The 127,615-nt window shown below is 42.9% G+C and overlaps 10 protein-coding genes across 21 annotated transcripts in view; 3 read left to right on the top strand and 7 right to left on the bottom strand.

Moving 5' to 3' along the window:
• Positions 1-2,464: 2,464 nt before the first annotated feature.
• Positions 2,465-4,330, bottom strand: LOC118221641 (noggin-2-like). The gene has a single exon (XM_035406886.1). The coding sequence runs from the start codon at positions 3,734-3,736 to the stop codon at positions 2,840-2,842; it is 897 nt and encodes a 298-aa protein (XP_035262777.1). The 5' UTR covers positions 3,737-4,330; the 3' UTR covers positions 2,465-2,839.
• A 395-nt stretch (positions 4,331-4,725) lies between these two features.
• Positions 4,726-12,549, bottom strand: LOC118221639 (target of Myb protein 1-like). Of its 2 annotated transcripts, none has more exons than XM_035406885.1 (15): positions 12,529-12,549; positions 10,083-10,167; positions 9,768-9,846; positions 9,476-9,625; positions 8,847-8,981; positions 8,616-8,741; positions 8,248-8,364; positions 7,625-7,758; positions 7,286-7,325; positions 7,051-7,183; positions 6,772-6,844; positions 6,537-6,612; positions 6,237-6,296; positions 5,924-5,963; positions 4,726-5,764 (listed from the first exon to the last, which is right to left on the bottom strand). In XM_035406885.1, exons 2-15 carry the CDS (start codon positions 10,118-10,120, stop codon positions 5,622-5,624), a joined length of 1,344 nt encoding a protein of 447 aa, XP_035262776.1. In that variant the 5' UTR covers positions 10,121-10,167; positions 12,529-12,549; the 3' UTR covers positions 4,726-5,621. The 2 variants fall into 2 exon arrangements, with proteins under 2 accessions (XP_035262776.1, XP_035262775.1); XM_035406884.1 differs by lacking the exon at positions 12,529-12,549 and adding an exon at positions 11,977-12,395.
• Positions 12,550-17,246: 4,697 nt separating this feature from the next.
• Positions 17,247-19,688, bottom strand: bglapl (bone gamma-carboxyglutamate (gla) protein, like). The gene is made up of 4 exons (XM_035406810.1): positions 19,556-19,688; positions 19,184-19,420; positions 18,711-18,798; positions 17,247-17,899 (listed from the first exon to the last, which is right to left on the bottom strand). Exons 1-4 carry the CDS (start codon positions 19,614-19,616, stop codon positions 17,893-17,895), a joined length of 393 nt encoding a protein of 130 aa, XP_035262701.1. The 5' UTR covers positions 19,617-19,688; the 3' UTR covers positions 17,247-17,892.
• Positions 19,689-21,739: 2,051 nt separating this feature from the next.
• Positions 21,740-26,822, bottom strand: LOC118221417 (matrix Gla protein-like). Its single transcript, XM_035406470.1, has 5 exons — positions 26,666-26,822; positions 24,565-24,637; positions 24,016-24,045; positions 23,756-23,837; positions 21,740-22,728 (listed from the first exon to the last, which is right to left on the bottom strand). The coding sequence occupies exons 2-5, from the start codon at positions 24,623-24,625 to the stop codon at positions 22,587-22,589; spliced, it is 315 nt and encodes a 104-aa protein (XP_035262361.1). The 5' UTR covers positions 24,626-24,637; positions 26,666-26,822; the 3' UTR covers positions 21,740-22,586.
• A 4,183-nt stretch (positions 26,823-31,005) lies between these two features.
• Positions 31,006-37,332, bottom strand: LOC118221445 (endoplasmic reticulum resident protein 27). Its single transcript, XM_035406520.1, has 7 exons — positions 37,124-37,332; positions 34,668-34,753; positions 33,774-33,911; positions 33,265-33,381; positions 32,295-32,420; positions 31,635-31,832; positions 31,006-31,085 (listed from the first exon to the last, which is right to left on the bottom strand). The coding sequence occupies exons 1-7, from the start codon at positions 37,179-37,181 to the stop codon at positions 31,044-31,046; spliced, it is 765 nt and encodes a 254-aa protein (XP_035262411.1). The 5' UTR covers positions 37,182-37,332; the 3' UTR covers positions 31,006-31,043.
• Positions 37,333-45,526: 8,194 nt separating this feature from the next.
• Positions 45,527-48,878, top strand: LOC118219900 (retinal cone rhodopsin-sensitive cGMP 3',5'-cyclic phosphodiesterase subunit gamma-like). Its single transcript, XM_035403390.1, has 4 exons — positions 45,527-45,844; positions 47,583-47,707; positions 47,977-48,017; positions 48,234-48,878. The coding sequence occupies exons 2-4, from the start codon at positions 47,595-47,597 to the stop codon at positions 48,308-48,310; spliced, it is 231 nt and encodes a 76-aa protein (XP_035259281.1). The 5' UTR covers positions 45,527-45,844; positions 47,583-47,594; the 3' UTR covers positions 48,311-48,878.
• Positions 48,879-51,542: 2,664 nt separating this feature from the next.
• On the bottom strand, positions 51,543-92,566 carry LOC118220719 (RNA binding protein fox-1 homolog 2-like). Of its 7 annotated transcripts, none has more exons than XM_035404856.1 (13): positions 90,554-92,566; positions 82,330-82,380; positions 70,547-70,753; positions 70,188-70,358; positions 69,242-69,295; positions 68,780-68,872; positions 59,297-59,384; positions 58,886-58,942; positions 58,570-58,699; positions 57,786-57,828; positions 55,497-55,579; positions 55,054-55,129; positions 51,543-54,893 (listed from the first exon to the last, which is right to left on the bottom strand). In XM_035404856.1, the coding sequence occupies exons 1-13, from the start codon at positions 90,803-90,805 to the stop codon at positions 54,849-54,851; spliced, it is 1,350 nt and encodes a 449-aa protein (XP_035260747.1). In that variant the 5' UTR covers positions 90,806-92,566; the 3' UTR covers positions 51,543-54,848. The 7 variants fall into 7 exon arrangements, 6 of the variants coding, with proteins under 6 accessions (XP_035260747.1, XP_035260746.1, XP_035260745.1 ...); XM_035404855.1 differs by lacking the exon at positions 57,786-57,828 and adding an exon at positions 57,298-57,340 and having other exon boundaries at positions 70,188-70,361; positions 90,554-92,563; XM_035404854.1 differs by having other exon boundaries at positions 70,188-70,361; positions 90,554-92,547.
• Positions 92,567-96,119: 3,553 nt separating this feature from the next.
• On the top strand, positions 96,120-104,136 carry LOC118220967 (CD9 antigen-like). Of its 3 annotated transcripts, none has more exons than XM_035405472.1 (9): positions 96,120-96,227; positions 96,907-97,045; positions 97,189-97,291; positions 97,531-97,628; positions 98,576-98,650; positions 98,992-99,093; positions 100,978-101,070; positions 101,933-102,016; positions 103,358-104,136. In XM_035405472.1, exons 2-9 carry the CDS (start codon positions 96,980-96,982, stop codon positions 103,433-103,435), a joined length of 699 nt encoding a protein of 232 aa, XP_035261363.1. In that variant the 5' UTR covers positions 96,120-96,227; positions 96,907-96,979; the 3' UTR covers positions 103,436-104,136. The 3 variants fall into 3 exon arrangements, with proteins under 3 accessions (XP_035261363.1, XP_035261362.1, XP_035261365.1); XM_035405471.1 differs by lacking the exon at positions 96,120-96,227 and adding an exon at positions 96,526-96,644; XM_035405474.1 differs by lacking the exon at positions 96,120-96,227 and adding an exon at positions 96,687-96,810.
• A 477-nt stretch (positions 104,137-104,613) lies between these two features.
• On the bottom strand, positions 104,614-110,393 carry LOC118220402 (zona pellucida sperm-binding protein 4). Its single transcript, XM_035404262.1, has 14 exons — positions 110,020-110,393; positions 109,612-109,733; positions 109,171-109,381; positions 108,800-108,915; positions 108,616-108,715; positions 108,033-108,155; positions 107,550-107,722; positions 107,370-107,467; positions 105,854-105,981; positions 105,565-105,745; positions 105,301-105,430; positions 105,145-105,214; positions 104,745-104,796; positions 104,614-104,647 (listed from the first exon to the last, which is right to left on the bottom strand). Exons 1-13 carry the CDS (start codon positions 110,066-110,068, stop codon positions 104,777-104,779), a joined length of 1,521 nt encoding a protein of 506 aa, XP_035260153.1. The 5' UTR covers positions 110,069-110,393; the 3' UTR covers positions 104,614-104,647; positions 104,745-104,776.
• Positions 110,394-115,716: 5,323 nt separating this feature from the next.
• The window catches only part of LOC118220968 (beta-galactosidase-like), a 19,882-nt gene continuing 7,983 nt past the window's right edge, over positions 115,717-127,615 (top strand). The window contains exons 1-6 of one of the 3 annotated variants that reach the window (XM_035405477.1): positions 115,717-115,814; positions 116,850-117,019; positions 117,222-117,372; positions 118,431-118,491; positions 118,662-118,756; positions 119,574-119,714. In XM_035405477.1, the coding sequence (XP_035261368.1) occupies positions 115,752-115,814; positions 116,850-117,019; positions 117,222-117,372; positions 118,431-118,491; positions 118,662-118,756; positions 119,574-119,603 (570 nt within the window). In that variant the 5' untranslated portion in view covers positions 115,717-115,751 and the 3' untranslated portion in view covers positions 119,604-119,714. Of the gene's footprint in view, positions 115,815-116,849; positions 117,020-117,221; positions 117,373-118,430; positions 118,492-118,661; positions 119,182-119,573; positions 119,715-122,012; positions 122,135-124,293; positions 124,335-125,463; positions 125,577-127,047; positions 127,230-127,615 lie in introns of those variants that run through there. The other 2 variants (XM_035405475.1, XM_035405476.1) reach the window with 2 other exon arrangements.

Below are 127,615 nucleotides of genomic sequence, written 5' to 3'. Positions count from 1 at the left end.
ATTCCTCATAGAATTTAGTTTTAGTGCGTATGTCGCCACCTGGTGGTTCATTACGTGTATTTAATAGCTTTACCAACACTCCTGTTCATTCTATTTTGTCAAGATTGTTTTCCTTTATAACATTGATACACAATGTTATAGATTTCATTAAATTGAGCTCATACGTGACAACGAATCTGGGAATATATGTGAAACTATGTACAAAAGTGTGCATAAAATGGGAAACTGTTCACTTGAAAAATGTGCCGGCTCTATTGGTAGACCTTGACCATTCTTATTTTGACTAGTACTCCAATGTCTCTCCTCAGATTTGCTTTTCTTTATATCTCATTGTCATACATCAGAAAATTGGCATTATGTTTATCAGCTGTGCCGATTTTTAATTGCACGTGTTATCCAGTCATCTGAAATTTTTCTTATTCTCTGTCCATCAATATATATTACACATCCATGAATCCTACATGAATAATGTATTTTAGGTTGATTGAAATAAAGTTTGCATTGTACCCATTAAGTGAAAAACAACTGAGAAAGACAAACAGATGTGGCTTAGTATACAGTTTTAGACTGAGCCCGGAGACATTTACGATCCTGGACCCACACCTGACTTGGTCATTTAAGTGATGACCCAGCTTTTGAGAAATTCACAGAATGCTTCAGCAGCTGGCTGCTGGGCCTTGGGTGGTTGAGGACTTCCTGCCTGTGAGGATGAAGATCTCCATCTGCATTCTCTTATCTAAAAAATAAAATAAAAAAATGTTTCTGTAGACTGACAAAGTTTTGCGTGTTCATCTATAGACTTACACATTTGCGCTGCAATCTCCTGGCCACAAAAAAATGCATTTTTATTTCAGCGAGACTTACCTGGATAAATGAAGGATAAATAAAATAAACAAATAAATCATTAAAATATATACATGAGCACATGCTAGATTTTTTTCATGTCAGGTTGCCCAGGCTTGAAGCTGTCAATTTAGCACAATATAAACCTCAAATTACTATTGTTCATACTGCTGTTGTGTAATGAATTTATTTTACTTCATCAAATGCTGTAGATAAATTACACAGTGGAGACCTTTGATGGGCACCCTTCACTTTTCTTTCGAGTACAATTAAGATTCATGCGGTACAGATGGTGTGCTGCTAAACAAGCATTGACACATCAACGCAGGACACCTGGTTTAATAGAACAACACCGCTGGGACCAGACAAAACTGCAGCGGGACAGACTGCACAAACACGCACGACGTACAGCGTGTTACCGAGAGCTGCGTGCATCAACGCCATATGGAAGGAGAGCGATATAGACAAAATAACAGCGTGTGCTTGAGAGAAGAGTGTGAGAGAGCCACTGGTCAAAGACACAAGGTCAAAAACAAAGAAATTCTTGAAACGGGGTGAGGGAATGAGGGAATGTAAGAAAACAACAGAGGTCAGCGCAATGGCGTAAGAGCTCTATGGCTCCTCGAAGGTCCCAGCAGAAAGGAAGGCCAGCTTAGGATCCGGAATGTTCTAGCCTATTACAGGGGTCTGCAACCATGGCCCTGGAGAGCTGCAGTGTCTGTTCGGTTTTTTTTCTTCTCCGCAATAAAACCAGTAATGCTTTCAGATCAGAGAAAGCAGGTGAGCTGAGTTAACTGTGTATCTAATTGCTTTGGTTGATCAATTAAGCGCTTAAGTCACAACAACCTGCAGACGCAGTGACTCTCCAGAACCAGGATTTGCAAACCTCTGTTTTATTGAGAACGTGGGAGGATGAGAGAGGCACAAGACGTGGTGATGACTGCAAAAATCTTTTAAAATCCAGTGCGTTAACCTCAACAACAAGTGCCGTCTTCTAATTTGAAAAAAATCCTTTAAAAAGAAAAGAAATCAATTCATGTATTGATTCAAGGCGATACATTTCCTGATGTCATAGGACATGTTCTCTGCCACAGAAACACGACTGATAATCATGTGACTGAGTGAAGGAGTGTTTGTGTGGACTACTGTAATGGCTGCCCTGAGTGATAAGTGGAAAATGTTGATGTTTGCCCGTGCTTATTAAAGAAAGAAGATTTGGAAGGAGACCGAGACTGGTCCATTAACTTAGTTATTGTTGGTATTTTGTAAGGTGAGACCCAATCACACCTCCAAGGAACTGTTTTAGGCAAACTACTTAATGTGTTGGGGGGGGGGGGGGGGGGGGGGGGCGTGTTTGTAGATAGTTTGTCAGATCAGGCAACCCCCCCCCCCCCAATGTAATTAAATAATGCAAAACATAGATGCTACTTTGATGTGTTTGCAGCTGGCTGTTATTTATGTTCAGGAAACCAAGCTTAAACAAAGCAATAGACATTTGAAAATGGTGCATGTGTAGCTTTCAGTCAATATTTCATGAAGAACATATTTATTGCAATGACTTCGACATGCATTACAAGGAATTGCACAAATGGTATTGCACAAAACAGGATGCGAAACAAGGAAAGCTTTAGAATTTCATTTATTGGGCAAAACAATGAACAAAAATTAATACTGTCATTAGAAAAATACATTAGAAAAATATTTCTATTAAGACAAACATGGAAGGTGTTCTGCTCGTAATTACTGGAAAAGCAAACATGCACTTAGATAACTAAATCAATTCAGTATTATTTGTCATGATTCTTAATGTTATTCCATGTAACTGATTGCATTTTACGAGTGTTTTTAATCGGGTAAACTGGAATGCACATAAAGGTAATACAATCATACAGTTCGGTGCAGGTTGGTCATTGTTATTGCTAGGTAACCATAATCATTCCCTTTTCTGAGTCTGCTGCGCTCCTGTGTCGGACGCCGCGGTTCACAGACCACGACTCTATTTACAAGAGCATTTGCAAGCAGTGACCACGGGGTAGGGCACTTGTCGCCATATACACCTCTTGCCCGACACACCCATCCCTGGTCCAGCCAGCCCTTTATCTGTCCCCAGTACCTTACTAACTCCGTCCTCCCCACCCCAACAGTGCCAGGCCAAGATTTTAATGTGCGTTAGTTGTGCCCGTCGACAGGACATCCCACTGGGGAAGGAACAGCTTCGCGAACTCCCGGTTTGTTCACAGTCAGTGTGGCGTAACCAGGGAGGCCAAAAGACTGGACCCAAATTGACCCATTGGTAGCGGAGCTCACATGTGGCCGAGCGGACCAGCCACGCGCGAATAAAAGTAGCGGCTTCGGGAGGAAAATGGCTTAAATCCAGGTCTTCCGCTTCTTTTTCCAGTTTTCGTTGATAACGTGCTGCGCCCTCAGACAGTTCTGGAGACTCGCTGAAATTGAAACTGTTGCTGCTGCCCACGGAACCAGGTAAAGCCGCTCTCCCTTGGAACGTCGCTTCCTCGATCTCACCGCCAGATGTCCTGACAGCCTCTGCGGGACGTTCGATTGACATCCAAAAAGGGTCGAAAGATGAGCCCAACACCCGCAGGAGCCGAGCAGGGCGCAGATCTTTTGGTTTGGGCGAGTAATGGTAGTCCTCTTCGTTTATGGACAGTGAGTAGGGCCGGACCGGCAGCAAAGACGAGAGGGAATGGGGTCTGGACCGCAAAAAGGCTAAATCTGATTCGATGTCCGTTCTGCCAGGTGATGTCTCAGTATTGGGTTTGAAATATTTTGGTATTGTCGAAAGAGAAATTGTTGGTAGGTTGACGAAAACACCCAAAAATGTCCAACAGAATAAAACACTGACATTTCCACTGGAACATACGAACCCATTCATCGTGAAATTACCTGCCAGTTAGGCCTAAACGTTGACTGCAGTGAAAAATATGCTATTCCCCAGAAAAGTTCAGAGCATTGCTTACCGACCCCTTCTGCTTGGTCAGTACTTGGTACTTGGTACTGTTATCAGTATTCCGTCCAAAATTCTCCTTATCGTTAATCTTAAACTAAAAGTTTTTTGTGAGCAAGCCCGGTTCTTTCCAACTGCAGTAAAGCCTTCGCATGCGGTGCCTGTGACCGCTTAGGAATCTCCTTCTCTTTGCGCGTTTCTGCCTGTTTTGATGTCCCTTTGTATCAAGTGTAGGCGTATCTGTTCAGACGTCCTTGAACGCTAATACCATAACATACAGAGTTGACTACCATATCAACTGAAAAACAGCCAAAGCTATGGCTGGAAAACCAATAAGCCTATAGCACTTGTAACTCCCTCAGTCAAGGATTTTGCTGTTTACTGCAAAGCGATGGCAGGTCAGGAAAAGCAGTTTCACTGAGGAATATGCAGACGTGGACAGATTGAGAAACAACAAGCCTGCTATTTTGTTCAGAGAGAGACCAAGAAGCCTGCATATGACTCAGTGACACAGATAATCCCACTCTCTCTCTTCCTCTATTAATACTACGTGTTGTGTTAGTTCATAATTTGAGAAAGTTACCTCCATGTACCGTTATTAAGTAAATACGTTCTACGAGGAACGGCAGAAGGCTAAATAACAATGGATCACTGAAGACTTGAAACCCTGTCGTGTATGTAACATGGATACTTTTACCTGTACTTATTCATTTTAATATTTAATTGAAACTTTTATTAGCATTGATTTTCAAACTAGTTGTTGTACCTGCTGTCTTCAACATGGGTAACGCATTTTAGGTAGGTCAGCTCCAGGTCAGTCGAGAATTAGGTTGTTTTTTTTTTTTGTTTTTTTTTTTAAACACAATGATGAAACCAACAACCACTGGCATGAAAAACTTAATTGAGGAGCCCAGGTGATAAGACACTTGTGAATTACAGTCACTCCTCAACGGAGCACTGCTCATTTATTAAGGCACAAGTACCACACACAAAGCAGCCCTGCACACGGCCAAAGCGAAGCGCAGATACTACTCCATGGGACACGACACATCTGTCTCAAACGCAACAACTTCCTAACCGCCCCCCCCCCCCCCCCAAAAAAAAAAACCACGATTGCTTTTTAATAACAATCAAAACATGTTTACAATAGTATTGTATAACATACCAAATACACTTTGATCCCTCGCAACCATAAATACAAGGAGCACTTTTTTTATGCCTACAACATATCAAATAAACTTTGACGATACCACAGACACAGAATTCTTTTTTTCAATGATTTGCACAGTTCATTTTTTTACACACATAGTTCCTACGCATTTCTTCCACAGAATTAGCATATCTTGACTTCATTTAAAAACTGCCAATGATTTTGCCTTTTATCTTCACATGGCTCCCACTTGTGATTGACAGTGGGAAGACAATGCAACATGACAATTTGTAAGGTGGACGATGCAATGCTAGAGACTGTGCTTTTGCCTTTTAATGCTGCGTAAGTAACCTTACATGTACTGTACCATGGGTTTCTACTACAGCCTGCATATTATTGTAATAAAGAAGGGATATTTCAGAGACACCATAGTATCGAAAGTACCCCTAAATCAGGCTCACTGCATGTCATTTTTCTTGTAGTTAAGTTAAAGGAATGCAGCCACTAATAACACAAAAAAATGTATGCAGTTGTGTGTGTGTGTGCGTGCGTGGGTGTATGCGTGTGTGTGTGTGTGTGCACGTGTGTGTGTGTGAGCACGTGTGTGTGCGTGCGTGTGCATAACATCTGTGGCCCATCAGTTACTCTCATTCCTTCATTTGCTTAGAGTGTAAAGAGTTGGTCATGTGACCTTTCGTGTTGCCGGGCAGACTGTGGCACAGAGCGGGTTTGAGCTGAGGCTGTGTCCGGCCGGCTGGGGCTGGGGTCTGCAACCATGGCCCTCTCCTCCAGAAACTTGTCAAACTCTAAAACAAAAGGAAAGATGGGGTTAAAAGCTGAACCAAACATGGTTCATTCACTGCGGGAGCTGTGGCTGACAATGAGGTGGTCGGGAAATGTCACATTTAAATAATGAACTCATCAGACAAAGGCTGATTATGATGATGATGATGATGATGACTGACCTTCACTGGTTACCCCTTCATTTTCTGCCGGTGTCACTTCCTAAAAAAAAAAATCCACATTTCTGTTAATAAAAACAAGGATATTTGAAGAAAAAAAACTCATTCATTCATAAAGGAAGTACAATGATTAGAAGACAATGGAATTTAAATGTGTAAATTAAAGTACTAAAACCATACAGCCAGGATACACAGCACAACAGCAATGCCACACAGAGCATGTGAGCTGCACGGAGAGACTGATAGGAGAGACTGGGACCGTGGGCCTGAATGGAGGGCAGGGAAAGCAGGGCTGAAGCAGTCAGAGGTCCCTCACCACGTCCGCAGACAGCCACTTGTCCACGTCCTCCAGGGTAGTGCTGTGAGAGGAGGGGATCTGGGGAAATCAGGGGGGGAGTGAGCACACAGAGAGGAGAGGAGGGAGACAGCGTTAAGGCCATTTCATTGTCACCAAAAAAAAAAACCAGGAGCGACGTCGGTGTAACATGGGAATTAACGGAATAAATCAAAGCAGAGAACATCTCCCGAAGATCACTGGTCGACTTGTTCAGGGTGTGCAAAACCTGCCACCAGAACGTGGAGATGTACTCATCCCCACGTAGAGTGAGGTACTGACCGCTCCAGTGACCTGCAGTCTAGTGTCCAGAGCTCCTGCGAGACCCTCCACTGCCCCAGGATCTTCATACCGTACACTGAAACACACACACACACACACACAGTATACACACATAGACACACGCGCGCGCACACACACACACACACACACACGCAGACACACACGTTAGCAACGTTACATTAGCGTGCCTGTCTTTTGACTCCTCAGTCAAAAGTTAGCAGTTAAGCACTCTAACCTCTTTCTTTGATCAGCGAGAGAGCTGCCTCTGGTCTGAGCAAACATGTCAAACTCGTCATCACCTCCGGCATCTGAAAAAGAGATGGGGGTGGAGGGGGGGGGGGGGTTAACATTGCAAACATCTTGTAAGGTGCCTTAACAGTAGGCCCCAATGTATACCTATTAGGGAAACTACCTATACAAGATGGGACACTTCTATAGGTAGTAATGCTAGGTAGGTATCGTTTCGAACAAAAGGTTTTGTTTTGAATATACAGGCAGTTTAAGAGCTACTTACTGAGGGTGGCCATCTCATTTGACACAGAGCTGACTTCTGACTGGGTGATGGGCTGAGGGGCAGGAGTCTCTGTTCCAGCTGGCTGACTGACAGGACTGAGGTCTAGGAGATTTGCAGGGGTGGTGTCGGGAGTCTGGGACAAAGGAGCTTGAAGAGGTTAACAAGGTCTCCTGTACATATTACAGTTGTAGAAAAACTAAGAACAACTGTCCATGAAACAAGAAAATAACTTCACCTGCTGGGCAACATTCTGTGCACTGGAAAGTCTCTCAAATCTGGTAAATGTGTGAAAAGAAAAAAAAGTCTCAGACATATTTGCAGACATGCTGTACGAATCAGACCTGGATCAAATAAATATTTGTTTTGGATTCAGATACTTTTCTATGCTTTACTGATCTTGTCTGGTGTATTGGAACCATGAAATACTCCCAAATTCTCCAAACTCCGCCTTCTGGTTATATACACCAGGCAAGATCAACAGAGCACAGAAAAGTATTTGAATCCAAAACAAATACGTATTTGACCCAAGTCTGGTATGAATGCAGTATCAGACGGCTGTGAGGTGATGCAGTACCTGTGGTAGCGGAGGAAGTTGTTGTTGAGCTCATCGTTGACTGCTAGCAACTCCTCTATCAGTCCCTCTTCAGCAAGTCTGGGGATCAGCTCCACCACTCTGTCCTGCATTTGCCTGCACACGGTGTACAACTGCTACTGAGAGAAAGGGGGGAGAGAGAGAGAGCGAGAGAGCGACAGGGACAGAGAGGGGGAGGGAGAGAGAGAGAGACCGACAGGGACAGAGAGAGGGGGAGGGGGAGAGAGAGAGAGAGAGGACAGAGAGAGAGGGGGAGGGAGAGAGAGAGGTGGGGAGAGAAAGCGAGAGAGAGAGATAGGGAGAGAGAGAGGGGAAGAGGGAGGGAGAAAGGGGGAGTGAGAGAGAGGGGAAAATGGAGAGACAGAGATTGAGGGAGAGACAGAGAGAAAGAAAGGGGGAGAAATGGAGAGAGAGGGAGAGATAGACAAAGAGATAGATTACATTACAGGCATATAGAGAGAGAGAGAGAGAGACAGGGACAGAGAGAGAGGGGGGTATTGGGTGGTTAACACCACGGTTTAATGGAGGGCATGCCAGTTTTCTAATTGCATGCTGACTGCCTGCCACAGCGGTGCGGGTACACTGGCAGTCTGAAAGAGTCTGACCTGGAGCAACTCCATGTCAGATTGCTGGGCGTGGCCTGGAGTCAGCTGGTTCAGCATCTCTGACATCACCGTAAGATTCCCCAGCACAATATCCAAGTCAGCTCTCAGCTTCTGCAACTGAGCAACAAATCGGTGTCAATCGCATCTGTTCAATCTTGAAGAAAAAAAATATCCACAAACAAAACAAATTATCTGACCTGCATTACGCATAACAGCACAACATCTACAGACACACAGTGTGGGAGAAGTACCAATACACACACAACACAACAGCAAAGACCAGGAACACGAAGCCTCACACTGCTTCTTCAGTGGCTTAAAGGTCAACGGTTATTTCGAAATCCACGAGAGGCCTTTCTGTGGGTCACCTGTTCAGGTGAGAGGGCGTGCGGCCCTGCTGCGGTCTGCTGGAGTACAGGATTCGGGGGCGGCGCAGGGGTCTGAGTTGGGGGCGCAGTCGTCACGGCAACAGGTGACTCGTCTTCCGGTACGCTCTGAGGAGGACGGACGGAGACAGAACCGGGTGACGAAGCAGGTAACACGCAGAATAACACCGAGCGCGGGATACGCAGGGAGGCAGGGAGTGTGGATAGAGGTACCCGGTGAGGCGTGTGAATTGGGGAGAGTGCGTCCAGGTCAGTCATGGGGAACTCCAGGCCCCTTCTCCTCAAGTCCTCGTACACGGACACGACGCCGGTCAGAGACGGGGCGCTCCGGAAGGCGTCCGCCCATGCCTGAGAGCACACAGAGAGGCGCACGCATTTCAAGCACTTTCAAATATTGTTTGTAAATTAAAAAAAAAAAAAAAAAAAAAAACTCTTATTTTGAAATGGAGTACTCCCATTTCAAAAGAACATTTCAAAACACACATATCTGATGCAAGAACGCAATTGTGCTTACAGTGTGTGTACAGACAAAGTTCCCCCAATCCTGATATGGTTAAACACTACAGAAGGCTACTCAGTAGTGTTACCTTTGTGAAAGGAGGGTGCACACAGTACTGAGAGCACAGGTGCGAATAAATGTGACACAAATTATTTATCAGAGAAACTATAAATATAAGAACACAAATTTCCCATTTTTTGAGCAAACAATAGAGGTGATTACAGTTACCTGTATTACTTTATATAGCCTTCTTTGCTCACCTTGGTGAAGTGTGTGAGTACATGAAACAGGGAACATTAACAATAACAGAGCGCCATTGACACCACGCAACAGTACAACACACCTGTATGAGACTCAACACCTTGTCATGCAGGGTCATGGGGGGATTGTTTTTCGGCAAAATGGCTCTGACCAGAACCCCCTCCACAAACTCTCTGGTCGACACTAGAACATGGAACCTGTGTCCGCAGTTCTTCACGCATGCCTCCAGCACCTTCAACACAGGGCGAAGATGAGAGATCCTCCACAGAGCACACCACTTATAAAGATATTGCACGGTACAGTCACACTGCACTCCAAGCAAAGGAGGACACACATAACAACAGTAACAGAGAAGGTAAGGTGGGAAAACTCACAGTTAGCGCCAGCATGACTTCTCTGAAATTCTTATTCCCCACAATCTTCCTCTTTATTGCTTTGACTGCATCTTTAGGTCTAATTTAAAAAAATAAATAAATGCAAGTTACAGCAGAAAATGTCTATAGCAACCATATGAAATGGGCACAGAACCACAAACCTCTTACAAGATTATACATAATCAGCTGTGACAACTGGGCTTTTAACAAAAGGCTATAAGGGAACAGTCAATAAGAGTACAAAAATAAGTGAGGCGGTAACGACCAGGAAACTTGGAATTCCAAAGTGTGACAATTTTCTGAAAAAATTCATACCCCTCGTCCGTCTCGTTGATGATGTCACAGATCTCCATGTTGAGTCCCCAGTCCTCCGCCTGCAGAGAGGGGGTGGTGGCTTGTTCTGACGATAAGAAAAACGTGTGAAACAACGCCCGTCACGTTGCCACAGCACGAGAGCGCCAGGGCTGTAGTGCACTTCCACTAGGGTGACCAAGACATTCCGGCAAAGCCCCACATTCCAGCCCCTTTTCACCTTTCCCAGCGTATTTTGAGAAAATCTTAAAATGGGTTTTCTGACTGTAGTTGCCATTGTTATAGGTTCTAGGAAATCTAGTCACCGTAACGTCCAGTGCAATAATAATATTCCCAACTAAGATACTTCTCACATAACCGTTTTGCAGGGGGGGGTGAATGTATAGGACTAATGTATAGGACTCCTCCCCGGTCTGAAATATTCCTGAGTGGCTGTGTGACTGAGAAAGACAGGGTACCCAGCATCTCACATGGGACAGTCCTTAGAATTGCTCAAAGGAGCCTTGCAAAGAGAGACCAAAATGACAATCCCAACAATTAAAAAAACAAAACCTCACCTTATTACAACAACAGTGCCATAGAGAGCAGACCGCTAGTATCCAAGGGAGTGTTTTGCACTTTAAAATCATCTCTTACTTATAAAACACAACAAATACATATTAACATATAACATGTTTTGTGGTACAATGAACAGGAAGACACAAGAAATGTAAATTATATGCATATAAATCAGGAAATTTGGGTAAATAAAGGCTGACAATTGAACATTTAAATGAGCCGTATTGCTCCCTGGGATCACATGAATGACACATCTCTTCCTCTGCATTTTCAGTGTTCTGAATGCTAGTCCTTCAATGTTAGTTCTCCCATATCCCTAATCTTAATTCCCTCCATCTCCCTCCCTCTTTCTGTTCCAGTGTTTCATGTGACTGTCAGCTGCTTTTGCACGCAGTCTGAAGCAGTTGAAGTATTTCTCGCATTGATCTGTGAAAAGAGGGTAGCGGGGAGGGGTCGAGGGGAGGCTCAAAAAGTATTTTAACGCAGCAGGGATATAAAATGGCTACTGAAATTCTCACTCTCACTTCGTCTCGCGCAATGATTTGTTATCCTTTAAGCAGACTGATTCCCTCGGTCCATGGGTCCTTAAATGGCTGTTCGACCCACATACTCTTAACTGTTTACATTTCCTTACAACCACCGATAACTCAGCGATATCATCAGGAGCTCAGCGTTATCATCTCTAGCCCAGCGATATCACATCTAGCTCAGCGATATCATATCTAGCTCAATCATTAAAATTAATTCAGTTTGAAAAAATTAAATGAACTGACAACATGGAACAAGATATAGAAGGTCTATAAGTTGAGCTATTATAGTTAACACTGAAATACGTTTGTTAAAACGAAACAATTTTAGATTAAATGTGGGCTACTTGAAAATCACTCCACATAGACAATTCGAGGAAGTTCGAAAGAAATCAAGTTTTTGTAATCTACAGACACTTTTTGGCATCTGCATTTTCTATTGGATACGATAGCTGTCACATAACCTAATTACGCAAATCAAGTGAACGAATTAACAAAATCCAAGACAGCCTCTATCGCCTTATTGGTCGAATAAGGCATCGGTCACTAAACAAGTCTTCCGTAAACGATGTATAACTTTTGCTAACTTTGCTTATTCAAACACCCCATATTCACTTATATCATCTAACGTTTTTCATTTTCATTTTAATTTGCGTGTCGATTGTGTCATTTTATCAGAAGCTTTTATCAGCTATTTACTCACCATATTTAAACAAGCATAAAGTGACGAGACGAAATTTATGGCAACATAGTAACTCTGTTTGACTGGCTATATGTCAAGTTAAAGCAGAAAAAAGGGGAAAATAGTATACCTATTCGCTGTCCGACCGGTGTGGAAAACGGGCTTCCTATGAGAAAATCCATGTTTTTGTGTTCTTCGTTGTCCTTCGTTCTTTTTCTCTTTTTTTGCCTACCCACCAAGTGCTTTCCGTTTTTTGCTAGAACGCGCACTCAGTCCCTCAGAAGTGGGCGCGCAATCACGTGAAATTCAAGGAACAGGAACATTGAGCTGTATCCTCGGCTAGTGGTTTTCAAACTCGGTCCTGGACGCCCCTGTGTAATGCCGATTTTCGTTCCAACCACAATTGCAATCCCAGAATTTTAACAAGCTGTTATGTTTTTCTTAATTGGCTGCATTTCATGCTTTAGAGGGAATATTTTCTCAATTAAACCACGCTACGCCAGAAATAGCTATGCATACTATAAAGAATAAAATTATTATGTTCATATTGTGCTATATAGAGCTATATTGCAAACAATAACATAAAAAACAGATTAAAGACTGAGGTTAATTGATTGGTTCCTAATTTGGTTGTTGAATTTATGATTAATTTCTTAAATATAGCAACTTGTTGGCAACTTGCTTTTTAAAAGCCCATAACAAACTTACTTCCGGGTTTTAGGACTACAAACTGTTACACTATTACATGACAATGAGTTAAAGATGTCGCTAGCCACAATGGCGTCACCTTGTGGTAGAACCCTTACGGTTGTGTACTAAATTAATTCATGGGACTTATGGAAATCTTAAAATTGTGCTGAATTGGGTTGTATCACCTGCATTGTTCTTTTTACTTATATGCAAGTCTATTATGCTCATTTTTTCCCGAAATAGATGTACTTTAATTGAAAAGAGTGTGGAGAAGGAGTGGCAAAGGCAATGGGAAACAGGTAACAGGCTTTCAGAAGCTCGTCCGGATCTTGTGCTTGAGGTTGTATCTTTTGTGTATGAAATAGAGAAGATGGGTTATGAGGTGGCCTTTTTATTGGTTCCAGTCAACGGGAATGAAAGGAAATTAAATGGCACATAAAGCTGTCAAGTCTACAGTCAGAAAATATCCAAGTCAGTAATTTTTTTTTTTTTTTGAAAAATTGAGTATAATACTTTCATTGAAAAGAGTGTGAAGATGGAGTGGCAAAGGCAATGGGTAACAGAGGGAGACACTTTTATTCAATTAAAACATCTGTCAAGAAAGGATCTGTTTAGCTTGGTAGAGACTGAACTCAATCAGTGAAATTAATTGGACCATCGTGGTTTGGGGGGGTTGAAAGCTAATCGGAAACCCCCTGATGGACTATGTAAGTGTGGTAGTCCGGAAACAGTAAAGAATGCTGTGTTTGATTGTAATAAGTATAGTGAACAAGGAAGACAGTTGTTTAATTAAAGATATATCAGAACTAGATGTGTCTGCATTTATTGTTAAAACACTGCCCAATTGGGAGGGAAGGAATGGCCAAACAATCCAGAAAGGGATGCTGAATTTTTTATGCTTGCTGGGGCTGTATCTTTGGGCCTATTGGGTTTGTCATTCTGTATCTGAACAGTGGAGGGCAGTAATGCACTATCAAGTTGTAGGACCTAGTTGGACCCTTATGGTTGATCTTTAAATTAATCTACGGAACTGTGTGGAAATCCTGAAGTGATGCTTAATTGGATTTTACCATCTGTATTGTTCTATTTCGGTTGGTCTATATTGTCCGATATAATTGAGTAAATTAACTACTTTTCTGCCAGTAGCCTCGGCCATTGTTTTTAAAACTAAACCAAGACATTGTGATGCGATTTGGTGAACAGAGAACCTATGAGTGACAGGGTATAATAAAACCAGAAGAGATTAGAGGCTAATTGATACCAATTTACCTGAAGACGTTCTGTCCTTGCATCGCTATGCTCGCATGTTGTTGTTGAAACGAAGGTGCTTTTTCTATTGCAATTGTATCATACAGAACAACATAGAAACAAACAGCCAGGGCATACATTTACATAAATACCTCAGAGGGTACAAAAATCAAGTTTTAACAGGTTTTTTTTTTTTCTAATTAAAAAATTGTCTATGTATTGCTGGATTTCATTTTCAAAGATAATGAGGGTTTTATATAGCCAAATTTGTATTTATGAATATGGAATTTGGATGAAATAATTCAAAAATTAATAATATTATATGATTTCCCTTTGTCAGCACTGTCTTTATTGTAACCAAGAAATACATCTTCAATACAAAGAATAAGCCCAGAATAAATATGAGCTGTAATAAAAGTCTGCCCAAAGAAACTGTGAATCAGTGAAGCTGCCTGTCTTATTTATGGGACCAAAATGGCACCTCAGTTACCTAAAGTTCATATTTCAAACATCGTCTCAGTGGTGGAAAAACACTCAAAGACCAAACGTTCAAAACCTGACCATAGGTATAGAAGTTTTGCCATGAAGGGTTGATCTTGGAGTAAAAAGGTTTCTTTTTGTATGTGTGTAATTGGCTGTAATTGTTATTGGCTGATAGCAATTTGTTGTCTAGATTTTATAGCCAGTTAGCCAGATAGTTTTTGGGCATATCTACCTATTTATGATGTCTTGAAGGTGTGAATGAAAGTGCTGTGGCTGTTAACTGTTAAATTGTAGCCAGATTTTATATGTAGATACTGCAATGTCAGAAAAAGTAGGTCTGACATATGATACTTTACCCACACATGAACGAAAACTGAAAGACAATTGCATCACTTTGGACGTACTATCTTCACTCTATTTAATCAACAGTCCCACTCTGCTCATCGACCTTTTCCTGACCAGCAGTGTTTCCCTAGGCACGAGCAATCGAACAATGATAGCAATCTGAAGGTATACAATAGTATACAGTTTTACTAACAGGCTGTTATCAGACATGTGCTATTCACATCTCTCTGTAGACAGTAATATTATATTGGCTACACCATTTTGCCTATCTAAGTAGTTAAATTCCCTAACATATGTTGCATTTGATACTGTACACATAGACAACCCCACTTTTTACTCTTGCCATGCCCCGAGTGGTGGGTGTGGAAGTGGCAATATACCAAGAAGCCGAAAGCCAGAAATGGCTCCCTGAAAAATAAGGCTGATCCCGTGAAATTTTGTTTTTCATGAAATATAGTCAAACTGTCATTAGAGGATGGATTGGTACATGGGACCCCATTCTGAACATTCCGTAACTGACCATTAAAAAACCATTTCCAGTAAATGTTTTTGAACTGAATATCCTTGTCCAATGATGTCGCAAAAAAAAGGGTACTGTAATACTGACAGGTTTTACTTTCCTCATTTAACAGGATTTTTGAGGACAAAGATTCTAATGATGTGGCAACCTAATGCTAATTGGGCGAGTGGTGAATAAGTAGTATATTTGTTGTTGTGGAATCTACATGCCCTTTGACACAAATACTTATTTGGCTAATTCTAACTTAAATGAATATTAACAGATTGTTTGCATAAGAGATTTTTTTGCCTAATTATATTTTTTGAATATATAACTAGCCTTAGTAAATGAGTCATATCATTTTACAACTAATTATAATTTTATATGAACATTTTTTGAATATGCAACTATACATTGGGTCACATTCATTTTGTACTTGTTCCTGTCTGCCCTCTAGTGGTAAGAAGTATACAAAATGGTGAGGTGATTGTACCCTTAAAGGAGTACCATGGTGATTTTCACACTTTCTCGGTTTTATGTGCTATTTGCACAAGAGGCATTGAAGAAACACAATGAGCAAAGTATTAAATATGTCCGTTCTGTATTTTTGGAGAAATATGCGTTTTAAATTCATCGTCCTATTTTCAACCGGTTGAGAAAGTTGTCATTTTGCTATGTCACTAATACAGTAACTACTCCCATTTCCACGCCCCGTAAAGAAATCTGACAGCACACACCGTCCTGCTGTTCAGACAATGCAAATATTTGACTAACGTTAGGTTCACTTAAATTAGAGTGCCTTTAGATTATTTATGGTTATATTCATTTAGCTAGCTAGCTAACGTTAGCTAGCTAGGAGGTTTGCTTTCATAAGACAATGTTATCGATAACGTTAGCTTGCTAGTTTGCTTTTATGAGGACGTTATAGTTGTGCTTTTATCTTAACTTGGCTAGCTAGATATCAAAAATTATAATTGGATATAAGTCAACGTCCTTACCTTAGCTATCTACCGATACTTGATATACTAGCCCTACTAAGCTAGCTAGCTTGTGAAAATTCAGTCTCCCAAAGAGAGCGCGTATCATGGGGGTAGCTATGGAAACGGGGCACGGTCTGTCAATCATAGCTAACTGACAGTTCTCATTACCACGCCCAGACGGTTCGGGTGAATTTTTATCGTGGGAAATTTAGGCTTAGAAAAATACGTTTTAAAGTGCATTGAAATGACTGAAGAATTAAAAAATTATGCACATTTGTTTTGTTGTTGCCTAAAGACAACTGGGAAGTGTCACGTTCAACCACCATGGTACTCCTTTAAAGATTGGTTGGTTACACCACAAAAACCTTGAGGTCAAATTGTCCGGTTTCTCTGACTGCAGTGACCTTTTGGCTCATTTCCTTTTCGTGGTTTTGTAATTATGGTGCCACCTTATTGCAGTTCTGTACACCTTAAGGCAGTGGTCTCAAACTCAGTGCCATGGAGAGCCATGTGTATGCTGTTTTTTATTCCAGCCTCAGACCTTGATTATATCATTAGCTCAATAATTTGCTGAATTAGGGCTGTAGATCTGCACATAGTGCATTATAAAGTGAAATGTGTTATTTGTGTTGTCTAAATAACAACTGTTGCTTATATTCTGTGCTTTAATGCAGTTAAATGCATATGGCTGCATGAGTAATTGGAATCAATTAAAGCCCTATTCGTACAGGACTAGTGTTATCTGGGGACCTCATGTGATTTAGAAATCCCCCAAGGGCAATATGGAGCAAGATACATCTTGCACATACATTAAAATAGCCTACATGTGTTGGGGGGAAAAGCATGTCATGTGACATAATTGGTTCAGTTGTATATGAATAGACATCCAACATGAATTGGTCTGTGTTGTTGCCTTCCCTTTGACTATTTTGGTTTTTGGTCTGTAGGTAATGGTAGATCATGGAAGTGTCCCATCTGGTATGTGGCTAATCTGTACTCCACCCTCTGTTTTTCTGTTAATTTAAAATGTATGTTGAAAACATGTACAGAGCATTGGATTCAGTAAAGTGGGATTACAGTAGATGATAAAAAATTTGTTTTTTTTGTTGTTTTATTTAAATAAAAAATAAGAAGACTAGATACAGGACACAAGTATGTATTTCAAATAAAGTGTATTTAGTACATTACTAAAGAACGTAATGATATGCTGACAACCAAAAAAAAAAACAAAACACATTAATATTGACATATGACGATCAATGATACATCAGCAAAAAAAAAAAAATGCTAATATTTCGACAGGAACATTTTTCTTCAAAATATTTTCAAGCAGCCAGTCTTCCACCTTCTCCTCCCTTGTTTTCAAGGGTCGGGAGTCTACACCATAGCATCTGGTGTAAAGGTGGTAGAGGGTGGTTGACAGAAAAGCAGGGAAAAGGCTAGGCTCTATTGCGAAGTGTAAGAGTACGTTTCTCTTGCGGTGTTGGTAAAATAAGACGACCATGTTGGGAGCTGTTGTGGTGAGGCGTCCGATGAGAAGGAGACGAAGGCTTGGTTTTTACACAACGGGCTTTTTTGGACTTACGGTGTCCTTTTAAGGATGTGGCAGTGCGCCGCTGTTTTCTGAGGCTCTTGGAAGGAATGCTTGGTTAGAAAAGAACAGCAAGCATGTTTAAGAGTCTGTACAGTACATCTTCAAGGAGATTTGCTTGGTCTCTAGAAGGGGACTGGCCCACAGTAAGCAGTATGGGCAGCGGCGATGCCAACCGCTTCTGCCATTTGCTCGCAAGCCAGGTTCACATCACAGACTGAGAGAGCAAAGGAGAGAGAGAGAAAGAGCAATAAACATGTTATATTTGCATTCATTAACAGTATGCAGACACTTTCTGTTTTTATAATTGCATATTTTCTATGTAGTTGATAGCAGACAATGAATTCATAATTGAATGGATCAAACCTATTTGGAATACGTTCAGCTTAAACGATCACGCATACTCACATTTAAGGCATTTAGCAGATGCTTTTATCCAGAGAAACTTACACAGCTTATATTCTTTTTGTGTATAATCCTATTCTTATTGCATGTAGTCCATGTGTACAGTTGTGTATTTCTGAAGCAATTCAGATTAAGCAAATTGCTCACGAGTAAAGTGACACAGTGCCTCTGGTACAAATCAAGCACACAACCTCAGAGTTTCGAGCTCAGATTCCAAACTACTCTTTACACTACCACACCTTTGAACACATAGAGCTTCCATCTACGATTTTCCAGAGCACTTCAATGAAAATGGAATCATCAATTATGACATAAATTCTACCGAAAACAATCCTCTCTGCCTTGGTCAATGGTAAATGGACTGCATTTATATAGCGCTTTTATCCAAAGCGCTTTACAATTGATGCCTCGCATTCACCAGAGCAGTTAGGGGTTAGGTGTCCTGCTCAGGGACACTTCGACACGCCCAGGACGGGGATCGAAGCGGCAACCCTCCGACTGCCAGACAACCGCTCTTACCCCCTGAGCTATGTCTGCCGTTAAAAACTGAATCCAGTCACTGTCACCTCACCGTCCATTACAGCAGCTGGGCATGAGGACCTATGCAGCGGGTACAGACTTACCTCTCCAGCTGCGTGGGGCTCAGGCTTGCCGGTGCTGCTCTCTTCTTCCTCATGAGTGCAGAGACCAGGTCCTTCTCCACAAAAACCTCTGGAGCGCAGACACACACACAGCACATGGGTCGCACATCTCACACTCATTTCATTCAGATCTGTCTTTTTTTTATCCAATCACAGCTCGTCTGCCACACCCGAACATGCACGCTTTAGCCCTGCATAACTATAAGACCACAAAAATCACATTTTAAAGGATAATCACATAAATGCATGTGCCCAAGACTCAACCAAGCATACAGTAACATACAGATATCCAGATGTTGCCGGTGGCTTCTCAGGAATAAATCTTCTGGCCATTCGCATTGCACTCACAGATAAATAGAGTCTCATTTATGTCAGCAGTGCAAATTCGGGTCATATCACAGGAGTGTTTCCGGCACTAGAACTGACAGTAACTACAAGGCCCAGAGATCTCTTACCTTCAGCACTTGCGGTGTCAGCAGCTGAAGAGTCAGAGGCGGAGGAAGAGTCCGAGGCAGAGGAAGAGTCTGAGGCAGAATCTGAAGCTGAGGAAGAGGCTGAATCTGAGGCAGAATCTGAAGCTGAGGAAGAGGCTGAATCTGAGGCAGAATCTGAAGCTGAGGAAGAGGCTGATTCTGAGGAAGAGGCTGAATCTGAGGCTGGAGTTTCTGGAGCGGGGTCAGAATCAGAAATATCTGCAGGAGAAAACACATCATTGATTTCAAAAAATTATTTGCCATTTTTAAATCAACTGCCATTATTACAGTAACTCCTTCTGTGTCATACTGATATTGATGTGTGTAAATGCACGCCCTCCTTTTCCTGCTTACCTCCTGTGGACAGACAGGCAGATATCAACATGCAGCTGATAAGAACATAGAGAGTCTTCATCTTCCTGCTTGTTTTCCTCTGATTTTCTGAATGAGCAATGGGAATGAGCCCTGTTCTCTCTTTCTCTCTCTCTCTGTCTCTCTTTCTCTTTTGCCCTCTTCCTTTTCTGCTCAGTTTATAGTTCAGCGCCCCATGCCGGCTTGAGTGTGTGATTGGTCAGGGAATCATGTGACATACACCCACGAACACTTTCTCTCACTCAAGTACACAGAAGAGCACACATGCACCCATCATTGTAAGCAACCCACGGGTTTTGCTTACAGAAATCATGCAGACATGCCAATTACATTGTAAATGTAAATTGGTGGTGGTTTCCCCCTCATCACAGTAAAGCGCTTTGAGTAGCCGGCTGGAGAGAATAACACTATATAAATTTAAGGAATTATTATTATTATTATTATTATTATTATTATTATTATTATTATTATTTATGTTATGTTATAAAACTAGAGCTAGTGGTGTGGGTGACATGAGCATAATGGAGGCGGTGTATATCAACATACAGCATGTGCTATGAAAGTAAGGCAAGTAAGGGCCATGTTCAGTGTTATAGGACCTTCTAGGCAGCCCACAGTTTTACACATTTGCAACTTCTTGTCCTTCACTGATTAACGATTGCTATATTATGTTTCCCACAAATAGGAAATGCTTATTTTTAAATAAAACTGGTATACATTATTATTATTGTTATTATTGTTGTTGTTGTTATTATTATTATTATTATTATTATTGTTGTTGTTGTTGTTGTTGCTGTTGTTGTTACAATAACAACAACAACAATAATAATATTATATTAATAAGTTTACAGAAATGCTGACACAATTTAAATAGGGTTTTTTTTCTTGCTTCGTTTTTTTCTCATCTGTTGAATAAAATTGGAACATATTTAAAATAGAAAGGAAACTAGCAGCAGAAAGATATACCAAGCGTGTCATCGTTTCTGCAAAGGGTCCACTTGTCATCAATAACTTGCATTATACATCTGTGTGTCTTGCGGTATACAGATTTCCCAGTTCCAGCCCTCCTCCCCCTCCCACACAAACCCCAAACTACAGGCTAAGCGGACCATATGCTGCTAATTGAATGACAGGAGGCACAGGCAGATGTCATTATGCGACACAGTTTAATTTAAGGTCTCCGTCTTTCTAGTAGAACCACAACCATTTCCTATGCCGAGCAGGAACCAGAAACATGCAACGTGTGCAGTTTAATCCCATGCTTGAAGTATTTATGCCTGCTACCACATATATTTTTAGTATATCGTACATTATAAGTACAATAGTATACAATTGGTATGTATTTATGGAAATTGTGAGTATATATTTATTATGCATGTTATACAAAGTGTTTCACTGAGAAACACACATGTAAGTCCATTTAAAACAAGTACATGGCACAATCGATTGTAGGAAGAAAACCTATATACTTTCTTTCTTGGTTTCACTCACTGCAGCTTGATGCCGGTAGTTTAACCTTCGCAGATCAATGGAACAATTCACAGAGAAACAACAGATTAACTGCCATGCAATGAAATATTCAGATGTACAGTAGAGTATGTTGACCTCTTTCCCTCTGTCTGAGTGTTATTCTTGGTGAGAGAAGTTTGTCTTGGCAGCCTGGTATGCAATTTGACTGTCTGGTTCATTGTTTATGTCATGTATATCTTTCAAATATGGGGACAATTTTTTTGGGAAAATGAGCCTACATTCAAAAAGGAAATGTGAAGTTGCTGTTACTTTGATTTCTTTTCTTTGATTTCTTAACATATTTTAAAAGTTGTTTAAATTTTATAACTGCATGGAGGAATGTTAACTGTGAAGGTACTGTATATATTACCACATACATTTCGTAATCACATAAATAGCTTGGGTTTGCCTTCTGCTTTAAGGTAATGTGGATTCTGCAGTTAAGATTCAGGATATTGCTATGATTCATTATTTAAACTATGTAAATACAAAAAAACAATGAATGCTCTATATTAAAATACATTAAAAATATACATCTGTAGTTATAATACGTTGTTCTGCTATGATTGCACTAGTGAATTGATTGCTTCATTTGAAGCTTTGGAAAATATTATTTATACACATATCTGCTTACAATAATTTACACATTTACAAGAATAAATTTGTGCTCACGTTTATTGAATTTACTGGTCATTCCACACAATCTCTTTATAGCCATTATGTGCAACCGCAGACGTTGCCTGACCTTCATATGAAATGGTTAGAAACCACTGCTTTACATTCTGAATCATTCTGAATCATTGTACAGTGCAGAATAAAGTAGACAGTTTACAGCATATTCAGGTGTAGTAATATTCACCCTGCAGTGGGGAAGAACACAGTGGCCTAATGTGCAAAGTACTGTTGAAGCATACTAGACTGCTTAACATAAAAATATAATTGCGTAGTATCTTTTTCATTTTGAAAAATAGTTTCATGCTTTCATTGAAACGGAAGAGCTTGTGAAGTTGGTAGGGTCAGATGTTGACAAAATGTGATGAAATCGAACTCACTAGAATCATCCATTGTGTTTTTCTTCAAAGGCCTTTTCCATGAAAACCAAAAACAAAAAAGTACATGAAGTATAAAAAATTGATTAGATTGAGGGTGATTTAAAACCACATTGTACAAGAAAATAAACAGTTTGGGATTTATGTGGCTACCAAACTGGTTCACACCGAAATACATATAACAAAATAAATAATATGAATTTAGCAGGTTTGATAAATTCCAATGTCTGAACCTAGCATTTTGACAGAAGCCCCATTTTGATAACTAAGTGCATATGAAAAGTTGGGATAAGTAGGTATTTCTTGGGGTGTGAGAGACTTTCTTGAATTGCCAAATCAATCAACAAAATGAAATATATACAACCCAGTGATAAGAAAAGAAGCACAATAGGAAACAGCCATATGACATGGTGGCTAATTAACAGATTTCTCTGTCCCTTCTCTTCCTCTTCAAATCAGACTCCAACCATTCTGATATTTCTTGCGCCAAAATATTTTTGATAGGCTTGCTGGTATCCATAGCGATGGGCATAGAAGCGGCACGGAGAGAAATCCTCACAGATCTCTGACTGTCGTTCCCAAGGGGACTTAATCAACCTGACAAAGAGCGAGAAAGAGAGAGAGGAGAGGAACGTGGATGAGAAGGACAAGAGATGAAGAATACTTCATTCAAATATATGTATAAAGAAAAAGAAGCAACTATTGGCAGTTGCATCAACACAACTTTCAAATGTGTTGCATCTCTCTCCTTTCTTTTTATTCACTCATTGTTTTTAAGAGTTTCTGACAGTTTCTATCAACATTCTTCCCCCTTTTCTTCCATTCAGTACACCTTATCCTTCTCTTCTGCTTGATGAAATATTCAGTTCTGGGCATTTTCCCTTTTTCCCATTTAAAATATTTAAATCCATTAATTTTAATCATTAATTCAATCACTAATGCATTTTCTTGCATTAAAATATGCATTAATTCAGATAAATGTTTTAATTCATAAGTTATGAATTAACCATATGTCTATTGTCATTTTCGCTTTTACAGCGTGGTTTGTAGAAGTGCATTATTATGTACTGTATATAGTGGTGGTGATTAGATTGTAGACTTAGACATGTGACAAGGTTTGGAATGTTTCTTCAGCCATTACTTCATACATTATCTCCAATTTGGCTAAATTTCTTCTCATAGGTGTGAACCCCTTTGCATCTTCTCCATGGTCAATATATCACACACACACACATACACACACACACACTCCCATTAATAACAATGGGATTTAGCGCTCCCATTTTTCCATTTTCAACTGACAAACAGGAGCTTTTAGATGAAAATTGTAACAGACTTTTTGAGGAAACGGGTTTAAAAAACTGAATAATGATAAAATGACTGTTCATGAAAAGTAACCCTAGTATGCAATATGAATACAATGAACACATGGCTGGCATTGGTGCTGTAGTTGCATTTGCTGTTTTCTGTATGTTGTCTTCAGAAATAGTTATTTTTGTAGTCTGAGTTCATGTTGTCAGAGTAGTTATCTTCAACAATCATGGCAATTTTAGTAACCTGTGTGTACACAATGTAGTTAACACTATCAGAAGCTTTAGTTATTGTCACATTATGTACAGTTTACCTTCTGTAGTTGTAGTTGTTGTAGGTGGGATGTCTTGGACGGTTGAAGAAGGAATTGGCTCGGTATGGACTCAAAAACAGGTCTGGAATTTTTATAATCGAGACAAATATAAATCCACTTTGAAATAATTCAAACAAAATGTTCGTGCAAGATAGTTAAGACCGGCATGTAGCCAATATTGGAATGTATTTATTCCCATGAGAATGTCTGTGTAAGTTATTCTATTTGCACAGCTATGAACAAAATGTTATATCATTTACCTTCAAAAGACTCGCGACTTTCCTGTGAATCTGTAAAATAATGAAATGACAGGAAAATAAGATCTCTTTACAACCCGTTCTGGAAAATCTGAAGCACACTACATTATCTTAAAACCATTGCTGCAATGCATATTTCCATAGCCTGTCTGTAGCTGGAAGTCCACCAGGGGGCCTCATAGATAGTCCGTGCATTCGGTCTATTAGGGTTATGTCTGACTGTGCACTGCCCCGTCCTGGGTGCATTTGTCTAAACAAGGCCAGCCATAACTAATAACACATTGCAATGCAGTGAAATTAGATTCAAGGCTATTCTTCCTATACATTATATTGGACTCTCGGTCTACCATTTAATTCACTTAAAAAACCACGCACTGGAGTTTAAATCTAATTTTAGGACATTACTGAATATGAACTCTGAATGGAAAACCCCTTTCTTTATTATGTATTACATGTGGCACATCGGGTTCCTGCATGTTTTTTAATGAATGAATAATGTATGAGTATGATGAGTATGATATGAAGGAGCATGATAGATTTAGGAATTCAGACCATAGCAGAGACAGAGGACGAGAATGCCACTCAGCACGACGCACTGCAGAGGAACCTTCATCCTTCCTGTAGACTAGAGAGGGGGGGGGGGGGGGGGGGGTGAGGGAGAGAGAGATATAGACAGACAGTTAGAATTATGTCACACCTATACAGCATGTGTGTTGAAATACAACTTCCATGTATAATTACTGTACCTTTAATAACAAAACAAGACCAGGTTAAAACCTAGTATATGGCTGGACCTAACACATGTGATCTGGCCAACCAATCGTGTGACTTCATAACTCGGCCGACCAATGGTGTAACTTCATCACTCACTCAGTCACTCACTCAGTCAGTCACAGACATTTGCGTTTATAAGGCTGGCCCCGCTGTTGCGGTCCAGCCAACAATCTGTATTTCAGTCATTATGAATAATAATGAATAGTCACTTTCACAAAACAAGTCAGGGGCACAGGGAGATTTCCTCTTAGAGGCAGACAGAAAGAATGGACATGATATTATGTTGCATTACAATCCCTTAGCAGATGCTTTCATGGAACTCCCCCCCCCCCCACCCCCCACCATGACCCTGTTAAGGGACATTAAAATGAAAAGAAACATGAACATGAAGATTGAATGCCACTGCACCCCAGTCACGCCCTCCCTTTCCAACTGTAACCCAAAAATCATTTCAGGAGGGTGGAGCAAATGCCTGGGTCGTGAGGGAGCGCTGGAATGGAAACAGATTGAGGCAGAAGCCCCCCCTGACGGTCAGCCATAGGAGATGGAGAGAAACACTCTGCGAGTCCACGCCAGGCTTCAGACACCCGTGCGAACAGCCCCTCCCGATGCTGGGGAATCGAGCACGATGGTGCAAATTCCAGGTGCTTCCGCTGAGCGAACTGCAGGCCGCGAGGAGCCGCCGCGTTCGTAGCCTTTGGCCCGACGCGCTCGGCTCGGCTCGGCTCTGCTCTGGACGGCCGCTCCTGCGGCATCTCCCTCTCTGCCTGCTGTCATCGTCAGCGTCGTCAGCATGAGTGTGGGGCGACGTAGCTCAGGAGGTACGAGCTGTTGTCTGGCAGTCGGAGGGTTGCCGGTTCGATCCCCCGCCCTGGGCTTGTCGAAGTGTCCCTGAGCAAGACACCTAACTCCTAATTGCTCCCAACCTGCTGATTGGTACCTTGCATGGCAGCCTTTCACTGTTGGTGGGTGAGTGTGTGTGTGTGAATGGGTGAATGAGAGGCATCAATTGTAAAGCGCTTTGGATAAAAGCGCTATATAAATGCAGTCCGTTTACCATTTACATAATCATCCGAGACACGGAGCTGGCCACTCCTGAGTTCAGCTAGGGAGAGGTGCCAATGCTAATGCTACAACTTCACACGTGTCTAACAGCTGGGAGAGAAACAGTACGCACCCACACGCCCCCCTCGACCCCTCAATGCGCTCCACTGGAGTGCACATTGGAACAGAGTGTTATCTTTCAGCATCCAAGTGTTTCTGACACAGCCCTGATGGGTTGCTCGTCGCCATTTTATGAGACCTAAATGAAACGTGCTTTTTGTTTTTTGTAACTCTGAATAAAGGCCCCATCAATAAACCGTGTGTCAACGTATTATGAACACGGTATAAACATTCACTGCAGTGCTTGTTCTGCCGTGGGATTCAAAAAAATTATTTTGCAGTGCCTGTTCAACACAGTACATGCAATCAGAAAAATAACATTTTCTTCAAAGTAAATTAATTGGACCTTAAAGATTACCCTTCTTCTACACTGCCATGTGACCAGCTGTAGTTCATTGTGATGGTGTTTGTGTGGGTGTGTAGGCCTATTCTGCGCACATACAAGGTGGACTTATTCACATCAGGTAAGCAGTGCATACTGAACAACCTGCATTATGACAGACAGTGAAACTTGCAATGGCTGAAAAGGTCATAATTACCTCTTCAGGTTTTAGAGTGACTGAATCAACAAAACACACTCACACTCACACTATTTCACAGAGAACTGAGACAGTTTCTTACTTTTAAAAAGCAGCTGTTGAATAGTATTGACCATTTCTAAATGAAGTAAATAGTTATTTGCGTACATGGTTGTTTTCCAGTGTTGGCTACGTACCTTTCTGAGTAAAGTTGAAGTGTATTGGCTCTTGCTGATTAGCGTTTCTTGCACGTCTCCCGTCTGTCTGAGAAGTCCGTCTATTCCTTGCAGCCAGGCTTTTATACCTCTCCATTCTGTCACCCCTTACTCTCATCTCTTCTTTTTTCCTCTCTTTCCTTTCCCCTCCCTTCCACTATTTGCCCATCAGGCCAAAACTATTAGCTCACTCTCTCCTCTCTGTCTTTTGCTGTTTCTGTAAACACTCACCCACTTGCTAAAAAACAGAAGCTTGCCACAGGGAGCGACAGAACTGAGTGAAGAATAACTGCATTCTGTTTGTTTTGTCAGTCTTACCATTTCAGATAGGTTACCGCTGACCTAAGAACAACCAATCAACCACATAAATCTGTACTAGTAATCAATTTGTGAGCTTTCACTCTCGATATTTCTGGTGATTGTTTATGCCTCAAGAGAGGAGTCAGGTACATTAGTCATGTTGCATTTGTTTGTTATATTGAATTTTGGTTTTGGGTCCTGAGTAGTGTTTCTCCAAGTGACTGGAACACGCCGTAAATAATTCTTAGTAGAACATTCTGGAGACTGTGTAACAACTAGCAACTGACAGAGAACAATCATATCCTTGAGAAGACAAATAAAGACAGACTAGTTCTCCCAGAGTAGAATTAAGAAAATGAAAGTGGAAAGTGACAAGGACAGCTCAGTAGGGCCACCTGAGGAAATCATGCGCTCATTTCTGAGTAAAAATAGTGTAAATGCATGGTTCCACTGCCGAAGTGTCTCTAAAGGCTAATAGAGACGTTAGCTAAATCTCCCTTTCCTAATATAAATATAAATAGGAAAGATGGTGGGTGAATGGAATAGTGAGTCTGTTTTTATGTTGTTTTAGTCGGAGCTAACGAGCTTTGGAATAAAGTCCGCTAACTGCAGCGCCGTGATTGCTCGAGAGGAAGAGTGGGATTTCTGTTTGAGTGCGAGCCTCGGAAAGGGCTGCCGTAGGTCTGCTGTAGGCCCTCCTCTAAGGCCTGTGTTCAGTCAGACGCATACGTTATGCTAATGTTCAGTCATCTGTAAATGCCGTTATGAAATATGCGTTTCTTTTAGCATGATTTTTGAACATGATTATTTAATGCTATAGTTTTAATGCTATAATATTTAAATCAAGTTCATGTAACCTTTCCAAAATGTTTTAGTTTTTTGTCCACGAACTCTTAAATTATGATCCGTTAAGTTAAATCAGATGTGGGTCATAGGACGTGAAATACAGAGTTATCTGAACACAAATAATATACAGACATATACGAATACTCACATAGACCACAGGGAAGACGAGAAAGGAGGACACTGGGGGGGGGGTGAGGCATTTGAGTCTGCAGTGTAAACACCAGCAGCAGCTGCCAGGTGAACTCAGGCACCAAAGCCAGATCTCTTTCAAAATAAGCCGACACAACCCAACTGAAATAAGAACAAACATGAGCACACATATGCGCTCTGAAAGAGTGTAACGGGAGCCTTCGTCATAAGCAAATACAGATGCTTTCAACACCATCAGCATCATAATTCCTACAAAGGACTCACTATGTATAGCATACAACGCTGAACCTTGTGCAATAGTTTAAGATGCATGTGCTGTGCAGCAGTGGGTACTCGCATTGTACAATCAACAAGCAAGAACAATCCGTTGACTACCACACAGAGAGGGATATTATATTGTAGGGTTGCAGTGCATAAACCCCTCATTACAATGACGAAAGGAAATTTGAGAGTTCAGTGGTGCAAAACAATAGGCACTGGTCTACAGCGATGTGGACAAAAGTGGTATTATCAGATGAGTCATCCTTCACCATATTCTGAACAAGTGGGCGAGTGCATGTGTGGCAAACATCAAGTGAATGGTACAGGCCTGAATGTTTGACCCCTGCAATGAGGGGGGGTCCAGTGACTCTGTCATGCTGTGGGGGGCATTTTTCTAGGATGGCAATGCCCCTATCTGCAGGGCACGAGCGGTCACTGAATGGTTTGATGAGTATGAAAATGATGTGTATCATATACTGCGGCCATCGCAGTAACCAGATCTCAATCAAATTGAACACCTATGGGAGATTCCAGACCAACGTGTTAGACAGTGCTATCCACCACCATCATCAAAACTCCAAATGATGGAATATCTTTTAGAGAAATGGTGTTCCATCCCTCTAGTAGAGTTCCAGAGACTAGTAGAATCTATGCCAAGGCACACTGAAGCTGTTCTGGCAGCTCATGGTGGCTCAATACCTTACTCAGAAACTTTTCCTGTAATTTGTCACCCTACTGTAAATGTTCTTATATATTTCCATATGGGTCAAGTCATATTGTCTGTATGTAAGCATGCGTGGCATGTATGTGTATGTGTGTGTGTGTGTGTGTATGTTTGTACTTGTATGTTTGCATGTATGTGAGTATGTGTGGCATGTATGTGTGTGTGTGTGGGTGTGTGTGTGTTTGTGCTTGTATGTTTGCATGTATGTGAGTATGTATGTGTGTGTGGGTGTGTGTGTGTTTGTGTGTGTGTATGTGCGTGTGTGTGGGTGTGTGTGTGTTTGTGTGGTGTGTTTCACAGTGTTTCTTTTTTTAGAATGCAATGGTTTGCAGAACTATGCCCCCCTTTTCTCCCCCTCTTACTTCCCACCATTTCCGCCTCATAGTACTCTCTATTTTTAAAGAACTTTCACAAAACAACATTCTCCCTTTTCCGGTTTCTCTATAATGAAATCATACTTAAGTACTGTTTATTAAATAATGTAATAAAGCAAAAATACTCATAGATTCCTGGTGATATCATTGTCTTTTTCTTTCCAATAATTTTCCTTGTTTTTAACTTCCAAAGCCTTGCTGTATATTTTCGGTTTACTATTCAGACGTTTGTGAATCTGGGTTTACATGAAAATACAGTATCACGGTGCTGTCCTGACAATTCATCCTTCATCGTTTCTAGTGTGTGTGTGTGTGTGTGTGTGTGTGTGCACGTGTGTGTCTGCATCTAGATAGGTCTGTCCATGTGTATGTAACCACAAGCACTAACAGGAGCAGACACTTGGAGCATTAAAAGTTTTAGGCGTGTCCTGCCTGCTGAGAGACAGTACCGTGGGTGTTGTACTAGACATGATCCGGGTCATGATGTGTGTGTTTGTGTTCTTTTATGGTTCTGTCAGCGGCGTTCTGCAGACGGGCTGCGTCTCTTCCAGTTTCTTTCGTTCTTTTTTTTTTTTTTTTGGGGAGAGCTCTTTCTCTCTTTCTTTTCAGTTCCCCTTTCCTTGGGCCCATCTGAGTCACACCAGGCCGAACAGACTGTCATGCAAATGTATGCATGCACTTATGCACACATACACTGCACATCACACCCAGACCCTCACAGGTATGCATGCAGATGCATGCATAAACAAGCCATTGCATAAACGAGCCATGCACACATACACACTGATACTCTCTCTCTCTCTCTCTCTCTCTCTCTCTCTCTCTCTCTCTCCCTCTCTCTCTCACACACACACACACACACACAGGTTGCTAAATGTCAGGACACCTCCTGGCTTTCATTCTACTCTTGTTTTCAGGAAAAAAGGGCTCCTCTACCACTTCAGTCTCAGTAGGATAAATGGCCTCGACTGGCCAGAATTGTGGGACATTTTCTCAGATGTTGTCCCCACTTTAATTGCAATACAAGGCCACAAACACACACTCAGTCATGTCTATTTATCTTAAATATATTGTCCTTTCTCTACTTTCTCTCTCTCTTTCTCCGACTCTCACTAGCTTCTGTATGCCGGCATTCTTCTTGTTCAAAGCTTGTTTCCTTTGGCAGACAAACACTACTAGTTTTCCTAATTTGTCTTGGCTTCAAATATCCCTTCATTTTATCAATTTAGAAAGCCAGTCTAAACTTGTTGTGTCTCGGTTTTTTTATGCAACAATTTTTGCAAACAGTTTTGCAAAAAAAAAAAAAAGGCCTCTGCCTCACATTTTAATTTTCTTAATTATCTCCTTTCACCAGCTTTCTTTTTGTTTCCCTTTCCATCCCTTGCTTAAATTTCTCCAGCCGCTTTAATTCCCTCGTTCCCTTGTCAGCGGCACCCACTTCCCCTCTTTCTTTCCCTCTCCTAAGTGTCAGACCATTGTGGTCAGTGTAATCAGGCAAGTGGGAACACCAGCACAATACACTAAATACACAGCAGCTGCCGACCAATAGCATGTGGTCAGTGGCAGGCTTAAGCATTACATGCAAACACAGGCACAAAAATGTATGGCCATTGGCCACACACACACACACACACACACACACACACACACGCACACAATAAAGACAGTTTTATTTAGTCCACAATTTATTATTTCATCATTCGCTTCACAGCTCAGTTTTAGAATCCTGTTTCGTGTCTTCTTGTTCCTAAAAAAGGAGCCATATTTGAGAGACAATGTTCAGAGTTTAAGGTGTAGACTGTGCAACATGGTAATTCTACATCTTGTATAGAATAACATTTTTTTTTTTTTATGGAGCTGGAAGAATGTATTAAATTAGAAAAATCACATAAACATTTGGCATGCTTTTTTGAATATCGAAATGTTTAGTCCCAACATTTCATGTGATTAGGCTCTAATAAGCGAAGAGTTATTGCACAAATACTTCTGTCTAGCTGTCAGCAAAAGAAAACTTTACATAAGTTGTGATAGAGAGAGCGAGAGAGACAGAGGTGTGTAAGAGAAGGTAATTAAGGAAAGGGTCATTTACTTAAATAAATGGTGCATAAATTAAAATATGCAAAAGTGAGCTAATGATACAATACTAGGTAAACCAAAGGAGAAGAGAGTGCAAGAAGAAAGAGAGAGAGAGAGAGAGAGAGAGCGAAATCATCAGTTAGAGAAAGTAAGAGTATTAGTGACAGTGAATCTTAATCACTGAAGAAAAAGCTTTCCACAATGAGCGTTCAGTCGTCACCTGTAGTGTCCCATTGAGGAAGGATTCACAGAATTCCCTCACACGCTCAGTGGAGATCTCTCCTGGGGGTAGCAGCCACGCCCTGTCTGAGTTGCCATCATAGATACCCACTTTTGGGAGGTCACGTGACTTCAATCCAAAGTAGCCGAGGGAACGGGCGTTGGATTTCAAAGCTCCATTTACCAGCACAAACAGGAACTACAGCAGACAACCTCCATTAGCATCCAAGTGACAGTGAAGCATCTGTGTGTGTGTGTTTGCGTGGGCGTGTTTGTGTTTGTGTGCGTGCATGTGTGTGTGCATGTGTGTGTGTTTGTGTGTGCGTGCGCGCATGTGTGTGCGAGTGTGTATAATTCAGAAGAGTCAAGGGTCAGAATGGAAAAAAAAAAACAACAACAACAGAACACACGACAGCTTAATAACACAACAAGCAGGATCCTTTAAAATTACAGGAACACGCTGTACAGTTACAGCGCACTAAAACGAGAGCTAAGCTTAATCCAATAAAACCCAGCCCCGTCTAATACAGTATTAAACGACCAAATTCAACCCAGATCAATTAAGCTGGGTGTCAGAGGCCTGTGGCCGAGGATCGGGTCAGCGCCATGCGAGCAGATTTAGCTTAATGCCGTTAAAGGCCTAATTAAGATCATTACTGACCTGGCCAGTGTACTCAGGGGCCAGGGCCCCCAGCCTCTCCTTCAGCTCAGTGAAGTCCGCGGCCCCTCTGTTGACGAAGAGGAGGAGGTGTGTCTTCACGTCGGAGTTAAATAGACCTACTGCCGTCTTTTTTTTTTGGCGGGGGGGGGGGTGGGCGGGGGGGGGGGTGGGCGGGGGGGTTGTTAGAATAGAGGAGACAAAAAAAGGCTGTTAGGACTGAACATTCATGGATTGATGCAAAGTAATAATATGATAGTAACTCAGTGATGCAGTAAGGAGTGTTTATATAAGCACAGTATCACAGGATTGTACACGGTGATGTTGCAGCAAGTGAGTATGTCAGTACACTACCACAGGATTGTACTCCATGATGTAGTAACAAATGAGTATGTAGGCCCGGTACCACAGGATTGTCTACTTAGTGATGTAGTAACAAGTGAGTATGTAGGCACAGTTTCACAGGATTGTACTCAGTGATGTAGTATCAAGTCAGTATGTAAGCACAGTACCACAGGATTGTATTCAGTGGTATACTGTTGAGTCAGTATGTGGGCACAGTACCACAGGATTGTACTCAATGATATAGTGTTGAGTCAGTATGTGGGCACAGTACCACAGGATTGTACTCAATGATATAGTGTTGAGTCAGTATGTGGGCACAGTACCACAGGATTGTACTCAGTGATGTAGGATTGAGTCAGTATGTAAATACAGTACCACAGGATTGTACTCAGTGATGTAGTATTGAGTCAGTATGTGGGCACAATACCACAGGATTGTACTTCAGTGATGTAGTATTGAGTCAGTAAACACAGTACCACAGGATTGTACTCAGTGATGTAGTATTGAGTCAGTAAACACAGTACCACAGGATTGTACTCAGTGATGTAGTGTTGAGTCAGTATGTAAATACAGTACCACAGGATTGTACTCAGTGATGTAGTGTTGAGTCAGTATGTAAATACAGTACCACAGGATTGTACTCAGTGATGTAGTGGAGTTCATTGATCTGGAAAAAGCGTGTCAGTCCGTCACTGTCCAGTTTCTTCGTTTCAGAGAGTTGCAGGTTCTCCTGGTGCAGATCTGCCTGTGGGAATCATAGGAACACACACACACACACACACACATGCATGCACGCACGCACACACATCCACACACATACAGGATTCATATACTGTACCACAGGTCAGTGATATCTTAAAGTAGCAACTGTGGATGACAGCGCTGTCCTCTTCACCTATTTTTATTTCATTGTATTTGTTAGTACTTTTATTTCAGTTTTATAATGATACAAAAATGTATTTTCATTGTCTTGTATGCTGAACAAGTCATCCTGGATAAATGCAACTCATGCAATGTAATGCTGACAGAATGCACCAATGAAAATGGCAAACAGTCATTGTGGTAACATAGGCTACGTAAAAAAGGAAGGACAGTGACGGGGTTCACCCAGGGGCGTGAGGCAGGAGAGAGGTCTACCTTTCTGAAGATGGAGATGGTGTCGGTGGTGATGCTGTACTTCGTCCACACCTCCATCTCAGAGCACAGGGCCACCGGAAGGTGGCTGACCTCAGAGACGGACGTCAGAAACTCCTTATAGCCGAAACTGTCCTCGCCCTGAGAGGCACGGAGATGGGGCGCATGCCAAAGGCAAGCGTAGGGGTAAAGAGGCAATGAGATGAACGAACGGAAGCATATCGCAAAGGCAGGGTCACAGAACGTGCACAGTTCTGCGCAGATTCTGCTTATGAATCCCACTCCAATGCTAACCGTCTCCTGGTGTTGCCCGGATCTGTCCCCTGTCCCTTGCGTTACCCTATGCGTCTCTCATTCGGTGCTTTTTAGCCCTCTGCCCTCCTTTCCCTGCCCTCCCCGGCCCTCCCTTGTGCGCTGTGGTTTCAGAAGCCCCTGCAGCTCCTGCCAATCCCGCAGTCGCTCAGATGCCCCCTCATTTCCTGAACGCTCGCCGCTCTACCCCCGCGCAGGAAGTTTGGCCAAAGGGCTCGGCATTCTGGGACGCACGCCCACCCTCCTGCAACCAAGGAGACAGACGCGTTCCCTGCCAGAACTGCGGTTTTTACGAAACATCAAGAAAAATCAGACGGCGTCGTTACTGCCGTGACCATAAATACACCGTACGACTGCGCAGAATCTCCCTTCCTTAGTGTTTTTTCCACTAAACGTTGCCCGGCTCCCTTGTTTTTCTCAGTCACCCTGCCCCCGCCTGGCAGTGGTGAGTCCTGGCTCTGGCTCTTGTTATTGGTCTCACACACAGTCCACACACTGCTGTCCTTTCATTTGCCCTCCCGCCCCCTGTTACCACCCGCCCTACCCTCACCCCACCCCCCACTCCCCAACTCCCCCATCTCTGACCTGGAAGAACCCAATCACCACCACTTCAGCAGCATCAATGAAAGACTCGACTGCGTCGACATCGGTCAGCCTGGGTAGGGCCCTGGCTGCAGAGAGAGAACATCAATAGTATACGGTATTCATATATACATATTAACCGTACTTTCTGTCCCAAATTTCTCTTGCACCCACGAAGCCACCAGAGAACTTAATAGTGCTTGAAGACACTTAATTAACACCTGCGGTAGTATTTTTATACGTTAAACATAATATTTCACTGCACTTAGCCTTCATGTGTGGTTGTAGGAATTATGGAAAGGGAAGTGGGAGTGGCATATCCTGCCCAGACATGAGATTCATATAAGCATTATGAGGCATGACTCCATATCCTGTTACAAAAAAATAATTGTTTAGTTATAGCTAAATAGTTATAGTTATAGCTTTATAGCATAGATATACTTACTGTATGTCATCTGTCTAGTGGCACTTTATTTAGTTAAGATACAAATTATTATTTGTTAGATTAACATTACACTTTTTGATTATTAATGGACCTCTGTACCTTCCTGGTGATATCAAATGTTTTGTATTCCTGAGAGTAACACTGGTGTTCTCCACTTCTGTTTATGCAAATGCTAGCTTGTTTTTAAAGTTATAGAGGATCTTGCCCCACCACAATTACAGCATTATTTTTTGTCTTTTCTGTCTAAAGACAACAGAAGGATGACAATGTCAGCAACAAGAGGCGACTTTTCAGCACGGTTTAAATCAACTGCTTTTTTCAGCCTTTTCAGTCAAAGCAGCATTGGTCTGGAACTCAATTACAAGCAATATTAGACAACACTGGCTTCAGTTGTTTTGCTGCTGAACTGAAAAAATAGCTCAAGGCAAATCAGGCATGCAGTCATTAGTATTTTATATATTGTGCGGTTATTGTAATTTTGTCAGATGTATTGTTGTGGTGCAATATTTTCTTTTCCTTTCTTTGTAATGTACTTCTTCCTTGTTTTACTGCAACGAATTCTTTATTAGTGTTATGATTTTTACTAATGCTTTTCCTGCCTGAGGACCACCGATGAAATATAGCTGTACCTTATCGAACCTTTGTTTTGTAGTTGTTACAATGACCATGATATGCACTTTTGTATGTCGCTTTGGATAAAATCGTCCGCTAAGTAAATGTAATGTAATAGCTATGGAGCTCTGATGCATCAGTCCTGAAGGACATGGTCCCTGTTAAATAAAATAACACAATGAAGTCAGTCAGTCTGGATCAGAGCACCTGCTAAGTGATTGTAATGTAACGTGACGTAATGAAGAGCGTTTTGATACCCACTGTAAACCGTGCATTAGGTGGAAGAAAATAGCCACTGTTACACGGCTCCAGCAGTAATTATTGCCAAGAGGAGGTTGCTCTGGCCAACTGTACCCATATCCTGTTGAACCCCATCATTCAATGACCTTGTGCCCAGGAGCAGAAAGTGAACTCACTCCAAAAACATGCAGGTTGTGCATGTAACTCGTGGCACAGAGTCACTGCAAAGTTTCCTGGATCCTTATATTAATATTCATTCGTAAGGACCAGTGTTGCAATTGCAAAGTTACAAGATGACTAGACGATTGTGTAAGTGACTGAAAACAAATCAGGTCGTCAAATAATGAGGCAAGGATAATACAATAATGAAATAATCATACAGTGAATTATGTTGTTTTAAATTTGCTAATTGTTGCCATTTTTGGCCATTGACTTTTCCGATGCAATAATTAGAGTTAGGAACTCTGATCCTGGAAACCCCTGGAGCTACAGGACTTGCTATCCAGAACTTGGCCCCATCGCAAAAGAAGCCGTTAAGAGTGAAAGGCTTTTTTTATTATTCTGCTAAAGTTATCATTTTAAGTCACAACATTATCCAGTACAGTAAAAAAAAAAAAAAAAAGGTAAAACATTTTGTGAACACAATTTCATAAGGTGCGCCACACACATCTTGGTGAATCTCTCCCCCTGATATGCTGCCTGACTGACTAACATGAACACAGTTAGGAATTTCACTCTTGTTTTCCCCCAACCAGATACAGACAGTGAACTTTTAAAAATAAACTGCTGAGTGGAGAGGAAGTTAGAGAACCCATATAGATTCCAATTCTAAAAAAAGATGTACCAAGATTGTAATAACAGAAAACCAAAAGACAGGACTGTTGCATATTTCTTAGACAATGCCCTTATTTTGTCCAATTTACCACTCACAATTTCAAGCAATCCAGGGGACATTTATTCTGTCAAATGTTCAATTGAGCCAGTGGTGTAATATTTACTTCAGAGATCATGAGCAGTGCCTGACCAAAAAACCTAAAACCACTAAAACCCGCAGTACAGCCAAAGTAAGTCTGGCATTGGAACCATCCTACCACAGGATCCCATAGCCTAAAAAGGATCACACCGTGATACAGTGTGAAAGGAGATACACTGTCAGCCTTACCTTTCTCGTCAGCTATCGCTGAGGCAATCAGTGAAGAAAGAAGTAAAACGAACAGCATTTTAGCTTTTACACCCTAACGGAACCAGGTGCCCAGAGAGGCAGACTGATAAATGTGTAATGTAGGTTTTTTTGTTTTTTTTACAGATAAAATGTCGCTCCTCAGCACATGTGACTCCCTGCCTGTCTTTCTGTGTCCGTCTTTCTGTACTTTCGTCTTTTTCTTTGTCCATCTCTCCCCATTACCGGACCGTTCTCCCCTGCTCTGATTGGTGACTGTGTGGGAAACAAGCAGGTGTTATTGATAAGGTAAGGCCAGAGTAAACTGGGGTACGTGTCACTGTGTCAGAGCACTGAAAATCATGCTTGTGTCCGTGCGTGGCCCTATCAGATATAACCTCCTGAGACCTTTGACCTAAAACAGTGTCTCGGGCGACGAAAGCATGTTACAATGAAAATATTTCCAAAAATATTCTTTATTTTATTTTTATTGAATGTCCCTTGTAGTGTTGGTTTTAGCATAGCAGAAAATATGGTTCTTGGAATTAAGACCAGAGGCTCATGTCCCCTACAGGAGACAAAAAGGAGTTGTCGGGTTAAAGGAGGATAAGGAAAATTTGTTGTTCATTTGTTCTTCTGTCTGGTAAACAGCAAACATCTCAGTGTGGAATCAACTGTAACAGAAACCAAATGTAGTTCATAAGAGTTGAATGTACTCTATGAGAGTTGATTTTACATTAGAAATTGTGTGGGGTTGGAATGATATGCCAATAGGTTTTTTGTAATTGTTTGTTTAGTAATATATCTAATTAGTCAGAGTTTTTGAGTTTATGTGGCATGGTTACACCTAGAGCAGAACAACATATAGAGCAGAGACCAAAAAGCCGAGTAAAAATATGAACACATTCTTCTTTTTTATAGGAGAACCAACGGTTATAAGCACACCAGGGTGCAGCAAGAACCCATCACTTACAGAGTCTAATGACAAAGGGAGCGAGAGGACATATGTTTTATTTTTGAAAATGAAAATGATTCCATACAATGAGCAGACAGTCAGTTCTCCTAATTGAGTAATGCTGGACTGAGAGTCCGTTTCTGAACACCACAGTATACGGTTCTTGTTCTCAGTGACACAAAAGTGGGGCCACCACAGGAATGGAAACTTATTTATCTCCTTAAATGTATGGTATATTTTTTCCCCCAAGCTGAATGTGTCTGTCTTTTTTTCCCCTTCACCCTCCAGTTCCTCTCTCTCATTCTCGGGGTATTTCTACTCTCGGCTATTTTTTGGGATTGAGTGTGGTTCCACTTTTTTTTTTTTCTTCATGCTTTGGGAATGCTCCAAAATTAGTTCTTAGTGTGGTTTGACCCATAAACGTCGTGATAAAACATTTTATGTTCTCGCTCCGAAAGTTGCCAACTTGCAAAATTCTACAAAGGAATACTGCAGTCGTGATCCTCCATGCTACACCACCATCAGCAAAACACGGAATGTTATTTGTTGGTTTAATATTTTATTAAAGACAGTGACAGTTGCAGTGGCAACCAAAGAAAAAAACATCATAAAGTACTGGTCCTGTCACCTTTTCCTCTCTTTTTTTTCTTCCTTCTGTTCATCCACTCGTAACTCTCGACTACATAGCGTGATTCCATCACATCTGGCCGCCAAAAATGTGTTTCACAGATGTCAGTGCATTCTTTCCTTCTATATTTGGCACATTTATCAGGCATGGGCAGCATACCTATCCACATGTGCAAACTTGTTCTATGGTCCATTACCTGACCACACCCAGGCATGGCCAACATGATATAAACTATATTCTCATAGCGTGTCACAGCTTTTTTTTATTTATTTATTTTTTTACCAGGTTCACATAAACATACTTTTTGCATAAATGCGTGAAACACATTTTTTGTGCTCATCCGTGTGTGAATGGAGGTTACCTAAAGAATTATGTTCTTAAAGCATTGTGGGGTGGCGATCCTTTCCTTACTGTCACCTGGCAATCAGCTGTGACCTGACTTTACATAGGCTGGCTCTTGATAGGCGGGTATGGTTGTCCCCCCCTCATGATTGATTGAGCTCTCCATCCCTGTCCTAGTAGCTATGCAGCCATTTATTATTCCTGCCCCCCCCCCCAATTCATACCATTGCCACTTTACCCATTGTCTGTTCTATTGCAAATTCCCTAATCGCCGTTTCTACCTTCTACCCCACGCTGCCGGGGCTCTTGCCCCAATCATCGAGAGTGCTGTCGTCTGGTCCCCCCCCCCCCCCACTGTGGTCCAGCCCCTCGTCATTGCCTCCACCCTGCCCACATCCGTCGCCACCTGCTGCTCCCCACCGCCGCCACCCGGCCCCGCCCATCATCTGAGCCACATTATGAACCCTGTAAAACCGACTTGACATGTTGGTCACCAGTCGGCACCCTGAGCCGACCAGAGGAGGATGGGTTTCCCCCTTGAGCCTGGTTCCTTCCGAGGTTTCTTCCCATCTGCCACAGGGAGTTTTTCCTTGCCACTGTTGCCTTAGGCTTGCTCCTGTGGGGGTTTAGGCCAGGGTTGTCTGTAAAGCGTATTGTGACAACTGCTGTAAAATACACTATACGATAAATTTGATTTAAAATTTGATTGGTGTTTGGTCTTTTCATGTCATCAGATTATAAATTGTGTTTTCTAATTGCCCAAAAATGGCACAGTGCAATCTTTCCTTCAAATGTATGTATTATGTAACTCACATAATGTAACTCATTTGTGCATGACTTGTGACAAATGGATAACAAATGGCTTCAATAATTCCAGAATTTAAAAAATATATATACCATATATAAGTACATGCTCAAAAAAATTCTAATCAGGCAAGAAATCAGGCTGATTGTTTTGCTCCTGCATTTGACATAAACATACTGTATGAGGAACGTACCCAATTGAGGAACTGAACTTTGCTTTGAATACAAATGGCCTCTTCCACCTTCTTCAATACAAAATGAACTGAAAGCAGCACAGTTGTCCGTCATCCTTCCACACAGCTGGTTCATTGCTTTTCTGTGAACCCCTGTTGAACATATTCGATGCTGCGTGTGAATTGTAAAGATTTGCCCCTTACAACGATTATTTATAACTGTTCCATATGTTGAACCAAATACTTGTCCGTGGTATTTACATTGTCCCAGAAAAGGCATTTGTTCTTATTCTTTCTCTGCACAGTTATGTGTAACACCACTTTGCATGCCATTGTACCTAAAATTGTGTGTTGTGGGGCATATAGATACACTTGCAGTTTTGAGGATAGAATGACAAACAAAGTAAACAAGAGTTAGGTAGGCTTCCTTGCAGGGCCATAGTGTCAGCATGTACATCTTGGTTCTGTGAATCACTTTTTCACTTAATCCTACTAATTCCTTCCATGGAAAACAGCTACAAATGGTTGAAGAGTGTAATCTTTTCCATCCCAGTTGAGCTGGACCCTGTGCAGACACAGATTCCTGATGACCTCGTTTCAGCACGCACAGCAGCCCTGTTCTCCATAGCTGTGGTGCTGGATCTCTTCAAGACCCTGTTCAATCTCTGTAAAGTGTTCATCAACACACAGAATAAAGACGCATGTTTTCCGTATTCACGTTATAAATGGAAAAATACATAGCACAGCAATGTATCCATTCTTTTTCACTGCGGTTATGTATTAGGTTTAGCTCGGCTAGTTCGCTAGTGAGCATAGTGAGGTGCAGTAAAAGCGATGACATCTGGTAGCTTGTTACCATGACAACACTCAGACTGGACTCATTTGCCTGTGGAGCCATTGGGCGAGTCAGAGGCCTGGGTTCAAATCCCATCTCTAGCAAATGTATTATTATTATTATTATTATCATTATTATGATTATTATTATTATTACTACTACTATTATTATTGTTGTTGTTGTTGTTGTTATCACTCTGCTATTATTCATATCATCTGCTGAAATACAACAGTTCGCTGAAGCAAAACTTAAGACATAAATCAGTCAGGATGAGAAGGCAGCTGAGGGAGAGCGAGATCCACCCGGCAGCTGTGTTCCTGTACGCTTTCGGTCCTCTGCTCAGGGACATATGGACTCTTTTGGGAAACGGCCAGCATCGGTGTAACGGGGTAAGCGTGCCACGGGTCCACGGGCGAAGCCGAGCCGGGCAGCTTTCCAGGGCGCTGGAGTCTACGGCGTGATTCCTGGCGCGCTGCCGGCAGCGGCGAGGCGCGCCGACACGGCATTCGCGGTGAGGCGGTGTGGCCACGTCCCTCATCGGCTGCGGTCAGTGCCCCTGGCGCTGCCCTCGTGTCTCAGCTAACGGTTCGGCCGCCCATAGCACCTGCAAACTTTAATGCATGTAAGTATCAAAAGTTCCTGTGTATACAGACAGCTGATTGGTAAATGACAAATAGGGGATGGATTTCTTATTTTTTTTAATCCAGTAGACTTAAATTATTTTGACAGTCCAGTGCTCTAACAATGACACTACAATACATTCATCATAATTATAGGCTTCTTGAAACCTGAAAAATGGCAACATTTAAAAGTCAATGAGAATGACTCCACCAAACATCTGTGGGGTTGTGTCAGCCAAAGACACCGGGCACACCCGACAAAATCATAAGTTACACAGTGGCCCGGACACTTATACTGTGAAACGTTCCTGCAAGTACACAGCTGTGTTCGCGCCAAGGCATCTGATCTCCACTCACACGAGAGCCTAGCAGGGCCCTGGACACCTGTCAGTTTCTGAACTGACCTGAAACATGAGTCAGCCATTTCTGAGCAAAGCATACTTAACGGAGGGCTCAAAAGAAGCAGGAACCTTGAACCAGAGATACGCGTGGACCTTTATACACCACCACCAAGTCTGCCAGGCCTGTCTGCTGCATTACACAAGGTCTATCAGAAAAATATTGTTATTTAATCCTTTAATCTCTGTTCGGAGAAGTCTTTCCGAATGACAGACTCACAGCCTGATTCCTGCTCTGTCCGGAGCATACATGTAAACTAGCCTGTTCTAATTTCTCCCTTTGCATGCAGTAGATGCACCGTAATGTTCCCAGTACGTACCATCTGTGCGTCAGCTTCTTCTGTGACGTCCGTGTCCCACCATCAGATTTAATCTGATTAGGGGCTCCTTAACACCCACAAAACATCCCCAGAGCTCTAAAAACCTGTGTTATTTCCATCTTCCTTACCCCACATCATCTCCTCCCAGTTCACAGTGTTGTTCCAGAGCAGCTATGCTGTCCTGTGTCTTCATCACGGTTTATTTCGTCTAACAAAGCGATATCATTATGGCTGTAATTTTGTTTCAGTACTCTGTGTCTTTCCTTTTAAATAAACAAAGCTTTGCAAGGAATGTTACTGTTGCGATACAAGACAGTACTTGTAAGGGGAAAAAACACATTTTCTAGTTGCCGGAAGAAACTGAGCACAATTTTGGGATGGGGGGGACGGGGGTGGGAAACGACGGGGGGGGGGGGGGGGGGGGGGGGGGCTCAGGGGGGATTCCCCCGGCACACGCAATACCGACTGAGACAATTGTGTCGGCTAAAGGCAGATCACAACAGACGAGTGTTAAGGCTGCGGTTATTAGCAGAGAGAATCAAAGGGTCTAAAATAGAAGCAACTGTTAGCTCCGGCAAGTAGCTGTCAAAACCCAATTGTTATGCAATGTCCAACCCATTTAGTTTAACTGTACCTTGGCTTTGTCTCCTCCTTTTATGCTTTCTATGTATTGTGTCTACACATAGCATAAAATATAATTGCTTCAAACTTTTTGTTTTTCTCCAATATATCCTTTATTCATATCCCCTATAGTTTAAATATATTTATGTGCCGTTAACGTACAAAGAAAATATGATGTCATGTTTAAAACATGAAACAAAAAGAGGACCTATGATAAATTATTTTATTTGAGTAAAATTAAGCAATTTACCAGATGAATTACAATTCCCATTTTACTATTATAACTCAATAACTTCAATCAACTGTGACAACTCTATTAATATATGCTCACATATAATTATGACAATAACACATTTTAAAAATACTTCATTTCAGTTCTAACTCAGTAATATTGCTAATTAAACTTTAATCTTGCACAATAATAACATACCTGGACAGGATGTCAAATCAATTTTAACTGCATTAATATGGAGGAGTATTAATAAGACAATGTAGAAAATCTTGTAAAATATCATCCATCCAGGTTTCATTTATAGAACAGAATAAATATAGTAATCTTAGTTACATGACGATTGGATTTCTAAAATGTATGAACATAATGCATCCTTTAGACCTATATCAGAATCATAAACACAGTAGGACACAATATCGGGCCACTCTCATTTAATACACAATACGGGACTGCGATTTGGGTTTGGGGTAAGAGTACATGTGTCATAGGAGGTATCTTTGGGGGGGGGGGGTGGCAGGGCAATGCTGAGAACCCTCCATGGATAATTCAAAAGCAAAGGCCTGCATGATAATTCAAACCGATCTGTGGATATTCTGACTGAAATACTGTGTGGAAAATAGACACGTACCATACTACAGCATACATATAAAAGGAGATGTGCTGAGACATCTGCTGAAGTGGATTGGCCGTCTGTGTGCCAGGTCAGAATCCCCTCCCTCTGCGCACACACGGCGTCTGTGTCGCATGCAGGCCTTCGGATTTGCCCGTTGTTGTGTTCCCTGGCTTCCCACATCAGTGGGACACTTCAAAACAATTCTCTGAAGTCAGGTGGGATCAGGCGTGAGCGGCAAGCCCTCCTAATCCGCCCCCCCACCACCCCCGTAAATATATTAGTGGGTACAGAGAAAGGATCAGAATTACATAACTAATCTATATCCACAGCTATTCTCACCAAAGCTCAACATGCATGCAATCTGCATAAAACATACATGCATTTTTTTTTGTTATTAAAACAGTGGGATGAGCACACTATTTGTACTGAAGGGCATACAGGTATTGCCATTGTATGTAGTGAATACAATGATTAATGAGGGTAATGAGGGGTACAAATGAGTGCATTTCCACAGGAACCACAGGGGTTTTCCTTTGTTTAAGACCTGGGTCTTTGGGAACACAGATACAGCATCTCTCTCCAAAAGCTGTGCGCGGTGAGGGTTTAAAGTCCTTGTGTGAGTCTGCCGTGTCGAGCTGCGCTCACACAGAACGACGCACAATGACTCTGCGCACCGGTAGCAAGAGCGCAACTTACGTCTCAAACATCTTCTTGAACACAAACGTGACTGCACAAAAAGGCTCAACAAATCTGCCCCGAGACAGATTTGCCGCACACACTTTGTTTTCACACACAACACGTCTAACTGAATTACAGGATAAGTTGTCCTCCTTAGGAAGGGGGCTCGTCAACGCGAACCGCACACGCACGCACACAAGCTCACACGCAGGCGCGCACATATTTAACGCGGACAGGCCCGCGCAAACAAGGCATGCACGGCAGGTCGTTTCAGAAGGCATAATCCAATTCAAGAGTCAAAGGTCAGGGCATGTACAAACATGTGTTCACAGCTCTCTCAGAACAGACTTCAAACTTCATTTCTTCGTTAGGCTTTCTCGTAAAACCAGTAATGTTTTGTTCCTTTTTGTGTATATAACTTGTGATTCCTTTTTGTTGCTTCTGAAAGTGATTGCCTTTCCACAGACAAATGTGTCAAGGATTACACTAATATCCCTATGAAGTAAACAAAACAACTTGTAAACAAAAACGAATCAACGCATGCATATAAAAATACACAACATTCACTCACAAAAGAAAATACCCAAAAACGCACAAAAGTTTAAGAGTACACGACATCACAGTACAATTATGCGCAGTTAAATGATTTTACTCTTGCATGACAAAATATTCAGTTCTGTCGTCAACAGAAATTGTGTATGTTATGAGGTTTTCATTTTCATTAAAGTTTGAACATGTATATTGATCTTCTTCCTTCGCCTTTTATATTTGTACTTCTGTCAACAATTTCACTGTGAAAACAGTCCAGCATAATTTACCGATCTCAATGTTTTGTGTCTTTAACTGCATTGTTTTTAACAGGACAAAAAAAAAATTGGCCAATTGTACAATAGTCAATAGTCCCACCATTTGACTACTGGAAGGGAAATTTCACTGTCATCAATTCAAGAAAAAAAATACATGCATACTTCAGGATAAAATCCACCAGAATTTTAGGCCCATTTTCCATTCTCCACTAATTTGGACCAAATTGATCCACATGTACATTGTTTGGTGTCAGAAAAATTGTTTGGTGTTAAACTGGGTTCTAACAAATGTGTGCTGAGACACACATTCGTTAGACCCCAGTTTAAGATGCACGTGTCTTCTCCGAATCCCAAACTACCCAACCGAACACACGCGTGGCTTACTTATCTATAAGTCGAACCTTAAAATATACCTCCCTCCACAATCCTTTCTATCCCCGTGACCAAATCCATGCGTGTGAGGATGGGGATGAGGAGAGAGAGGAGAAGGTGCTGGATGTCTGTGGAGAGCCTGGGATTGAGGGAGGGGGCTCAGGGGGATTAAGAACTCAGGGTATTTAAAGGGAGGACAGAGAGACAGTTAGCAGAACTGGATAAAGACTGCAGAAAGAGAGAACAAATCTTTGTTTTGCATATCTTTGCCTGCCAGCTCTCAAGAGAGAGAATCTTTTTTGCTAGTTAATCCGAAGAACTGAAAAGGTAAGAGAACTGATCCATTTATTTTATTGTTGTTCTTGCAGTCCTTTGTGTTTGCAAAGATCCTTTTCAATGTATTTAGATGATGCATAGAAACATTTTTTTAAAAAAACATTAGCACGTTTGAGGAAGAGACAGCAAGCCATTCAGCCCATCTAGGCTTGTTATTTTGTCTGCAGACCTGAGAGAATCTCGCACAGTGTCAAGTCTGGTCTCGAACACACCCTCGTTCGTTTGAAGCAATGTTTTCGGAGTTCGTCATCTGGTCAGAGAGGGCTGTTCACATCGGACTATTACTTTTGCTCAACAGTTTGAACTCTAGAAGAAAAATGAGATGGATTATATTGATGGAGGCGAAGGGTTCTACACATGCAGCTGGAATGTATACATTTGTACCAGTGATTCATGGGCATCATTACAGGCCAAATTAACAGAATTCCTAATGCACAGATTAAATTCAAGCAGCACACACAGACCAGTATACAGTGTAAGGCAGACACAGATAATGTAGCCACATTTAAAACAGAAACAATTAGGTAAACTGGGTTAGTAAGGGTGAAACAGTTTGAATATTCCATGGATTGTACATTAATATGTAAATGCAGGATAATGTGTGAATGCACAATATCCTCCCCATTCTTTGAACACTATAGAAGCTGAAGTGGTCCAGTATCTATAGCTGAATGTCTCATAGCAATGAATCAGATTTCATTATTCATGAGAAAGGAGATAAGACTGAAGAGATTGTGAGGGGTTCTCCAGCTCTGATAATTCTCTGAAGCAGCGGGATTAAGTAACACAGACTGGCTGTCCTAAAATTGAGTCAGGGTCTTTTTGTGTCTGTGCTATAAATATATTGCAGTCATGGACTGGACACAGGTTGAGTGGGGGTATTTGTGGCACTACAGCTTTTAATAGGATAAAATGTAATCTGCCCATTTTTTACATTAATTCTGATAATCTACTTGGATAATCTACCATGGGAGGGATGGAGGGAGGGAGTGGGAGGAGCAAAAGAGTTTAGACCATTTATATTGATGTTTAGTTGACAGACGGGTGGCAGTGGAGAGAAGGAAAAAGGAAAGACAGAGTCAGGCAGAGAAATGAATGAATGGTGAGATAGTGAACACTGCAGAGCACATTCTGAGTAACTGGAACTTACTAATGGCACAAGGAAACATTAGTATGAATGCACAGTGCATGTTGTGTATTTATAGTCTATTAGTATGAATGACAGTGCATGCTGTGTATTTACAGCTTGATAGTATGAATCCACTGCATGCTGTGTATTTACAGTTTATGAGTATGAATGGACTGTGCATGTTGTGTATTTATAGTCTATTAGTATGAATGCACAGTGCATGTTGAGTATTTACAGCTTGATAGTATGAATACACAGGGCATGCTGTGTAATTAGTTTATTAGTATGAATGCACAGTGCATGTTGTGTATATAGTCTATTAGCATGGATGCCCAGTGCATGCTGTGTATTTGTAGTCCAGTAGCATGAATTCCCAGTGCATGCTGTGTATGTACAGTCTGTTAGTATGAATGCACAGTGCATGCTGTATATGTACAGTCTGTTAGTACAAATGAACAGTGCATGCTGTGTATTTAGTCTATTAGTATGAATGCCCAGTGCATGCTGTATATGTGTAGTCCAGTAGCATGAATGCACAGTGTATGCTGTGTATTTGTAGTCCATTTGTATGAATGCACACTCTGCCTTTCCCTTCTTCAGTAAGCCGTAGAAATGAACGCAGAAGGCCCTGCAGGAAGCGCTGGCCCCTCCAAGGGACCCCCCAAATTCAAGCAGAGGGCAGCCCGCACCTTCAAGAGCAAGGCCCCCAAGCCTGGACAGAAAGGGTGAGTGACACACACACACACACACACACACACACAATTAACCCCCCACCCATTACACACACACACACACACACACACAATTAACCCTCCCCCTTCCCCAATTAAAAACTATAAATTAAAAGCAACCACTGACATGCAGTTCAGTCTTTCATAAAACACTTTTTTTTTTTTTTTTTTTAAATGAACACCTAAAAAAGTATATGGTACGCGATTTTTGTCCCTCTTTTGTCCCATGTTGAAGCAAATTTCCCCTTTTCTGCTTCTGTTAGATTTGGTGATGACATCCCTGGAATGGAAGGTCTTGGCACAGGTAAGAGTCATCACATACAAATATACACGTTTTTAGAACTTTGCGCCCATTCTATGATGGCTACTGTAAACATGATCAGAATGATCTGAATGAAGCCATCACTAATGCATATGTATTTCTCTTATTATAAAAAATACTACTGTTTCTACCGAATGAATCTGCGGTAAAGGGACTGGCATTACTAATCTCTCATTCCTCTGCCCCTGTCTCTTCCAGACATCACTGTGGTCTGCCCTTGGGAGGCTTTTGGTGACATGGAGCTCAGCGACCTGGCCAAATATGGCATTGTGTAAATCCCACCCTTACCCCTCTCTCTCCACACTCCCACTTCCTGCCTCCTGTAGTGTGGCCTACAGTTCAGAGTAAAGATATATACTGTACTGTCATTATTGTTCTACACTGAATTGGTACGCGCACATATTTACGCTCACAATATCTACCTATACAAGACAAAGACTGTTAATTCTCTTCATACCAATTCAAATATTGTGCATTATGCAGATGCTACAGTAAGATGAGCACCCCCAAAGGAATAAAATTTATATGAAAACAAAAACATTTTGGAGAAAGGTGATGTATTTCAAATGGGACAAATGAAGATATCCTTCAATGTTCACAGTAATTGATTTCTTAATGAGGATTTTTTAAAACCAATTTTCTTCCTCCAACTATACCCTTTGTGTTGATCTTCTACCTGTCAAATTTTTCAAATGATCCTGATAAATGATTTTTCTCTTGTTGTTAAATGTGAGCACGGATAATTGAATTGACTGTATCTTGCAAAAGGAATGTAAGTTGTGCTGTTGTTACCAAAATAATGCTGTACAAAGTAAAATTAACATGGAGCATCGCCTCTCTCCAGTTTCCCTCTGAGCTTACTTTCCTTCACTACTACATCAAAGTGTCACAGAAATATTTATTTATTTATGTATGACCAGAGATTTATTTTCAATTATTTTTATTGTGCTTTGTCAACTTGAATGTGTTCGCTAATAAATCGATTAGTAAAACATTGTCCTCTTCAGATCAGTTAGTACATCCCATTTGAGACATGAAAAACTTTCACTGACCTCCCATTTGACCAGGAGTGATTTCAGCACATATATCAACAAAGGGTTTCAATGTCTCTCACTACAGGTCCACACCCAGCCACTTCCTATATAGCTGGAAAAAATATATATATATATATATTTCTTTTGTGTGTGTTAACCTCCCAGCAATGCCTGAAGTTCAAGTCAGGCAAACTCCTTGGTAATGATCCACAGAAGTACTTAAAATACTTTATTGACTCGAGGTCCAAGGCCTCACCCAAAATGACTGCCGCACATGCTTTTCAAATGTTAACAACTTTTGCAGAAAGCACTCGTTTCACATTTGGTAAGATTATTTGACAGAGACTGTTTACCGAGCTCCTTAGTCCCTGGTCAATTCTAGTCGCACTAAATATGGCCGCAAACAAATACCACTGTTAATTGTCTGATTTATGTGCAATATGAAAGTGGCATAGTTATTTTTCATATTGCCTCAATTTCTGTTAAATGAGGTTGCAAGTTACTCCCATTATAAAAATTATATATGCAGCGCTAGGTTCCTAATGAAAAAGAAGCAGTTCAAAAGGCACAAATCATAACAATCATAAAATCCATATAAATATGTGTATAAAGGATATGCACTTTTTCTGCCATACGTTTCTCAAATTGCCTTACCGAATTAAATAAATAAATAAATAAATAAATAAATAAATGCAATAACACAAAGGCAAATATGAACAGACAGACCAACAGGAGGTTCTGCAAAGATGACAATGACCAAGGATAAACCGACTTGTTGAGACAGGGCAGGGGTACGAGCATTGAAAATACCGTTCAATATTCTTCAGTCAAAAATGAATGTTCGCCTGATTCAGCTAAAAAGAATGACAATAATATTTCCATTTCTGTCGTTCTATTTAAATCAGTTTCACACACGCGCGCGTGAACTGGACACATCTTAATACTTTAATAATGGGAAAATGCACTAGTCGCTGCTGCGTACCGCCACCTTGCGTAAGCCGTACTCAAGCGAAACAAGTCTTGAAGGTCATGAATCACGCGGCAACCGGGCAACAGTTTTCGACAACTTGCATTGATTAACAGGTACCACACAGGAAACATTAGCGGGCGACGCTTGTAATCCACCAGTAACAGTTCTGATACTGGGTCAAAATGATAACTTTGTTTCGCGAAAATTTCTGGAAAAATAAGACTATTGACAGAGAAAAATAATCATCCTCACCTTGTCGAGACAGAACTCTTGTTTTCAATGCTGCAGAACATTACATTATCAAACATAATCTGTACACAACTGGATTCTTGTAAATGCTTTCGAATATTAACCTACCGCGATGTTCGTCAGCTAGCCCTCTGAGTGGAGTTCATGTCAGCAGCAGAGCCGTGGTTAAAGGTATGTTAATGACAAAATTACCCTTTAATAGTTCAATTTGCTGAAATCGTTCAAATAGCTGGCTGTATGTGGGCTACATATACCATATATCACCACTAGCTATTAAGATTTAAAAAGAAAATTAGTTTTATGCTCTGCTTCTTCCAGTAAAACAGCTGAACGACTAGTTTCCTTGTCTCACCTTGTCGCCCGTTGCTGTCAACAGCTCTTGCATCCTCATTGCAGCAGTGAACACGGCTGGGCATAAACTCGTCGTGCTTTTATAGAAGGGGGTTATGAAAAACGATCTTTACTGCTGAATTTGGCATCTGCTCCCTTTATAAGTACTGAGGTTAATTATACAACACATTTAATCAGCCGTACCACACCCTACAAATATACAGGCTTATAATAACCTTACCAAAGGAACTTCAGTAGTCTTCCCATTTTTTCTATTGATTCATATTTCAGTTGGTCAATCATTTATTATGCAGCCTGAAAGAAACGTGACTGTTTGTACATTTTAAAGCTGACTGGAAAACTATCCCATCTTTCAGATTTTTCGTGAAATAACTTCATTGTTTTAGGAGAGGCACACCCTTTCCCTTGCTCCAATATTGTAGTACTTTTTTTGTAGGTAACACACTATTTTACTGCAGCATTCAGAGCACACAGATTTAAACTTTTTTTTTTTTTTTGGCTGTTGTTGGATTGGACCACTAGGAACCAGACCTGGGTCAAATACTTTTCTACGCTTTACTGCTCTTGTCTGGTGTATTCGAACCAATGAAATACTCTCAAAAAGTGCAAACCCTGCCTTCTGGTCATACTGGCAGGCTCAATTACACCAGGCAAGATCAATAGAGCACGGAAAAGTATTTGAATCAAAAACAAATAAATACGTATTTGACCCAGGTCTGCTAGGAACTCCCACGCCAGTGCAGCATGCAGAAACAGTTTTTGAACATTATCTTTGAATTCCTTCACCATTTCTAAAACGGGCGTCTCCATGGTAACCACCCGTTCCTCTTGCAACTGCTGCTCCTGCTGAATATTAAGAGTCCAGGTTTCATCAGTGATGAAAATGAAACAGGCAACCAGGGCTGATTATAAAAACAAACTGTTTATATGTACATTCAACATGATAAACAAAGAGAAGAGAGAAAACACAGAGTGGAAACAACACAACGGGGGGGGAGGGATTGCACAACAGCCACTTTCATAATAAACCAAAAAAGGTCACAGGTGCAATGACCGTGAAAATAAGAACGATAAGTACTGGAAAAAAAAAGGTGGTGACCACAAGATCCCCAGCGTGGTTTCCCCACAAATAAAAAAAAATATTTAAAAAAGGAACAAAATAAAAAAATCTTGAGTCATTTGTGTCCGCAGCACAGAGGAGCAGTGGCCGATGCTGAAGCAGTGTGTTACTGTGTGTGGAATCCGCGAGGTCACACCCCAGGCACTGCACTGCAGTGCTGATGACTCGGCTGCTGTAGTGTAAATGTTGCACTTTTAAAAACCAAATTTTTAAAAAACGTAATTTGATGTACCAGCTCAGTGTAACACTAAGTAGAAGAAGAATCCTAGGGCTGCAATTCCCACGAAAATCATAAATCAAAAATAAAGACAAAGCAAACAAATGAAAAAATACTTTGCAGCTCTTTGAAAATGTTGAATGTTTTCCCCACTGAATATATTTATATATAACTAAACGTATAACAGCAATTACACCTTCTCTTTTGACATATAATTCAGTACATGATTCACAAAAATGAGATTCTGTCGGTATTTGTGATGTCTCATGCCTTTGCAAATGTTTTTTGGGCCCAACGTGAAATGCTTTGTGAAGTTAGTATCATCTCTCCTTTCATGATGATGATACGTGATTCTGCCCAAAAATAACTTCCCAGAATTAACCCCATGCAAATATGCAACGCTTTTCTCCAACAGAGCAATGCTCCACATTATTCTGCCCCCTACTATCCTTCCCCCAAACATAACAGCCACTGTCCCCAACACGATTCTTTTAAAGATGATGTGATACCTAAAAAAAAACATGCTCAGTCTTCAGCAATGGGATAATCTACACCCCGACCACACACGTCACGTCACCAAATCAAACTGGTTCAGTCTTTCACTGAGAATTCTCCTCATTTCGATCTAGAAATGTTTTCGTCTTGCATATCCAATGATTGGTTTAACCTGATAGAAAAAGCCTCTGACCACAACTGTGAAATTGGACAAGGTTAATTTTGCAGGTAATCTTGGACTCCTTCCATTTGCTAAATTTAAGTATGGCTCAATCCCATAACAACCAACCTCTCGCATTTCCTACGTCGCACAATTTCCCCTTTGACAATTTAACTCTCAAGAACTATCAAAAAATGCACAACATAATAAACTTTGATTTGGTGCCAAATTTCAAATAAATGTACTTCAAGTGCTGAGTTATGCTGAGCAACACCTGCAGTTTAAATTCTTGTAATGGTTGAACCCACACTGATCATGCTAACCAGGATTGTACATGCTACCGTAATCCCCACCATCCACCAACACTACATTTCCCAAGATGCTTCCCTCAGAACAGATGCAGCGCGTTCTGAGTGTGCAGGTAAAACATAACAAGCCTCAATGAGATGTATTGGGAACAGAAAAATCTGCAAAAGAGCAGCTTACTTAAGGAGATTTTAACCAAATAATACGAAAAATGACTGCATAGACAGCAATCAATACTATTACTACCAATAATAATAATAATAATAATAATAATAATAATAATAATAAAACAAAAATGTGCTTTTAAAGACATCTTTGGAACTCAATGAAAAAAATACTAAAAGTAATCTATTCATAATACATGGAAATTGTGCATAATACCACAAAGACAAAGTTGTAATTTTTACTTTTTTTGTAAGTCAACCCCCCTCTCTGTTTTTCTCTTGAAAAAAATCAGTTGATAGCCATCTCTGTACGTACTCCCTGAAATTAGACTGGGAAAATGATAAAATGTTACATTAAATAAGCACTTAAATTTGACTGCTCTTTTGAGAGAGAAGAGCCTTAGTGTGCATTCAGAGTTTTAGTGTTTATGAACATAAATCTGCATGGTCTGTGTCCAATTCATGCGATAACATTTTCAGTTGAATCAGGTCATTTACATTTAACCTAAAATTTAAAAAAAGTTTCTAATGTAGTGCAGAACTGCTGTTGTGAAAATTCAGTTAATACGTCTTCACCCCTACCAACCCATAGCTCAGCTAATAACTGTTCACTACACTTGTAATGATGTGCGATCTTGCAGTCTAAAGCTCTCCCAAGTTTTACATCCACGTGTAAAATATCAACTTATCCAAAAGTAAAAGAGAAAACTGCAGCCTATATTTACATGTGCTTGTTTGGAAAATAACATCGATGATTCACAGAAAGAAAGGGCAATATTTACCACAGATTATACCACTAATATCTGGCAGTGGAAAGTAAGAATTAACTGATAATAATAATAATAATAATAATAATAATAATAATAATAATAATAATGCATTGCTGTTTTGCAAGGCATTTATTTTTTAATATAATTATTATTATTATAATTAATACTACAGAGTTTACAGAGAAAAAAAAACACGAGGTAATGCCAAACAAACAAAAAATTACAATTTGTCCATTAAATATATCTTTAAAAGTTGTGTCTATTTGCCTTAGGATCATTCATTCTTTTTTTTTTTTTTTTTACAGTTTTATCCCCCCGCATTCAAGAAGAAAAACTGAATAAAATGAGCTTTTTTTTTTTTACACTTGTCGTCCATCTCACAGGTTAAATTGTGCGGCCGGCCCTCCTGCTGTGATCTCTGATTCTGGCTGTTGCGTTGCTGGGGTCGTCCCATTCTTACGTGAATCTCGTCAAGGGAAATGTCTCTACGTGTATTCATGCATTTTCATTTTTCTGTGAGATTTAAAACTGCACTACAATGTTAAAAATGTGCATTTGAAGGTCGGTGTATACTAGTAGCACACTGCTGAGCGTAACTGTGTCTGTGCAGACATAACTGGTTAAGGAACCATTACAGTGCACACAGCTGTGAAATGTGTTGAGCAGCACAATTCTTTCAGTCCAATCTGGGCAGTAGCTTTTGCGTAGTTGTCCTGTTGCAAGATTTGTGACTGCAATGGTGTTTTTCTTTTTAAATCATTTCCCCCAGTGGTCTATGAAGAAGTTTAAATGAAGTTTTTTTTTTTTTTTTTTTTTTTTGTATTTACGTTTTTTTTCTTTGTACGTCTTTGAGTCCAAAAAAAAAAAAAAAAACACTCAGCAATTCCCACTCATGGAGATGAGGGGGCGCTTTGCAGATGCAGAGTAAGAACACAGGTTCCAAAAACTGGGGCAAATCCAAGGTGTGGCCCCTTAATCTAATAAGGGGCAAACCTGCTGTACCCACCCCTGTACAGACTTGCCTGAGAGAAAGAGGGAGAGAGGGAGAGAGAGGGTCGTAAAATTAATGAGTGGGACATCACCTCCAGCACTAAATGAAAATGAGCTTTTGCCAAATGCCGAGAACCACTGTTGTGAACACAAGCGGCCACTGCCACTGATTTAGGAAAAAGGGAGTCTCACCATGGCTCCGACCCCATAAGCCGTAGCAGCGGGGGCCAGGGCGTGGTAGGGGTCCGTAGTGTATACTCGCCCGTAACTAAGAGACAAGGGGTTAACAGTTATTCACAAAAAACAGCTTCCGAATCAGAGGAAGCACAGACTACAATACTGCGCCTGAAAACGGTGGACCTGAACTGAGGTATAGCTACAGAAGTAATACGGTTATCAGACAGGGATCAAATACACACTTTAAATATTTTAACTGTTAATACACCAGTAGGCTCCCTGCAGATTACTGACAGAAACATCAATATTTTCACCAGTATTCAAAACAAAATTCCTATTGCATGTGACTGAACATTTTAGTGTGAAGAGGTTTCATTGGAAATCCTCAGGGATTTTGAGGACTGTTTTCATATTTTTTTAACTTCAGCGTCTAAAGCATTAAGAGTATTTTCCCGCACCTGTCACTGTAGGCGGCGGCTGCGGCAGCGGTTGCCCCGGTTACGGCAGTGGGCTGAGCGAAGCGGTAGGCAGCGTAACCACCCTGCGGGAGGAAGGCAGAGAGTCGGGGGTCAAGCGGGGCGCGTCACAGCCGCGGACCGACCGAACCCCCCACACTACACTGAGCAATGGGACAGCAGAGACGACCTTAACATCCACATGAGAGGGACAGGATGGGGGAGAGAGAGAGACAAGCACGGACGGACAGACGTACAGACGTACAGACAAGGCAAATGCACAAACAGAAAATACAGTGACGGGGGGGTTCAAATGGGGGGGAACATCTCATATTAACCCAATCCCTAACCCTTCCCTCCACACCACACCCCCCAACGACAAACAGATCAGATTGGAGCGTCAGCTGATAAAATAGTCAGTTACAGAGAATTCTGAAATTAATACTTTTGTTTGTCAGAAGGGAGACAGAGGGAGGAACAGGTAGGGAAGTGGCTTACCCCCCCTCCCCCCCCCCCCCCCCCCCCCCCCCCCAACCCCCCACAAACACACACATACAGTGAAGGAGGGAGTCAATGAGACAGACAAACAGGGAAACAGAAACACTCACATGGCCACAACCAGACAAAGACAGACAGACAGCCGGACGGACGGATGGACGGACGGACGGACAGCATGCATCCCATTTATTTAAAAAAAAAAAAAGCAATCCCGATCAAACACGCCACTGCATTCTACCCTAATCATGTACAACTCCCAGCATTCCTGCACACGCCTGGGCAAAAGGGGAGGGGTTCCAGACAGAGTGGGCGGAGGGGGGGGGGGGGGGGGGGAGGGGGGGTTCTGCTAAAGGATATTATTAAACAGGATCAAGAGGCATAAGGGAGAGGACAGCATGGAGGGAGGGAGGAGAGAGGGATACAGGGGCATGTCTACATAGGGGAGGAGGGGGAGGAAGTAAGTGTGTGTTGCATGCCGACATCGATCAGTTCAGCATGCTTCAAATGAAAAACAGAAGCAGGGAGACATTGGGAAGGGGTCTGGGTGCGGTTCCTAAACGCGGCCTCTAAAGCCACGCGCCAGGGACGTCTGCGACGGCTTCCTCCCTGCAAACACGGCCCTGCGTCCCCTCCTTCCAAACGGGACGCCGACGATCGTTTAAACCCGCAAGGGGACCCCGTCTCTAAACCCACGCGCTGGCCCCCCGTTACGAGGCCGCAGAGGGGCACTCTGGGTAATCTACGCGGGACGGCTGCGGCCGTCGTCTTTCCACTTTTTTTCAGCGACAGGGTGAACATCCCCCCCTCGCTGATATTTGCGCAGCTTCGACGACTCGTTTTGCACACGGATGAAAACGAATGCGCACACTTCTGTGCAATATCTGTCCTAGACAAACAAAAGAGCCCAGAACTGCCACCTGCAGTCAGCGAGAGGTACAATGGGCCTGTATCTAAGACCTGAGTAACTTGGTGAAGTTTCTCAGCTAAAAGCCATTACAGCTAAATTATGAGCAGGATAATTGGGAACTAAATTAATAATATATCTTTAAAAATGTTTTTAAATGGCCATATGCACAGTATTAGGTAACTGCAGCAGTACTAAGGGTATATATCTTATAGTATTTACTAATAGTCATAAAATATTACAAACGATAAAAATGCTACCCCCTTTCCAAAGACCACCCATTGTCAGATTCCAGTGAGTTAGTAGAAAAAAAACAGAGAAGCTGTTATGATTCAAAATGATCAATATCAAAACAGTCATCATAACGATAATAATCCAAACTGAGGTTCATGTGGACCCTACCTGAGGCATTCTGGTATTAATGACAGAGTCCTGAAACACTATTCTACAGAGAGAACAGAAACAGCTATTGTCAACCTGGACACACTCACACGGGCACGCACACTAAGACACACACACACACACACACACACTCGTGCACACATTGAGCCGCCCAATTATGAATGTATACGACACCCAAATGCTTAGCCTAACCCTGGCATCCCACAGAGAAAATGGGCACTGAAACACAATTTCTGCTTACACGAACATACAAATGTATAAACTAATATTAGCAACAGAAAGCCGTTTGGAGCACAAACACAGGGAAGGCACAAATTGAAATTACGTTTGAAATAAACTTTCTAAAGTTTCTACGTATTCTGCAACATCCAGAATCACACGGCTCAATGTATTTCGTTTACATATGCACACAGGTAAAAACACTCTGAGACAGAGAAGGAGAGAAGGAAAGAGAGAGAGAGAAGAGAGGAGATGATCTTTTTACTTACATATAGATCTGCAGCTCCATAAAAACCATCCTGATACACCACACTGAGAGAGATTCAGAACCAGAGCAGGGGACAGAGGAAGAAAGGAGGAAGAGGAGGGAAAGCGAGAAAGAATGAAGTAGTAACGGATAACAGGATTTAAGACAAAAGTGAAAGTAGAAAAAAAGTTCAGTGACAGAAAGCCAAGGGGAAAATTGAGTATGTGAGAAATGGATAGAAAACAAGTTGGAAGATGCAGGGAGGGAGGAGAGATTGGAGAGAGAAAGACAGAGATACAGAGAGAGGCAAAGAAAGAGAAAGAGAGAGAGAGAGAGAGAGAGAGAGAGAGAGAGAGACAGAGAATTATTTCACACCCATGCAGCATGCGTGCTGAAATACAACTTCCATCAATAGTTACTGCACCTTTAATAACAATACATAAAAAAGATAATTTAATGCCCATTTTACAGGCACCTTTGTCCAGCATTTAGCTCTTAGATATGGAAGTGGTATTTCCTATTGCAAAAATGTGCAAAATTATTCACTCATCATTAAATTCATATGTGCACTGCTCCAACACCAGATTGGCCAGCCAAAACACACACAGGCAACATGCAGCGGGGTGTGTGTGTGCGCGTGTGTATGTGCGTGCATGTCTTTGCGTGTGTGTGCGTGTGTGTATGTGCGTGCGTGCATGTCTTTGCGTGTGTGTGTGTGTGTGTGAGTGTCAGTCTGTGTATTTCTGTGTGTGCACGCAAGTGTGCGTGTGCATGTCAGTGTCTGCGTGTTGCGTATAGCGCCTTACCCGGGGTACGCTGCTATCGTGGGCTGCGGGACGGCGGCTCGGACGGCGCTGTAGACGGGGCGACCGCGCCCCCGGAGGTGAGCCCCCCGAAACGCCGCCGCCGCAGCGGTGGGGTACGGGAACCCTGGAACTGAGAAGCGGGAGCGGGGAAAAGGGGGAGGAATGGGATGAGCGCGGGGAACTCCCGAGAGCGCTGCCAACTCACACGCTCGCCGTCTGACGCGGCCGGCAACTTTAACCAAACGACACGGAGGCCACCGCAGACTATGGACCAATGGGGTAAATGGGAAAGACGCACAACACAAAAGCACCTCACCTGTGTACAGCTCCGGTCCATACATGGCTCCCACCATTGGACTCAACTTCCACCCAGCTGACAGCCAGAAAGGTGTGGGGGGGTGGGGGGGAGAGGGGGGTGGGTGAGATGGGGGGCCCAGGAGAAAACAAAAATGCCAAATAAGACGGACAGAAATATAGAGAATACAGAGAAGATGAATACAGGGAACCAAGGGGAAGAGAGAGAGAGAGAAAACAAGAGGAAGATGACAATGAAACGAAAGCGAAAAAAAAAAACATCCCAAAGAACACATCGCTCTCGCCACGTTAATGAAAGCAGCAAGCCCCAGCAGCAGCTGATGTTACGCAGGGTGTTGCAGGGGTACACCAGCCCAGCTTTGAGCAGCTATTGGGTGCGGAAACGTAAGGGGCGAGGAGGAGGCGGGGTTACCGTAGGGCAGCGAGCTGAGAGCCTCTCCATTGGAGTATGGGCTGACCATCTTCTTATTGGTCATCACCCTGGCTGTAGCATTGTTCACCTGTCAACAGGAAGAAGAGGGAATCCGCGTAAACAGCACATCAAAATGGCCAGGGAGACAACTCAGGCAAGCCACAATCTAACAACATCTTACAGAATTAACTGAGAAAATCATTAGATCAATTTTGTATCAAAAAAAATATATAGTCTATGATTAATCCTCTCCCTGACACCCTGCTACTAGAAGCCTACAGTATCACTGTCCTGTTGAGCCATTGGTTATTTTTATAAGTGTTAGGGTAAGGACAGAAACTTGGATCTGCTGTGGAATCTTTGAATCCTGCATACCCATCAGTCAATCTGCCAGCAGTGTTACCCCCCACCCGCCCCCCCCCACCCCCAACCCCCCCCAACCTTTTCTTAAAGTTTTTCATTCATCTACAGTTGCTATCCTAATCCTGAATGTAAAACCAACATTATACCCTATTGCTGTGTGTAAGCCTGTGGCTGCCAGTGGATTGCATAGTTAGAAAGGAGCCTCTGCTCTGGACTAAAGACCGTGCAAAGACCTGTGATGTCAGAATGGTTGCTATGACGAGTGCACACGCCCAGTAACTAAGTGACCGATGTGGGAGGAAGTGTGAATGGGGGCTGATGGGAGGACATGACAAATGGGTAATGTGGAAATAAACTAAGCACAAGCCTTGGCAAACTACACACAACTGCAGGTTCGCGTGATAATATGTATCCAACTAACTAGCTGATCACCGTACACGATGTCACGATAAACTCAGTGAATGGCCAGATAACAACCACACCAGTGTTCAGCATGACATCAGTATTAATTAAGCATACGTGACTGGCAAGTAATAGTTTCCAAAAACACGGTACGGGACATTGCTGTCACGAGCTAGCGCACAGCACAACAGAGCCCAGTTAAACCACGTGTCTCAGCCAGTCATAGGATCCACGCCTCATTGCCAACAAACTTTTACCCCCCTGACTATTCTCAAGCTATTTTTGAAATTTTGTTAATTTTCCAGGAATTCTGTTCACATTTGTGAGACTGGTCATGAGGGCCCTGGGTATCAAAGGCAGCATTTCAACTTTGTGTGAGACATTCTGCAAAGGGAGGGAGCCTAGCACGTTTATCCATTAAATTTTCATAGTGAGTCATTGAGTTGTTTGGAAATGTTCCCAAGCGATGACACCAATTTTCCATTCTGGTGACAAAAATATTTTCTCAACATGTTTGGTTGCCATATTCCCAAGTATGAGATGAGGCGGGGTTAATATATATAATATCTATAGTCAAAGTATGTGCAAAATACTGAACTCAATTGAACAGACTTAGTGTCAGAAATTTGGTCAAAAGCTGCTAAACATTGTTTTCACCCTGGAATGGAATGTTTGTTGGAAAATACGGAATACATTTGTGTTTCATTATGAGAATTTGGAACCCACCCATTTTATCTCTGAGCACACAGCAGGGATAGATCCTATGCAAATATATATGAACGATAATGTAATCTTTTATTAAATATGGGCAAATCAGTGCGTGATGAACCAAAGTCCATTTTCAGACTCTGGGTTGCGAATCACCCTTACAACATCACATCACACTGCACATTGACAATCCTATATGTATTCACACACATTGTACAAGAATCTAAATAAAATTCAGCTATGGCCCAGACATTCATATCACATTAAGTTTCTGAATTCTGTCATACAATTCTGCATGGGTTTAAAAAATGGCTAAAAAGCTTAATTTTTCAACAAACCCCCCCCCCCCCCCCCCCCACCCCCCACCCCCCCACCCATATCAACCACAACCCCCCAAAAATAAAAGATAAAAGCATTCCTTTGATACCTCAAATAAAGGATTAGGGGAGGAGTCAACAAAAAATTGTTCACAAAAAAATAATGCAACAGTAAAATACAGAAATCGCACGCAGCCAGATATTAGCGCATCACAAGAGAGAGCATATAAAGAACCAAAAGCAGCCAATTAGCAAGCACTGGATGCAGCATAGAGACCAATCAAAACGATCTACAACACTCCCAATCAAATGCATACAGAGGAGAATAGGGGCAAGGGGGCTTGTGGGAGAGAGATGCAGAGAAGAGACAGGAGCCAGTCCACATTCAAAAAATAGGGTCACACAAAAAAGATGGATGGAAGAGAGAGACAGATAGCCAGATAGATAGATAGATAAAGAGAGAGAAAACATTTAATCTACATAAGCAACACCAAGACAATCTACGTTTCTAAAAATAAATAAAAAAGTAAAATTCCACGGTGCATCATACAGAACAGCTATTTGATTCGGTGACCATTCTTTTACGAATACTGCTGAAATGTGGAGGGTGGAGGGTGCACCAGAGAGATGGAGGAGAAGAGACAGAGGAGACCAAAGAGCAATCATCATAGCCAAAAATAAACCAGATGAAAGTTTAAAAAAACAAAAGTAGAAACACTGCCAGGCATTAATATTTGGTGTCACAAACTGTAACTAGTATGCAGAATGTTCACACATCATCCAAAAACCAAACCAATTAACAACCACAGAATATAAAAGAAAAACAGGGAAGGAGCCCCCCCCCCTTTCAAAATAAATAAACAAATAACCCAGACCCCCCCCCCCCCCCCCCCCCCCCCCCCCCCCCCACACCCCCCCCCCCCACCCCCACCCCGACCACCCCCTTTCTCAAGTAAAATACAATCTGCTCTCAGCTACTCAATGGCTTTCTTTCAGGGTTGTCAGAATGGCCCTCAAACAACAGAGATATAAATCTAATCAGAGGCTGGACACTAACCAGAGCTCGCAGTCTCCAACAAAGAGAACTGGCGAGAATTTACTGCGTGACGCGAGACAACACAGAGATCAGGCCTAACGCTCGAAACAATGACCGCACAAAGCACTCTGTCTCTGCCCCCTCCTTTGGAATAAAAACATCCTTCGGCGTCTGTCGCTGCGCTGCGTAGCTGAGCAGGTGCTTTTAGGATCGTGTGAGCGTTAAGGGAAATCAACCAGATGAAGGACATGATTTATCATGTGCATCACCAGCGGTTTCATGAATACTTAAATTAAGGACGAATGCCGCGAGGACAAAAAAGTATTCGCGTCCACAGATGGCAGCCAATATACCCTTACTGGACTATCTGTACCTAGCAGGATGCTAACGAGACAAACGTGCCGTAAAAACACAGAGAAGCCAAACGCAATCTGAACCTGAGTGTGACTTTGACGCGACTACGACGGTTGAAAAGAGAATGCCGGTCAGGATAAAAAACTGAAAATGCAATGGAGGCAACATCAAATGTTTCAGCGATAAAGCCGACACTCTGAACCGCAATGAAAAAAAAGAAAAAGAATAAAAATCAACCACAATGGAGATGGCCTTACGGAGCTGCAGGCTATTTTTCACAGCGTGACTACAGTCAGTTGGGAGAACGAGAGGAAATTCACCGCATTAATCTTCTTGCCTGCCAGATTACTGCAATGCGCACGACTGGCTGAGAGGGAAAGGGCATTTCATATTTCGGCACGTCCTGCGGCCCCAATAAACCTCTCTCTCTCCGACAGCCAGTAAAGCCTCGACCCTATTTTTCAGTTCAACTCAAACTATTATAGTACTACGCTGCACTGTAGGAAGTGAGGCACGTTATTTCATACACTGTTCTTCCCCCCGCAGGTCCCCAAAATCTCTCGAGGCAGCAACGCCTAATTTTTAGCAAAGCTAAGAATACGACCCGTCACATCCAACCTCATCATCCTACAGTCAAGATTAGAACATTCCTCTGCGGTCCAGCACCGTCCAGTCATGTTAAAAACAGTTCAGTCCTCTAAGGTCCCGTGGGACAAAGTAATCACAAACACCAGCCAAAAAAGCTAGACATGAAACAGAAAAGCAGAGCATGACAAAACATTAAAGCATGGAACACAATCATGTCCTAGAGGATACAGAAGGCCATCGAGTTAAAATGTACAAGATGTTCTCCTACACTATAGTTTGGTCAAGCAAAAAAAAAACTTAAAAAAAAAAAACAGGATTCTGCCAACTTAATTCTGTTCTATGTATTTAACCTAACAGTGTATTGGGTTCTGCCTCTGCTTATGTGTATTCATGTTTTTATAATTTTTATTGTACCTTCCTCTAAAAATATGGTTCTCTCTAACCCTACAATAGACAAGCAAGAAAGAGGATGAATGAGAAATTCAGTCAGTTAGAAAACTATTAACCCCCATTAGAAAAGCAAGTTTGATTGTGTGTTTCGTTAGGTTAGATTCTGAGGGGGTGGGCGGGGTCAGTCAGCAATGGAGTCATACGTACAAAACTTACCCTTGCCGAGGAAACGGCGTGAGGACACGCGAGCAGTTACCGTGGAGACTGACAACAACACACATAGAAGTCATCAGGGAAACAGAAAAAATATGATAAATAAATGAACCAACAAACAACCCAACAAATAAATTGAAAAAAAAATAAGTCCCCAAATACAGGGAATGAACATAAGGGGGGGGGGGTCACAGTGCAGAGGGAATATGTCTCTGAGCAGGCCGCTGAACTCTGTAGCGCACAGCCTGCTGTGATAGCCTAGCTCTCAGGGGACAGGTCACTACTCTCAGCCAGACAAAAGAGGAAAGCGACAGAGACAGAAAGAGACAAAGACTAGGGACGAGAGGAGGTCTGCTCTGAATATATTTCATTTGTAAAATAAATTTTAAAAACCCTGGGGTTAATTATATAATGTGTCAAACAGTTTAAATGCCGCCATATAAAACAGGCACATATATATTGTAAATCACTGATATTAAATTGATATTCCAAGAGACAGGAAATGAAGTAGGAAAACAAATCAGCAGGTACATATCCCAGAATGCCATTTTCAAGTCAGAATTCTAAATTACTCTTTAAATGGCAAGACATACTCAATTGTGACCTTACAATCTAGACTGATTGGAGGAAATTAGGAATTGAATCAACACAGCAACATGTAAAGTCCCCGGTGAACACCAGATGGGACACTGTATATAAATTTTGTTTCATGCAGGCCATATGTTTTATCATATGAAAACTATGATGCCAAGCCATATCAAAATACTGTTACTTCTGTTTGGTTTTTAAATGAGACAGAGACAGGCAGAAAGGAAGTGATTCAAAAATAATTTCATTGAGCCCTATTTTCAAACCCCAAACTACATTACCTGGCACAATACAAAAAGCATACAAGAAAGAGACAGAGACAGAGCGAGAGAAAGAGAGAGAGAGAGAGAGAGACAAAGCAACACAGAGAGACAGAGAGTGAGAGAGACAGAGATAGAGCGAGAGAGAGGGAGAGAATGAGAATGAGAATATAGGTGACAGAGGCAACAAGACTGACCAGACACAAAACAGACACAGAAGTTAGACAAGTGTGAAGGGTGACTTAGTGAGAGAGGCAAAGGGAGGGGCCATCTTGGGTTATGAGGAGGCAGGATAAATCCTAACTGGCATGAAGACAGAGGGCACGAGAAAAGGATCAGGAGAAAAAGAAAAGAGGATAGCGTGGAGAGACAGAGAGAGGGAGAGAGAGAGAGCACTTTTCCTTCCTCCATCTCTCTCCGATTCGCTCATGCGCACTCGCCCACACCAGCAAGGTCACAAGCTCTGAACTTAACGTCATGCAAACGGTGTCACACGCAAACGAACCAATCATCAACCGAGAGGTCACAACCGAAGCAAAAGTCCAAAACACAACAAACAGCCTGGAGGTAAGTCTGCGTGCAAAAACAGAAAGCATTCGCAACCTTCATCTGAAACAATATCATTCGTTTTAATATCGTCCTCATTTAATATCGCTCCACAGTTTGGAAGAGCTCAGAGAACCAAAGCGGCCAGCTTCACAGCCTGAGTCAAGGAGCTGAGCAGGAGAGGGGATTTTTCACGTCCAACGCGATGAATCTCGTCCAAGAAACTCTATTTAATTAAAGTTTTTCACTGTTTCAAATGATGGCTGGAACCGGGTTTCCCTGGAAACAGCTCACAATTAACCATGCAGGACCAGGGGCCATGGCACAGGCGTATGTGGTGAAAACTCATTACAGTGGCTATTAGCTTCCCACAGGCACACAGCCCACCGCATGCAGTCCCTGTGCTGCAACCCAGCTCACATTTGTCAGAGACCGGCGAGGAATGAAATGGAGATGCGTGCCGACGGTAATGGTCACCCTGAGCTATCCGTGAACAGCGTGTTCTTATCCAGCCGCACCCGCGACCCGACAAAAACTCTGCGTCCGGAGGAACCCAGTCCCCTTTACGTCCGGGGGCGTCACACTAAACTAAATTCACTGCGGTCTGCAGGGCCCGCGCGTTTTTTTTTTTTTGTCGTTCCCTTTTCAATCGGCTTCCAATTGAGGCCCTCGGAACAAGGCGTGCGGATTCTTTCGCCAATTTTAATGTGCCGCGGGCGCCAGGAACCCCCCCGAAAACCAGCAGACGCTGCGGCCCTCCAGGACTGGAGTTAAACCAGCAGACGCTGCGGCCCTCCAGGACTGGAGTTAAACCAGCAGACGCTGCGGCCCTCCAGGACTGGAGTTAAACCAGCAGACGCTGCGGCCCTCCAGGACTGGAGTTAAACCAGCAGACACTGCGGCCCTCCAGGACTGGAGTTAAACCAGCAGACGCTGCGGCCCTCCAGGACTGGAGTTAAACCAGCAGACGCTGCGGCCCTCCAGGACTGGAGTTTGACACCAGTGTGCGTTGCACACCAACAGGAGAGGCCAGACAGACTGAAAAACAGACAAATGGAAAAAAATTTTGCGTCGTGTCAGAGCTCACAGGTTACGCCACTTACATGGCTTCATTCTGCTCGCGAAACTGTCAGGGGAACGTGATTTCTCCAAAGCAGAGTTTTCATCGGACAGAGAGAAGAGCAAACTTCAGTGGAACACAACGGGTCACTACCACAGGGGCAAAACTTTTAAACTTCCAACGACCATGCAGAGTCAGAGCAACAGCGGCCAGAGACACAGGATAGCCTCAGAACTCACTAAGACATGCAACTTGCACAACTAAACATACAGTTACTGGATTCTTTTGGCCGTTTGGTCAGAAAACACTCTCTGCGCCTCCACACGGCTTCTCCAATGGGGAGCGGTCCAAAGACTTTGAGCCTTAAGCTCGGGGTTTGGACAGCCTATCTGGCCACATGCCGCACAAAGATAAGGTCCATAAATCGCCATGCAGGACCGTCCCGGCGGGCCACAGAGAGGATCGGGTTTAAAATGGCGCCGCCGCCGCCCATCCGTCAGAGAGCGGCGAGGGCGGCTCCAGGAGGCGGAATGCCTGCGCATGCACCGACACGCACGACTCCGCACACGCCTCAGGCACCACACCCCCCCCACCCCACCCCCCCACCCCCTCCCCCCACCACCCCCTCCAACCCCCCCGCCCACCCCCTCCAACCCCCCCAGAGTCATGCACACGCCAAGCCGCGGCGGCACAGAACGCACAGTCCAGCCCACAGGCACCACACCACACCCCCCCACCCCTTCCCACCCACCCACCCAGAGTCATGCACACGCAGCGCGGCTGAGGCTGCAGAGAGGAAGAGGCCCATGCGTGAACACTGGGGTGCAGGCCGGGGAAAGGAGAGAAGGTGCGGGTAACCGTGCGGCTCCAGATCAAAGCCCCCCAGGAGGCCTGGAGCGCTCCTCTAATACCCTCCCCCTCTCTGGGGCTCCCGTCAGATCAGCCAAACACCCAGGATCGTTTCTCAGACAGCAGGCTTAACTCTGTGTGCGTGTGCGTGTGTGTGTGTGTGTGTGTTTGTATGTGTGTGTGTGTGTTTGTATGTGTGTATGTGTGTGTGAGTGTGTGTGTGTTTGTATGTTGTATGTACGTCTGTATGCACTTTGAACTGATGTACTTGTTGTACGTCGCTCTGGATAAGAGCATCTGCTAAATGCCTGTAATGTAATGCAATGTATGTGCGTATGTGTGTGTGAGTGTGTGCGTGTATGTGAGTGTGTGTGCGCGTGCATGCGTGTGTAAACGTACGTGTGTGTGTCAGAATGTGAGTGCATGCGTGCGTGTGAGAGCGTGTATGTGTGTGCATATCTGTGTGTGTGTGTGTGTGTGTGTGAGCCTGCATAAACATTTAGCTGTTGCCATGGAAATGAAGAAAGAAATTTAAATAGCATGGGTGCTGTAGGACTAAAATCATTGCCAGGAATCTTTGAGTTTTTTGAGTCAAGGTTCAGCAGTGCCCGGGGGGTATCACAGATAAGGTCTGGCTGCTGGTGCTTATGCAGCACTGCTGGTAATGAAAGCTTTATTCATCTCATCTCACAGCGTAACAGACGCAGAAAAGCCTCTGCATCCCACGCTGACTGCCTGAAGATGCCAGTTTAACCCATGCGTTAACTCAGATGCTTACACAACGGCCAGACCATCGCAAACCCATGCAAAGGTAAGCTCTCTTGCACAGGGAGGCAGAGCTGTAGACACCGTGCAACAGCGACGAACTGACGGCAACTGCTACACGTGCAAAACCGCCATTGTTTGAATTTTTTTTTTTTAAAGGGGGCGGACTCCTTGTGGGCAACGCATTTAGAAAATGTATTCAGTGGGAAGGCGTTTTTTTTTTGTTTTATTAAACGTTCATTGGCAATAATATGGTTTTGAACACGTGTCGCCATGTTCCATTATTTAAACGCAAGCTTTGCAGGTGAAGAATTTCCACTGCCTTTTAGCCACAGTGCGCTCTGATTCGAAATAGCCTGAGCTCAGGCCCCATTTGCCCAGACGGGTCACAGAGGTCACGGTGGCCTGAGCGGACTCCTTAAACTGCCAGGGTCATTCTCTGCTGGTCTGTGCAACACATTTAGTAAAAGCTGGACAATGGTACAGGCCAGCCACACGACCCCCCCATGCAGGACTCTCGTGTCGATCCAAAACAAATCCAAAAATACTCCAAACAAGAGAGGAAGGAACCTTCACAGCTGTATGCCCATGCAGAATTGTAAACACTGATGCATAATGGAAACAATCACAAGTGACAGTGAAACCCATGGAAAATTTAGAGTATTAAAAATGAAAAAAAAAATTTTTTTTTTTAAACATGCACCAATCCAGTTGAGGGAAAAAAAAAACACCAAGTATCACAAAAAAAAAACGAGGGAAGAACTGGATGAAGGAACAGAAGGCGGACGTGGGAAACAGGACATGCGCCTAAAGTGGTGCTTCCCACCGGCCTGGCTCAGCCAGGACAGCCACACACCCGCCCGCCCGCCGCCCCCACCCACCCACCGCAGCACACTGGCACAAGGCAACACCAAAGCAAGACCAGTGTACACCGTGTGCACGGTGGGGATAGGGGGGTGGGTGGGGGGGGGGGGAGTGGGGTGTTACATCAAATCAAGTGCAAAAGGCATGATAACATGGAAGTCAGGAACGCGGGTGAGCTACCTCGATCTTGCGCCCTTCCACCAGCGTGCCGTGGAGCCTCTCCCTGGCCTTCTCGGCGTCCGCGCTCGTCTCGAACGTCACGAACCCGAACCCCTGGGAGGAGCCCGAGACAGGGGGAGACGAGGGGCGGGGCCAGATGGGCCGATGGGAGGGAAAGATAAGAGAAGGAGGGGGAACGAGGGACAGATGGGAGACGGGAGAGAGAGATAAGGGAGAGGGAGGGAGAAAGAGGAACAGGAGGGAGAAGATGAGAAAGACAGAATGGGACAGGGGAAAATAAAAGTTAGAACATGAAGAGGATGGACGCACATTGACAGATGGAGCAATAAAATCATTATTTACAACAGTAAATAATTATCTAAAAACACTACTATTCAAGGCAGTATTACATTCTCCTTGTTGTCTATCTACTCTAGGTAAATATTCTCCACTGAGATTATGAAAACTTGCCAGCACACTCACCTTTGATCCCCTCTCGTTAAAGATGATTTCAACATCAAGGATTTTTCCAAATTGCTGAAATGAACAAACAAATTAGTAAGACTCACATTAAAAAACGTAAATACCTAGAACACGTTCTTATTATAAGGGAAAGCCACCGAAGTATCACGGGTGAAATGTAGAACAAGCATCCAAATGCTGAACTTGTGCTCATGATCAACGGAGTGATGACACAGATACCAAAACGGCAAAATATTTTCTAATGCTCCTTTCGGAGATTTGAGGCATGAATGAGAAAACATCATTACTTTACTTTAAATAGCAAGAATAAATAAAAAAAAAAACACCTGAAATAAATATACTGGCACAAATTAATAAATTATATAAACAATCAAGATGAAAAGGAAAAAAATGAGTAATGACTGTGCTTTTTTAAACTCACTGTCCTGATAATCAATGGGGCGACATAGCTCAGGAGGTAAGAGCGGTTGTCTGGCAGTTGGAGGGTTGATCCCCCGCCCTGGGTTTGTCGAAGTGTCCCTGAGCAAGACACCTAACCCCTAATTGCTCCCAACGAGCTGATTGGTACATTGCATGGCAGCCTTTCACCGTTGGTGTGTGAGTGTGTGTGTGAACGGGTGAATGAGGCATCAATTGTAAAGCGCTTTGAAGAAAAGCGCTATATAAATACAGTCAATTTACCATGAATGACACTGAAATCCCTTCGCCTACCACTAGATGATTCCAAATATTGCAATGGATACTCCTCCCACAAGGGGGCAGTATTGTCAAAGAAAAAAGGCACCACTGATCACTGGTTTCTTCCCTGCATTCCTCCTTCCTTTTTGCCAACACAGCTCTTGCCTTTCTTTTTACAATTTCTCCTTTTCTGTCCTTTTCCGCCTCTTTTATTCACCCCCCCCCCTAGCTGAGACAGAGGCCGAGGGCCGCTTTTCCCGATTCTTACCCCAAACATCTGCCGAAGGTCCGGGTCTCGGAAGCGGAAGGGGATGTTTGAGACGTGCAGCCGTTTGGGGCTCCCTTTGTCATCGGAGGAGTCGCCTCCAGCTGCCCCGCCCGCCGTCCCACTACCTGGCCCGGCTGTGCCCTGGCCCTCTATCTGCGAGTTTCCGTCCGTCTGCTGGGAGACAGGGAGAGAGACAAAATGGCCGCTCCGTTCATTTGTTGTCTGGCTTTCAGCCGTGGTGATCATGGCTACACGCACACAGAAGCGCCAGCGTAACTGTAACAGGCAGTCAATTAGACTTTTACGAAGCAGGGTGGCTATGGCATCGCTGACAAAAAAAAAAAAAAACAGCCGCTCACTTGGGTATTTAAGCTGTTGGGAACAGCGGTGGGGACGATCGTCCCGCTCCCCGCCTCCGCTGGTCCCTGGGGCCCCGCGCCGAACACGCCGTTTCCAAACTCCAACCCCAGCCCATTCTGCGGCGGCGGCGGGGGCGGCGGAGGCGGGAAGGTGGAAAAGGGCGGGGGCACGAGCACCTCCTGGATCCCCGTTGAGTCTTGGGAGCCCTGAAAGAGACAAAGAGCGGGTATGACTGCTCGACCCTCACAAGCAGGCCGCACGCTGCGCAGCCCTGTCCACAAGAACGAGCCTCGTCAGTCCGGCCACACACAGGGCCCTACGCTGAGTGCATTAACACTGCCCTAAGAGAATAAGGTAAAATATTAAATTTCACTGCCTCGCTCCCCTTCCATCACCACATCCCCCACCCCCTCCCTCTCCTTCCTTCCATATCTCTGTGACATCGAGCGGTTTTTCCGTCAGGCCAACATGAAATATTCACCAAGGCCGCATCTATTATTGAGGGTCTGAAAGTCCGATACACACGCTACTGCGAAATGATGAACGGAAGGCCTTTCATCATGTACGAGGCCACAAGGAGCGAACGCTCCCTTCAGAGTCCACCTGTCCACAGACCCACAAAGGACGGGACAGACAAAATGTCAGGACCACGGAGCCAAGTGCTCAAAGCAAGCCCGCTGCGGAATACTTCTTCATTACTCCTTCCTCAGGGAAGGCATGATAAATGTGCGCGCGCACACACACACACACACACACACACACACAAACTTGTGCGCGCGTGCGTGGGCGCGCACGCACAGGGAACGCCGTCCGATTCTATTTCCATCTTTTGCGGGGAATATCGCATCGCGTTCTGCGCCGCGGTCGAACAAAATGGAGGCCCCCCGGGGGGCAGCACGCTGCGTGCATGCGCGAGCGAGCGAGCGAGCATCCGACCGAGAGGGGGGCCGCGTCCCCCGGCCGTCCGCGGGCCTCGCGGTGTCCAGCGTGCTGCCGTGAGCCACACACGCTGCGAGTCGTCAGATGTGCATTCCTGGCTCTCTGACAGAGGGCACTGCTGCCCTAAAAGGTAGCATTGTACAGAGGGAGAGAGAACGAGGGAGAGGGGGAGAGGAGGGGGGGGGGGACAGGGGAAGCGAGAAGACTGAGGTGGATGATAGCAGCATTAATAAAACCATAACCATAAGTATATGTATATGATTTTTGATAACTGAGAACACAGATCTCCAAGCGATTAGCTACTGTAGATTTCCTCAGCAGCTTAACCTTGGAAAATGCTATAAATGACAGAAAATCCTGAGGTAAAGCAAAAAACAAGTTTTGGAAAAACAACAGTGCCAAATTTATAAATCACACGCAGATCACAAAGTAGTAAGAATTCTAACAATTATAACAAGTATTTCTAAACATGTCCCATCTATAGCCTTGCCTTCCACGACTGCATAATTTATACGATTCCCTCAAGATGCTTGCAACGCAGAGCAAGCTGGTTAAAATGTCATCGCTGAAAAACGTCTGTGAACTCCGTACTGAGCGTGTATCAGCACAGCCGCAGACAACAAACGATCCAGCAGGAATTTATTGCACCGCACACAAGTCGCCCATACGGCAGCACGACCAGCACAACACACAGTGACCCGCAAACATTCCGCCCACCGCACTCCCCTCTCCCATAACAACGGCAAACTGGCGAACAAACGTGCAAGCGCCGGAGCGGCGACAAGCAGAACGCAGTCGAACGCGGAGCGCGGCGCACGAGCACCGCGTCCGACGCGCGCCCCGTCCGCGCAATCATTCACAAACACAACCGCCGCTGCACCCAGCGCCGCCGCCGCCGCCGGCGCTAACCTAGCGATCGGCGGCTCCGCGGGTAAAAAGACATCAACGCAGCGACACACAACCTCAGGAGAGGGAACACTGTTACCTGAGACACCATGTGCTTTCCAGTACACCCAGAAGACAGGGTTAAAAAAAAAAAAAAAAAACTACCAAAAAAAAAAAAAAAAAACAAGAATGAGGACGAGCGGCGGAAGATCTAAAAGTTCAGTGAAGCCCTGGAATCTATAAGCTGTGTCTCGATCTACTCGTGTATCATAATCTGCCTTCAAGTGAGCCCCTTTTTAAGAGCGGTATGAGAGTATGTATAAGACTGTTACAGCCTAGAGTTTCAGTCCTCAACCACCAAGTGAGCTGTCAATTGATACAGAAATTGCGTTATGCTATATAGCCTGTCCTGTGCATCGCAGAAATGACTGCTGTTGACGGAACAATAGCTTGTTATTTAAACCACATTTTTCTCCAGAGTAAAAAAAGTTTTCGATTTTGCTTTCTACTTTCTCTCCTCCTTTCTTTTTTTCCTCCCTTCTTTTCCACTCTATCCCCCGGGACTGTAAAACATGTCTAATGTTCGGTCCTTCTGTTTTTTTTTTTCCCTATCCTCTGTTCTCCCCCCTTCCCTTTGGACTCTTTCCTTGCTTTAGAAAAGCCAGATGGGAATTTTGTCCCACCCCCACCACATCATTGGAAGCTTCTACCACCTAGAAATATGACCCAAGCCTGTCAATCGACTGCTCTCATATCACCACCTTCCATCTCCTAATAAGGCTGCCCTGCGCCTTCCTTCACTGCCACTCCCGCCCAAGCTTAAACCAATCAAAGACACAACTGACTTTTCCTCTCCTCCCACTGAGTCACACAGAAAGCTAATTGGCTGAAAAGGATCAAGGCACTGTGGCCCAAAGAGCACATGCAAGTTTCTTAAAGACAACCAGCTGTAAAGCCTTTCGTCATGTACACTGTAAAATTAGCTAATATTCATACAGTTCTGTTAGCAGTAATGTGCACACCACAGTTGTAATACAGCATTTCTGTAGATGACTGGTTTAATTAAATTTTTTTTTTTTTTTTTTTTTAAGTTATGCATCATGTATTATCAGGAATAGGTAACTAGACAACAAATTCCACTGAAACCAAGGTCGCTGTGGGGCGCGGGGGAATTTCAGCAGCACTGAGAATTACTGGAATTTAACTGAAACACACTTTCCATTCAGCTGTGGTACAGAATAACATTTTAAAAAATAATTCAACCAGAAAGCCTAGAGGAGCCGAATGGTCTGCTCTTATTATATGCTATTCTTCTGTACTAATGTACAATATTTGTGTAGTTTTTCTTTGGTCTGGCTTCTTGATAATAAAAGTCAATATCACCGCAGGTCAAAGGTCTCCCAGAGATAGCGTATACACAACACGACTGGCTTTAAAGCAGCGGGCCACTCACAGAACTGCAGATGAAAAACCACAGAGGGAGTTAAAGATAAAGCCGGGGCCTACCTCACCTTAGCTGCAGCTTAGCAGTTAGCGATGCCCGCAAGCCACAACAGCTGGGGGCTAATGAGGAGGGGGGGAGGTGGGGAGGGGGGGGCCCAAATGGCCGTTTCTTATTGACGTGCCGGGACTAAAGAGAGCACCCGCGGCAGATGGGACGCACTCGGCGCCTGGACACGGCGGCCATCACGACGCAGCCGTGTTTGCGCAGAGAGAGAGAGAGACGCGAAACGCGGGGAACGGGCCGAGCTGAAGAATCGCCCAGTTTCTCTGCCGCGGCGGGGACGAAGACCGTGCGCCGCGTCTCAAAGCCGGCGAGCGTTACCCCCCACCTGAGGCTGAAACCCGCCCGCCGTGCATGCTGGGATTTGAACAGTGCGTGCGCTTACGCACCGCGTCTAAGAGCGTCCCCGAAAGCGCAGTCTAGTCTGCAGGGTTGTTTTTTTCGCGCTTCGTTCTTGTGATCGCGGATGACGGCGGAGGCCTGTGTCTGCAGGTAAGCTTCTCCCTCTCCCGCCCCCTCAGGGCGTGCGCCTGGGCGCAGCTCAGAAAATACTTCTGCAGCCAGCCCGCGCGCTGCCTGGGCTGAGCAGAGCTACTGTTGTTTGTGCAGTGCGTGAGCTCCATGGCCTTCATTCACTGTGGCTGCGCATGAACTGCGATGTTTATTTTGCGCTGACCTCACATTTGTGTCCACGTGCACAAATGCGCACATGCACACACGCACACACATGGGGTGTGTGCACATGCACATGTTTGTGTGTGTGTGTGTGTGTGTGTGTGTGTGTGAAATAGTAATATACATAGAACTGTCGTTCTTATCAACAGTGTCATTGTTATTTCTCAGGAGATGGGGGCTGGCTGTGTCACCTTTAAAATCAATTCCCACTATATTTCTTCCCTTCCCATCCCCCTTTCACTGTTAAAGAAAAACATTCAGATAACAGCTGCTTCAGCCTGAGGCAGAAGACAAGGGAGGGAGGGAGGGAGGGAGGGAGGGAGGGAGAGAAAGAGGTCAAACTGTAAAGAGAGCAAAAGCCTGCATTACGCAAATACACAACAGAACAAAAAATTTAAAAGAAATGGGCAAACTCAGCAAACACTGGATGACAGATACACTAAAGGTCAGATACACAGAACACCAAAAAGCAGACACACTGAACACTGAACAACAAATACACTGAACACGGAATGACAGGCACACAGAACATTGAACGACAGACATTGAACACTAGACGACAGACACACTGAACACTGAACGACAGACACACTAAAAGGTCAGACACACAGAACACCAAAAAACAGACACACTGAACACTGAACAACAAATATACTGAACACGGAATGACAGGCACACAGAACACTGAACAACAGACACACTGAACACTAAACGACAGACACACAGAACACTGGATGACAGACACACTGAACACAGGATGACACACATTGAACACTGGACGACAGAGACAGAACACTGGACGACAGACACACAGAACACTGAACGACAGACCCTTAACACTAAACGACAGACACACTGAACATTGAATGACAGACACACAGAACGACAGACACCCTGAACACTAGATGACACACACAGAACACCGAACGACAGACACCCTGAAAACTAGATGACAGACACACAGAACCCTGAACGACAGACACACTGAACACTGAACGACAGAAGACTGAACACTGAATGAGAGAGACACAGAACACTGGACGATAGACACACTGAACACTGAACGACAGACACACTGAACACTGAACGACAGACACTGAACACTAGACGACAGACACACAGAACACTGAACGACAGACACTGAACACCGAACGACAGACGCACTGAACACTGAACGACAGACACACTGAACGAGAGAGACACAGAACACTGGACGACAGACACACTAAACACTGCACGACAGACACACTGAACGCTGAGCAACAGACACACAGAACACTGGACGACAGACACACAGAACACTGGACGACAGACACACAGAACACTGAACGACAGACACTGAACACTAGACGACAGACACACAGAACACTGAACGACAGACACTTAACACTAGACGACAGACACACTGAACACTGAAAGACTGCACGCGCTGGAGCTCGGAGTACAATGCCTGCCACAGTAAGAGGGGAGAAGTTGGGGGACTGGGGCGGAAAGAGAAACGGGGAACAACTGTTTGTTGGCACCTGTCTCTGTCGCTCAAAGAGCAGGCTGACTTACAAAGACAGCTGGGACGACAACAAAGAATGTCTTTACCCGCCTCGTCCCTCACCCTCACCCCAACGCTCCCCCTCCCCCAGCGGCTCCCCGTGCCAGACCAGCGTCACTCCCCACACAGCCTGTCAGCGGGGCCACGCAGAGCTCTCACAGGCCCACACTCAGCCACTTACACATTTCCAAAGAAACTTTATTTCAGTACCTTTGTTCAATTATCCAACCCTCCATGAGGGGAAAAAAAACACCATTTCACATGATCACCAGAGGCCCAAGGCACATGTACACACTCGCACGCTTTCACACGTGTGCACACACACACACACGGACACACAAACATGACAAACATCACATGAATTACCCCTACATTTTCTCCATTTCACCTTTCCTTGTTTTCACATTTTATAAGCATCAGGTCATAAAAGCCCACAAATCCTCTTTGCGCCATTTTACTTTCATGTCTCAATGAACACTGACATATTCTCTGGTGGACCTGGAGCCTTATTTTGTGTGCAGAAATCCCCATACCGTGAGCGCCGAGATCAGAAACGTTATCAATGTTCACCCTCCCGAAAAGACACTATGGGCGCAGTGAACATGTACAGGCTCTTTACACTGAACGTGAACCGCTCGTGCCTCAGCACCACACGGGCCACAACAAAAACAGGAACACAACACCGAAAACCACAGAGCGCGCGCCTCAAATATCCACTCACCGGCAACACCGAAGGGTAGTACAGTCCCATCATCGTATATATGGGCGAAACTCCAAAATGTCTCCTCTTTCAACCCTCTTTCTGCTCTCCTCTCCTCTCCTCTTCTCTCTCTCTCTCTCTCCCTCTCCCTTCCTTCCTTCCTTCTCTGCAGCTGGGTCTGGCTCGCTGCTCACTCTCTCCTTCTGTCCATGTCTTTCACAGATTTGAATTCTCCCTCGTTCGCTGCCCCTGCAAGCCCGTCCTCCTGCGTCTCTGAACCCTTCTGTCCCCGTCACTCCGATCCTGTCTTTCTTCCCTCTGCCACCCCACTACCCCCACCCCCACCCCCACCCCACCCTCTGTCCTGCCCCGTTCACTTCTTTTTACCTCTCTTCCTGATAGCTTGCGTTTCTCCTCCTCCTACCCCCCATTCTCTCTCTTCCACATAACCTGCCCCCCTCCATATGTCCCACCTTCAAAATTTCCCTGCCTCTCTCCCTCCTCCCCCTCTCTCTCTCTCTCTCTCCCCTCCCCCTCTCTTGCTCTCTCTCGTTTTCTCTCTCTCTCTTTCCCTGCGTTCCATTTCTCCGTGTAGGTGAGCAAAAAAAGGGGTTGCTCGCACCACCGTGAGCAAACTCCGCCCCCCCATTTCACTAGGAGGCAGAATCCACTGCAGCGCCACACAGCTTTTACCCTTAATTATTCATGAGCACATTCACAACCTACACCAGGGCTTTCTTCTACCCCTTTTTTTAAAAAGAAAGAATAAAAAAAAGTCCAGGCTCAGCAGCAATGTAAGATTGTATATGTTTGAGGAAAAGAAGCTTCTGTTGAAGCTTTGAGCCGGCATTTCTCTCAGACATGTCTGGATGCGCAGGGTCACACCGCAGAGTCTTCCCCACGGCTCCCCACCCTCTCCTCACACCTTCCCCGTCTGCATTATGCAGCATTTTATTTTAAGACAGAACGTGTGAGTACCGTTACACAGACACACACACACACACAGCCACACAGAAAAAGAAGAAGAAAAAAAAAACATGGAGAGAGAGAGAGGGAGAGAGATGCGAGGAGAGCAGAGAAGGAGAAGGGAGGGATGGATACCCCACGGCCGCAGAGAAAACAGGATAGAGATAAAGGGATAAAGGGACAGTTAAAAAGATCGAGGGATGACAGGATTAGGCTACGAGCGTAGAGGATGAAGGGATGAATGGAGGATGATCTAAGGATTAACTGCACGGACTGAATGGTCAGAAAGATAAACCCTCACTCGCTAGCATACTCTAATACACACACACACATACAGAAATGACACACAGAGATTATGACAGATATACAATGATACACGGATCACAGTTGCACACATATGTTCTTCAATATCCACAGTGATGCATGTAAACACACAAACGCACAGGCAAGCACACACACACACACACGCAGGGACATTCACAGTACTGCAAACCAAGTGGACAACATAGATGCTGAATGTGTAGCCAATGTTGGGAGCGCAACTTAGCGCTTAGTTTTACCCCATTCAGGACGGGCCATTTTACATCTACCCATGAGGTCCCACAAAAACAGCGTCTTTTAGGGTCTGCAGAAGAACGGCAAAATTACACCGATGTTTCTTTCCAAGTCGGTTTCATTTTTTTAAGGGTGAACAAAGACTAATGCAATTAGAGCCAATTATAACTGCAATTATAATAATCTACCTAAGCGTTGGACTAACCAGGGCTTTTTTTTTTTTTTTTTGTTTAAACATTTATAAGATCCCACCCCTCTTCTTTGTAATAAAAAACGTCTCTCCCAAAACAGTAATTTAACGCAGCACGAGCACAAGCGCAAACTCAAACCAAAACGCACAGGGACGATCTGATATGCGCTGGAGCGTCTCCCACAGAAAAATACGTCCTTAGAAACTCAAAGCGTCACACGTGGCATCCGATTAGCATTACAGCGCTGCCACCGACACCAATTTAAGCCCCATTCACACCGCGGGAAAGCCCACCCCTTTTCTCACCGCCAGGGCAGCTTTGATCCAGCGTGAACGGGATCCACGCGCAACCTGGCTGGCACCTCTCTGCCTTTTTAAAAGCCGCCTAGCGCAGGCAGCCACAGCTTCTGAGGGAAGCATCTGTTTGCACTCAGAACACGGATAATGGGGCCAATGTGAAAACTACACATATCTGAGGCACCAAAAAAAAAAAACAAAACAAAAAAAAACAACTGCTCTCAATCTCCCCAGGAGGTGGATTTGTAGAGAAAAAACAATCTATGGCAAATGTGTACCACACAGGAAGCAGTGCATTACTACTTATTCCAGTCATTTAACCAATAGCTTCCAATGAGTTACCGTTATGAGTCAGGAAAGGAAAACATTTTGTTTGCGAAAAAAAACCCCAGACATTTTAAAGAATTCAGTGGTTAATAAAAGCTAAATGTGGATTAAGTGAATTAATGTACAGCCTTCCTGACATTCAGAATTTGGCTGGGTTGGGTTCATTTTGACCCAGCAATATTATGCTGGTCTGCAAAGCATGGTTTTGCCAGCGTCCCTTTGCTTTTTGCTGGTCTTATTTTCAGACTGCTTTCAATAAGCGGATTGTTCATTTCAGAGTGACGTATCTGCAAGCTGGGAAAAGACATCCGGTTAAAAAAAAAAACTGCGTCACGAAACTCCAGGGCGGCAAACTGATTTAACCGACGAGAAACCAAATGTATATCTCCCTGCTTGTTTTGCACCTAAGCGATATAGTGGAAGGTGATGCCTTTGCAGTTAGAATTTGAATACCAAATGTTTCGAAACGCAAGGGGAGGCAGCTGCAGAGCCGCTTCACATTTACATTTTTTATTCTAGTCTCTCGCCCTCTGATGCATCACTTAGGTGCAAAAAGGAGACGCGAGAAATGCGCTCGGTTTCACACGGGTTAAATCCCACCATTTGCCGCTGAAGACAAACACAATGCAAATTGTGTGCTGAACGACAGCTAAACAAGCAAATACGCTGCTCACACTATTTCTACAAACAGTGCGCCCAACCAAAGGAATTTCAGTAAATTTGTTTTTAAAAATGCTGAAAAATGCACCCCGCAAATTTGCTTTTGATGGAGCGCAGACTACCTACGAAGCGGCCGGCAAACATGCGGCCAGACGAGTCAATCTGCTCTCGCTTTTACGCCGTAAAAACCGCAGCTGCACTTGTTCTCTCACAGCCGAACCGTAACGAACGGTCGCCGCATGTTGCCACTCGCAATACCAACTGCAGCTGCTGCAGGACACCAAATACAAACCGGCAGCCATAGAGAGAGAAAGTGCGCATTAGAACCCTTCAAGGCCAAGGATCACGAATATGCGATTAGAATGCTCTTAAGTGAACATTCTAATGCCGATGTAACAGTCACTACTGTTAATTCAAATAAAAGGTGTTATTGAACACCAACTTAGAATTAAAAAGTAAAATAAATTCCAAAAATCCTACTCCTCAAAGGCTCACACCGCATGAACTAATGTGTCACACCTGCAGGCTGAGGGGATAGGGAAGACAGTCTCCTCTGTGGTTGGACCTCACAGTGGCTGCTTCACCCACATCCACTCTCACGTACTTACACCCATCTACCCACACACACACACGGAAGGCTTTATATCTACTAGCTAAACACTGATTTGTTGACACTGACAACCTGACACACACCAGCTTAAACACAGCCAGACACGCAGCGAATAATCATGTGGATATAAATTGAACAGAATGTTGTGAATTTTGTGATTTAGTCAAACACATTCCCTAAATTCTTAACTTCCAAAGAAATCATAATACGAAGAATTAATCATGAGTTTCCACAGAAGTGTTCCCTAAGGTACCATTATGGATTTGGACTACAGTAATGAGGTTTTTCAGAGCTTTGACAGAAATGAGCAAAAAGTCAAACGCAGCTCAGCTGTCAGATGAATAATGATAAATAAGGACTTATCATTTTTGTAAATCGCAAATGATCACAGCTTGTGGGTGCTCAAAAGAACTGGTCTCCTAGCTACTTGCACAGTTAAAAGCCAATGTATTGTTTACGCCTGCATGCAGCAAGTTTCCACCATAGTCAAAGCAAACGTCTAAAACTGCTATGACTACAGGCTACCATGGAGGCCAAAATTGGAGAAAAAAAGGGTTTGATGACAGCTTTCAAAGGATACGCATTTCCTTGACCAAACAAATTGTTCCTGAGTGAATTCCTTTGAATTACACTCAAAGACTTTACTCACTGCTCTCAGCTGAAGGAGAGACAGGCAAGTTAAGTTCAATCCAAACAGGGTTCAATGTGTTCCATTAACTTAACTATTTGACTTATAAAGCCAAGTATGAAATATGATATGAAAATAATATGAAAATGCAATGTGCCTCCAAGCCTTCTATGTGAGGCAATATTTTTATTAATTATATTAACAATATATTAATTCTATTAATAAAAAATAACAGGGTTTCAAATGCAAGTACTACACCGGATATACCGCAGCGAGAAAGACAATCTTACATATCCACTGTGAAACAGGACACCTGCAAGATTCAAAGCAAACGGGGCTGAGTTCACTCTCTCCTTGGCACTGTATTGGTTCAGGTCTTCCTCTGTTTTGGAGACTGATCATCAGGGGCATTAGATGGAAGCAGAGAGACCAATAGCGGCTCTGCGCTGGCCACCGAGTCACAATTTAGTCACTTAGCAGACACTGGCAGCCAAAGCGTCTGTTAAAAAGCGCACGCAAGTTACGCCCCCCTGTGGAACAAATAAGTAACTGCAAAATCAATTACCCTGCGCAATGACGTTTTCGTCACGATTTGATCACCTTGAACAACAGAGCAGTGAGCACATGCCTGTTTAATCACAAGGCTTTTCACTGCTGTTAACCAACAGTGCAGCCTGTGGGGTAAAATAACAAGACAGAAGGAAAAGTAGGCAATCCAACAGCCTGCTCTCCCACACTGTCACTCCAAATACAGCGCTTTTTTATTTTTATTATTATTTTATTTTTTGCAGTCGCTAAGGTTTTGTCAAACCTGCTATAAGCTAAACATCAGTGTGGTAGCGTTACTAAAAGATAATTACTGCCATTAGTGCCATTATAAAGAGGAAAAGATGCTTGCAATTAATGTGATCACACATTCGGGCTTACAATATTAATGCAAAAGATTGTAAGTGTGCTGAATCACCAAAACAGCAATCCAGCCAGAAACACATTTACAGACACGTTTGATGATCATAAGTGAAAGCAAAATCCATTAAGCCAGTGACCCGATTCAGTGAGCTTGTTTGTACCGCTACGCAAGGGGAAAAAAACAGGTCAGGCAAAATCCTGACAGATTGACACAATCATGAATAAATCGATTCATACAAATAAAACATTAAAATTATAAGAATAAATGGCGCAGAACCAAATGACAGTAAGTGCAATGACGGTACTCAACGGCAGGACAAATCAATATTCAGGAAGACATAATGAGCCAATGACAAAGTATCCAATCACAATAATCAAATCAAAATCTTACCTGACTGTGAGGTGGGTATCCATGATATCCAGGGTTCAAAGGCTCGTTGTTCTACAAAAAAAACAGAAAATTGCGCAGATTAATATTATTGCATAATGGACATAACTCAACATATGTTTTTTTTAACATAAAATACACGATCCTCAGTCCTGGTGCTAACTGATCTCAAACAGTTTACTTTCATCTCTCTTATTCTGTGGTCTTTTGAACCCCAACCTCTTCCTTCAACGTGACCCCAGCCGCCAGGAAGTGAACTGCCCTGCGGCTAGTGCCACTTCCTCTCTGAACAGTCAGAGCTGATCTCACTCACAGGCCCCCCCACCCCACTCCCCTCTCACTCCATCTCCCGTCTCCTGCCCCCCCCCCCCCCCACCCTGTTCCCCTCTCACTCCATCTCCAGTCTCCTGCCCCCACCACCCTGTTCCCCTCTCACTCCATCTCCAGTCTCCTGCCCCCCCCACCCCGCTCCCCTCTCACTCCATCTCCAGTCTTCTCCCCCCCCCCCCCACCCCCACCCCCACCCCCACCCCGCTCTCCTCTCACTTCATCTCCTGCCCCCCCCCACCCCCCCCCCCCCCACCCTGCTCCCACGGGCTCCCAGCACGCGGCCTTCTGCTTAATTGTTCTCAAATTGATTTTAATTAGATTAATTCTCTCTCGTCTCGTTTCCCCCCCGCTCTTGATCCCGACGTCACGCCATTTCTCACTCCGCTGGAGCCATTGTGCGAGCGGCAGGACGTGAGGGAGAGCGCGGGGCGGCGAGGAGAGCGGCGAGACGAAGAGTCACGCCGAGCGCGCGAGCAAAACAAACGCGAACATTTTGAGCGCGGAGGCGAAAGACAAGAGGGAACGAAGAGGAGGTGCGAGCGCAGAGCGCTGGCCGTCTCGTTCAGACGCGCACGCGGCACGCGGTCAAACGCTCACAAACCCAGCTCGGATTCGACTCGAGCGCATTCGCTGAATCTATTTAACCTTTGCTTTGGGATATTTATATCTTCGGTCCGGTACGGTATCGCAACATAACTGAAAAAAAACCACATGCAAATAAACTACTGAATCAATGTTTGATTTAATGCATTGACTTAGCACTCTTGTAACTCATAGTAAGATTCACAAGAATTCTTCAGCCTATCAAAAAAACTGAGCTCAAGGACACATTCCAACGATCTAAAGATTATCTATTTGAATTGATTTTTCCACAAATAACTTGCAGATCTTTGGAGCTAATTTGTATATAGCATGTTACCAGAGCCACCATTTTCCGTACAATCTCCCCATTGGGAGAATCACCGTTTCATCAAGGTATGGCTTTTTTTTAGCCTGCTTTTTTTTTTAAAGGAGGGGGTGGGACGCAGTAACCAGACCTCAGACGTTTCTGTCATGTAAAATTAATAAAATTTACCACCTCCAACGTTCTAACCCTTTTTTAACTTACACAAAAGAGGGGTCAGTATAGAACAGGTTATACATTCAAAACAGTATTTAAAGCACCCCAACTCTTTTACATACACTCTTCATACAGAATAACGTCGAACGCATTTTAAATAACTCCCTTTCGTTAAGGACAATTACAGCCTTCATTTGCAAGGCTTCAAACCTGCTCAATTTGCCTTTGGCACCAGAGAGGGAAGCCCGCCACAAAAAGCGAGAGACTCACACGACAGAAAATGCCCCCCCCCCCCCGCCCCCCCCCATAAAAAAAAATCTAAAAGTGAGAAATCGTGGGTGCTAGATAATATAAAAGCTAAAACCTGGAGACAAACGTAAGGCTGTTGCTGCGCAATGTCGCCGTTGTTGATGAAAGGCTTCTGGATGAAGCAGCAGACCACAAAGTAGCAGCAAGGCCACCAATGCTAGCACAGTCGCTCTGTCATTCCCATTCAGCCGAATGGCCAAATTATCTACCAGCAGGCAGCCATCTGCAGTGTATCTGTTTACATAGCCAGTACACACTTCATGATTCTGGCCAATCAGCGGTCAGGTTCAGCTGACAAACAACGTGGAGAGTTGATGTCTAACATCAAAGGCACTGACTAGTTCCAGACACAAAAACATCTGGACTGGACTGTCACACACACACACACACACACAGTACACGTACATCACATGTACACAGTCCATATCTATTCCATTAGCCTAAATGAAACCGGAAATCACAATCACCTGAGCAGAAGCTATTTGTCAGCCGATTTCTTCACATACACAGAGCCTATCCCTCCCGCATTCAAGTTCAATTTCTACTAACAATATTTAAAGAGACAGTCAGCAAAAAAACTACTTTGCACTGCTTTAAGTACGTAACTTCATTTTCACTTCCAGAGATCTAGAAGAGAGCAGCACAAATTGATTTGTTCAGTAGATGCAAAAAGGATAATTGCTTTCTCTTCCACTCCCAGAAAATAATTTCTCTCACTCTCTCTCTATCAGTCTACTTCTATCTCTCTCTCTATCTCTCTCCATGCATCTTTTTTCATCTGGAACCAATTTTCCTTTGTACTTTGTCCTCTGAGGGAACACTGTGCACGGAGCGCAAAACAACTTGGTGGACTGTTGCATAATACGCCGATCTAACTGGATTTCTGGGTTTTTGTTTCATAGGAAACCACCCCTGAGTCCCCTCCATGCCAAAATATCCAGACGGCCTGTATATAGGCTAATACACATGGACCAAACATTAAATAAAAGTGCCAGGTCCAGCTACAAAATATTCAGTCTACTCATTCAAAATACATTTATACAGAATGACTGAAGCACTTTCAAGAAAAACAAGGTACCATCAGAGTCTGGTATTTGCATTTTATTCAAAATCCTTGCTGACAGCTAGTCCCAAAAAGAAAAGTACATTCTCTTCTTCTAATTGCCTTTGCTTTGGCTACATCTTTTAAAAATAGCTTCTTACCCATCAGTCAACGAATCAAAATTACAGGTTGGAGCCTGTGGAGAAATCTTAAAAGCTAACCTGGCATTTTTGGAGTTCTTTAAACCGGAGGTGAATTCAAGAAAATGTGCATTATACAAGCATCATTATGACACATATCACTATCGAATCAATATCAGTTTGAAACGAGGAGTGGACCTTCTTCACACTGAAGTAGAGTACACCCATGCATTAACTCAAATGTCCTATGAAGTAGGCCTAACCGTAGAAAACTATTTTATAAATACTATTTGAGGTGGGAGGGATTTCAGGAGAGGAGAGAAGAATTTTATAACATCTGGAATCCATTCATCTTAAAAAAGTGAGGGAGAGACAGAATAACTGACAGGGGGCCCATGAGGGAGAAAGAAAACTAGGACTGTGCAGAAATAAAAATAAAAGCAAAAAGAGAAACAAGAACCATGGCGAAATGGCAAAAGTGAGTCACACTTCAGGAGAGTCATGAAAAATTTCCAGCACAAAAATACTGAAAGGAGAAGGGTGGGGCCTGAGTGGCAATGCCTCACCCCATCTGTCCCACGCTCAAACACACACACACACACACAGACACACACAGACACACACACACAGACACACACACACACACACACACACACACACACACAGACACAGACACAGACACACACACACACACAGCTCAAACACACACACACACACACACACACACACAGACACACACACACACACACATACACACACAGACACACACACACACACACACAGACACAGACACAGACACACACGCTCAAACACACACACACACACACACACACACAGACAGACACACACACACACACACACAGACACACACACACACACACACACACACACACAGACAAACACAGACACACACACACACACACACACACACACACAGACAAACAGACATACACACCATCTCTCATCAATATTTGCAATTAATCAGTCAGGTGCTCACATCCAGAGCAACTTCAAGTGCGCTAATACAAAAAAAAAAAAAAAAACATGGCCGTGTATAAAATATCACATTTAATGTTCATTTGTTCAACAGCCTGCGAGTCTGTTGACAACATCCTTCCAAAGCCAATCCTCATTCCACCTCACACACTAAAACAAAGAGGTCCAATGAACTAAAAAGGAATTACAGCATGAGCAAAAAGCATCATCAACGGATGCAGTGAAGTTGAAGCCTAGCGACACAAGGCAGTGTTTACATGGGCCCGACTGCCCTAGATAGAACTGCACTCTATCACTGCACTTTTAAAGAAAAGGACAGGGGCCTGTTCCTTGTACCAATCAAGCATGTTCTTCTTTCCCCCTCCCTTCCAATATGAGTACACAAGGAGAGGAACTAAACAAACTAGGGAAAGAAAGATCTGTAGTGAGAAAGCAACAAACTGACACGAGGTCAACAGACAGCGGGGGGGGGGGGGGGGGGGATGAGGGGGGTGGACGAGGGGATGGGACAACAACAGGCCTTTAAAGGAATGGGAATAGAAGCCAGACATGGGTGCAAGTCCAGGATGAAAGAGTACTAAAGAGCACAAGGTCTAAAAAGGTGTTACATGGGTGCGACAAATCACACTGAACTAAAGTGACATCATGCGGTCCCCAAAGTTTGTTTTCACTTGACGTGCACACCCTACTGCTCTCAAAGAACCCAGGATTTTTTAAAATTTTTACTTAAAACAGTACAGCTAGATTGCAGTTATTAGCTACTCTGTATATTCAGAGCCATGACAAAGTAACAAAGCAAAAAACAACAAACCAAACAGAACTTTAAAAAAAAAAATGATGTTTCTTTTAGAAACACGGGCCATTTAATACGCAAAATAAATCATGTAGCTAGTAATCCATGGAAGAACTTGTCAAAATATTGTAGCCCACCCACAATTTAAGCCAAGTAAAGCTTTTGGCAAGCATAAGCAATAGATCTTTAATTAATCCTCTTTCCCCAATTAAAGACTTTAGAAGATAAAAGCATGGCGTTGGCCATTTTACACAATTTCAAATGCAATCACAATTTAAAAAATTTGTTTCCAAAACTTGCTAGTCCATAGACTAAGGCTGTATTACATATGCATTCATTTATTAAATTCTGTAGCACCACACTGTTCTATGAGGATGACAGCTAAAAAGCTAAAGTAAAAAAAGGCCTAAGTACAACACTCTCTCCATTGAGTTTTTGTATATTTGTTCTGGCATTTCACATTAAACAGTTCATTACCTCAGACAATTGACCTTTAGAATGCTGTAACTTGAACAAAGTTTCCTCATCTAATTGCCGTGAAATGACAAATCTCTGAAAATCATGGAGATGTTGATTACAGCTGGCCTTAAGAGAGGACTATTGAGAGCACCTTTAACAGAGAATGAATGTCATGTTATAGTAGAGAGCTGAACGCTAAAGGGTCTCAAATGGCAAACATTCTACAGTTTTCAGATTGCTTTGCTCTTTGTTCACTACAAGCAGAAAAATATGAAATCCTACTTAACACAGGAACATAAATCCATCCCGAGGACAAAACAGAGATGTCATAGCAAAACGTTATTTTCTAGAATAACGGGATTTTGACAAAAAAAGGACAGTATTTCCAGCCGGCTAGATAAATTGCATGTATTTTCAATGCATCCATCATATGAACAGCAAATGTGATGGAAAAATTCACAGAAGAACTTAGATCCAAATAATCAAACTTACACCCCAATCTGTGTATACTGACAAATGGAATATTAAGGTACATTTCAAAACTACTTTCAAATGTTTGTTTTTTGGACAAACTACCAAGTTTTGGGGAATAGTGTGGGTGCATGTGTGTGCGTGTGTGTTTATAAATTATTTATCCAATAAATCCTTTCAGGGAACAGTGAAACTAACGTCTCCTCTTATACAAGTCATGATACTCCATGCCCACTCACAAAGCCTCTGTACAGCTAACAATAGAGTAAAATAAGCTCCATGATGAGGATAAATACACCAAACACCTTCACTGGCCTTAACAATACAAAATACAAAATATCAGCTATATATTGTTAGGAGGAGGGATAGGACAGAGAGGCAGAGACTGACAGACACAGAGCTGGGAAGCGATAAATGACCATGTGCGCAGTCTAGAAACATGCAATGGAGGGTAGAGCGGGATTAGGCACAAGGGCAGGAAACCTAAGGAATACACAAGGGACTCAAGCAAAGTGACCCTTTCCTGTCCCATTTCAGGAGATTCATTTGTTCCATTTGACTGGCCCCAATCCAAAGCGCAAAATTCAATAACTCGCAACAGTTACACTTTCACCAGAACTAACTGCACAACCGTTTTATACTACACCACAGGTCTGTGTGTATGCTAGGTACAAAGATGGCTTTCAGTCACAGACCAGGTGCAACATGTGGTGGCCAGACCTGGGTCAGATATTGGCTGGCTCAATTACACCAGGCAAGATAAACAGAGCACAGAAAAGTATTTGAATCCAAAACGAATACGTATTTGACCCAGGTCTGGTGGTGGCGGTATAATATAGTGCACGTTACCAATCATGGATTTTAAATTCACTACATTTTGAAAAATTTGTCCAAAATGGACAGTTACATTCCCTGATTGTGTGAGACCCGGTACAAATATAATCTCTTTTTATGATGGTCCAGGCTTTAAAAAAAAAGGGTCACTTCCCCGATTAGATAGATTAAATTAGATTACAGCGCACTTTCGTCTTTTTCTCCTTACCCATCACTACTGCCCCACTGCACTCCACTACGCCTTCATATACCCCCGCCCTCCCTGCTCCCTCCCCCGGGCCTGCATCCAGACCGATTTCTCTCAGCGGACGATCGATAGCTTTCATTTGCCGCCGGGCCCCGAGATCCATAATTTCATGTCGGGACCATCTGCACATATCTCCCCATCCATCTGCTTAGTGTAGTTTTTGCCTTTCAGCCCGTCTATCAGCGTGTGCATCAGGGGATGCGAGTGTGCCAGTGTGGAGAAGCGGCGGAGCTACGCTTTAAACGGCAGGAGTAACAATTTCACTTTCCACTTTATTCATTATGTCCTGCTGCTGTGACACTCTAGTATTTCATATGGACACGTGATTTTGAGCCTTTACATGTAATTTTGTACTGTATGTGCACAGGCCAGGACAATAACATTTTTTTGTGATCTAATCTAAAAATAAAAAGGACTCCTTTGATCAAAATATATCGATTGAACAATCTAATGCCAGGTATTAGTGCAAATCGAATACAATCGTGGGTGCAATAGAGTGGAAGTGGTAAACCAGAGGAGCACTACAGATGCGCCGTTTTGAGAAGTATTTCAGTGGTCTATTCAAAATAATAATAAAGTCTGTGATATGGAGTCAATCCCAAGTTCCCACTCTCCTACTCCCTTTACAGTGGCAATGGGCCTGTTCTTTGTCCTTCATCCTGGACCCCTCCCCCCTCCGTTTCTCCTCAGCCTCATTGTAATTACATTCACACCTACACGTGCACCTACAAAATAATCGGTATACAGATCTGTTGTCAACCTTATTATCGTGTGTGCTACCGATACAACAACACCGGAAATATTAGCCATCTGTATAGCGGGAATGTGGTTTCATTTTCTCCTCACCGTATAACCATTCCTCCACCACGTTTCCTCTCAGTGCTCGCAAAATGTTCTGTTCGCGCGTATGACAAGCACCCAGAGCTACGTGCAACTATCAGCAATTAGTTTAAATAAGTCCTAGCTACGCGCAGACCAATATAGCCTTGTCGTGATACATGGAACGGACATGTGGCAGCCCTACAGTAAGCAAATGATAAATTGTAACAGGGGGAAAGTCACATGGCATTGCGGTTCAGGAGCAGTGCTCGTTCGGCTGCAATGATGTAGGCTACGCATCCCATGGCCGCTTTCCATCCCATAGAGATTAGCTATACAATTTATATTGAACCCAATTATGCAAGCTACCAAGGCCAATATCGTGGAGGTAAAACACTGGACCACAACAGTACGGAACATTTGGTTAACCGTTTAGGCCTATCTTAAATAAAGCCCCTGTATTAATTAGTAAACGGCCTGAACTGTATTTCAATGGCCTATCACATGGAGTAAGTATCCAATTTTGAGAAAGATCTGATAATATAACATCAGTTAGACTACACACGGTTACTATGTCCACGCAGTTATTTTGATGTTTACCTAACAATAAATATTTTTAGCGCGCATGTCCGATTTAGATATGGTGTAATAGCCAAGCAGGTAATACCAGGGCCAACTAATAGGCCCTCTCAAACAATACCTGCAAGACTATTGCCGTTTTTCTTACCTGTCCAATCTCACCGACCCCCACAGATCCGTCTATCCGTGGTCGCTTGCACTCTGCTCCAGCTGAATTAGCCAAAGCTGCCGCAGCCTGAGCGTCAGGCTCAGGGTCCCCTCGTTTGATTCCCCTGACCACCGCCGAAGCACCAGCAGGGTTCGAGTGCACTCCGGTGATCGTTTCCAAGTCCCTTTCCCGGTCCATTAATCCCCGGGTTACAGGTAGCATAATTGATGCTACGTTGGTCGACATTAACATCGAAGCACACTGTCGTCTTCCCTACCTCTTTTTTTCTAAAGTCCTTTACACCCTTTCCCTTGTTCCCCGTCTCCTGGAATGGCTAGTGATATAGAATGCAGTCTTATCCGTCACTCCTTTTGAACACCTTTCAATATCTTCTTCTCGTTCGCATGCGTTTAATGTGGAATATCCTAACCCTGATAACTACAAAATAAAAGGTCAGTGTAGCCAATGCAATTCTTTTCAGACAATTGTTTCTCTTTCCGTCTGCTTTACGCTTGCTAGGAGGATTTGTCCAATAACAGAGTAAGTCTTTACCTTGATCCAGTGGGGAAGGGCATAGAAAGTATCCTGCCTAGTGGGTCTATGTAAATATCCACGCAGACCCTATCACTTGCTATGTGGACTTCTCTTAACTGTACTCCAATATTGTCCCGTTCTACACCAGCTCTATTCTTAATCATAGGCCTAAAGGTAGCAAATTAAAGTGATAAATCGAACGGGGAAAATGGTACCTTCAGGCTGCATTAAAACAAGTTCTGGCTGGAAATGTGGCGCTTAAAGGGTACTGGTAATCATTAATAAAGATTATCACAAGGTAGCACAATTTAACAGCATACATATGTCCCAAATTTATAAATAAAAGCCTTCTGTAGTTAAAACAAAGATTTATGCATGTACTGTATCCTGGTAATTCACTAATCGTCCCGCATTTGCCCTAAATTGAGTAAAGCACTGTTTTAAAATATCAAAAAAATTCGAACTTAGCAAAATTGCTATGTATTCGACTGCAAAATATTGGCTAGCTAAAAGCTACCTCTCTCGCCGTATATTCCAAATTGGCTATTGAGGGAAATTACTTGATTCCAGATTTGTGTTGATATCATTCCTTTCTTCTTTCATAATAGATGATCTCACAAACAAAGAAATCCTGTAGATTTTTTTTTTTTTTTTACTATTTCCTTTCTTCTCTTCGGTCTTTCCTCTCCTGATCCGCTCGGCGTATTCCTCTGGCGTGTGTGCTGCAGGGAAACGATTTCCTCCCTCCCCCTCTCTTTCTTTCTCCTTGTATTTCCCACTCCCCTTGCTAATTTCCCCCCTTGGTCGTGGGCTACTTGCTCTTGTTCTTTTCTCGTCTCTCCTTGCCAAATATATACAAAACGTTTACACTGAATGTGTTGTTTGAAAACGTTGGGAAATTGTTATAATCTATGTGCGATACCTTATGGTCCTTGAAGAAATAAGTCGTTATAGTGCACGTGTCATTTGCTTAATTTGCGGTCATAACAGTGAGTTTGGTTAGTTTACCACCGAGTCAGATCAATAATGTTTTTTTATTTTTTTTGGAGTTAAAGTCCATTCTTTCCCTTTCCGGTCGCGCTAACTCCTGAGTTTGCGCTCCGGCCTTCTCCCCTATCCATTGGTTGCTCTTTTGTGCTTTTCCTCTGTTCGTATTGATTGCTTGTTTCAGTATGCGAGTGGAATAGCTGACAGTAATTAGCTTTGGTATGGGTCAGACGTAGGACTGTATGCACAAGGCTAATAATAATAGGGGTGGGGTAGCGTTTATGTTGCAAACACAGCCGACATGTCAGGGGCGGGGAAGACGAGGACGAACATTCACCCTCGGCAATTTCCGTGGCTGTGCAAACCGGAACTGACTGCTCAGTCTGAATTAAAATAATCTGCCTGTCGCTCGGCATAAATTTAGAGCTATCGCGGCGCGTATTCATTTATCTGTATATTATGTTGACGCGTTGATCTTATCACCTGTGTTGATTATCCGCTGGGTCAGATCTTGTGTGGTTGTGTAGCCTTGAGTCTCTGTGTGGCTTAGGGCATTGAACTATATTTATCTTAAGAGATGAATTAAGATATTGTCAAGAAGGATAAGAACATGCTTGCTTACATATAGGCTACATCATTCCATGCGCCCGTCTTATGTAAAATGGAATACAAAGAACCCTGGAACAGCATGCGTCAGTCCGCTTAATCAGTATTTGGGCGACACCTGGTGGAGAGACAGTGCTATTTTGTTTTGGTCTCACGCTCTACTCTAAGTGGAACCTATTAGCTCGTGCTACAGAGATCTCAAACTCAAAAATACAGTAGGCTAGTTAGTGTGTTTCAGTACTTTACTGTTTAATCAGTGTTGGGCAGTGGCGTCGCTATAAGTAGCGGCATTACTAGTTTAACTAAATTTCTCGGTAGCGTGGTGGTAGAGTCGCTGTTTTCTGAATCAAATAGCTTTTCAATAGCGAAGCTCTTTTATTGACAAAGTAGTGCGGTAGCGTCCACCATACATAGACGCCGCATTGGCCGCTTCGCCCCCTTGCTGCGATACGTCAACGTGGCCGCCATATTGGTCCAGGCAAGACTAGCCTGAAAACAAATAGAAGTAAACGGGGGAGCTGCGGTTTTTCTGGATAAAAAGCACTATAACGTTTACATTTCTCAACCGATTTCCATGAGTCGTTTTTATATTCAAGGGTTTATGATCTACGTGGAGTACAAAATTTGTTTTATCTCCAGTTACTTAGAATCTCGACAGTTATTCTATAATCGCTGCTAGACGCTCAAGAGAGGTGTGTATCAACGTTAGGTTTACATGAACTGAATTACTTACGTGGTGGAAAATAATTCATTGTCATAAGGAATTGCCACAGTTAATTTTAACCTGTCAAGCTGGCTAGAAAGTAATACATGCATTGCTAGCTAACTTGAGTAGGACTGTAAGCATCAAATAACCTTGATTGTAAGGCTAGCTTTGCTTGTTAGCTACCTACCAATGTTTTCTTGCAAGTCGTGTTTTGATTTTGAACGAATTAAACTGAACACACCCACAATAATTTTAACCTGGCAAGCTGGCTAGAAAGTAATGAATGTATTATTAATTTTAGTTTAATTTGTTTTTTTGTACGTTTTTCATTTGAACAAGCTTGATTTCTTGCTATTTGCTTGCTGTGTATGTCTATGTTTATATCAACATAGGGAGCGGGCCGTCTTCCACGGAGGCCGCCATGTTGCGCCGCCAATGTTTCTACAGTAAGCCCAGAAAGGACAAACGGCTTTAGACAGGGCTTTCGCGTTTTTTTTCCCCTCCGTTTTTAATTTTGGTGGGTTGCGCGAATGCACCGGTTGGAAGACGAAGAAGAAGAAGAGACTGAGTGGTCATATATTGTCTTGGACAATCCGTTTGTGAAATATACGTGCATTTGTGATGCCTGGGTACCTTCCAAAATAGCTGTGCATAATACCACACGTGTTGTTTACGGCGTTGTCGCCCTTTTTAGTAGTCTGGTTTGATTACCAATCCATTTATTCAGCAGGTGAGAGTATAAGCTTTCTAACGGTGTATAGCATGTCTAATTTTGCTTTTGGAATAGCGTTTTATTGGTCAGCGTAATCGAAAGTTTTGTTGTCATCGCATTCATACGCATTCACTCTGTGGTAGCAGAAAAGACGCTGAACCTAACGAAACGTTGTCAACGATTTTTCGTAATTTCTTGGAAAATACTATTATTATTGAGGGTATTCAGTTGGCTGCAATCTGCAACCTCACCGCTAGATGCCACTAAATCCTACACACTGCACATTTAATATTTATAATGTGCATTCAAATAGTTTTTAAAAGTGCTACTTTATAAAATTTGTACTAAAATAGTTTTGAAAAAGTTATTTTTGGAATTGTTGGTCAAATATTTTTCATTTTTAATAATACTTTTCACAATGAATGTTTTAAAACCCTATTTATCTCATGTCTGTCTAGCATAGCAGGTACTGTAACGTACTCTAGAGCTATGCATGTAGGAGGGATCCAAGGGTCTCTGCAATTAAATTAAGCCTCAAGCTCAAGAAAGATAGACAAAAGAATATAGACAAAGGAACTGACATTCCAGTAAAAAAAGATCCCTTTACGGCTAGTGTGAAAAAGTGAGATAACCTACTTTCTTTTCTTTCTTTAAAATTTTTTTTTTATATATACAGTACAGGCCCTTCTCTAAGACGTGTTAATATATTTCCCTTCTTAAAAACCTGAAAGCCAAATTGCTCGCAGATGCTAAATGGATTTCTTTGGACTGTCTTGCCTACCCTTGCGCCACTCAGTGTATGCTGCTCAGGGCTCAGAGGTTTGACTACGGCAGGCGAAAAGGCTGAAATGCTGCGTTGCCACTGGCTCTGTTCGAAAAGCTGCGCAGCATCTCACACCCTTTGCACCAAAGCAGGACAAGTTCCTCGGGCTGGACGTTTTGGGTCCTTAGCTCGGCGAGGTAATCTCATCTCCGCATGTGCCGTACGTACCCTGGGGTCCACTCCCTTCTCCCCCGCTGCTCTTAGCTCTCACCACATCCGCCTCACCTCTCAGCACGCTTCCCACGTGCTGACCTCATCATGTTCTTTGTTCAATTTAAAAACGCGCCCTCCCCTTTCTCTCCCCGGCTCAGCAAATAGGTCAGTTTCAGCCTTGCAGTATTACTATCACTAGGCCTACTACGTTCCTGAATTGGGTTTATTTGGACGGAACATCTATCTTTGGCGATGGCAGAACAGGCAGAGAGATAGAAGTCACCCCTGTCTTCTCCCGTGTCCGCTGTTAGGAAATCCCCCTTTTTCGCTGCCTTTTTTTTACTCCCTTATTGTTCTGTTCTGTATCCATTACCAGACCTGAAATATAATAATAGTTTTTTTTTTTTTAAACCAGATCTCACTCAACCAGATTCCTAATATTACTGTTGTTCTCAGAATGAGAAAAACTTTGCATGGGAGTTGGATAGCTTCAGGAGGGTTGGGGAGGGGTGGGTATTGAGGAATTGCTACAGTGTTCAGAATAGATGTGAGTTGTAGGAGTCTGTGCAGCTTCAACTCTCGTCTAAGTTTGGTTATTCCACTGCCTGATATAAGTCCAAATCTGAATTAAATTGTTCTGCTGATAATTAATCTGCCTGTGAAAACAATTTAAAGCCAAACCAAAACAAACCATTTACTGATACACAAGGATTTGGATGCATAACGCCATGAGACTGAATAGAAAATGCATTGCTCATTTTCTATTTCTTATCTTTGCGATTTTATATCTATGCCAGGGACCTGGCAGTAAAAAAATGTTTATGTAGCTTATTTATTTTTTTCCTCATAATACACGTGTCTTGGATGACAAAACATGTTGCAGAGAAAATATTTTCAAAAGTTATGCATTTTATTTTATTGAATGTCCCTTGTATGTCTTAGCATAGTAAAATATGTAGTTCGTGGGATTAAGACCAGAGTCTCAAATCCTCTTCAGAGACAAAAAATAATGGGCAGGTCTTATGAGGTTATGCCTACTGTCCTTCCCCTTTCCAATACAGTGACGAAAACATAAGTTGTTGCGTAACCATACGCCCACGCCTATTCTATACTTCATGGAAACGTGACACCTAAAACAGCGTTCTTCTCAACGGTAAGCTTTCTGTAACATTTACCTTTGCGTTATAACATGCATCTGCACATTTTACAGAGCCTTACAGCAGTTGTGTCCTGTCACAATGAAATGCTACAGCGGTTTCTAAAGATTTTTACCTCACTTCACTATATTCCCGCCTGTACCTTTGGTTCGCTTTCTTTGGGAATCGTTGGCTAGTCTGCTCATTCTTACCTGTGTTTTGCTAGTTCTTCTTTGTTTTTGTTTTTTTGTTTTTTGTTTTTGTCGATACACAGTTCTCTTTCATAACCACGGTAACTAATCATGTTTGCTGCCGTTGTTGCTATGTGGGAGACGGCAGTTTGTATAAGGATATTTTAAGGGAACAGCTCAGAGTCGGTTACTGTAGATGATGGTGGTGAGAGGAAACATACACCGAGATTAAATGCATTTTAGGTACTCTTATTTAACTGTGCCTTGTATTGTATAAAATTTAATGTTGTAAAATAGCATCTGTGTTTTTTTGTTTGTTTGTTTACTTTGTTTTCAGTTTTCAACTCGCGTGCAACCTTCTTCAGTTCCAGCGTGCTCTCGCACGCACACGGCCCGTAACTCCAAAAAAGTTATTGTCTTCCTCATTCTGTTATACCTCCGTTCTTTGCTCCACTCGCACATTTTCCTTCCTCACTGATAAGAGTGCCTTTGCTACTGATTTCAGAGAAAACAGGACCTGCCTGAGGAGGAAGAAAAAGAAGTTAAACGGTTACAGCGTCAGTTCCCCGAAGCTCACCATGGCTGTTAGTGGATGTGGTCTACTGTGCAAATATGTCCTCATAATTTTCAACATCCTCTTTGGGGTAATTATTATATTATTTTATTTTATTTTATTTTATTTTATTTTATTTTATTTTATTTTATTGGTTAATTGTAACAACATTGTGTGTGTACTTTGACATGGGCCTGTATTTCATTATTCTCTGTCTCTCTCTCTCTTTGTCAGCTGCTGGGCATAGCAATGTTTGGACTGGGCTTGTGGCTGAGATTCAGCTCCAGCACAGGAGGATTTTTCAATATTGATTTCAACACTAGGCAATTTGTCATCGGTACGTATACGCAGGGTGTGATCTTCCCAGAATTTCAATCTCTCTCTCATGTCAAAACAATTAACGCTAAACAGTTAATATCATCACAGTGCAGTAGAGTAGAAATAATTGCTATTATTATTACCATTAAGAGAATCCTGATGGAATCATCTCTTGTTCTCACATTAATCTGATAATGTGCTGCGGGAGGCACACTGCAGAGTCACTCTCATTTTTATAATCCTGCTGTCCTTACTTAGGGGTGACGGTGTTGATTTTGATTGGAGCAGTGATGGTGATCATTTCTGCCTTTGGGGACTATGGCGCCTGCAGTGAGAACAAGACTGCTCTGAGAGTGGTGAGGACAAATATAATTATCTGCAGTTTTCCTGATATCGACGGATCATTGTGCCTGAAAAATGCAATGCCGTGGATGGATCTGGACTTTCAGTAACCTCTGCCGCGATTTGTTTCCAGTGAATTTCTGCCGTCAGAACAATGTAATTTTTTTGAGTCCTGGATCTGATTGAACTGTCAGGCCCTGACTTGATTTGAGTCAGTGTAATTACAGAGGTTGATTATACCAGCTCTGTTGTATCTTTTTTTGCTGTCAGGGCAGTGGAATGTTCTTTACTGAAAAGCGTTATGTGTAGCCTAATGCCAGCAGCCATTCCACTCTGGCTTTGTCCTGCCTGACAGCTGAGGTGGATTGGGGCTTGATTAGTACTTGAGTGAGTCACGTACATGGAAAGCCTAGTAGCCTCTGGAGATGGTGTTGCTGGGTCAGGGAACAGACTTCCCTGGCAAGCATTAAAAGGACAGGGAGTTCCCTGCTGCCTTTGCCAGGTTTCTCAGTCTGACTCATTCTGTTTTGACTAAAGCAGGTATCTCATGGATGCTAAAGCATGTTTTTTTTTTTTTTTTTTGCTTTCCTGTCAGTAAATAGCCAGGCCTTCAAAACCAAGTCTGTGCACTCTTTAGTCAATCACTTATGCAAATTAAGTACTTAAGTGTTGAAATGCCCTGGAAACAAAACAAGAATCTACTGTGGCCTCCCAGAACAGGAGTTTGATTACCTTGGACTGAATGAATTTCTTCCTGCCATGTATTCTGGCCAGCCCAGATTCCCATCCCATATTACTGTGCCTACGAGTCGTCCAGTATTTCTATTTGCACTTTCTTGGAAGTGCTCATATGTGAAATACGGCTGCCTTGTGTGACTTGCAGCTGTGTGCCCTCAAGGGATCCTGGCTGATGTTTGGTACTGAAAGCTGAGTTGACTGGGTTCTCCTCTTTCATCCACAGTTTTACTTCTCGGTGGGTCTCTTGGCTATTGCGGTGATCCTAGCCGGAATCCTGGCCTATTTCTACAGCGATAAGGTTTGTGAGAGTAGAGGAGCATTTAGGCAGCTTAGATGTTGTTGATTTCCCTTCCTGTGCCCAAATACGACTGTTCTGCTTGAGCAGAGAGGAAGGGATGTGGTGATCGCTCACATGATTGCTGCTTTCCATCTCATGTTCCTGCACATGCTTGACGAGGAAGTTGAATGAGCCTTTGCCCTAGTTTGCCATTTCCACTCAGATTTTTCACATGTACAGCCATGTAATGTTCTGTATTTTGCAGAGCCCGGAAATTTGACACTTACATATAGCATACTCGCAAGGTTAGCCTGTAAATATGGCTGTCTGCTGTTGGGTACATGTCGTGCCTTTTTGTGCAGGTTGGAGACGAGATGTCTGCCTTTTACACGACTGTCTACACAAAGTACGTCAACAAAGAGGACCCCGGCCTGTCCGTCACATTGAAAATCTTCCACAATGCGGTAACTATCCAGCTTACACAACTGCACAACACCCTACATTCTATTACATTAGTAATGGCTCCTATCCAGAGTGACCTGCCATGTAGGAAAACATGAATGCATTAATTTTATTTGTACAAGTGCTAAACCCGGCGAACAGCATTCTCAAAGCAGCAAGTCTAACCCTACTTTCGGTCCGCTCACAGTCTGCAGGTCCTGCACATGTCTAATGCTGTCTAAAAGTTTACAAAGCATGGCAACATCTCCACGAACTATGTGTGGTGTGCTCAGCGTCACCACACTGTTACACACACGGCAGCTTTGTTCAACCGGCTGAACCGGACCGTTGGAGTGGCTTAAACGCACTAAAACGTGATTGTCAGCTGTAGGTGGTGGATTTGGTTTATGAACTGTGTGTAGGGTGCCTGATGCAGTTCAGTGCAGTGGCACACGATTATCTTAAGAAAGGAGGAAATCATGTTAATGTCAATCATGTAAATGGACTGCATTTGTATAGCGCTTTTATCCAAAGCGCTTTACAATTGATGCCTCTCATTCGCCAGAGCAGTTAGGGGTTAGGTGTCTTGCTCAAGGACACTTCGACACTCCCAGGGCGGGGTTTGAACCGGCAACCCTCCGACTGCCAGACAATCGGTCTTACCTCCTGAGCTATGTCGCTCATGTATTTGGATAGTAAGAATATAATTGTTTCTGTTCGTTCTGTACACATTTTATGTTTCTGCTTTCATGTAAATCTTCCACCGAGACATTAAGTAGGGATTAGGTGATCTAGAAGTAAATGTTGGTTAAAAGCTTCTGTTGTTTGTAGAGATACTAGGTACAGTTACCGCAGCTGGTTTAAATAAAAGATTGTGCCCTTGCCCCAGTATAACCCCGTTCCTTATCTTCTGCTGCTTTCTTTGTGTTTGTGGCTGATGGGCTCATGTCCTGTTCCCTCGTCTGTGTTATTTCAAAGCTCTTTCTCTTCTTTTGCTGCGGATCTGCAGGAGGTACAGATAGTATTGCGTGTGACTCTCACCACGAATTAGGAACGTGCAAACCTGTTAAAACTGTATTTTATGACTGCTTGCACCTAATTTTACCAAGCTGCAGCATGCCCAGAGCAAACTCTTAAAGGCAAATAGAATCATAATTTCATGCAATAGGTGTAAGAGAACAACCCTTGACTTTGTCAAGTACACACACAGTCAAGAGTTAAGTTGTCTTTCAAGAAAACTCAAATTAGAAGTTACATTCTAGTATTGATACCACTGTCTGTGAAGCGTAAAATGGGTTAAAATTAAGAACACCTATTGCACAAGGAGATGAACATGTAAAATATAGACCAACCGATGCACAAGCAAATACAGATTCACAAATTTAGAGTCGCACCATTACCTCAAAACTTTGGTTCCACACGCTTTTTTTCCCCCCAAGTTGTTATGTACTCTAAAATTTCGGGACACTTAATTCTAATTGTAGGCATGCACCATTGCTGCGGCTGCTGCTGTAGCTCCCGCCCACAATGCATCAGGGGTTACACTCATATTTGAATTTTATGAACCCCAGCCCTTTGTACCCCACAATCCCACTGCGTAAGCTGTTTAGACTCTGCCCTGGAGACTGACAGGTCCCCTACTCAAACAGAGGAGGCGCTGTTGTGCGTGGGTTTTTTTACCCTGCTGACTGAAGCTGTCCCTCCCCGGGCCAGTCCCATGGCCAATTATTCGGTGCTCAGCGTGTGCTCCTGCCCGTCGCCCGCACTGGCACGGTGCGGGTTTGATTAGGCACCGCGGGGTTCTTCACTACAAAGGGCCCCGTGCTTTAGCCGAACGAGTCGTGCGGGGATCCGCCCGCTTTCGTACCGGTGTGAACGCCACCGCTCTGTCTCCCTCTTTTCGACAGCTGCATTGCTGCGGCATTGGAGGAGCTTTGGAGCCCTTTGCACGAGATACGTGTCCCAGTACCAAAGGCTTCCTTGACGCCCTGTCCATACCCGTGAGTCTGGTTTCCTCATCTGCCTTTCTGCTCTTTGTTCTTCAGATGACGCCATTTTGATAACCTTGTTTGAGATCATCATGGTAAGGTTAAAAAAAAATAAAGAGCACGTATGTCTGTCTCGTGTCATGGGGCTGTGGGTAATGTTCTGACCATTTCTATATTTGATTTGCTTTTACTACTGCTGCCCAAGAGTTACTCTTTGAACACAGACTCAAGAATATTATATTACATTTTTTAATGGATGCTCTGTGCAGGGCATTGAAAGATAACATCAGTCAAATTAAATTAATCTATGAAGTAGTAAACAAAAAAGGAATGGTCTATGGCTATTTGAAAGCAGAAATCCATCCATAGCAGATCCCTTGCTGATTTTAAAAAAGTGTGTATTTAACTCAGGTCTGTAGCAGCCAGGCTGATTGATTCTGTCTTTGCTGTGTCCTGTGTACCATTGCCTTGTGCTGTTGATAGTCCTAGTGATTAATCAAATCTTAGACAATATACATTAAAGGTGTAGAAGATATCTTCAATGTATGAAAATATGTTCAGTGTATCTTCAATCAAAATTTTTTCCACATGTAGTCATGTATATGCGTGAAAAGCCTGTACAGTTTTTAAAAAGTGCAGTTTTTAATCAGTTGTGAAAAAAAAATATTTGAGTGGACACACATCTTGAAGCCACTTACATTATGGGCCTTCTCCTCAAACCTGGAAAACCAAACTGCTTTGGAGCTAATGCGATGACCAAACCATATTGTGTGTAGATGATTTTAGTTTTTAAGTAATCAGGATTGGATGAGGTGGGTGTATGGTAAATGTTTTGCTTGCCTATGTAATTCCTATAATTCATCATTCCTCCCAGGCATGTCCAAAGGTGATCCACAAGTTGTTCAAGACCAGAGCTCCAGTGGTTTTAGGGCTGCTTATTGGAACAGGAGTTCTGATGGTAAGGCTAACTTTGGACTTGGCTTCGCTCTGACTCTGTAGAAAAATGATCAGGTTGCTAAACAGAGTTACAGAAATATGAGAATGTTAGACTAGATGGATCTGAGTGATGATCATTTGTGGTGGGCAAAGAGAGAAAAGAAAAGTAAGTGGCAACATGAGCAAGGCGAGTGGCAGACCTGGGTCAAATACATATTTGTGTTGGATTCAAATACATTTCTACATTTTAGATCATGTCTAGTGTATTTGAACCAATGAAACACTCTCAAAAAGTGCAAAATCCGCCTTCTGATCATATTGGCAGGCTCAATTACACCAGGCAAGATTAATAGAGCACAGAACAGTATTTGAATCAAAAACAAATATTTATTTGACCCAGGTCTGGTGAGTGGGTCCATTCTTGGGCTGGGTAATATAATATACAAATAATGGAGAAAGAAGGTTTGAGGGTCAAAAATAAGAATCACACTGTTCAATGTCATAGTATTACACTCCATAGTCGATGGAGTACAATGGAAAAGTATGTGACAAAAATAGAAACGGATTATACATCCCAACTGGTAATAATTTCCACCTTTAGATACATAATTGAGGATATGTACTGCCTTCAAATTACATTTTATTTGTATCACATTATTTACAGTGACATTGTCACAAAGATAAATTAATGGAAAATAGGAAAACAGGAAAATTAGGAAAGACAAGGCCTGAACCTCCAAAAAACCAGCTAGAAATGAAAAAAAATTTATAAAAAAAACTCCCCAGTGGGAAGAAAAGAACTCAAACAATGGATATAAAATTGCCAGTCAAATAATGAAAGCGGTTGCTCAGATTATAGCTCAGGGTATTAGACTAGCTGGGGGAAAAATATGAAGTTACAGTACATAATAAGATGTAGGTTACCTCATTTGACAAAGAGTAGTTGTAGCCTGCAAGAGGACTTGTGACAATACCTCTGCCCAATTCCTTTCTGTTTCTCAGCCCCTGAGCCCCATTCCTTTTCTCGTTTTTATTTTTTGTTGTTCTTTCTCTCTTGTACCATTCACTGGGCCACTTCTTGTTTTAGTTTTAAATTCCTCCACTTCCTCCATTCCTAAAGGAACCCAAGTACAACTTGGCAAACAAAGAATTATAAGCAAGTGGTATTTGTACATTATAAACATTCACGTAGCTGTATAATTGTCTTAGTATAAGGTCAAAAAGGTGATTTTTCTGTCTCAAATGGAGTATGTTTGATATTTGGGGGAATCTTTTTTTCTTCAAGGAAGTAGATATAGATAGATATTTGGCAAGTCAGATATCTTGATGTGGACATTGTTGACTTAGTCCTTTCTTTCTCCAGTTTGTTACCATGGCGTGCTCCAGAGTTCTGATGAAACACATTAGAAAGTACGAATCAGCTCCCAAACACTACAACTAACCACCGGTCCGTCATGCTCCGGGCAAGAACACCATCTTCAGGATCTTCTTACGCCTCATTCAGCAAGTTGCCCTCAGGTTTACCAGACACATCTATGCCATGTTCTCCTTTAGACTTTACCAACAAAGTCTAGATGCCTTAATTGTAAGCTTTTTTTTAACTGTTACGCTATTTTACATTAGTGAGTAAATTATAACCTGTGGACCAAGAATACCATAATGTCGCTGCACATGCACAAGCATACTTTCCCTTGAATTCTCAACGCCTTCTCAATATCCCACAGGATATTGAAATTGCAGTTTTAGTCTTAAACCTCAGTCAGGGTTAATAAGACAAGTTTTAAGACAGTGACACATTTATTAACTGTTGCCAGACCACAGTACATTAAACTTTTTAAATGGCTGGTGTACTTGCGGTTTGGAATCAATGCGTGGATGTGTCACAGTCTGTCCTATTTGAATCATCTACCTGAGGTGCGTTCAAATTCAGCGAACAAGGGGAACGTTTGCAGACAGCTTCTTTCTTCTGTATTTTAAATAGGATGTGAGGCAGTAGAAGATGTAAACATTTTCTTTATATGATAACTTTTTTTTTTGTAAACTTTTTTGTATTGCTATGTTTTATTTCTATTTGGGTACCAATGACTCAGGTTTGGACTTTTTAAAATGTGTGTATTTAGGGTAAGTAAAGCATAAAACGTGCTCATTGTTTTAGTGAAGTTTTCTTTTAATGGTGAGAAGTAAAGTCCATTTCCAAGGCAGAATGGGCTTATTGAGTACACTGTAATTATTATCTGTACCCTTGATAAAGATAAGCACTACTACAATAGTTAGCTTGCGGTTACCTGCATATGTTAATGCTCTAAAAATAATGGGGAAATATTAGGCTGACATTTATGGTAAACATTCAGATGCTATCTTTATGAACTTGTGAAAACCACAACCGCATGCATTTGTGACGCAGAGATACTGATGAGGAGAGATAAGGAGACCTTTTTGATCAGTCTTACCATATTAACTGGTTTGTAAGCCCAGGTCTCACAATATTTGTCAAGGTTTTCATTGGACAATAAGTATTACTCCAACAACAGAAAACAGTTTGGACTCTTGCAACAGGGTAATGGGCTTTGCACAAATCATAAACAGATCTGAACAAAAGAAAGCACCACTAGCTTTCACTTCTGAGGAATTTTATTGTTGCCTTGTTTTGAGCCTGGGGAAGAAAGGAGGAGAAAAACTGAACACTGAAGTACACCCTCTTTTGAGATTTAGATAACAGCAGGTTGCAGTCGGTGTTGAGCAATACTTACCATCTGGATCTCCAGCGACAATGGTCCTCTTCTCACTTCCCAGATGTGGGAACTGGAAGGAAATGCACAAGCTTACAATCCTTTTTATGGACACCACTTAAACTCAAAAATTTGCTTATTGACCCATTACATTACATATATGCTGATTTACTCCACAAGCCAGTGCCAATTGTGTGCTTGATAAATGTGCTTCTATAGCAGACACAGAACCTGGTCGTCATCACCCCCTGGAGCCTGAATAAGGATGTGATTGTTTTCCATAGTTGGGGACCTTAGACTTTCTGCCACAGCAAGTTAACTGGATCTCATCTGCATATGCAGACATTGAAGGGCAAAGGTGGGAAACCCACGGCAGGTTGAACTTTTTTTTTGCACTTGCTGCCATTTCTATGGGCCTTACAGTGAATGCAGCCTTCGACGCAGGGTCCTTCGGATTGAGAGCAGACCTCTGTTGAACACATGAAGTAAATCTGTGGGGAGCAGTGGGGAAAAGCGTTAGCGGCTATCGGGCTAAAGTCCCTGAATCCACATTTAAGCTGCAATGCACAGGTCTCACCTCCTCGTCCGTGTAGGACAAGTCGGAGGAGAGAAACTGGAATGTTCTTATGGTGAATCTTCTGGTCGGGCTCAGTGGGGACGGGGCTGAGGTGGGCAGGAGCCCAGTGGTGTCCAGCTGGTTTGGGCAACTAAAAATGGAGGTTAAAAAAAAACACGGTATCAACACTGAACCACTAGGGACAACACTGAGCACTCGTCACTGGGGTGACTTCAAAGAAAAGGGTCGCGTTCATTTGCGAGGGTGGAACAAAGCCCAGCTCACCCATCGTAGTTGAGCACCCACGCCGCCCGTGCTGAGCGGGGGTAGGCCAAGCAGTAGTGCACCAGCAGCACCATGCTGGGATCGGGGGGGTTGAGCAGACGCACCTCCAGGTGCAGCGGCTGCTTCAGGAGACGGCTGAGGGGGAGGTGGTACTGAGGGTAATAGTCCGTGTAATTCTCGTCTGGAGGGTAGACGGCAGAACTCTGTAAGGCGCGTTGTTTTCCCGAACCCGTTTTCCGAGAAAGCAACACGAACGAGCACCTCGCACCCCTTCCAGGAATAAATGTACCTTTGGCGATCCTCAGCTGCACACCAAACACCCCCTGGGCCTCAATGGAGGGCCCCAGGGAGGGCGTCTTCACCAGGTAGGCCACGCTCACATGGGCGCGAGGACTGTACCTGCACTCCACTGTCAGCCTGACACAGGGAAGCAAACGACAATACTCACGAATGAAAAAGCTTTGTTCACAGCCATCCAGCAACAACCATGATTTATGGTTTTAGACGGAAGGTAGATGTGTGGCAGATGCACCGCTGCTCAGAGAACTCGCATAATGGTTGATGCGCTTGTGTTCTCCATGGTTCAAGTCTGCTAAATAATGTATGCCAAAGACTGAGGTAACGGCAAATGGTTTAACTGAAAGGTGAGAATTTGCTTTCATATTATACCCAAAAAGGTCAAAGCCAAAGTTCATTTGTCAGGCGAGGGGGCGGGAATGGACCCAAGCGCAGAGTAAAATGCCAAAAGTCAAAAATGGGAAAACCAAAAGAATTTAATTTAAAAAAAGGGGAACAAAGGGAACAGAACCTCGCAGGGCAGAACTAACAAACAAAGGGAGAAACTCAAAAATGCAGGAAAAACACAAAATTTCCAAAACACGTAGGGAACAGAGCAGGCAGGGAACAGGCGACTAACAAGCAGGCAGGCAGGCAGGTAGCAAACAGGTACAAACCAAAAACAGGTACAGAAACAAAGGGATCCAGCGCCTGAGTGAAGGAAGAGGGAGACTTAAATAGGAGCGACGCAGACGAGACACAGGAGGGCACAATGAGCAATCAGGCCACAGAGAGGGAAGGGAACACGAGACAATGGGAAACTAATAATGGGGTAATGGGAAACAATCAAACAATTAACAGGACACAAAGCAGGGGTGCCGCCATCTGGCGGCCAAACCAGGAATGACAAGGGGGGAAGACACAGAACCCTGATATCATTTTCCTTCTTCGGTTTCACGTGAGCCCCAACATGATACCATTGTCATATACCACAGTAACCAATCAATGCTACATGTCAAAAAATGTGCAAGACTTCAAATATAATTTTATACATTTTTATACATTACTAAATTGTATATAAATACAGTTTAGTAATGTATAAAAATATAAAAAATTATAAATAAACCGCCTTCATATATTACAAATTAAATCTAGTTAGAAAATTTTCTTCCTGAAACTGATGAAAACAAATGCAAATTATACAAACTGTGTTAAAAATAGCACAATAAAATTGGGGAGACAAGAGGAGACATTCGATCTGTAGGACTATGTTCTTCAAGCAGCCAGGGCAGTTTCATCAATGGATTTACTGGAGCATCACAAATGTAACTCACTCACTGTGAGGAGTGCAGTCTATAGCACTCAATGGCTTTGTAACAGAATTTGTTCATAAATGCACCTCTGTGGAACATGGAAAGGAAAGGATTGCATTCCTCCAGGTCCTTTGGGTTTCATGTTGTTCCCCCGATATCAACTTCAGAGCACACAGACATTTAAGGCTCGTGGATACACATAAAAGCCTTCTTTACCTGACTGGAGAGTCTCTGGTGATGGTGCCATAGTTCAGGCTGATGGCGTAGAGGATATTGAGGATCTCCACCATGTAGATTTTAGTGTGGCCGACCTCCTGTTCACACAGCGACAGGTCATCAGTGCCGGCAGCTACAAGTCAGTGCTCGGGGAACGGGGCTCAAATAAGAGGGACTCACATATTTGTGCACCCCACAACCATCCAGTGGGATCTTGAACAGGGCAAAGCTGGGAGTGACCTTTAGGGGGAAGCAGGTATTGTTGCCAGGCGTGAACAGCGAGGAGGTAGACAGAGGAGGCTTCGTAAGAGAGGCAGGCACAGTGAAGATCATGTGACGGTCAGGTGTGCACTCTGGGGGAGAGGACAGAGGTATAATTCATTAAGCAGCCATGCGATAACCACGTTTTGACACACTTTAATGCTATTTCACCTCTAATCTGATCCATGCACTATGGCTAATATATGCACATGTGTATTCAAATTATTTCTGTCTGTTAGCACTGTCACACATATACTGAAATATAAAGGAATAAGCTCAGGTAACTAGCTGGAACAAAGCCCTACATACGCAATGCCACCCACACCCAGCCTCTGGGAACCCAGAGATGACTGATAACACGTACTGACAACAACCATGCTGGAGTATTCCAGAGGTGCTCACCATCCAGAGGGTAGTAGCAGGCATGTGTGCTAGTACAGTAACAGCAGCCCAGAGACTGACATTCAGCAGGCGAAACCAGGCCGGGCCCACACGGGAGGCGGAAGTCATCACCGATCTCACAACCTTGGAAGTTACAACACATCCATGCGGCTTAGAGAGGAGGCCACAAACCTGGGAAAAGGCTGAACCACTGACTGATGAGGCAAGGGTTTGATAAATGCCTGGAAATGGGCTGACTTGTGCGCTCGCTGTCTGTGGAGGCAGGGATTTGTGCGATTGCTTGGCTTTGGGAGAACTGATAGGTGTAGAACTGAGCCATAGTAGTGTCCCCATTCTCCCTGGATAGTCCATCATGCAATCACTAAAGCCACAGGTCTCTCAAACATGAATACTGAGCTTCTGGGAGCAGTACACCTATATCACTCACACTCCATCCGCCATTTTCTTCTTTTCCCTGTTAAACGTGTGCTACAGTGTTGGGTAATCGTGCCAAATAACTGAACAGATCAACCCACAATACAAGCTGTAGGACAGTTGTGTCAACTATTGCTGCCGTTTCAACAGTTTAGAGCAGAGCACAAACCTTTCTTTTTGGTTGGTGGAGTAATTAGGCATGATAAAGGCACCTCTCCTTCGTTCCCGCTCAGTGTCCGAAATTTTACAAAAATTTTCCGATGGTTACCCTGTTGGAAAAAAAAAGAGTATATCCAACTACTGCTTTGTTATTGCTAAAAGTATTGACCACTCACCTGTCCACTAGCACTCACCTGCACAGACACGTGACAAGAACTGAAGGGGACAACCAGCACGTTTCTACCATTCTCTCCCTTAGTCATGGAATACCCACAAGGCCTGTGGGTACCACTCTGTCCGGTTTCTGTCCCTTCAATGTCAGGGCGGCAGGTGGGGATTGGGGGTAGTCGACATGATCAAAATAAAGAACCAAATCATCCTTGAAACATATCACCCTTGAGCCCATGAAACTTAAGTATACCATTCTACTAAGGCCCTCAGATTTCCAAAAAAGGCTTGAATGTTATTCTCTACAGGTTTGCATTGTACCCAGTGCACGTCGTAAACCACATTACACACAGCCCTGGAGCAGAAGTTACTGCAAGTTCCATTTGAACCCACTTACCTTGAACCAGCAGGGCATATTCGGGACCTGGGGCAAGCACCACACTCATAGAATGCTCGGAGCAGATAACCTGAAGTTGAGGAGTCTGGCCTGGTTGTGCGGTGGGTGAGGTGGAGGTTGACGAGTAATAGGGGCATTGCAACTCCAAAATCCGATGCCGCCCCGAGTCAGCATCAATGAATTTAATGGGTAAGGTTATCACTGACGGACTCTGTGGAGGGGAGTTAAGGGGTAAATTCATTGTATATAGCTGGGGTGGGGGTTATGGAGTCATTTTTATCTTCATTTTTAAAGCAAATTAGTACAAGCACTTATGTCTTTTATGTCTATGTGTGATATGTTGTTTTTATCTGCTGCTGTAACACCCACATTTTCCCACCTGGGGATTAATAAAGTCTATCTGATCTTATCTTATCTAATCTGTTACAGATGCTGACTCACCAGGGCGTATGCATGACAGGGGCGAAGAGGGGAGGACACCATCACTCCTTTAACACCCATTGCTTCTAAGTAGAAAGAACAGCCAGGAACACGGGTAACTGGCCACCATTCATTATTCGGACCTGAAATGGCACAGGAGGGGGAAATGTTCGAAGCATAAAAATGTATTCAAAAACATTAACTTTTCAGGCTTCTTACTTTCTTATGGGAATAAAGCAGTATTATCTAGTACCTGTCATTTATGTTTGCAATGACATGTACATGTGCACATACGCATGTTGATGACAAGATATACTGCCCAGTGGCTTAAGACAGATCTAATAAACTGAAAGCACAGAAGAGAGAGAGCCAGTGGGGTCTCTGTTCACACAATAATGCATGATTTTAGCACATCTCCAAAATGCATACCTTTGACTTCAATGCTACCCGGGACAGCAGAAGACAGGATGACCTTCATTTGCCTTGTGGTGCAGCGTAGGAAGGGCGATGACAGAGTGGGGGAGGTAGGGAAAGTTGCAGTAACATGGGGATGATGGGGAAGAGGGAAAGGAGCAAGTGGGTCGTGTGGGTGATGAGGAAGAGGAGAAGAGTGTGGATCACGGGGCTGATGGGGAAGAGGAGAAAAGAGTGGATCATATGGTTGATGAGGAGGGGAGAGTGGATCATATGGTTGAGAAGGAGAGTGTGGATCATATGGTTGATAAGGAGGAGGAGAGAGTGGATCATATGGTTGATGAGGAGGAGAGAGTGGATCATATGGTTGATGAGGAGGAGAGAGTGGATCATATGGTTGATAAGGAGGAGGAGAGAGTGGGTCATATGGTTGATAAGGAGGAGGAGAGAGTGGGTCATATGGTTGATAAGGAGGAGGAGAGAGTGGGTCATATGGTTGATAAGGAGGAGGAGAGAGTGAGCCATAAGGCTGATGTTGAAGAGGAAGAGAGGGTGGATCATGAGGCTGAACAGGAGGAGAGACTGGATCATGATAGTGATGAGGAGGAGAGAGAGGGCCATTAGGTTGAAGGAAAGGGATAGGAGAGATGCACGGCATGGGACCTAAAGGTGTGCAAACTGGAAAAGCCATTTGATGCATGCCTGAGTTAGAATCGAAAAAAGGGACAAAGAGAGGAAGAGAAGAGCCACCAGGAGAGGGGTGTATGTGATTGTTGGACTTCACATAGCTGTACGAATGGTCGACAGGAGGGAGATGAGTGTGCTTGGTGGGAGCAGGCCTTGGGAGTTTAATTGGAAGGAGCGCCTGTGGATAAGTATATAAGCTGTGGTCATAGTTGTAGGAGTCAAATACAGGTGGGTAGAAAGGGGCTTCAAGAGGAGGAACCTGGGGACCAGCAGAAGGGCTGGAATGGCCGTAAATTGGTACAACAGAATGTGAGAATAGAGGAGAGGAGATGAGGGATAGAGGACAAGCAAAGATCTTCCCTGTCTTTCCAGAATAAAGGGAGAGGACATGCATTCCATCCTGTGAAAGAAAAAAAAGTATTTTTAAACTATTGTTTCACTGCTGCTGTGGGGGGAAAAAAGTTTAAGAAACCATTCTCATATCGAACAGGTTCCCTTCATATACATATATATATATACATATATATAGGCTACCAGTCCCCCTGAAGTACAAGTATATTACGGTTACATTACATGGAAAAACATTGAGTGTACAGAGAGAGAGAAATTGCTTTTGTCTGGCAGCCATTAATGCTCACCTTCATTTTCATCCCACATGCACTATATGGAACATGTATGATCGGTTGTCCAGGGTTACCAATTACATGGTAGCCACATTGTGAGGATAAAAAGGGCACTTTCTTGCCCCCCACTGTGGGGGGTGGAAAGATGGGAGAAAAAGCACAAAAATCAGACACTCTGAGGGGCATCGGTTGCAGAAAGCACACTCAGTCAAAATGCTTTACACACAGCAGAGCACAGAACAAAAAGGCAACTTACACTCGACCTCAAACCTCTCGGCTGCATTCAGCCCTCCTTCAAGGTTCAGATTCATACCAAAAGGGGCGCAGATGACAGGGGGATGAAAGGGATAAGGAGGGAGGAAAGGCAGAGGAGGAGGAGGAGTAGGAGGAGGAGGAGGAAAGGGAGTTGGGGTTACTGTGACAGGGCAGGATATGTTCACAGGGCTCTCCCACCAGAGCAATGGCATGATGTACTTATCACCCTGAGAAAGAAAGAAATGAATGACACCATTACATTACATTACATTACAGGTATTTGGCAGACGCTCTTATCCAGAGCGACGTACAACAAAGTGTATAACCATAACCAGGAACAAGTATGACGAAACCCCTAGAGAGAAGTACCGGTCCAAGTACAGGGAACAACCGCATAGTTCAACTTGGACCCTGATGGTTAAACTGATTAACACTAACAACGAGAACGGCAACAACGCAATCTATGGAAAAATAAAAATAAAAATAAATAAAAATACAAGTAGTCGTTAAGACAGTTGATGCGCCTAAGTCACCTATGAAACAGCTGCCTAGTTACAACCCTAAGTTTAGTCATTTACAGGGGGGAAGGGAGGGATGGGGAGAGGTGCAGCCTGAAGAGGTGGGTCTTCAGTCGTCGTTTGAAATGGGTCACAGTCTCAGCTGTTCTGACCTCCACAGGGAGGTCATTCCACCATCGTGGGGCCAGAACAGACAGGAGACGTGTTCTGGAAGTGCAGGTGCGAAGAGGGGGAGGTGCTAGGCGTCCTGAGGTAGCAGAACGAAGGGATCTGGCTGGCATGTAGGGTTTGAATATCTTGTGAAGGTATGCTGGGGCTGATCCCTTGACTGCCTGGTATGCTAGGACCAATGTTTTAAATTTGATGCGAGCTATAACAGGCAGCCAGTGGAGGGTAGTGAGCAGGGGAGTTACGTGGGAGTGTCTGGGGGGGTTGAAGACCAGACGAGCCGCAGCATTCTGAATGAGCTGCAGGGGTCTGGTGGCAGATGCCGGTAGTCCAGCCAGAAGAGAGTTGCAGTAGTCCAGGCGGGATAGAACCATTGCTTGGACCAGGAGCTGGGTTGAGTAGGTGGTGAGAAAGGGGCGGATTCTGCGGATGTTGTATAGGAAAAATCTGCATGCCCGGGTTACTGCTGCAATGTTGTTGGAGAGGGACAGCCTGTTGTCCATCATCACTCCGAGATTCTTGGCACAGGGTGATGATGTCACTACGGTGTCCCCTAAGGAAATGGAAAAGTCGAGGAGGGGAGAGGATAGAGCAGGAATAAAGATTAGCTCCGTCTTTCCCGGGTTGAGCTTCAGGTGGTGATTGTCCATCCAGCTCTGTATGTCCCTCAGGCAAGCGGAGATGCGGGCAGGGACCTGCGTGTCCGATGGGGAGAAGGAGAGAAAGAGTTGCGTGTCGTCGGCATAGGAGTGATAGGACAAGCCATGGGCAGATATTACAGGGCCAAGGGATCTGGTGTACATGGAGAAGAGAAGGGGACCAAGGACTGAGCCCTGGGGAACTCCGGTGGTGAGGGGACGGGGTGGTGATACCTTACCCGCCCAGGCAACCTGGAAGGAACGGTCAGAGAGGTAGGACTCAATCCAGTCAAGGACTGTGCCGCGGATCCCTGTTGCTGCCAGGGAGGACAGGAGGGTAGAGTGGTCCACAGTGTCAAATGCAGCGGAGAGGTCTAGAAGAATCAGGACAGAGGAGAGGGAGGCTGCTCGTGCGGCATGGAGTGACTCACTGACCGAGAGGAGTGCAGTCTCGGTCGAGTGGCCAGGCCTGAAGCCAGACTGGTGGGGATCAAGCAGGTTGTTCTCAGAGAAGAAAGCAGAGAGCTGGTTCATGCAGCACATTCAAGTGTTTTGGATAGGAAAGGGAGGAGAGATACCAGGCGGTAGTTCTGAATGACTGAAGGATCTAGTGTGGGTTTCTTCAGCAGCGGGGTGATGTGGGCCTTCTTGAAGGATGAGGGGAAACATCCAGAAGATAGGGAGGAGTTCACGAGGGAGGCGACAAAAGGGAGGATGTCTGGTGTGATTGCTTGAAGGAGAGATGAGGGGATAGGGTCGAGGGCGCAGGTGGTAGGGCGGTGGGTGAGCAGAAGCTGGGAGACTTCAGTGTCTGAGAGGAGAGAAAATGTGGAGAAACAGGGGGCGGAGGACGCAGAGGGGGCGGAGGACGCACCTGGACGAATTATACACTTATTCTCAGCATCCCTATCAACACTCCGTGTGTCAGATTTGGGATGAGAGTCTCCTCCGCTGACGCTATCATTTTTTCGAGTGATGGCTCTCGTTTACGAGGCCGGATGGTTCCGTGCGTTCGTTGATTTGACTGGAATTGCTCGGGGCTTTCAGTATCTCAGAATTGGTCATATTCAGTAAAGATGTCTGCGGAGCAAAGCTGTTTCCTCGCAGTCCATCTACTTTAATGGCACCATAACTTCTGTACTTTGTTCGAAAATTGCGTCCAAGCGCAGGCCATCCGAAGCGAATATGCTTGCCCGAGTCCACTCCTTCCATTGCCGATTTGTTGAAGCTCCCACTTTGCCGATACGTTTTAAAACCATCCAAAACAGTCCGTTTTGTTACTCTTGTAGAACCAGAAGTCCGTAGAATACCGAGAGTACAGGTTACAGTGCATAAAAATAAAACTGCTTTTCTCTTACCTTCATGAGACATCGCACGCTATGGATTTAGTTTTGCCCCTTGAAATCACTGAGTCAAAATTCTAAGTGAACGAACAATCATCTTTGATCTGCATTAATGTTACCCAGATATTATTACGCATCCCACTATATGCAGATTTGTTCGCCTCAGGTCTAACTGAATTGATTAAAGAACTTGCGCACAACTTTTGTTAAGTCGGTTAAATTATTTTTATCAAAATATAAATTTGAGTCATAATCATTTGTTTCCAAACTTTTGGCTCAACGGGGTTTGGTCTCGGCAACCAGGTGTCCACAATTTCAGCACTCATAGCCTCGGCGTGATTTCACCTGCCAAATTAATCAATGCTACTTGGCACCACCATTGCCAGACGCCCTGCATCACAGGACGCTAAAATGACGACGAATTCTTACTAGTTAGCAGGGAAAACGGAAGTCCGTCTCGCAAGACAATAATCTTCAGTTTAGTAGGAATTAATGCACCTAAATAACAACCAGTTTTTCGGTCTGACAAAAAGGTCTTCATTCCTTATTCGCAATTCAAGTGTAGGTAGATTAAAGTATTTGCCTCTATGTATGCATTTATCTGTATATTTAATTTTCTCTCTCGAATTGTGCTGTAAACATGTATCTTTCCTGTTTTTGCACATGTTCATGTTTCAATAAAAAATATATAGGTATCATAAGGATATCACTCACAAAATACTGTCACAACACCTGCATTTTTAAAAATCTATAGAAACCTAAGTATGTATATAATTATGTATGTTTTAATAAGATCTAAATATATGTTGTCAATATAGTAAAATCTAATACTCTTTATGACACTGTGATCACACTTTCTGCTGAATAGTATGAACTTTGACCCTTATATGTTGAAACTACAACCTGAGTTCATACTGACACAATGAATTTACAGAAGTCTCCATGCGGAAATGATGCGACACTGAATGTATAAAAATGTACTGAATGTAGTTTAAATATCATACCACACTCTTTTCCGTTCAAAAGCAGATTTTCTTTGTTGTAATTTGCAATTTATAATACTACGAACAGTTAGAAATTGCAAGCAGTGTTTCCTGAATTAATTATGGTCCTTTTTAAAACTGCATTTTAATGGAAATGAGGAAAAGATTGAGAGTTTATTTTTATTTATTTTTACTATTTTTCCTGCTTTTTGCGCTATCGCCCAGTTTGCTATACTAATATTTGTTGGCCTGGCACATCACTGCAAATTGTTTTGTGAAACTAAGAGTACGCAGATCACATGTTTTCACTGTGCTGTCCTCCAGCTGTGCTGTGCATTTTATTGGGGAAGTACGCTAATGCAGACAGACTGCAGGCATCTGTTCAGCCTGAAGAAAGGCTCCTGCACCATGAGATGAAAAAAAAAACCTGCCGTGCTAAACCCTCCCTCCCTCCCATGGTAAGCTTACACTCTGCGCCACCCTGTGGGGCTGCAGGCCATACACACACGTGCACACACCAGAGACTGTCAACATGGCTTTCAGCAATGTCCGGATTGTTTTGGTGTATTCTCTCGCGTTAACTACCCAGATAACAGTAAGTCCACTGTTTTAAAGTAAATAATACTATTTTCGCCCTCAGGATAATTATCAGTTTTAATTTTAGTGTTTTATTTTAATATTTTCTGCGAACTGCTCTTTAACGTGCACCATCGTTTAGCTTTTTTTCCGGGGAGCTAAAGCTAGCAAAGAGGCAGCTGTCAATAAAAGGCGACAGATCCTAACATCCATGTAATGTTAGTTAGCTATGGCAACACTTTTGGAACGATCGTATAGTTGGATTTCCTCATTTGTCTGGTTTGTGCCAGTAGCGTACTTTGACTTCGTAATGGCTAAGCTGTTTAAATCTAACTACAAAGCAGATCGTTTGTGGAGTATTTTTAGCAACTACAGTGGTGTGGCCTTACCACAACTGCTAGGTAGTCGAATTTTTCGATAGCTGTTTCAACTAACATGGTAACATTAAGTGACTCAGTAACACTAGAATTGTGGTTAGCTTAGCTAAGCCAGCTGTAACTAGAAAGCCAGACCAGCTGTCATCCATGCGTACTGTGCATCAAACAGATTTTACTGTTACTGTTAATATGATATCAATATTACAAAACGTAGAACGATATGAACACTATGTGGAATATGTATTTTCTTTCCTGCTGCATGCAATGTTTGGTAGATTTCGTCTGGGCGAGCGAAGTATGTGTTCTGTATTTTCTAGACGTCTAGGCGTTTCTAAAATGCATGTCTAAGCTAAAAAAGTACGTAAATGGGGGCTATCTGACCGTTCGTTTAGCTGTTTTTTGAAACGCTGTATTTTAGCCTGTTGATCATAAACGATAATAGTTTAGTATGTAGTCATCTGATACAGTAGGGGATATGTGTTATGGTCTTGGACTTTAACGGCATATGGTAGCCCGATGGGTAGTTAATTCCTTGTGGTAAATGAGTATCATATAACTATCACTATGCAGAGAATGTGCATGACTCTCCTGAACAATTACCAGCTTCCATTGCTGAAATACTGCAATTTACTCCATGAGACAGTTCAGACCAGTGGTGCTATCTTTTTTTCTACTAGTGTGCTTCACCTCGCACATTCAGCATAGACTACCAGAACGACTGCTTCCTCAAAGATGGAGAGCCATTCCGCTACATCTCCGGCAGCATCCACTACAGCCGCATTCCCCAGATCTACTGGAAAGACAGGCTGCTCAAGATGTACATGGCAGGCCTGAATACCATCCAGACGTGCGTACATTACCATAAGTTTCACAATACTCCCTTCATTAAAGTGTACTCTTCATTCACCATTCTTGCTGATGAAGCCTTGGGTTTTAGATAGTCATAAGGGAGACAGTCATAAGGGAGACCAACAATATAGTCATTTTGTTGCATTATTAACAGAGTGCAGTGTACTTCCTCACCCAGGTTCCTGTTCACTGGTGTTCAGGTACATTCCATGGAACTTCCATGAGCCTGCTCCTAACCATTACAACTTCAGTGGAGACAGGGACCTGGAGCACTTCCTCCACCTGGCGCAGGAAGTGGGCCTCTTGGTCATTCTTCGACTGGGACCATACATATGCGCAGAATGGGACATGGTGAGTGGAGAGCACAGAAGTGGAGTCATGCTTTATTATTATTTATTATTGCTTGTTTTATTTGCATAGACTGCTTTGTTGCTGTTTTTGTTGTGTTAATCAGATTAACCTACAGGGTCCAAGTTAAACTACACGGTCGTTCCCTGCACTTGGAACTGTACTTCCCTCTAGGGTTTTCAACACACTTGTTCCTGGTTTTGGTTATACACTTTGTTGTACATCGCTCTGGATAAGAGCGTCTGCCAAATGCCTGTTATGTAATGTAATGTAATGTAGACTGTAAAGATGGCTGTAGGAGTGCAGGGTCCAGCTCTCGCTGTTGAGATTCAGTGTTTTGGTAACTCCCCTTTCGAGCAGTGTTCTTTTGTGAACATATAACTGCATATTTGAAAGTAGTGATACTCAAAAATGTATCACAAAGAGGAGAAATTCATAATGTACCACCTCATTGCCCTGCCAAAGGCTGAATTTGAGCTATAACATATCAGTTTTTATAGACATGGCCTGATGACAAATATTTTCTGAAAAAGAAGTGATTTAATTTTACTTTTTGGACACACTTTAGAGCAGGGATAATCAACTCTGGCCCTCAAATCCAAATCCAGCCCTGGTTTTCTTTTCTCCCGGGTAATTAGTGCTACTGATTGGCCAGACTGTCTTCACACCTGACTCCCAGGCAAAAGGAGGGTGGAAAACCAGCAGGTCTCGGCCCTCAAGGACCGTGAGTTGCTGATCCCTGCTTTAGAGTGATGCCTTTCTCTGTACCTTTGTTGGGAAATGGCTAGTCCATGATGTAGGCTGCATCAGTGACATCAGTGGATCTTAAGCAAGCCACAGTTTCCAATATTGAAGAATGACTGTGAAACAGTGCTGAACTCCACACTAGAGGCAATTGTTAAAGAGACCACTAGATGGCACTGTGTGGTTATAGTGTGCAAAGTCGCATTCTAGCATATTCTTATTTTCTGAAGCTTTTCAGAAATGTCTTTCAGCAAATACTGCAGCTGTATTTTATACAGTAGATATGAAGTGTGTAACTGTGTGGTCTGCTATCTTAGGGAGGCCTTCCAGCCTGGCTGCTCAACAAGAAAGATATAGTGCTTCGCTCCTCTGATGCAGGTCAGTGATATAGTGACTGGCAGACAGCCTACTGCAACGCAAGCTGTGCTGTCCATGAATGAATATGCATTTGGCTCTGTCGATATATACTCTGTCTGACCGTATAATATGTGTGCTGCACAGTGCTGTTTTTTCCTGAAATCACACCCCTTAGATGTAGACTGCTGTAGATTACATTGCCGCAGTGTATAAATGGATGGGGAAACTACTCCCTATGATCAAACCTTTCCTCTATCAGAATGGAGGGCCCATCATTACAGTACAGGTGAGGACGATGTTACCATCATTTCTGCATATTCAAGGACTGGTGTCCATTCATTACAAGATAGGGGATTATTGGTGTCTAATCAATTTAAGTACAGAAAAGGACAGCACTGGAGCAGTGTAAAAGAGCAACACTTACAGATGGAAAGACCTAAGTTACTGTGACTTTTTCAGTTGAAATACTTCCCAAAAAAGTAATATAAGGTTATTGTTCTGTTTTTAGTTTCCTCCTAAGTGATACAGCAGAATACATGTTTTCTTGTGTGGTGTCAAAGCATATTACTTTTTTATTTTTAAAAATGCACGTGTAAACTATGGGTCATGTGCCTTAAAAAGGCACCATCTGGAGTAAACAATATTGTTTGCTCCAGGTGAAACAATTTGAAGAGGTGTGAAAATAATCTTCACACTTGGACCGGTACTTCTCTCTAGGGGTTTCGTCATACTTGTTCCTGGTTATGGTTATACACTTTGTTGTACGTCGCTCTGGATAAGAGCGTCTGCCAAATGCCTGTAATGTAATGTAATGTAACAAGATTTGTGCTCAAAGGGAATTTGTTCTCTCTGCTCCAGATTTCAGCAGCTGATAAAGAAACAGTATGACTTGCCCAATTTTACTGGAAAGTTTTTCAACGTGAGAATGTTTTGTGTTAGTTGGGTAATTTGCAGCAAGATTTGTCTTTTGCATATTTCATTGAATAGATTGGCATGCCTGACATTGTTCATTTGACTTTTGACTTTTAAAGTGTTTTTAAAACAGGAAGAGAGCGATACATTTTTCTGACTTCTGGTTTTGATGCTCCTTTGTGTGAAATTAGGCGCAAGTTGTTTTCTTCAGTTTGAGGTGATGGCATTTATTTCTGTATACTGTGCCTGTGAAACTGACACCTGCACACAACTGCTATCAGGTGTGAATCTCTGAATCTTTCCATCTTTCTCTCTCTAACTCTCTCTCTCTCTCTCTCTCGCTCTTTCTCTCTCTCTCTCTCTCTCTCTCAATTTCAATTTCAGAGTGCTTTATTGGCATGACAAATATAGGCACTTGTGTTGCCAAAGCAGTGGTTATAACATACAACTATATACAGTTAATCCGTTATATTAAAAAAAAATAAAAATAAAAATATATATATATACAAAAATATCAGTAAGTGATGTTAGGTGTGTGTGTGTGTGTGTCTGACTATCTGTGTGTTATGTGCATGAGTGAATATTATGTGTCTGCTTGTACTGGCTGCTTGGGGGCGTGTCAAAAAAAGAAAATGTGGTGGGCGCTGGTGGGTGTTACGAAGTCCTGCTGAAAATGTGTTCCCGCTCATGCACCATGTATAAATATAGGAGCATCACAATATACTTTGTCTAATAAGCTTGCAAGGGAGTGTAATAACCAGAATAAAATTAACATTGCTCTCAGTATAACTGACTTAATTTGTTTAAATTAAGTTTTTGGGTGAGTGCTAGCGGAGTTAGTGCCAAGTTAACAAGCTAGCTATCTATCCTACATCAAACCGGATAATTCGCCGCCGATTTTAAATCCAGATAACATCAAAATACATCTCAAACCCGCCATCGACCGCAACAAGAAGCTAGTAATAGCTGCTCTCTACCTCGTATAACACCAGGAATGCAGCTACAAAAATTATCAGTTTTTCCTTCATCCTCAAAATCCCTTTATTTTTAGACAGCTACTAATGCAGTGCTAATAGATTAACAGCCCAGTTGTGGATAAATTTGTACTACCTCCTTTTTCCTGGATAGCAGCATCTGCAAAATATGCATTTTAAATGTAAAAAATGTACATTAAAAGCTTCATCTATTTTTATCTAAAATTAGTTTCTGATTAAAACATGAATTGGGTAGATGGTCTGATTAATATGCAGCCCTAGTTCCAGGGCCAGCCCTAGCATTTTTGTGGCCCTAAGCAAATCTGTTCGGGGGGGGGGGGGGGGGGGGCGGGCGTGTTCGCTATGTAAAATCCTTTTTACATTACATTTTTATGAAATGTTCAGTTGCCATTCCGTTTAAAATTAATACCGCTAGTTCCGCGATAGGGCATGAATAACGTAACTGCGAAAATAACGTTATTTACGTTATGCCTACACTGCTGCCAACAGGTCAGCCCCCATCTACTTGCAGGACATGACTCGATTCTATGTGCCTGCTGGACCACTCCGCTCTGCGGCAGCAGGGCACCTTGTAACCCCTCCCACCCGCCCAAAGGGATCACAGAGCTTCTCCACCCTAGCACCCCAGTGGTGAAACAAACTCGCCGCCCCTCTCCGAACCTCACCCTCACTACCCATCTTCCGCCGTGGCCTGAAGACTCATCACTTCAGACTATACCTAGACTAACCACCACCATGCTGTATATTTCACTCTAAATCTCCCCCCCCCTTTTTTCATGACACTTGTTACATGTTGCCCCATCCCAGCACTTTTTGGTAATTTGTATTTGTCCTAATACTGTAGCTTATTCTTCTGCCTAGTTGGCTTTGCAGAAGTTAGGTCTGAATAGTGTTCACTGTGTGAACTAAACTGTGTTCTTGGCTAGAAATAGCTGTACAAAATAAGTATTGTACCTTACTGAACCTGTGTTTAGCAGTTGTCTATGACCATGAAATGCACTTTTTGTACGTCGCTTTGGATAAAAGCGTCTACCAAATAAATGTAATGTAATGTAATTTACCTTAGATAAAAATTGGATTGTGTGGCCCCCCCTCGTGGTCGTGTGCCCACCCCCAGCGGTTGTGGCCCTAAACAATCGCATAGACCGTTTATGCCACGGGCCGGCTCTGCCTAGTTCAAACAAATCTGATGTTTATTCACTGACTAGTTTATATGAAATTTAACACTAGTAAAGTGCCATTCTCAGAAAAATCCCCAAACCTCCGCCCCCGCTCTCCAAAAAATAAAAAATGTTTCCCCATTTTAACGTCAGAAAGCTTTCTACGAATTAAGTTTCTTCTCACTTGTATGTGTGATTGCAATATGAGTGACACTGTAGTTTAAACAGTCATTCCAAGAAATTGTTTCCATTATTTCTGAAACCTTTCTGAACTTTCAGAAAGGGCAGTAGAAGCACAAACACCCAAATGGGGTGTTTCATCTCTAATGAGTCAAATCTTTGTCTGGGTTAAATTTCTGTCACAGGTTTCTAAGTTACTTGCTTTGTTAATTTTGCGTGTTTGACTGTCTGTGCATTTGTATATACATCTCTTTGCTTGAGTATGTGTGTAGATCCACTCCTCTCCTTGCTGCAGGTTAATTCTGAATTCTACACTGGCTGGCTTGACCACTGGGGGGGACACCATTCTGTTGTGTCCTCTGCAATTGTGGCAAAGTCTCTCAATGAAATCCTGGCAATGGGATCCAACGTTAATATGTAAGTAAGTGTACATATAGATATAATTTAGTCAGTCTGTGAGTTAACCACATCACTCAATCTAAGTTTAGAGACCTCATTCAGCAAAACATTTGGATATTCTTATCTACTGTCTGATATGCTTACCGAGTGCCTTTTATTACATTTGCACTTTTGGACTTTTTTCCCTCTCAAATTCTTTTTGAAGTGGCAGTTGTTATAAGGATTAATAAGAAATTGTAGTTGGACAGTTTTTTTAAAATGTATTGCGTTTTAATTCTGACATTTCTGTTGTGGAACATGAGTGGGGTGTGAGCTATAACACCACAAAGGTACATATTGGGTTTCCCCATGTGGATGGCATCCTGTCTGTTATACAGTGGCCCCTCCTTATTTCCTTAATTATTGCATATTTGTCACACTGAAGAGAATGTTTTCACATCTTTTGACAAAATGTAATATTACACGGGGGAAACTGAGCAAACATACATTTTTTAAATTATTTCATTTATTTTAATGAAAAAGTCATCAAACACTGTCAAAGAATAATTCTGTTCTATGCGAAAACTTCAATCAAGGTTGAGAAGCTTTAATACACATCATGGAGAAATGCAGCATCCTCAATTCATTGCAGTACTCTGAAAATTGACAGCTTATTCAGAAAGTTTTATACCTCCTGGACAGACAGAGAACCATATAGTTCTTGCAGATAAGGAACAATAATAGTTCTTTCTCTAAGGGAACTAATTTAACATTGGAGGTTACATATTTGGCACTATGCCCAGACTATATGTCGAGCAGCCATGAAACCACGATAAGGCACTAAACATAAAGAAATACACTCTAAATAAGTCAACTTTGTAATTTCCACAAGATAGAACACAGTCAATTAAGTTAAATTCTTCTGCAAACACCCATTAGTACCCATGTGAAAAAGTAATTGTTCCTTTAGTTACTCAATCAACCAAATTAACCAAATTTGATTGATAGTTAGATTTCACTGATTGAACGCAGTCAGGCTTGATTGCAGCCAGCCCTGTTGAATTTAAACCTCACTCATATTGTCACCAGTCACCACAAAGTTTCTACAAGCACACACTGCCACATTTAAAGGACATTCCAGAAAAGGTGAGAAAAAAGTTATATCAGTCTGGAAACGGTTACAGAGCCATTTCTAATGCTCTGTGGGAATCCACTAAACCACAGTGAGAGCCATTATCTCCAAATAATTACGAAGAGCACTTGGAACAGGGGCAGATCTTTCCAGGATTGGCCAGCCTGCCAAAATTTCTCCAAGAGTGCAATGACAACTCATCCAGGAAGTCACAAAAGATCCCAGAAGAACATCCAAAGAACTGCAGGCCTCAACTGAGATCAGTGTTCGTGACTTCACAATAAGAAAGAGACTGGGCAAGATAGAATTAATGGGAGAGTAGTAAGGCAGGAGATGTATCAATGCTCGTCTCACATTTGCAAAAAAGCACCTGGATGATCCCCAAGCCTTTTGGGATAATGTTCTATGGACAGATGAGTCAAAAGTGGGAACTTTTTGGTCGACACAGATGACATTACTGTATGTCTGGCATAATGCAAATGCAGAATCTGTTTGTGAGCTGAAGCTGAAGTGTAATTGGGTTATGCAGCAAGAAAATGATCCAAAACACAAAAGTATGTCCTCATCTGAAAGGCTGAAAAGAAACAAAATTAAAGTTTTGCAGTGACCAAGTCAAAGTTCTGATTTGATGCTATGGCAAGCAGTTCAAAAACCTATCAATTTGTCTGAATTCAAGCAGTTTTGCAAAGAAGAGTGGGCTAAAATTCATCCACAGGAATGTGAAAGACTGACATCAACTGTTTGGGAAGTATTTGGTTGCAGTTATTATATAAGGTAGTGCAAGCAGTTTTGTGTTCAAGTTCCGTTTTATTATTAATATTTTGTCTAAAAACTATTCAGTGTGACAAATACGCAAAAATAGAGGAAATCAGGAAGGGAGCAAATACTTTCTCGCAGTGCTGTACTACTATGCCCTTATGAAATCCTCTTCGTAAATATTCATAAATAAATAATTAAAATGTGTTCAGATATCCTTCCATGTAACTCTGGGATGGCCTGCGTGATACAGAAAATTTAAGTGCGGCATTATATTTTTTCTTAGTTTTTTTTGTTTTTGTTTTTGTAGGTACATGTTTATTGGAGGAACAAACTTTGGATACTGGAATGGTGAGACTGGTTGTCAAAATGCTGCGTTTGTACTTTTTCTATGGCACTTTATTGTCTCTTCTTGAGTGGCTTACAGGGTCATAATTTGCTTGACCTGTGCATTCAGAACTTGTTTAAAACATTCAACTCAAGAACAAGTTTTCAGCTGACCTACGGCGGACAATTAAGATTTCAAAACGTAGTGCATTTCAGTCCAAAGCTTAGAGACCTTTCAGTCACCTCGCAGGCTTTCATAAAGATCCCTGCTGCGTGTGCTAAACGTGCACCGGAGGTTCACATGCAGCATACAGATTTTATCAGTAAGACTACTGGCAAAATGTTTTGTATTTGTATGAAGAGTGTCTTGATTGGTCCAGTTTATTTTGATGCTATTTGGAATACTGTTTCCAGTTTTGTTTATTACACTATAGAAAATATACCCATAAAAAAGATGAAAAAAGTGAAACTAGTCTGTAAGTAGAAGAGTTCTTAAAAAAAAGTCTCAATAAAAGGCTGTTCAGCAGATTTGTGCTTGAACTACAGTGCCTTCCATTAGTATTTGGATGCAATGCAATTTGGATGGCACTGTACTCCAGCACATTGGATTTGAAATTAAACTGTGAATATGAGGTTAAAGTGCAGACTGTCTGCTTTAATTTGAGGGTATTTACATCCAAATCTGGTGATCTGCACTGTATATAAAATTCAGAAAGGGTTCATAAAATGGACAACAGAAGCTAACCTTTGGTCGTGAGATGAAAGTGTGAAGACAGACATGAGTTTTTTTTATTTTTTTTTATTAACACATTGACAACAGGAAGTTATTTTTGTTAAAAACCCCTTGGGGGGCCTTCAAGTACAAACCGGAAACACCAATTATTTCGCTCCAGATGTATGTTTTTCTTTTATCTTTAAGGGGCACAATACGGTGGGCTCAAGATATGGGCTCAGTAGGCAGCTTTCAGTATGAAACCATTCTTATGCACCTATTTTATTTACCTTAATCTGAGCATGCAAGAGTTAAATACAATTATTGCCCATTTCCCCATTACGAATCATTGCATTTAAGGATCCACTTTAAAGTATAGCGATAATGTGCTGAGTTTTGTGACTGTAATGTATCTGTCTGCACTCCCCTCTCTGTGCACAGGAGCCAACACTCCCTACGCCCCCCAGCCGACCAGCTATGACTACGACGCCCCTCTCAGCGAGGCAGGCGATCTCACTGACAAGTACTTTGCCATCCGCGACGTGATTAAAATGGTGAAGAAACGCTGTACACTGCTATGTGTTGTGTGCTGTGCCAGGAAGCTTATTAGGGGTCCAAGCAGCGAAGCTGGTGGAACCCTATTGTATCTGTTAGGATTATTATTATTATTATTATTATTATTATTATTATTATTATTTTTCTCTGCTAAACTCATGGCTATGGCTCAGCAACCGTAAGTCCTATAGCAACCAAATTTGGTAGGTGGGTTCCTATGGCCCCCCACTACTCAGGCACTAAAAATCACCTATGTCGGCCAGATGGTGGCGCTATAACAAAGGGTCATGCGTAAAAAGCCATAGCTCCCACACCATAAGTCAGATCAACATACAACTTCATCGACCTATGCATCTGAAAATGCTCTACAACTTTGCTATTGGGACCACCCATGTCCGCCATATTGTTTGCCCGCCATTTGGACTTTTTTATTAGTTGGGGTGCGGAAGAGCTGTAGCTCCAAATCTAGTGTTAGGACATCTAGTAAACTCCTTTACGGCAAGCGGCTAGAAGACATCCATGACGATGCAACTAAGTAATCCGACACCGTCGGGTCTAGTTTTTATCAGTAAGGGGAGGGTCTGAACTTCATAATGGACAATATTATCTATCTGGGCATTCATAAAAATATGCTTTCACCACTCAAAAAATCGTATTCCGTCATAGCAACAAGATAAACCCGACAATAGCCCTAAGATATGCCAATACGGCAGTGAAAACGCTGCTCACTGAGTAACGAAATAAATGAGACAGTGTTTTAAAAAATGATACCATGTCATTCTACAGTCAATATCTGGGACTAAGTATTGAATAAATATACAACCTTACCGTTGGTTTTACGCGTAGAGGTGTCCCTTTTGAGACTGAGTGGTCATATATTGTCTTGGACAATCCGTTTGTGAAATATAGGCTACGCGCATCTGTGATGCCTGGGTACCTTCAAAAATAGCTGTGCGTTATACCACACCTGTTGTTTACGGCGTTGTCACCCTTTTTAGTACAGCCTGGCTTGATTGACAATTCATTTATTCAGTAGGTGAGAGTATAAGCTTTCTAACGATGTACAAGTCTGATTTTGCTTTTGGAATAGCGTTTTATCGTCACGTAACTGAAAATTTTCTTATCGCATTCACTTGCGCATTGACTGTGGGGTAGCATTAAAAGATGCTGCACCTAACGAAACATTGTCAACGATTTTCATAATTTCTTGGAGAGTACTATTATTATTGAGGACTTCGGGGCATAACTAAGCCATATCTTTGCTGATCTTTGCTTCCGCGCTGCAACTAAAATAGGCGTGCAGTACCTCATTGCTCCAGAACAAATATTGGCACTGTGCCCAAATGACGCAATAAATCATGAAATCGACCCATGGACAGTCATAAGACGAATAAAATACACCTATTATGACTATTTGTTCTTGTGAGAAAAAATTATTGACTTTGTATTTTGATCGCATTTGTACCGTAGACTTACATGGAAACCGGGTATGAAAACACCTATACTGGAGCCATCCATAGTGGCGCTAGTGAGCAACCAGGAACTACAACACCAGGAAATTAGCGTCAAAAACGAAGTCTGGTTTTGGCCGCTTGAACCATACGCCCACACCTATTCTATACTTGACACCTAAAACAGCGTTCTTCTCAACGGTAAGCTTTCTGTAAAATTTTCCTTTGCGTTATAACATGCATCTGCACATTTTACAGAGCCTTACAGCAGTTGTGTCCTGTCACGATGAAATGCTACAGCGGTTTCTAAAGATTTTTACCTCACTTCACTATATTCCCGCCTGTACCTTTGGTTCGCTTTCTTTGGGAATCGTTGCCTAGTCTGCTCATTCTTACCTGTGTTTTGCTAGTTCTTCTTTGTTTTTGTTTTTTGTTTTTGTCGATACACAGTTCTCTTTCATAACCACAGTAACTAATCATGTTTGCTGCCGTTGTTGCTATATGGGAGACGGCAGTTTGTATAAGGATATTTTAAGGGAACAGCTCAGAATCGGTTACTGTAGATGATGGTGGTGAGAGGAAACATA

Source organism: Anguilla anguilla, chromosome 2 (genome assembly GCF_013347855.1).
Source record: "Anguilla anguilla isolate fAngAng1 chromosome 2, fAngAng1.pri, whole genome shotgun sequence".
Classification (NCBI taxonomy): Eukaryota; Metazoa; Chordata; class Actinopteri; order Anguilliformes; family Anguillidae; genus Anguilla; species Anguilla anguilla.
The sequence above is the reverse complement of the archived record's forward strand: the minus strand, read 5'-3'. Positions and strand labels throughout refer to the sequence as shown.

Excerpts from the sequence above, each read along its gene's own strand:
- LOC118221641 (XM_035406886.1), bottom strand. The coding sequence starts at position 3,736 with ATGAATGGGTTCGTATGTTCCAGTGGAAATGTCAGTGTTTTATTCTGT.
- LOC118221639 (XM_035406884.1), bottom strand. The coding sequence starts at position 12,028 with ATGGATTTTCTCATAGGAAGCCCGTTTTCCACACCGGTCGGACAGCGA. Across the intron at positions 7,184-7,285 it reads CACAGAATGTTGCCCAGCAG|ACTCCCGACACCACCCCTGC; the intron begins GTGAAGTTATTT and ends CCTTTGTCCCAG. Across the intron at positions 6,845-7,050 it reads AAATGAGATGGCCACCCTCA|ATGCCGGAGGTGATGACGAG; the intron begins GTAAGTAGCTCT and ends TCTCTTTTTCAG.
- bglapl (XM_035406810.1), bottom strand. The coding sequence starts at position 19,616 with ATGAAGACTCTCTATGTTCTTATCAGCTGCATGTTGATATCTGCCTGT. Across the intron at positions 19,421-19,555 it reads TGCCTGTCTGTCCACAGGAG|ATATTTCTGATTCTGACCCC; the intron begins GTAAGCAGGAAA and ends TTTCTCCTGCAG. Across the intron at positions 18,799-19,183 it reads TGACACCGCAAGTGCTGAAG|AGGTTTTTGTGGAGAAGGAC; the intron begins GTAAGAGATCTC and ends TCTGCGCTCCAG.
- LOC118221417 (XM_035406470.1), bottom strand. The coding sequence starts at position 24,625 with ATGAAGGTTCCTCTGCAGTGCGTCGTGCTGAGTGGCATTCTCGTCCTC. Across the intron at positions 23,838-24,015 it reads AAGTCGCGAGTCTTTTGAAG|ACCTGTTTTTGAGTCCATAC; the intron begins GTAAATGATATA and ends TAAAAATTCCAG. Across the intron at positions 22,729-23,755 it reads AACAACTACAACTACAGAAG|GTTGATTAAGTCCCCTTGGG; the intron begins GTAAACTGTACA and ends GCTCTTTGTCAG.
- LOC118221445 (XM_035406520.1), bottom strand. The coding sequence starts at position 37,181 with ATGCTGTTCGTTTTACTTCTTTCTTCACTGATTGCCTCAGCGATAGCT. Across the intron at positions 34,754-37,123 it reads AGCGATAGCTGACGAGAAAG|CCAGGGCCCTACCCAGGCTG; the intron begins GTAAGGCTGACA and ends CTCTCTCTGCAG. Across the intron at positions 31,086-31,634 it reads TCCTCAATGGGACACTACAG|GAACAAGAAGACACGAAACA; the intron begins GTGACGACTGAA and ends CTCCTTTTTTAG.
- LOC118219900 (XM_035403390.1), top strand. The coding sequence starts at position 47,595 with ATGAACGCAGAAGGCCCTGCAGGAAGCGCTGGCCCCTCCAAGGGACCC. Across the intron at positions 47,708-47,976 it reads CCCAAGCCTGGACAGAAAGG|ATTTGGTGATGACATCCCTG; the intron begins GTGAGTGACACA and ends TGCTTCTGTTAG. Across the intron at positions 48,018-48,233 it reads AATGGAAGGTCTTGGCACAG|ACATCACTGTGGTCTGCCCT; the intron begins GTAAGAGTCATC and ends TGTCTCTTCCAG.
- LOC118220719 (XM_035404855.1), bottom strand. The coding sequence starts at position 90,805 with ATGTTAATGTCGACCAACGTAGCATCAATTATGCTACCTGTAACCCGG. Across the intron at positions 58,943-59,296 it reads TCTCAGCTCGCTGCCCTACG|CTGGGTGGAAGTTGAGTCCA; the intron begins GTAACCCCGCCT and ends TCTGGCTGTCAG. Across the intron at positions 54,894-55,053 it reads CTTATGGGGTCGGAGCCATG|GCAAGTCTGTACAGGGGTGG; the intron begins GTGAGACTCCCT and ends TCTTTCTCTCAG.
- LOC118220967 (XM_035405471.1), top strand. Across the intron at positions 98,651-98,991 it reads CCTATTTCTACAGCGATAAG|GTTGGAGACGAGATGTCTGC; the intron begins GTTTGTGAGAGT and ends CTTTTTGTGCAG. Across the intron at positions 101,071-101,932 it reads TTGACGCCCTGTCCATACCC|GCATGTCCAAAGGTGATCCA; the intron begins GTGAGTCTGGTT and ends CATTCCTCCCAG.
- LOC118220402 (XM_035404262.1), bottom strand. The coding sequence starts at position 110,068 with ATGAAGGTCATCCTGTCTTCTGCTGTCCCGGGTAGCATTGAAGTCAAA. Across the intron at positions 108,916-109,170 it reads ATATGCCCTGCTGGTTCAAG|GGACAGAAACCGGACAGAGT; the intron begins GTAAGTGGGTTC and ends CTGACATTGAAG. Across the intron at positions 105,431-105,564 it reads TGGGTGCTCAACTACGATGG|TTGCCCAAACCAGCTGGACA; the intron begins GTGAGCTGGGCT and ends CTCCATTTTTAG.